Genomic DNA, 144,179 nt, shown 5'->3' on the forward strand with positions numbered 1-144,179 from the left:
TTTATAATTTACTTCCTTTAAACCTACTTTTAACGTTTTTAAGAGACATCAAGAAGAGTTTATATTTTTATACATGTATAGACTTGGAAAAATGACAGACAACCAAAATATCAAAAAGATGTTTAATTATGCGTGTTATTTTCATGATATATGATTGGTATAAAGTGATGTATTTTGATTGTGTGAGTGAATTTACTTTGTTCTTTTGTGTTTTGTATAGACTTATGTATCAAATCAACTCACTCACATTAAGAATACAGGACCCTCCCCTCAGTTTACAGTCTTCTGTTGTCGTTGTGGTTGTTGTTGTGTGGTTGTTGTTGATGGTTTGTTTGTTTTTTGGAGGGAGGATTAGGGCTCCTCAGGCTTTTTCAATCGGTTACTCTCCTCCCCTTTCAATATTCCGCAGATGAACACACATAGAGAACTGCTCTGTGGTTTGCTGCATGGTCAGGCAAGCTCACCATCGTGTGCTAATTTACGATCCTATTTTGAACCGTCTGTTATAACATTCCCTTTTACTCCCTTCCTTCATGTTTGTTAAAATTCAGTGAAGCATAAGGCTATTGTATTCTGCCAGGTCAGGCAGGCGACGACGGGAAGCTAACTGGCTCCTTATTCAGACAATAATGCTACTAAATTTTTATTTGCACGAGCAAATGGTGACTTTGAATGAGTTTTTCAGGCTTTTTCGGCAATCTTTTGCATTAAAAAAAAAATTTAAATCATAGCCTGAATATCCTTTGTTTTCCTTTAATATGACACCTTATGCGTAAAAAAAAAGAAACCTAATTTGAAAATTCATGCTTCCATTTAATCAAGAAATATGGATGGTATCATAAAGTTTCATTTTTTACGCATAAAGTGTCATAATATGAAAGGAAAACGAAGGATATTCAGGCTATGATCTGTTGTTGTTGTTGTTGTGTGTAAGCATAAAGTACCTTCTAGCACGAGGCAAAACACTCTCTCCCTCGGATAGGACGCTATTAAAATGGAGGTCCCGTGTATGAGAGACTAACAACTCATGCACGTAAAAGATCCCGCTTCATTCGTTCATCGCAAAGAGCAGGGTGTTTAACCCGGTAAAGTGGTCCCACCTCACAAGTCCAACTGGACCCCATGGACGACTAGCTTAATGTAGCTGAATATGGGCTATCCAGCCATCTTCTCAGATGGAATGAACAAACGAAAAACAAAATAAAAGAAGGTTACTGTTATTTGTTATTTGCATACAGGAATTTCTTTATTCATGTCTTCACTAAAGTACTGGGCTTATGCACATCGATGTCGTGGTGGTTGAAGTAGAATCATAGACCTCGTTGCCCTGCCAGATGGAAGGCAAAAGCGTTGTTGCTGATGGCCAAATTTAAGGGGGCATCCCACGAGACCGACACCCACGAGTCATACGGTCCACGAGACCGACATCAATAATAGGTCCATGAGTCAAACAGCCCACGAGTTATACGGCTCAGGAGTCATACAGCCCATGAGTTCGACACTACGCACAAAAGGCTCATGAGACCGACACTAAGCAAACATAGCCCACGAGACCGACACTAAGCAATAAAGGCTCATGAGACCGACACTAAGCAAAGAAAGCCCACGAGACCGACAGTAGGCAAAAAAGGCCCACGAGACCGACACTAAGCTAAAGAGGCTCACGAGACCGACACTAAGCAAAGAAAGCCCACGAGACCGACAGTAGGCAAAGAAGGCCCACGAGACCGACAGGATAAACAGCGCCATCTACATGTCAATCACCTGTACAGGGTGTTCCATGAACGGAAAAATAACATACTGGCGGTTGTAATTTCGTCACGCTATCAATTGAAAGATGGTGACCATCTACATAATTATGAACGACATCAAACATGTATTTCTACATACTTCTGGGGGGGGGGGGGCAAGTGTGTCAGGGAGCGACATTGTTATCAAGTAGAAAAATAGAATTGTATTCTTCATGCCCCCCCCCCCAAAAAAAAAAATAGAAGAATTAGTATTCTTCATTCCCCCCCCCAAAAAAAAAAAAAAAAGAGGAAAAAAAAACCCACAAATGAATTAAAAAGAGGGCAAGAACGATGTGTGGATTAATTTTAGAGCTTCAATAAAGCCATTTTAATAGGCTTTCCCAGGTTTAAGCTAGAAGATGGACAGGATATAATTTTTACCTCTTCTCTTTCCCGATTCACTAGTTACATTTTTGTACTTATTCTATTTTAGATATTCTACCCTCCTGCTTGGAAGTTTTGCAGTAAGATCTATTTGTAATTTTCTCTGTAACTATAGTGTAATGCCACTGATTAAAACGTTTTATATCGCAGGGATTCACCTCAATTTGTGGCTTGTGTTATTCTCCTCCAAACAATACATTTTTCGTGAAATACAATAGCTGTTTTCCTGGATGCATCTAATTTTTCCCGAATCCCTTACGGTACCTTAATAGACGATTAAGTTATTTTTTTATTTTTAATTAATACTAATTCAACACCCTCGCAGGTTTGCTGTGGAAAGATCTGTTACACACTTTTACTGTACTTTGTTCATTTTTTTTTCACAAGCAAACACCCATGCAAACACAATTAAAAATCCTGATCATTTCAGGGGGGGGGGGGGGCAACTGATGGGGTTACACCCTGCCGGAGATGGCAACTCTTCTTTTCCATCTCTCATATCTTCCTATGCTATTATCAGGACACCCTATACAATTTATTGGTCTATAGGTGGCGCTCTTTATCCTGTCGGTCTCGTGGGCCTTCTTTGCTTAATGTCGGTCTCGTGAACCTCTTTTGCGTAATGTCGGTCTCGTGAGCCTTATATGCGTAGCGTCGGTCTCGTGGACCTTTTAAGTGTAGTGTCGGTCTCGTGGGCTTTGATTGCTTACTGTCGGTCTCATGAGCCTTTTGTGCGTAGTGTCGGTCTCGTGAGCCGTATAACTCCTGGGCTTATTTTACTTGATGTCGAACTCGTGGGCTGTATAACTGATGGGCTGTATGACTTGTGAGCTGTATGACTCGTGGGCTGTATGACTTGTGAGCTGTATAACTTGTGGGCTGTATGACTCGTGGGTGTCGGTCTCGTGACGTGCACCCAAATTTAATACATACAAAGGCATATATACCCAGTTAGCGCGAGAAAACTTTCCAACAGAGACCGGCGGGCCGAGGCCGGAAGGCCTACGGGACACCGGTAGATGGCACATCGATCACCAGTCGGTCGCCAGTGGAAGATTGTCTACGGGGCATCGCTCGGTGACTGCTTAATGGACTCTGCGGGGAGAAGATCTTTGTAGACACGTACTACATAAAGGTGAAAGTTTACTTCAGTCAGTCACAGTTGGAACGCACAGGTTCGTTCATTTATTAAAGACATCAATACCAGCTGGACTCGTGTACTTGTGACAAACACGAACTTGTGTTGAACCAAACTTGTGGAACACACCAACTTGTGTACTTGTGTGCTTGCATACTGGTGTCGAACCCGAACTTGTGGTACACACTAACTTGTGGTTCACTATAAAAAGAGAAAGGAAATAATAAATGCTTACGTCACTACCTTGAGCAGCTTGTCAAGTGCAATTATTTCTGTGTCTTCCAAATATACTTAATACTTGTAATAATCGAAACACCTTTCGATTTGTGCAACTAACATAAACAACAGTAACAACCTTACACCGTTAACCCAAATGCATGCAACCATATATGCAGCAACCACATGCAGTGCACTAAATATGCAAGTGTTCGGTAATAAACATTAACCCATCGATGTCTTGTAGAGACATACAGCTGTATTCTGACTCAATATCTGATGTATGGTACTGCATTTTTCAGTGTACAAATACACTGCACCATGAAATAATGATATTGTTCTAAATGACTTGACTCTATCACACCTGTTTACTCTGATCATTCAAACAAAGTGTACATTATGAAGTGACCTTTATCTCTATCACTCACATAATTAAGTTCAAATGATGCAATTGCATCCCTACAACACTATCATGAAATGCAGCCTGCCTTTCTTACAATAAAATAAATCCAAGGTCATCTTTCCCTTTAAACCCTTGAATGTCTTTCCTTTTGACACCTCAACACCAATATGATACACCAAAAAAGAAACTAACCCTTCAAAAACATTGAATAAGTTAGCCCTCTAACTGCAGTTATGTATGGGATTGTATTGACTGTACGGTATACGTACATATACGTGTATAAATCTAACAGTATACAGCTCTGTGAAAGTAACAAAAATTGAATCCCTTAATATGATTCTCATTCCTATATGACCATAACACAATATTCTTCTGAATATGGAGTCTTATATTATTCCTAAATAAAACATACACAGTATTGTAAGCTTCAATCATACACTCACACTTCCAACATTTCTCTTCCCTGCCTGCTAAGCAGGAATCACGTACGATAATCAATACCTACAGCGTACCGTATTGTTCTACGTGTAATCACTTTCTATACGAACACCGTATCGAATTGTTATGTCAACCTAAATTCTGAACTCAATTACAAGCTAACGACATAACATACATCACTACATAAATGATTAAACAAAGCTACAACAATCAAATATTCAGCTGTTTTCATCATAATTTCTCTTACCAAACTGTTTAGGTTCCTAAAGTAAATCAATCACAGATCCAAACTCATTCTTTTTGATCATGTCTTGCATCTTGGCCCATGTCCTTTGCTTGGCTATCATGTCAGTACGCATGCAGCATACTAGTACGTAGAACAAATCAGTGCGCAAGCATCCGAAGGAATGCGCACTTGACGGTGTATCCAAGGTAACGGTCTGAACTTTAAAGGGGCGTAACAGCCTAAATTTGTTCCAATCAAATATTTTTTGAATAAATCAATACTGCCGCTCCATACCGGCCCCCAATGAGCAACCTACAGGATGGTCATTTAACCTCAATCTTCAGGCGGCAGAAATTCTTCCTATACACATACAAACCGTTCAACAGCAAATGCATGTACTTAATGCAAATAACTACAGTTTAAAATAACTGTCATTTCGGCTTACTCGTGCTTACATCTCAAAGGCATTGCTTAACCTTCGAATAAACAAACATCAAACATTCAATTCAACTCTTAAGCTAGAGTATCAAGTCTGATGACTGCAATTAAGTCATCCACTTATATCACGTTTCAGCGGCTTCGAGCAGACAGAGCTTTGCTATTGGCCTCTTGAAGAATCTTGTTCCGACCCTCACTTGAGCCTGTCGAACATGTCCATCCTTTCCCGGGTACACTTCAACCACTTTACCCAAAGGCCACTGTCCGCGAGGTGTGGTTTCATCCGCTACCAAGACCAAATCATTGATAGCTAGGTTCCGTCTTGGGGCATTCCACTTCTGCCTTTCTTGCAGCAGAAGTAAATATTCCCTCTGCCACCTCTTCCAAAAGACAGAAGCGAGATATTGCACTTGTCTCCATCTGCGTCTGCCATATGCATCCTTCTGATCAAAGACACCTGGAGGGAGACTAGAGCCTTTTCGCATGATCAACAAGTGGTTTGGTGTCAAAGGTTCGTCATCGTTCGGGTCAAGATTCAACTGAGTGAGTGGACGAGTATTCAAGATTGACTCTACTTCAGCCATGAGTGTGGACAGAACTTCATCATTGACAATTTGCTGTCCTAGTAAGCAGGTAAGTATCTTGCGAACAGACCTCACCATCCGTTCCCAGGCTCCGCCCATATGACTAGCTGTGGGAGTATTGAAGTTCCAGTCGATACCTTGCTCTGCGAGGAAGTTAGTCACACGCGTTTGGCTCAAACTTTCCAAATTCTCACGAAGTTCTCGTTCCGCACCTCTAAAGTTGCTCCCATTGTCACTGATGATTTTGGATGGCTTACCTCGCCTGCTGATGAACCTTCTCAGTGCGTTTATGAAGGAGTCTGTGTCCAAAGTGTTTGCTACTTCTAGGTGGACTGCTCTGCAGTTCAGACAGGTAAACAAGCACCCGTAACGTTTGACCCGGCTACGACCTTGCTTCACCATGATTGGTCCAAAGTAATCAATTCCCACATAAGAGAAAGGTGGTTTGTCTGGGGTCACCCTGCTACTCGGAAGATCTGCCATGAATTGTTCCATCTTCTTGGCGTTTCTTCGCTTGCATGAGAAACACTTGCCTATCACCTTTCGCACGGATGCCCCTCCTTTCAACACCCAATACTTCTCTCTGAGGGCTGTCCAGGTCATCCCGGCCCCCGAATGACCTACCAGGTGATGGTGATGAACGATCAAGAGCTTCGTCACATGGTGATCAGAGGGCAAAATGATAGGATGTTTCATCTCATCATCCAGTGGTGCATTCTGTAGTCTTCCGCCGACTCGAATGATGCCATCCACCAAAATTGGGTTCAGCTTGGACATGACTGTACCGCTCATCTGCTTTCCTTCGAGGATAGCGCTGAATTCATCGCGTTGCACCAGAGTCACGATTGCTTTCTCTGCTTGTTTCAATTCGTCGGCAGATAGAGTGGGCTTCTTCAGATCATCCGTGGATTCCCCCTTAGCCTTGGCTTGGAGAAGCTTCTTGAAACGAAGAAGCCAAGCTGTGGATTTCCTCAACTGATTCCACGAAGAGTACCTATGCAAGAGGTCGCTGACTTGAGCTCTCATTGCTGTCGCATATACTGGTACTGCTTTCTTCACTTCAGCGTCTCCTCTTAACTCCAAGACTTCTGGCTGAATGGGCCAGTCATTGTCTCTCCACAGAAAATCTGGTCCTTTGAGCCAACGCTGGTTCTGGAGCAGTTCCTGTGCCTTCAGGCCACGTGATCCGTCGTCACTTGGATTAGACTTTGAGTCTACGTATCTCCACTGAGACACCTCTGAGGCATCATGGATCCTTGCCACACGATTGGCTACAAATGTCTTGAATCTCTTGCTTTCACTGCGGATGTACTGAAGGACAGACGTTGAGTCAGTCCAAAAGACGCTGTCTTTGACTTGGATGTCAAGCTCTGACTTGATGAAATGATCCATGGACACGGCCAACACTGCTGCCATTAACTCCAATCTGGGGATGGATACCACTTTCACTGGAGCAAGTCGGGACTTCCCCATAACAAAGGCACAATGTATCCGTCCTGTTCTGTCAGTCAGGCGTAGGTATGCAATGGACGCATATCCAACTTCGGAGGCATCACAGAAGTGATGCACTTCAGCTGACATGACTTCAAAACCATTCGGTTTGAAACATCTCTCTATCTTCAAGTCAGTCAACATGGAAATGTCTTCCATCCATCTTCGCCATTCTCTCTCGTCCTCAGCTCCAATAGGCTCGTCCCATCCTAATCCTACTCTACACAACTTCTGAAGGAGAATCTTGGCTGGCAGCACAAAGGGAGCAACGAACCCAAGGGGGTCATAGAGGGAACTGGCTATCGACAGAATTCCCCGTCGCGTTGCAGGCTTCTCACGGAGATGCACCTTGAAGCCAAAACAGTCTGTTTCAACATCCCAAAGGATTCCTAGAGTGCGTTCTGGAGGAAGCTCATCGATATCTAGGCTCGACACCGATGCTGCCCTATCTTCCTCAGGTATGGAACCTAAGACGTCGCGGTCATTGCTCAACCATTTCGTGAGCCGAAATCCACCACGACTGAGCAGGTCACGAATGTCTTCTACTTGAGTCACTGCTTCAGCTCGATCCTTAACAGACTTAAGACAATCGTCCACATAGAAGTTCCTTTTCACTGTGTCGATCACTTCTTCATTGAAGTGTCCGCGATTATCCTCGGCAGTCTTCCGTAGAGCAAAACTGGCACAACTAGGTGAAGACGTGGCGCCGAATAGGTGTACAGTCATGCAGTATTCGGCTGGTTCCTGAGCCAAGTCACCGTCCTTCCACCAAAGGAATCTCATGGCGTTTCTGTCCCTGGGCGGAACCTTCACTTGGTGGAACATAGACTGAATATCGGCGACTATGGCAACTTGTTCCTGACGAAACCTCGTAAGCACGCCGACTAGATTGTTGGTAAGGTCCGGCCCTTGGAGCAATTGTTCATTGAGTGAAGTTCTTCCATATCTCGCTGCACAATCAAACACAACGCGGACTTTGTCTTTCTTACGAGGATGAACTACAGCATGGTGTGGGAGATACCATACTGGCTCATTTGAAGCTTCTTCTTGGGTGGCGCTCTCAGCTGATACATCCGACGGTATGCACTCGACTTCCTTTGCATACCCTTTGGCTATGTAGTCGCTGACTGTCTCTACGTACTTGTCACGTAGGGCTTCGTTCCTTTCCAACCTCTTCTTCAAATACCCAAGTCTCGCCTCGGCCAAACGACGATTGTTTGGCAGGACAGGTGGAAAACTGCGCCACGGTAGAGCGACTTGATAGTGACCATCGACCATCACTGCAGATTCCTTCATCACCTTCAGTGCTCGAAGATCTTCCACCGAATCTCCAACATTCTCCTGACTGAGATACCCGCCAAAGTCCACCCTCCAGAACTGCTTCAACTGTTGTTCGAGGGATTCGTCTTCAAGGCGAGTAAAATTTGCATGGAAACTTGTCGTGGATTGTTGCTTCTTGGACACAAGACCCATAAGCGTCCACCCTAGCGGAGTTCGAACTGCATAGGGTTCTTTTGGTTTGCCGACTCTCTGTTCCAAATTCCAGAATGCTTCTGGGGTATCTGCTCCCACTAATAGCTCCACTTCTCCTTGATCCATGGAAGGAAGGGCGATGTCATTTAGGTGTGACCATTCCTTTACATCTGCTGAGTTGGGGAAACATTCGTCGGCGACTGGAAGACTGTCTACAGTCCAAACATTGTCCAGTGTCAAGGTTTCCTGGCCCATAACTCCTTGGACTGACATGGAAACTTCAAGGCCACGTTTGCTTGCTCCTGTCTGGTCCACCGTAGACAGTTTGAAGCTTCTTTCCGTCCCAGTGAGACCTAGCTTGTCGACAAGACTCTTGGTGCACAGCGAAACGTCGCTGCCTTCATCTAACAAGGCCCAAGTTGTAGTCTGTCTCCCATTTCCTCCAACCTTTACGGGTACGACTCTCAGACAGATCTTGCCTCTTGAGGAATGAGCGGTGAACGACCGACCCGACCTTTCGTCTCCTTGACTACCACTTGAAGAGCTTGGGTTATCTTGCTTTACCCCTTGTTGGTTTTCTTGCCTTGTACTGTCCTCTCGGTTCTCTTGCCGAGGAGAGTTCCGACTAGGATTGTATGTTGTGTGCAGGAGAGCATGATGCTTCTTACCACAGTCTGTTACTTCACAGCGATCTTTGGAAAGACAGCCTACAGCCAAGTGAAATGGTCGTAGGCAATTGAAGCACAGTCTCGCTTTCCTAGCTACGTCTCGTCTGTCGTCTACCCCTTTCTTCTTGAAGGATTCACAGGACGTGAGATTGTGCTTTCCTTGACAGCAAGGACATTTCCTTTCAGGACGATCTCGACTGCCTTGGACGGGACGTGGTGTGTTTTCATCGACCCTCTGAGTTGCAAAGGCTGTCCCTCTGGGTCGTGTTTCTTTCTTCATCGACTTGTCGTTCTTTGGAATCGCTTTCCCGATGTTTCGTCTGAAGATGTTGCTGGCCAACTGGGCGGATTCTTCTACAAACGTCATCAAGTCGAAGTTGGGCACAACACATCTCACCATCATGGCATGGGCTCTCCTCGCCCATTCTGCTTGAAGGTGAATGGGTAACAGACGTTGAATCTTGAGTAGTGTCTCAGAGCCGTTTGCATCAGCGAGATATCCCATCTGGGCTAGAACCATCCCACAACGCTTCATATCTCGCGCAAGGTCCCACAGTCCTGCATGGTCGTTCTGCTTGACTTGTGAACGTTTCAGGATCTTATCCAAGTGAGCATTCGCCACTACGTGCGGTTGTCCAAACTGCTCTCTCAAAATCCTCTTCGCTTCGGCATAACCCTCACGTGGTTCCATGAGAACACAGTTCTCGATGCTGTTGCGGGCCTTACCCGAGCAGTACTGGATGAGATAAGTGAGTCTGGTCCTATCATCCAGCACCTTCTGTTCAACATTAACCTCAAAGCTGTTAATGAAGCTGCGATACACAGTCGGATTGCCATCAAAGGTAACCAAATCTGGCTTTGGCAAGCTAAAAGCAACATTAATGGCATGAAATATTGGATTCATGTTAGAATTGTACACATCACTACTTCTCACACAATCATCTACAGCAACGTTAGGTGCATGAGACAAATTATGAGATGACATACGAACTTCACCATATTCAACTGGACTACTTGGCGTGGTACTATTACGTTCTACCGGGTCAGATGTGACACCATTACCCTTTGCTCCTGACCACACTCGAGCATCAGGATTTAACACTGAGGACTTCACTTCATCCTTCTTTTCATTAACTTCGTACTGTGGCTTACCAACAACATCATGAACTTCACATTCTAGTACATGTGTTTCAATTTCTGCATTTTCAATTTCATGTTCTAGCTCAAGATTTGCAAGTTTTTCATTCAATCTCAACTGTTCTCTTGTTAATTCTTGTTTCCTTTTCAGTTGTTCCTTTCTTGCTTTCGCTAGCTCCAACTTGATTCTGGCCTCACGCAGTCGGGAAGCCGCTGCAGTCCTTCCACTATCTCTAGATGATGTGGACCTGTTGCTTCGTCGTGATGCTGATGATAGCGTGGTTGACCTGTCGTCATCCGAATCGTCAGGGTTACGTCTTGGTACGCTCGGGATAGCTTGTTCCGGTAGAATACCATCAATCTGGGCGTTTCCCACCAATCCTGAGGTAGCTCTATCCTGGGGAGGATCACTGACGACCGGTTGTTCATCAGCAACGTCACTAGATGGGCTGGGACTATCATGCAGTGGACCTTCCATTTTGGATCCAGTTTGTGAACTGTATGTAGACACGTACTACATAAAGGTGAAAGTTTACTTCAGTCAGTCACAGTTGGAACGCACAGGTTCGTTCATTTATTGAAGACATCAATACCAGCTGGACTCGTGTACTTGTGACAAACACGAACTTGTGTTGAACCAAACTTAATTGTGGAACACACCAACTTGTGTACTTGTGTGCTTGCATACTGGTGTCGAACCCGAACTTGTGGTACACACTAACTTGTGGTTCACTATAAAAAGAGAAAGGAAATAATAAATGCTTACGTCACTACCTTGAGCAGCTTGTCAAGTGCAATTATTTCTGTGTCTTCCAAATATACTTAATACTTGTAATAATCGAAACACCTTTCGATTTGTGCAACTAACATAAACAACAGTAACAACCTTACACCGTTAACCCAAATGCATGCAACCATATATGCAGCAACCACATGCAGTGCACTAAATATGCAAGTGTTCGGTAATAAACATTAACCCATCGATGTCTTGTAGAGACATACAGCTGTATTCTGACTCAATATCTGATGTATGGTACTGCATTTTTCAGTGTACAAATACACTGCACCATGAAATAATGATATTGTTCTAAATGACTTGACTCTATCACACCTGTTTACTCTGATCATTCAAACAAAGTGTACATTATGAAGTGACCTTTATCTCTATCACTCACATAATTAAGTTCAAATGATGCAATTGCATCCCTACAACACTATCATGAAATGCAGCCTGCCTTTCTTACAATAAAATAAATCCAAGGTCATCTTTCCCTTTAAACCCTTGAATGTCTTTCCTTTTGACACCTCAACACCAATATGATACACCAAAAAAGAAACTAACCCTTCAAAAACATTGAATAAGTTAGCCCTCTAACTGCAGTTATGTATGGGATTGTATTGACTGTACGGTATACGTACATATACGTGTATAAATCTAACAGTATACAGCTCTGTGAAAGTAACAAAAATTGAATCCCTTAATATGATTCTCATTCCTATATGACCATAACACAATATTCTTCTGAATATGGAGTCTTATATTATTCCTAAATAAAACATACACAGTATTGTAAGCTTCAATCATACACTCACACTTCCAACATTTCTCTTCCCTGCCTGCTAAGCAGGAATCATGTATGGTTGAGGGGTCTAGATATCGCGCACGAAAATTTGAAATGCTCTTATAATAGAAGTTGTTCCATAATCGTACCTGAATTTCTCAATGAATATCACGAAAATGCAGAAAAATCACCTCCCAGAATCTCCTGATGATACGATAACGGAGTAGTGCGCTGTCGCCGTTTGTATGTCGCACTTTTTTTTATGCGTTCAATTTCTCGGGGTATGTAAAGATCGCGCAGCTGCCCTCTGTAGTTTCATGCGTGAAAGTGTCTGCCCCTCTGCGGCTGTAACGTTTTTTTTTTTCACTTGATATTAAATTTGTCCCTGTTAAGCAACAGCAGTTTTACCTAACTTGTGTATATTATTGTTATTATTATTATATGTGTTATTATTATTATTATTATTATTATCATTATTACTATTATCACCACCATCATCGATCATCGTAATCATCATCATCATCATTATCATTTTCATTATTATTATCACTTCCACCGCCATCATCATTTTATCATTCTTATTATCATTATTTTTATCATTGATATTTTCATATATATATTTTCATTTATAAAGTTTTCTTACAATATTTCTAATCACTTCAACCAATAATATACATGTAATATAAAATGGAAAAAAGTAAAATATGAACATGTATTTTGTGTGTGTGTGTGTGTGTGTTTGTGTGTGTTTGCTTACCCATTCGTCACCCTCTCATTTTCGTCACCCATTTGTCACATTCTCATCTAATTTGTTTTCTTCAGTATCATTATGGCCCTCCCCTGTCACAAATATATCACAAGTTAGCGCAAGAAATCACAAGCAAATTCAAATTGAAATCACACTTCAACTTCGATAGACTGAAATATTTATTCCTTTGTAATATTATAATCGTTGTGTTAAAATTTGACTTAAAACAACATTTATTAACAGTATTTCAGCGTAGCTGGCAGCATACATTGTTCTTGTGTATGATGACGTCACGTGGTAAACGATCGATCGAACAAATTACGAATTCTATCGACTACGAACGAGACAAGCGAGACGACACGTCGAGGCTACAACATCCTTAGAACAGATTTTAAGGTAAGGTAGGTAAATTACAAGGTAAAAAATTGGAAATTTAGTGGAAAATTTGTTGGAAATCGAAATTTCTTACCTGCTTCCTTCTCATGTTGAGCGGTAAGTCAGGTATGTTTATTCCGTGGGCGTATCGGCAAATTTTGCGCTTAGTCCTACGCGTAATATCGCTTGCTATACGCAGTTACGCTATGCGCGATCATTAGGTCCCTGCGCGAGACCTAGTACCCTTACTATACGATAATCAATACCTACAGCGTACCGTATTGTTCTACGTGTAATCACTTTCTATACGAACACCGTATCGAATTGTTATGTCAACCTAAATTCTGAACTCAATTACAAGCTAACGACATAACATACATCACTACATAAATGATTAAACAAAGCTACAACAATCAAATATTCGGCTGTTTTCATCATAATTTCTCTTACCAAACTGTTTAGGTTCCTAAAGTAAATCAATCACAGATCCAAACTCATTCTTTTTGATCATGTCTTGCATCTTGGCCCATGTCCTGCATGCTTGGCTATCATGTCAGTACGCATGCAGCATACTAGTACGTAGAACAAATCAGTGCGCAAGCATCCGAAGGAATGCGCACTTGACGGTGTATCCAAGGTAACGGTCTGAACTTTAAAGGGGCGTAACAGCCTAAATTTGTTCCAATCAAATATTTTTTGAATAAATCAATACTGCCGCTACAATCTTTATACAGTATTTTGCAAATTTTTCACCTAAAATCGACCGGTAACTGACGAGAAATTGACATGGTATCGCTCGGTTATCGCTTGGATTTTACAGCCTACTCAATTGGCCCTATCTCAAAAAGCTGCTGGGCGGTGCAAAAATTTCAGCGGCGACCGAGCAGGCTACAAATCGATCGGTCGCCGCTCTGAGTTGTGACTGTAGCCTGAGTTTAAATTGTGATAAACAATTTACAGTGTACATGTTGACTGCAAAAAGAAAGTTACTGAATAGACATTATACTTCAGATTTGAATGCAAACACAAGAAAACTTGATCGAGTTAATGAAGTGAAATATTAATGTCGGTATCACAGTTCAATTTTTCAATTCAATTCAATTTTATTTCCATTTCCATTGAATAAACAGAAAAAAAATATATACAATACATTTACAGAACAAATTTATAACAATTTCAAAGAAAACGTACAAGTGGTCACGAGTAACAACAGAATTTCGTTTCTAAGGTATTTACCTAATACAAAGATTAGAATGGAAATGGAGGGTCCCACTTAAAAAGCAAAGCTTGTAGGGTATGAGTTGATGAGTTAAACTGTTGATGAGTTAAACTGGAATAATCACGACAAAGTTTGCAAGAAAAGAAAGTATGTATAATTGCGAGTTTTCTCTTGTTTTACGACTGCATATTATTATAAATGACAAAATATGAGACTAAACGTATATGCCTTGTATACTACAAAATGAAGCTATACAGATATATATAATTTTGGGATTTTGGAATTAGAAAAAAAATCAAACCAGCAAAAAGTCCAAACAGAGGACAAATTATTTCGAAGATTAATCCATATTTTTATCAATCCATGAAATAAACTACAATGTATATACATTCTTTCAGTCGGATACTAAAGGTTGTGTGCTCAACAATTTGCTTCAATTGGTCAATAAGGATTTGAAGAAAAATAACACCATCGAATTAGTAGAGCGTTTTAAAATGTATTTAATCACTACTATCTGAACATAATCTAAGTACGTGTATTCAAAGACTAAGGAGTATTGCAGAAAAATGGTGTCATCATAGGAGCAAGGTTATACATGTATATAATATATATATATATATATATACACTCTTAAAAATATCTAGTCATTTTATGACTAGATTTTTGGTTCATATTTTTTCAACTAAATTCTAGTTATTTTGACTAGAATTCTATCAACTTTCAAGCAAATTTGACTACAATCGAGTCAATCGTTTTTACGCTTTAGCTAGAACCGTCTTGTCAACACTTCTTTGGAACGTGATTGGCTCTTGTCTGCGCGCTGCACGCAAAGAGCTAGATGGCGGCGCAGGCAGAGAGCAAAAGCGTACTCGATCGCACGATCCGTGAGGAGTGTATGCTGAGCGTATATGTAACACATCGCGCCTAGCAAGCGCCACGTATTGACCGATTCTGTGACGCGCTATGTGTATTTTTGGCATGGGCAGCGCCATTACTGCGGTGTCTCAGCCGACCCCCCCTCCTCTCTCCCCACCCCTCTCACGCGCGCAGAATGAAAAACTGATGCATGGTTGTTTTAGCCAATAGGCGTCTCGTACTGAGTGCGCGAATACTTGCTTAGTGCGCGAACCTTTGTTACAAGTGCGCGATAAACATGTTGCCCGTGGGGTGGGGGAGAGCAGGGGGGGTCGGCTGAGACACCGCAATTTGAGCTCATGGCTGCGCCCAGTGCACCGAACTAAAACATAGTGGAATGCGTGCCCCTATTCCCAACATACACGAGACCGTGCAGCCAAATTAACGTGTTGCGTCGCCATCTTCTTAGGGCAATTTTTCCTTATATGGAGTGCACGCTTAGGCGCGGTCAGACTGGGCCACTGGTACGCGCGCAAGCAAGAGTACGCCGTCCAGTGGCTAGTGATTATGACGTAACAATGCACGTTTGTATATGACAATGGCTTACGCTTCGAAGACACAGCCCGCACTCCATATAACTAAGGAAAATTGACCTAACAAAATGGCGGTGGTAGCAAGTTTTGGTGGCTGCGCATTTCCTGGGTGAACACGCATTCCACTATGTTTTAGTTCGGTGGCCCAGTGCCATAAAATGTCTGCTGCCCTCAACGAACCCGAATCGGTCAATACGTACGTTAACATTTAGTACGTACTTGATCAAAATGGAGTTTGTGGATGACAAGCTTTCTGAGTGGGGCCTCGACAAATTTATCAAAAATTTTGAGGGTAAGTGCTGTATTTATTTTGTAGCATATTTTAAATCGAGCGAAGCTTGTAGTGTACAGCTTCATATTAGGTATTGATTCAGTATTATCTAAAAAGATAATTCGCTAAAATTGGGCGAGCTCGGGGGAGAGCTGCTGCTGCCTTAGTGGGCCTATCAAGTTGCCTTAAATTGTTCGCGCCTAGCCTAAATGTGTAAAACGTGCTGCATGAACCGTTGCGTTGTTGGGCGGCAATGATTAGCAGCGTAAACATCGGTGAACATTGCCAAAAAAAAAAAAAAAAAAAATCCCCCCAAAATCAGTTTTGTGACAAATATGGTTTCAAGCAATTGTAAGATATGCTGTTACAATATTGGGAGGTCTTTATTAATTTGGTTAGAGACGATTACAGTGATGTAATCAGATTTACCGCACTTCACCACCTTTCAATTAGCAGAAGGTTCACTTTTCGAATGAATTCACAAACAACCGCGCACTCGCAAGTCACAGGCGAACGAGCCGATCTCCGTCATTTTAGGGGGCATTTTGGCTCAACCCTGTCAGTCCCCACCCGTCCTCTTTCCTTCGGTCCAAGATCTATTTGGCACCTAGTTCTAACTGCACTTGGTACAATGGTAGCCTAAATAGACCGGTGATCTATCTATCGAGTCTCTGTACTGTAGTGTAGACCTAGACCTATCTACCAGCTGTACCAGTAGTACCAGACAAAAGGTCTAGCCTTCATGTAGAAGAACTCTAGTAGATCTATAGTATAAGGATGTAGGTAAAGTACTAGGTCTAGAGGCATTATTGTGAAATAGGTCCTCATTCACTTCTTCGCACGCGCGCACTTGCGTGTAAAGTACCGTACTAGAATCTAGCAGTTAGTCTTAGTTGCTTGATCTTTTCCTGATACGATAAGCTAGAAATATAGTCAAATACAATATAGATCTAGATACTTGGTAATTGAACATCTAGTCTAGATCTTCTAACTACAACGTATTCATTTTTGCTAGTCTAAGCCCTTTCAGTCCTCTTCTCATTTGGTCTAGATCTAACTGACACTTGCGCTTGGTACAATGGTAGCCTAGACCTCGGATCTATAGGTCTACTGTAGAAACTACCACCAGTTCCAGACAAAAGGTCTAGCCTTCATGTAGAACCCCTAAATAGAAGCTCTAGAGGCATTATCGTGAAATAGGTCCACACTCATTCACTATGCAAGCGCGCACTTGCGTGTAAAATAGTTTTAGACTTAGTCTAGAATAGCCCGACCAGACGCCGTGTGGAGCCGGTTGAGCGACAGGGCTGTGTAAGTCTAGAATTAAAAGTCTAATGACACTGACATATCTAAAGGGAAATTCGACAAACTGATGTGGCTGTAAGTACTGTCATGGAACTGGGTGTATAATCCCCAGAAAATGATTGTGTGCCAGTCATGTTATATTATGGTCTCACACTGGCAATATGTACTGTACCCATTAGGAGAATAATGTGATATGGCGGAGGCATACCAGTGGCATAGTGACATTTCTAGTTTTTAAGTTAAACAAAAAAGTATCCTTTAGGACACCTAAATATTGTGCACCTATCAGGATCAAAGTGGTCATAACTTCAAATATTTCAATTCTATCCCTAAAGATATACATTTTCAAAAATGAATTTCCAGAGGATTTCCAAAATGTAATTGAGAATGAGTATAGGATAAGGTCGTTACATCTTATAAATGGATAAATTTGACTTTTGATCCCAAAATGTCTTATTTTGAACATCATATGTGTTTTCCCTTTGCTCTTTAACACCATGAATTTTCAATATCTTTTAATAATTAATCATGAAATCCCATTTTTGATGATGCATAAGTTATGATTGGGGTTTGTTAATTTTATAATGAAAGTGCCTACATGTTAACTTCTGCTTTTATATATCACAGGTTGATCAAGACTTTCGGATACTTTTCGAAAGTGAACTCTGCAGATGCCCTCTTCGAAAAATGGCCGAAAATGTCAGCAAGAGTTCTGGAATATGCAGAAAAACAAGTGCAGTGGAAGAAGATTCTCAATGTCGAAGATCCACATTCAGGTATCACATTACATGAAAATAGCACAATTATCACGGGAACTTAACCATTTGACTCATGTATGCATTATATAGGAGGGACAATGATCTAAGCAGATATTGGGGTCACAATTTTAAAGGTCAAGGTCATTGTGTTTATATATGTGAAAAGGACACTCTTGTGCTAACTATTTATTTGGTGGATCAAACATGAATCATACTTGCATATGAGAGGGACAACGATCATATTAGAGTTGGGATCACAACATTGGCCTATAGATGGGGAATCTGCATGGTTTACGTGCAAACGTAATGTCAATGACCTTCGACCTCGCCCACCGTTGACATTATTTGATCTGGCCGGCAGCCACTACTTGCATAACACACTTGTTATTCACATCACACCCTTCCCGAACTGCTGCCCCGCCAAAATAGCCCGGGCTTAATCAGGTTAAGAGTTGAGAACCATTAGATCATTATGAAATGGGCCTGACGCAACGTCATTTAAGTAGATTTTATTTTCCACTTTGTGTAATACATTTCAAATTGAAACTGTCATATTCCTGATCTGGCAGAGGTGGAGACATAAATTTTGACCCTGTGCAGTCGAGGATTCATCTGTAGTAGTTCTTTTTTTTTTCTTTTTTTTTTTTGACGGGGGGGGGGGGGGGGGTGTTGGATCCATTAGAAGAGAAAATGAATGTGTTCACTCATGCATTAAGTTTCTCTTTGTTTCAAATACCAGGTTAAAAGACCATTGAATGTTCTTTAATTTGATACATAATCTATTGATCTTTTGAAATCCTTGAAAAATATGAATCTTTTCCTGAGTCTTGATAAAGATTTAAAATTAAAAACTCTGATATGAATGAATGAAATAAAACTAATTTTGGTAATAGATTGAGAAAAAATGCAACCCTCTAGAGAATGCAACCTTTATAAGGGATGATTGGAATTGAAATGTGTATCTTCTTTGTCATTTGAATTTTTACAGAGAGAAAGTATCAAAAAGATAATAAAACTCCACGTGCCACATTTCATGAACTTGTTTACTAATGTTTGTGTTCTCCTTAGATGATGAGAAGAGCAACCTGGCTCTACAGGTTCTTCCTCTGTTGTTTCCAGCTGGGGTGAAGAAACAGGGGCAGAGAAGTGTACAGCGTGCAACTATGGAAGAGAGCATGCCTGCATTCATCAATGTCGAGAAGGTGATGATAGAAATAGGGATCTAACACTGAAAATAGTGCAATACCCTGTGTTGTGTGAATGGGTCAGTTGACATGCTATGAAATATTTGTCACTTGAGATCTATATTCAGTCAAGTGAACACATTCCCTTTATCCTTTAATTGACATTTAGTTATCCTTTAATTCACCATATAGTCAAATTGCTCTGAAAATGCTTTGCTGATTCCTGTTCATTTACTAAGTAATCGATGGAATTTCTATTAATGATAATGATAAGAATACTAATAACAGTATTACCCCACGATAATGATAACAATAACAGTCACCATAATAAAATGTGCTTCGTATGTCCATAGTTTACTGCAGCTGGAATTATCTCACTGTCTGCTTGATATATAGTAAGGCAAGATCAAGTAAATTAAAACCATAAACTGGTGAAGGGCTGAAGATAGAGGTGTGCGGAAGGAAATGAAAAAAAAATGATATAAAAGTGGCATGGCAAAATCATGTAGATGAAGGGGGCTTCCATTGGCAATATTTTTTTTTCCAAATTCAGAAAATGAATGAATCTCCCAATGTTTATGATGGTATCAACAGAATTCATGTTTGATACACTGATTGATGTTTGTGTTTTTATATTGGTTAGATTATTCAAAAGCACTTCTCTTTCATGCCTTGGTTGTGGATCAAAATTTTGAATATTTGTCTTTTATCTGTTTGTTAATCTCTTATCAAAGCTATTAGAGAAATTTCTTTATTTGCTTTTTTACATATAGATGGGATGAACCTGCCTATGTATTTGGAAGGGAAACGAGAACCTAATGTCCTGGTCTTCGGGGAGAGAAAGAATCCGGAGCAGGCATTCGTGGCTGTTGAAGGAGATGCGATCCCTTGCACATCTCTGCTGAAAGCAGTAGATGTATGTTTCAAACTTACTTATGTGTTGGACATCAACTACTGCTGGCAGTACATATTTGCAAAAGTATGTGTATGGGCTGGGAATGGGTGATGGTCCACCAACATCCTCTGTTGTATTGCTTAATAACTTCGTTGAGCAAGAGTAAAGCCGTAAGGGCTCCACTGTACACCAGCTAGGGCTCTGAATTGAAATGTTCATTGAACAGTAACATCGTATATTGATCTGTTTTTGTAACACATATCTATTTCTGAAGATATAGTTGATTTTGTGGATTGTGGCATTTGGAAATTTTCTTTGAGATTGTCCAGGTTTATATGAGCTGGCCATAATAAGGAGGGATGGTCGATTTTGGTGGCCTTATTGTAGAAGCCCTTTTGTGTTGCCTAGATTAAATAGTGTATATGATGCAAAAGAAAATGACACCAAGATCATAATATTTGGTTGATTTGTTTTTATTCTATGCTTTGTTGGAGTAACAACGTAATTTCAAAGGTCAAAAGTCAAAGGTCGAGTGACAGTGCTAAAAGTTCACATTTTTCTTCATATCTTTGAAATGGTTCATGGTATCTTCATGAAACGTAATGCATATACAATGCACATGTGTTGCCTGACATTGCTTCTCTGTGGATGTTTTGGGACATGAAATCAAAGATCAAGGGTCAAAGGTCACCTTAAAATGCTAAAATTGCATTATTGAATGCTGAAATTATACTACTTTCTCCATATTCATACGGAGAAATATGTATATTCATACATGAATATACACAAATAAATTAATGCACAATGATTGTGTAGGAAAAGTTTTCGGTCAAGTGAAAATGCTAAAATTTTGCTCATCCATATATTGAAAGTGGCTCTTTAAGCACTGTCATGGAACTGTGTGTATAATCACCAGAAATTTATTATGTACCAGTCATGTAATCTTACACTGGCAATATGTCCTGCACCTAATGGAGAATAATGTGATATGGCGGAGGCACGCCAGTCGCCATAGCGACATTTTTAGTTAAACATAATTCGAATCTCAAAACCGTCATCTTCCTCAGAAAAATGCTTCATCAAAAAAGGCTTCATCAGCATTGGCAATTTGAGATACTTGTATGAGCCAAAAATGATATTTCATTGTTTTATTGTTCAACTTCAGAATCTACAAACCGAATGGAAGTCTGCACAATGATTCAGCATTGTGTATGAGATCAAAGATGGCCGGGTTTGAGCGTACCCAATGAGAACAATCATACTTTTTGACTCTTTTCAAATATTTGATCCCCGTTATCTATACATTGTACATGTATATACTCACCGATTGACTGGGCGTGCGAATGCAATGCAGGAGAGCTGTGTGTATGTGGGGCTTCCTGATCAAATCAATCACTCAATATTATCAAATATCAATTATCAAATTGTCTATGTGAACTTTTTATCCGAAACATTTTTTTTTGTAAGCCCATGTTCGATCAATTAGATCTCTATCATCATTAACTTGCCATTGTTAAATGTGCTATCAACTGAAAGCCTGATTATTGTAGTTTACATGGTGCCTCGTTTGTTATGATCTAGGAAACTTGAGATATGTGACAAGGTAGAATGTCATGGAAGACCGAGTGAAAATGAATGTTAATTTTGAGAAAAAATAAAAAAGCTCGTGTACATGCCTTGTATTCTACACACATTGTTGATAATGCTGAATTTTCAATTTCCAAAGAGACAGTTATGAAAGAAAATGAATGAAAAATCATAAATGTTCATGAATCAAAGCAATATTCATTGCAAGCTTTATACATTGTACCCAGTGTTACGAGTAGCATGTTCCGATGATTATTGGTTCAGAATAAAATATGCATTTGTGTCAGTTAAATGTTACACAATTTGTCATAGCATTCATAATTGATTTGTGACTGATGTGTGATTGGTGAGATTGAAAAGATGCTCTGGTCATTTTGAATAGAAACTAGTTGAATTTGACTAGATTCATGAATCACAACACTGACTACATATCTAGTCAAATAACTGATCAGTATATTCTAATCATCTTTTACTAGAAACCGGTCAAACCAACTAGATTTTCTAGTCATAAACATTGACTAGATTTCTACTCAAAATCTGTGACTAGTTTTTTCTAGTAAAAATGACTAGAAGAGAGTAAGTGCCCTGGGATCCTGTAATCTAGTCAAATACGACGAGATTCTAGTCATATCTGACTAGGTATTTTTTAGAGTGTATATATATTACATATATATATAATTTACTTCCTTTAAACCTACTTTTAACGTTTTTAAGAGACATAAAGAAGAGTTTATATATTTTTATACATGTATAGACTTGGAAAAATGACAGACAACCAAAATATAAAAAAGATGTTTAATTATGCGTGTTATTTTCATGATATATGATTGGTATAAGATAATTTGATTGTGTGAGTGAATTTACTTTGTTCTTTTGTGTTTTGTATAGACTTATGTATCAAATTAACTCACTCACATTAAGAATACAGGACCCTCCTGTAAAACAGCGGTGCCATGATGGATATTTGGTAGATGAGGCTGTCTAACCATATCTATCGGGTGAAAATGTATCATGATATTTGCTTTTATTTCGACGGATATAAATAAAGACCAACCAGTAAACCAACGACGCCATACTCTTGGCAAGTTGCCAAGTTTTGGAACATGTGGCGCAACATGACCCCTCAGTTTACAGTCTTCTGTTGTCGTTGTGGTTGTTGTTGTGTGGTTGCTGTTGTTGGTTTGTTGGTTTTTTGGAGGGAGGATTAGGGCTCCTCAGGCTTTTTCAGTCCGTTACTCTCCTTCCCTTTCAATATTCCGCAGATGAACACACATAGAGAACTGCTCTGTGGTTTGCTGCATGGTCAGGCAAGCTCACCATCGTGTGCTAATTTACGATCCTATTTGAACCGTCTGTTATAACATTCCCTTTTACTCCCTTCCTTCATGTTTGTTGAAATTCAGTGAAGCATAAGGCTATTGTAATCTGCCAGGTCAGACAGGCGTCGACGGAAAGCTAACTGGCTCCTTATTCAGACAATAATGCTATACTAAATTTTTATTTGCACTAACGAATGGTGACTTTGAATGAGTTTTTCAGGCTTTTTCGGCAATCTTTTTCATACAAAATATAAATGATAAAATCATAGCCTGAATATCCTTCGTTTTCCTTTCATATGACACTTTATGCGTAAAAAAAAAATGAAACCTAATATGAAAATTTATGCTTCCATTTAACCAAGAAAATATGGATAGTATATCATTAAGTTTCATTTTGTACGCATAAAGTGTCATAATATGAAAGGAAAACGAAGGATATTCAGGCTATTTGTGTGTGTGTGTGTGTGTGTGTGTGTGTGTGTGTGTAAGCATAAAGTACCTTCTAGCAAGAGGCAAAACACTCTCTCCCTCGGATAGGACGCTATTAAAATGGAGGTCCCGTGTATGAGAGACTAACAACAAATGCACGTAAAAGATCCCGCTTCATTCATTCATCGCAAAGAGCAGGGTGTTTAACCCGGTGAAGTGGTCCCACCTCACATCCAACTGGACCCCATGGACGACTAGCTTAATGTAGCTGAATATGGGCTATCCAGCCGTCTTCTCAGATGGAATGAACAAACGAAAAACAAAATAGAAGAAGGTAACTGTTATTTGTTATTTGCATACAGGAATTTCATATATTCATGTCTTCACTAAAGTACTGGGCTTATGCACCTCGCTGTCGTGGTGGTTGAAGTAGAATCATAGACCTCGTTGCCCTGCCAGATGGAAGGCAAAAGCGTTGTTGCTGATGGCCAAATTTAATACATACAAAGGTATATATACCCAGTTAGCGCGAGATAATCAACTATTTCCAACAGAGACCGGCGGGCCGAGGCTGGAAGGCCTACGGGACACCGGTAGATGGCACATCGATCACCAGTCGGTCGCCAGTGGAAGATTGTCTACGGGGCATCGCTCGGTGACTGCTTGGACTCTGCGGGGAGAAGATCTTTATACAGTATTTTGCAAATTTTTCACCTAAAATCGACCGGTAACTGACGAGAAATTGACATGGTATCGCTCGGTTATCGCTTGGATTTTACAGCCTACTCAATAGGCCCTATCTCAAAAAACTGCTGGCGGTGCAAAAATTTCAGCGGCGACCGAGCAGGCTACAAATCGATCGGTCGCCGCTCTAAGTTGTGACTGTAGCCTGAGTTTAAATTGTGATAAACAATTTACAGTGTACATGTTGATTGCAAAAAGAAAGTTACTGAATAGACATTATACTTCAGATTTGAATGTAAACACAAGAAAACTTGATCGAGTTAATGAAGTGAAATATTAATGTCGTTATCACAGTTGATGAGTTAAACTGGAATAATCACGACAAAGTTTGCAAGAAGAGAAAGAATGTATAATTCCGAGTTTTCTCTTGTTTTACGACTGCACATTATTATAAATGAGAAAATATGAGACTAAACCACGTAAACGTATATGTCTTGTATACTACAAAATGAAGCTATACATATATAGTATATAATTTTGGGATTTTGGAATTAAAAAAAAAATGAAACCAGCAAAGACGTCCAAACAGAGGACAAATTAATCCATATTTTTATCAATCCTTGAAATAAACTACAATGTACAGTCTATACATTCTTTCAGTTGGATATACTAAAGGTTGTGTGCTCAACAATTTGCTTCAATTGGTCATTAAGGATCATGAAGAAAGATAACCCCATCGAATTAGTAGAGCGCGTTTTAAAATGTATTTAATCACTACTATCTGAACATAATCTAAGTACGTGTATTCAAAGACCGTAAGGGGTATTGCAGAAAAATGGTGTCATCATAGGAGCAAGGTATATAATTTACTTCCTTTAAACCTACTTTTAACGTTTTTAAGAGACATCAAGAAGGGTTAATATTATTATATATGTATAGACTTGGAAAAATGACAGACAACCAAAATATAAAAAAGATGTTTAATTATGCGTGTTATTTTCATGATATATGATTGGTATAAAGTGATGTATAATTTGATTGTGTGAGTGAATTTCCTTTGTTCTTTTGTGTTTTGTATAGATGTATCAAATCAACTCACTCACATCAAGAATACAGGACCCTCCTGTAAAACAGCGGTGCCATGATGGATATTTGGTAAATGAGGCTGTCTAGCCACATCTATCGGGTGAAAATGTATCATAATATTTTTATTTCGACGGATATAAATAAAAACAACAGTAAACCAACGACGCCATACTCTTGGCAAGTTGCCAAGTTTTGGATCATGTGCGCCAACATGTCCCCTCAGTTTACAGTGTGACGTCATCTTCATTCTTTTTTTTCTTTTTTTTGGGGGGGGGGCGACAATCTGGTAAGATTCAAATTTGTAGGCAACCCTACGGTATTACGTCCTTGAACGTGGCGTCGCTCGATCTATCTATGTGATGGGTAATCTTTTCTTTTCCGTCTCCCTCACGGCTGGAGGCAACTGTTTTTTTTTTTTTTTTTTTTCCGGAAATGATTCTGTTTTGCATAAACACAGATTTGTTGTTGACTCCATGCATCTGTTTTAGTGTGTGTCGGGGGGGGGGGAATGGGGGTGGGTGGGGGATAAATCTGAAGGTGTAACATGTACCTACTAAGGTCCATAACTACGTATATTCACAAGTGTGATTCGCGTGCCACTCTTTTCATCGGATAGGATGATCTATTTGTTTCGTCTCGAGCGGGAAGAGTGGTGTCGCCTGTCAGTGTGTTGAAGTGCAAATAAAACTCCATGGTTCCCTTGGGGGTGTACCTTCCTGCTGATATTTTTTTTTTTTTTTTTTTTTTTTGTCTTTGATGGCGTAACATTTATGCAAATACAGTTTTCCCAAATTCCGAACGATTATGTCGCAGTTGAGTTTGTGGAGGATTCTGGTTCTAACCTTGATTTGATATGGAGTAGGACCCTCGTTTACAGAGAGCGAAATGGCCGGGCACCGTGGATCGGAATTATGATGTACAACTGTAGGCCTACTATCGAATCTTTGTACACTGCAAAAAGTCCGGAGTTAAATATGAAACACCGAGCTGGTGTTAATTTCCAATGCTCATTCATGGTGTTGTATTAACACCTCCGGGGTCATTTCAAAATCAAATTGTTTTTTGAATAGTTCTTAGTTACTGCACTTCTTGTTAATTTTGAACTTCAACAAGACGATAAAGAATTTTCCGATAATTAAAAAGTACTTGATTTTTTGAAAAAATGTGTAAACACATTTACACTCAGTAATTACCAGTTGGTGTGGTCCCCTATTGAACCTGGACGGGTGTTATACCATTGAATAACACCACCAATATCAAATCAACACAGGCGGTGTCATTATTGAATTAAATCTTTATATAGCGCAGTGTCAAAAATATCACCAGCCAAATTAACACCACGAAGTGCCAGGCGAACACTTTTTAACACCATCACAATACTTTTCAACACCTGCGGGTGTGGTCCTCTATTGAAGTTTGATCGGTGTTAGATTTAACACCCATGGTGTTAAATCTAACAGCGATGTTTTTACAGTGTCACTGAGTGTAGGGAACCGAGGACAAGACACATACTGTCCCACGGGCGGATCCAGGAGTTCCGTAAAAAGGGGGCGCCCTTACGAAAGTCAAGGGGGGGGGGAGGGGGCGCACCTGTTCCTATCTTTTCTTTTTTCCTTTTTATTTCTTTAGTTTAAAAATATAGGGAAAGGCGCGCAAGTTGCTCCCCGCCTGGATCCGCCACTGCTGTCCTAACCTTATAGGATACATGTAAAAACTGTGATGAGGACACGCATTGTGTCGTCAGTTGCCTAAAAAACTCCAGTTGAACCGAACAGATCCAAAATACATTGGGTGATTTCAATTTCAGTGAGTCGGGCGTTGAGCGTAGTCCTGTTTTATAAAGACACTTACGATTGATTTCAACAAAGATGCGTAAACTTTCAATACATAGAGCGTAATTTGCGATAAATGGCACAGTTATTTTATGACAAGCAATTTGAGATTGATTGCAACTCACGCTCAATCTTTATGTCGGGGTTGGGAGGTTGACCTCAAAATTATGACATACATGTATTTCCGGTATTTGGTGTTGGACCTACAGTGTTGATGTCGTCGCTGACCTGAATTCCACCTTTTGCGTTGGCAAGTTACATGACTAACGTGATTTTTTCCATTTGGGGAAATGCACGAAAACCCCTTTTTCCACAATTGAAAACGAAGTTGAAATATTTCGGAATAAGTTGCTATAGACAAAAAAATATGCACAAAATTTGGGTTATTTTTTGCCATAACTTGAAGAACAGTTCTTAGAAAATTTTCTGTTTAAACATTTCCACATTTCTCCCATTTTCCGAAATCACAATTTTGATTATAAACTAGTGATGGAGAAGTAAAGGTATATAAAGGTGTTTCTTCTTGAAAACGGATTTTCACCAAACTTGTTAGATAGCACCACGTGACACAATCTTAATTTGTTTGAATGAGCACTGGGGGGGGGGGTGGATGGAGCTTCATTTTTTTTATGACATGACAATGCAAAAATTCGCCACCCCTCATCCTCCCCCCCCGTCATTGGACCTCCCCTCATCCGCCAGAGCGAGCTTGAAACTACATTCATTAATGTACTATAGATGCACTGCAAAGTAGCTCAATCCCTTTTGATTCTAGAGGATTTTTTTTCCTTTTAGCACGATCCGTTATGTTATATTTGGGCATTTGCCTCCCCCCGCCCCCCCCCCCCCAACTTGGGGGCCTTTTCGATGAAAATGAAATATAATATAACCCTAGGGATGCTATCTGCACGTATACGTTTTACGAAAATTTGTCACAGGGTATTCAAAGAGTTGAAAATGTGAAAGTTTACCCCCCCCCCCCCTTGCTATAGATGCACTGCAAAGTAGCTCAATCCTTTGGTTCTAGAGGATTTTTTTCCTTTTAGCACGATCCGTTATGTTATATTTGGGCATTTGCCTCCCCCCCCCCGACTTGGGTGCCTTTTCGATGAAGATGAAATTATAATATAACCCTAATCAAAGAGCTGAAAATGTGAAAGTTTACCCTCCCCCCCCCCCCCCACTGCAGCCATTACTAGTGTTTTCATAGCATTTCTCTATAGCTTGTCCGGTCAACAGCGGTGCCATATTGGATATTATCAAGACTATCAAGCCAAGCATGTACACGCCAGTATCATAATCATTTGCACGATTGCTTTTTCTACTAAAATGTCCATCAACAAACCAACAACGTCACACCCTGAGCAAGTTGCCAAATTTTTAGTCAAGTGGCACACAGCTGATTCCTCAGTTCAATGGGTGACTTCATTTGCATTTTCCTTTTTTTTGGGGGGGGGGGTTGGGACAATTTTTCAAGATTTAATTAAATTAAGTGCGTGGCGCTCTGTCTATCTGTATGATGGGAGATTTTTTTTTTTTTTTTTTTCGTCCCCCTAATGGGCGGAGTGACGTCGCGGTCTTGTAATGGTGTCTGTTTATTTCACTTAGATTTCACGTAGATAGATATATTACAAAGGCATGTCACGCATCTGCTATCTTTTTTATTTTGCGGAGTCTGAGGGTTGGGGGTAATAGACAATCTGGTAGGTATTACTTTGAACTAAATCACAATTGTGGTCCGTGGCGCCATTTTCATAGGAGAAAGGATGATTTGTGTTTTTTCTTTCTTCCCCGGATACAGTTTCGGTACCCGATTGAGAAAGAAAAACTTATAAATAATCAAAGTTTGAACAATTCAGTTTAGTGTAGGTCATTCTCATTTCATGGAGAACTGTGGTTCTAACCTTTTTTCTGGTGGGGGTTAGTCTTTGATAGGCAATGAATATAGAGTTTTGGCTATGCAGTCATTCCATCGGAGTTCTATAGGTTTTGCATATAGGCCCTTAGATACCATCTCATTAATATTGATGCGAAGTTTTGTCCATGGCGTTGTCTTGGGTGTACCTTTCTGCTTATAATATTTTGATGACATACACTGAGCAAATGCAGCTATCCCAAATTCTGAGCGATGCATGTGGAGTTTATAGGGGAGTAAATTAGTAATAAAGCTGGAGAGTTTTGAAGTTACATGGGACCTATGTGCAGGTTTCTTTTGTGATATGGGCATGAATATGTATTAGTGAATGTGGTATTTCTGACGTGTTCTTACGACAGGTTTAGTTGTTGTTGTTTTTTTTTTTTCAAACCTTGATAGCAAGGTGGAAATTGGTTAATAATTCTGAGTAAACGTTGGGGAATTGTCAAACAAGAAGGTAAGGTCGTTGTTATAACGTTGGTCTAACGTTGATTTTACACTAGGATTGTACGGTGACGCGACAGTAGCTCCTGCGACCTATTTTTCCGGTCTCTTTTCTTCAAGGACTCAGAGTTAGGGTTGTGATAGGGTTTTAAGTTTCAAAGGTTTAGTTCGATGTGAGGATTATAGGATTATGGATGGAGTTATGTTTGTGGGTAGAATTTATGTTTGGCTTAGCGTCACATATTTTTCATGTCATGGAAGTACAAGAACCGATATTACCGAGTACGAAAAATGGGAGTTTATTTAAAAATTTACGACAGCGCCGGGGAGATGATCTTCTATTTGGCGTAAGTTTTTGACTATATGTATTAAAGAAACCGTACAGTTCTGGTTGAGGTGAGGATTTAGCTTTGAATGTTTTGCAAGATATTCAGAAACCACTCTATTATGTCAAAGAGCATACAATTCTGAGAGGAATCAGAAGTTTATAAGAGGAAAATCGGTTTTGAAATGACAGAGTTATCCAAAAACAATGTGATACAAGGAGATCCTAATAAAAGGCTTGGCCTATTGCTTTTTTTATTATCGCTTTTTTTTTAATATCTCGCCCATTTGAAAACCAATCTTCATCAAATAAACGTTGAATCCTTCTTAAGATTATACATGCTCTTTAGTTATCTCACTTGGGAATGTTATGAACCTGAATCCTCCACTTAACCAGTACTGTACAGTTCCTTTATACACTGTATCAAGTTTGCTAAAGGGGAAATCCAGTCCAAATATAAGTTAGTATGATAAGAAAGAGTAAAATATTACGAGTTCAACGGTAAAATTTTGATCGAAATCGGGTGGAAAAAATAAGGAAGTTATGACATTTTGAAGTTCAATGACAGAAACATTGAATTTTCGTGATTTTTTGTACACGATCATTGGAAAATTATGAGGTAATGACATTGTCAGCTTATTCATTTGCATATTCATATCCACATTATACAAGAACTGTTCTGCAGAAATAAGCAAAACTTCAAAATTTCATAAATTCCCTATTTTTTATCCGATTTCAGTCAAATTTTTACCGTTGAATTCGTAAGATTTTACTCTTCTTTATTACACTAACTTATTTTGGGACTGGATTTCCCCTTGAAACCATCATCGACCTTCCCGCGAGTTCTGCTCTATAGCCACCACACAAAGACATTCTATTTTTGTCTGAGGCAATGACGCAGCATATCCTCTCTGGAATGTTTTGTAGGGTATCGTTTTGTGCGTGCGTGTCACCTGTGCATGGCGAAGGGACTATACTGTACGTGAAATGGGACAGTAAGATTAGAAGTAGGCAAAATAAAACAATCCAGAAATGATCAGAAGGTACATTTAGATGAACAGTTGCCCAGTCTCAAGCCTGCTTTTCTCTTACATGCGAGGAGATTTAAAAAAAAAAAAATACATATTTGGGCAAAAACGTATACAGAATATACAACTCTGTGTATACGCGGGGATTTATTCTGCCAGTGCCAGACTGTGTACATCCAGTGGTGAACAATCACGTTTATTTATTTATTCATTTGTGTGTGTGAGTGTGTGTGTCCTTGTTTGCATGTAAATTTGTTGGGAGTGTACTTAAAGATTTACATTTAGAATTATGTGCGTGGCCATGGCGTCTCTCTATCCATCTGATCGGAGATCTTTTGTTTTGTCTCCCCAATCTGCGTCCCCCTGATGGGCGGAGTGAAGTCGCGGTCTTGGACCACAGGCCTATTGTCTGTTAATTTCATCAACGTCTTCTTCTTTTTTACGCAAATGATTGTTTTTGCATAAACGTAAATAGATATTGTTGCTAGGTTTATTACAAAGGCATGTCACGCATCTGCTATCTTTTTTTAAAATCATTTTGCGGTAGAGTGGGAGGGTTTGGGGTAGACAATTCACAATAATATTGTCGTTCTTGGCGCCATATTTTTTTTTTAATCCGAAAGGATGATTTTGTGCGTTTTTTTTTTTTTCTTCCCCGGATGGGTGGAGTAGCGTTGATTTAAGATGATTTTAAAGTGGAAAATGTGGAATGTACAGGATAGTGACTTGGGAATGGGTGTGTATATGGCTGTAGGTGTACGCTAATACTTGAGCATCTGATCTCCTTTTGGGTTGTCTGCCCAGAGCACACCCTGATGAAGGGTTCTGCCTCCGCCTGGCGGGTATTGCTCCAACTTATGGTAATTTTTGTCAGGTGGTGGATGTGGTAAGGAGCTCGCCGTGGGTGCGGGGCTTGCACACGCAGTCAGTCAGGCTTTGATGTTGTGATAACGGTTTCATGTACACTTTCGATACCTGATGAAGAAAGAAAAGTTTATTTATATACAATTTTCAACAATTTGGTTTGGTATAGGTGGTATAGGAAGCCGTTTTGATAAATGTTACGACCAACATATGCATCTCTATGTATTGTGTGTTTTAACGAGCTACCTTCTCCGAGGATCCGTTATTTTATAATCATAGTGCATTATTCTTTAAATTCATTCTCATTTCACGGAGAACTCCGGTTCTAACCTTCATTTGGTGAGGAGTAAGTCTTAACCACTCATATAATTGATGCGGAGTATTGTCGATGGAGTTGCCTTGTGTGTACATTTCTGCTTAAAATATTTTGATGGCATATACTACAGTAAGCACAAGTACAGTTTTCCCAAATTATGAGCAATTATGTCACAGTGGAGTTTGCAGGGGAGTAGGTATACCTATCGAGTGAAGTACTAGTAATAAATCAGGAGAGTTTATAATACAATGTACAGTGTGGATACATAGGACTTATGTGCAGTTTTCTTTTGTTACAAGGGCAAGAATATACTGTATAGTGAATGTGGTATTTCTGACGTGTTTCCTATGACTGGTTAAATCTTTATTTCTTAAACCTTGATCAAAAGGTGAAAAATTGGTTAATAACTCTGAGTAAACGTTGGGGTAATGTCAAACAAGATGGAAAGGTCGTTGTTATAAAGTTTGTCTAACGCTGGAATAACGTCTTAACAAGGTGGATTTTGCACTATGATTGTATGATACGGTGACACGACAGTTGCTCCTGTTTGCGCCGGTCTTATTTTCTCCAAGGACTATGAGATAGGGTCGTGATAGAGGTATACGTTTAATTTGATGCGAGGATGATATAGGATTATGTTTGTGGGTAGAATTAATGTTTGGCTTACCGTCACAGATTTTTCATTGGAGCAATTGTCGCCGGAGGTAAACGTCATGGAAGTACAGGAACTGATTGTTCAGAGTACGAAAAGGGGGAGGTTTATCTAGAAATCTACGACAGCGGGAGATGATCTTTTTTTTTTTTTTTTTTGTAATACATATGAAAGTTCGTTAAACCATCATCGACCTTCCCGAGGGTTCTGCTCTGTAGCCATCACACGTGCACACAAAGACATTTTATTTTTGTCTGAGGTAATGACACAGCACATACTTTGTATTGTCTTGCCTGTTTTGTAGTGTGTTTGTTCGAGTGTGTCAATACATGCAATGACAAATAAACGATTGGGGAACAAATTAATCTTTTGTCTCGCGAAGAAAATCGTAGACAAAAGATAACTGAAACACTCGTCACTTATCCCAAGTCACAAATTTCGATTTTTATGTTGCATTATTTTGTTAATGATTGTTTTCTCTATTCTGTATGTATATTTTGTTATGCTTACATGAAATCACATTGATTTCATTTTTTTTTCTTTTTTATGAGATGTGGAAAATAAACTTGAAACTTGATTTGTTCCCCAATCGTTACAGTACTGCATTCACCGCGATGGTCAACATCTACACAAGAATGACAAACAAAGTTTATATATTTGAGAATAAGCTGCTAGACAAAGAAAATATTAAGAAATATGGTATATTTTTGTCATAACTGCAAAACAATCTTTATGGTGTAACAAGTGTGGTACCACTGGAATGGTTTTATTTTGCTTTGATGATGAACTCACAAATGGTTCTTGGCCCAATTCTCGAACAAAATCTTCATGTATCTATACATACCGGTATAGATGTACCTTGTATAATGCATGATACACACATGAAAAAAAAAAATCTTACATTGACTGAAATAACTTGAATTTTCACTTTTAACATTTCCTCAAGATTAACAATCACCATTTATCATAACAAACCTATTCTGAAATGCCCCCTTCCAAAAACAACAACTACCAACCCTTATCTACATGTATATCTGATCATTGTACATGAACTTTGACTTTTCTCATGCTACATTATACACAAACAAATTAAAAAGCAAAACAAAAACAAAACAAATGTGTTACAGTTTCACCACTCTCAATGTCTGGGTACCTGAAGTTGATAGTTAACCAAGATGTAAATACCCCAGTCTATGCACATGATTTAAAATCATGATGAAGACTAAGTCAGTTCGTAGTTCCACTTTGCACATGAGCAGTAAAAAAATTCATTTGTACCAACAGGCATGATGGTTTTCAACTTCACTGGGATAAACATCTGCAATGCAATGATTATTCATGTTATCCTTGAAAATGTTTCTTGCCAGCACATCCACCTGACAGCAGGCCTGGTATTTGAGCAAGATTGGCATGAAAAGTTTCTTAAGGCCGTGTCACACCTTTCCGGGCAAGCCTTGCGTGCGACTTGCAAAGAACATTTTTTACTACCCGGAGGTCCCAGGAATGAGCCGCAGATGACAGTACCTAGCATGTATCTCACCCAAAGTCACCCGGAGGTGCGCACGCAAATCTTTTTACCCGCAACCATGTTTAGGCCCTGTCACACCTTTCCGGGCAAGCTATGCATTCTGTTGCGCGTAGGGATTTTCCAGCATACCGGGAATTTCTGAGGGCGAACAAGGATTTGGGCGAGTCAGTGCATGTGTCTTACTTGCTGGACGCGTTCTACTTAAATTCTACTTGCGGGTAATCTGTGTGACCTTTGAACCAGTCGCGTGGGGGCGGACAACTCAGTGAAAGAATTCCTCTGAAGGAATGACTGAAGTCCCATGGAATGTCATTATCTTGGCTGCATACGGGGACTGCGAAGTACCTGCTGGGGAGTTGCCTGCGAAGTGCTGCCGCCGAGGGCCTCCTACCGGCGTTCTGCGTGGACCTCTACGTACATTCCCGCGACTCACGCGGAAAAAGTTTTGGTCATGCTCAAAACTTGGCTGCGGTTAAATCAGACTTGCGTGAGCACCTCCGAGCAACTACGCGCTAGATACTGTCATGTGCGGACCAACTGCGGAGAGCTCCAGGAAGCAAATTTGTTTCCCCGCAAGTCAAGCCGCAAAACTTCCCCAGATATGGTATAACAAGGCCTTGAGCATGCTCAAAACTTGTTCCGAGTGAGTCGTGGGGTTCGCTCGCAGAGTTACACACAGAACATCAGTAGGAGACTCTTACCGGCAGCACCTCGCAGGAGTTGGCTCTCACGCAGGTCACACGGAATGCACGCAAGTAGAAGCTAAGTAGCACGCGTCTAGTAGGTAAGAAACAAATGTGAAAATTGCAAACATTCTTGTTCGCCCGCGGAAAATCTTCTACGTGCTGGAAACTACCTCCTCGCCACAAGCCCGCGTAGCTTGCTCGGAAAGACGTGACACGGCCTTTAAGTATGCAATGCATACAAAGAAATGGACGCTTGCCCCAGTTGGCGGACTATTCTGGTCACCTGGTCTGCACAAGTTCATGCTTTGTTTGAAAATGAATTCCATAAATTGTTATGTTAAGCAAGCTTATGCATCATGACAGTTTTATAACAAGTGAAGTGCTTAACCAACCGAGAAAATATAAAGGTCATTTGACCCACACATGCATGTGAACTTGTTATGAACTGGCTTACTGTACTTGGATCTCAGTCAGATTTGAAGGCAATAGTTCAAGCCTAGTTGCACTCGACAGCACGATCTTAACCCAAATGGGTAATGAAGCACGCTCAAATTGACATGTTCTAATGCCCACACACATTCAAAATACAATGTATTTCCCTCTTTTTATAACAATTCAAGGTTGGATTTTTTACATGGCTGCGTAAGTCAACATTGTGGTCTACCACTGAATTTATAATGCTGATAATGGAAAAACAATAGATATTAAGCCCAGCCCATGAAGGAGAATTCTTAACGTAGTACTCTACAGATGTGTACATTCCCATAGATTGCTTACTACTTGGACAACAGGTAACTCAGTACGTACATAAAGTATATAATACCGGTACATTAAAAAAAATCCTTGCTAGACTGCCTTTCTCTTTCTGAAGTTTGTGGGTTTCACTGACAGGGGTCTTACATACACTTAAACTCTTATTTTTTTGGTCTTGTCTTTCCTAGCAGATGTTATATCACCAAATATCACCATGACTTTGGGCTATTCATTGCTGCATCATTGAGATTCTCTCTCTTTGTGTGTTAACTTCCATCCATCTCTTTCAACATGACATGTTGGATACTTGAGCTGGGTATAGTGTATCCATTGTCTTGAAGGGATCATTTTCATACACTGTAGCAGTGGCAGTACATGTAAATGAACCAACACATCTACTCACTCACATCTCTCTATATGGAGTTTGTTTACTGTCACACAAATTACGTATGACTCTGGCAGAAAATCTGTCAATCTAAATTTCTATAGTCACATAACATTTCATGTTGGATCAACATCCAATTTGGCACATGATAGCAGAAGACTGGTCACATGATCATCAGATGATGTAGACTCCTTTACCAGTCCCATCGCTGATGACAGCAAGACGGCCAACATGTGCTTACACTGGATCAGAGAAAAATAGAATGGATCCTTCACTTTTTCCATGATGGAATGGCAAAAAGTTAAGCATTCAGTATAATAATCTTTGGATGAGTAACCTTACAATCACACACACACACACACACACACACACACTCACACACAAAAGTTGTACCTTGAGGGGTAATTGACACTTTAAAAATTGTTTCCATGAAAGCACACATACATTGTACATGTGTATTCAAGCCATAGACCTATAAAATATTTTTGAATACATTTGGGGGAAAATGGGAGGGTTTGAATGTTTGAATATGAGGCCCACATATGCAACATTGCCATCCTTGGAGCAACAGTTGTTTTGATAGGTAAAATGTACCATCTCTTTGGGAATGTACAAGAACGTAATACATGTATTATAAATCCTGTACATAATCATGGAAAATGCATACTTCGAAGAAAATTTTCATTTTGACAAAATGTGATAGTGAGATATCAGTTATGAACACAAATTATAACTTTACCAAGATGGCACCTCCTGGATGACACAAAGTGGGACTCACTGAATTTCAGTATTTTGCCTCATTTCTGTCAAATTCACACTCATATTCAGCTTATGTTCACATTTTGCATGTTACTCTCTGATTTCAGATCTCTTTCTCTCTCCATAAACCATGTTCGATATAGTGGGAGTACACTGTACCATCTGGTTTGCGGAAAATCATATGAAAATGTACCACTGTATATGATTGCCCTTTTGAATATCCTACATGTATTTGATATTTTTCATTTGGAAATTACTAATCAATGGATGAAAGCTTGTGAGCCATAAGAGAAATAAATTGAAGATAATGTCTAGCACAAGTAATTACTCACCATGGGTGCATCTTGCCTCTTGATTACTGCAAGAGAATAAAATTACTAGTTCTTGATAATTCTTACAAACAGTAAACAAAGTAAAACATTGGGCAGTCAGTAACACAAGCAAATACACAATAAATGACTGTTGTTGAGCATTTCTAGATTAACATGGTAGATATCATGGAACACCTTGGTCAGGAGTCAGAATATGGTTACAAAGAAGGCAAACTAAAAAAACAACAACATATATTTACACACACATACACACACATACACATACACATACATATATACCCGTTGTATATAGACCAGGGCTAGTCCTAGCAGCAACCCAGTGGCCTGGTGGCCCGGTGGCCTGGGACAAAAAATAAAAATAAACTAGAAATGTCGCTAAGGCGACTGGTATGCCTCCGCCATAAGGCATGATTCTCGTAATAGGTCTATAGTACATGTGGACAATGTATGATTACATCTTCACAAAATTGGCAAAATATCAAAATGACAAGTTTGTCACAAATGGGTTGAATGTTCACCTTCCTTGACCTAGGTTTAATTGGATGAATAGGAGAGCATGTATTTGGGGATTTAGGGACTTTAACTTGACTTTGACCCATTCATAAGTTTATGTATTGAGTAATTTTCAAGGTATGGAGAAGAGTGCAATTTTTGTATTGAAAAGTACAGTGTACATGTACATTGTTACCATTTTCATCTGGCCTTTGACCGTATAATTCATAGGATAATCACTGTCAGACAGAACATGCATAAATATGTAGAAAGAGTCAAGATAACTTGAGCGACTTCCGAGATATGGAGGAAAAAGTTAGTTCAGCACTTTCCCTTGATCTTTGACCTTTGACCTTTGGGGCAAAAAAAGAGAGAAAGTTTCCAGAGAATCTCTATTAGGTTATACATGCATACACCAAGTGTAAAAAAAGTAATCCTGCTGGCATGGCATAAGTGTGAGGGTAATAGTAAAATTTTGAAGTATTGCCCTTGACCTTTGACCCCTGACCTTTGACCCCATGAACCCTAAATTCTCTAGATAATCACTGCCAGTCAGTACATGTATATATACTAATGTTCCATGAAGATACCTTGAACAATTTCCAAGTTATGGAGAAAAAAGTGAAGTTTGAATATTTTTACTCGACCTTTTGACCTTTGACCTCACGACCCCAAACTTTCACCTGAGAATCTTAATTGGGCAATACATGTATACAGTAAGTTTCAAGAAAATATCTGCAGGCATAGCATAGATATCGTGGAAATATTGAAATTTTACGTATCTGACCATGACCTTTTGACCTTTGACCTTGAGCATGTGCACCCAACAGTTGATAGGCACAACTTCACCCCCAAATACACATACATGCCAAGTTTCATTAGGCTACCTTAAAAGGTTTTTTAGTTACGCTGTCCACAAAATTCATTACGGACGGACGGACGGAAGGACGGACGGACGGACAACCCGAAAACATTATGCTTCCCGCACCACTTCGTGGTGGAGGCATAAAAAATATATAGGTTAAGCTCCCAAATTTCTCAAAAGGCTTAGAATCAAAGCATTGATTCAAACTAGATTGTCATGTTTCCATTTATTTTGGGACACTACATCTTTTTTTTTCCCAGGCCACCAAAATTTCAGATTTAGAGATTTTAGAATCCTGAATGGGTCACCAGAAAATAGAAGAAGAAAAAGTTAGTGACAAGCCCTGTATAATTAGGGATCCAGGTGTGATGGAGGAATGACTGCTAGCAGAGAAAGGCAAAGTGAACATACTGCAACGACTGCCAGCAGTCATTCCTCCATCACACCTATTGACCGATTCGGGTTCGTTGAGGGCAGCAGACATTTCATGGCACTGGGCGCAGCCATAGTGGGTGTCTCAGCCGACCCCCCCTGCTCTCCCCCACCCCCGGGCAACATGTTTATCACGCACTTGTAACAAAGGTTCGCGCACTAAGCAAGCATTCGCGCACTCATTACGAGACGCCTATTGGCTAAAGCAGTTTTTCATTCTGCGCGCGTGCTAATGTAGGGAGAGGGGTGGGGAGTGGGAAGGGGGGGTTGGCTGAGAAACCCAGTAATGGCGCTGCCCATGCCAAAATTACACATAGTGCGTCACAGAATCGGTCAATACATAAAAATAATGCAGCACCCATCATGCACGAGGCCGAGCCCACTTCACCTTTATACATATTGAGGTGAAGTGGGCTATGCAACACTTCCATGCGTTCTCCAGTTCTTCATTGCATTACCCAAAGTGAATGACAGAGGGCAGCATACATGTTTTCTTGATAAGCACTGTTTGATTTGGGGGCCAGCTAGGCTAAACACACACACACGCACACAACAACAACAACAACAACAACAACATGATGATGAGACCCAGCAGGGCTAAGCACTAAAATCAAGTTCACTTTTCAAGCATCTTGCAGAATGTGATCGACTACGAAGAACACAGCATACATGATGAGAGGCTACCTGACAAGTTCAGTGAAAATCTGTCACAGAGTTTTCAAAAAGAAGCTGAAATTGTAAAAAGTATTCATAAAAGGATGATGCATGCCAGACACTTATGAGGTCAATAGCACAATCAGGGTATGCAATTGCGTAACAGGGGAAAAATGAGAAACTGGGTGAAAATGTTTTTTTTTTGCTGTTTGTTGTTACGGAGTGTTCAAATTTTCATTTCATGTAAAGAAAGAGTCCAAATTTTGCATTTTTTGTGCATAAATTAGCATTTTAATTAGGGGGGTCGAATTACATTAAAATGACTAGCATGGTAATACAGTATATTGGAAAAATTCATTAAAAAAAAAGAGAATGTTTTTTTCATCTGATATTGCTGAACTTCCTGATAAATATCCCTTTCATTCACCACCAGCACATAGCCATGACATATCACAAAATATGAATAAATGTCATATTTTCACTTCTCGAAATGGATGATCAATTTTGTAGGCATTATTTTGAATTCAAATAAAACCACTTTTACATATTTTATCATATTTCACTTTTTTGCCAAAGAGTGAAGAGGTGAAACTTTCAGGAATAGGTAACAGACATATATTGGCCATTATTACAAAGTTTTATGAAATTAGGGCTGGTACTTTGGAAGATATGATATTTTTCATCAAAAAATTATCTGTACAGTTTGACCTTGAATGTGTGCACACTGTTTGGATCCATTCTCATGTTTGTAAACACAGATAGAAGAATGAATGTGAGATTTATGATGACTTGAGTTGATATCCAAGCTGTGACACTCAAACAATGATATATTAAGGCAAAATACTATGTTTTTGCTTATGATATCTTTAGACATTGAAGAAGCATTGAAATATGAACACTGAACACTTATCATATATATCACCTTCATGCAGTATAACATGGGCATGGATCGGTCTTTTTTTTTTCTCAGCATTTTGTAAAAATATAAAAAATAAGTTCTTACTGCTCAGATTTGCTAAAATTTTCACACAATAGATTTCTACATATGTACAATTCCTGGCTTAAAAAACAAGGATATTCAATAAGGGGACAAGATTCTTTTAAGTAGTCAAATTAGGATATACCTCATTGAAAATACTGAAAAACGGCTGCACTTATTTTCCTCAGCATTTGAAAATGGCTCAAAACTCAAAACCGGCTGAACATTTATTGGCAAACAGCACACCATATTGTAGTGTGTCTTCAGCACTTTAAGGAAAGGCAGAAAAATAAGTTGTTTCTCCATGCATAGCTGTACAGCATGGGTTAAAAGGTCACAATGTCACAAAAATAAGCCAGCATTACACTCCTACCAGGACGGGACTTCAGACCTCATAACTTTCTCCAGCTGAAAGGACCACTCTTATTTACTGCATGCAAGCAATGCCAGGAAGAAATCCATTAATTTGATACCAAAAACATAGGGGTAGACTTAAAATATAGACCTGAAATCTTGATTTTACGTAAGTTGTAAAACGCATTTTTTGACGCATTACATGGGTTTTGTGGGATTTTTGGTAATCAATCTTTGATATTTAACAGTAAATGAGAAGAAATTAGCTATTGTATTACCACATGTGATTACTGATGTCTTAGCATGCTGCATGTGAATTTTTAAGTCAGTTGGTGCATTCTTTTAGAAGTTACAATTTTTTAAACTGAGAAAGTCATGATTGCATACCGTGATTGTGCTTATCACCATGAGCTAATAGTTCAGTGTACATTCATGTGTGTCAACGGGATTATGGCTTACCTGAAAATGCAAAAAATGGACAAGGACAATACTGGGCACTTGGAAGACAAAGATATGGTGTTCCAGAACTGCCGACGACCTGTGTGATACAGGAAATAAGCAAAGACTTAATACGTGGAGAATGCAGTTTGGCCTATTGAAAATCACATACAAGGAGACCAAAAGGCTTGCAGTACCCTTTCTACAGGCAGAAAGCAATCACAACATTCAGCTGACTTTGCCTCTGCTAGTATCAAATTCAATTTCAATTTTGGAGCTTAGCACAAAACAGACATGACACAGCTAAACTGATATTCTATTGGTGATATGAGTGTAACCAGGAGCCATTTTCCAGAAAAAAAATAACAAAATAAAATAAACCTTATCACTGAAAAACGAAAGAATTTAGAGCAACTGGACTGTTGTCCGTGTGTAACTGGGATGTCTACACCTTCTCCAGAAGTCTGTAGGCCTATATTCTGCCAAAGGGACATCATTGTGGCCCAACATTTACATATTGACAAAAGTTTGTGGATCATAATTTTATCATGACAGATGGAGAAACGATCTGATAACTAGAGTGCCATATACCCGGTATAAGCTCCTTTCACAGCAGAGGCACGAGACACAGCAAGCAATAAAGCAACCATGAGTAAATAACAAAATCATGAACCTGATTGAATTTATGATTCCATTCTATGAATAAAGACACTACAATAAATGAATTATGATCGATGTTGACATCAGGGATTAACAAACTAACATCTTTACCTCATATATTACTCTCCCAGAGGGGGTGCCAGTTAATTTGGTCACATTTTGGTGGTCAATAAGATCCAAGGCTTGCAGTACGGGAGGACCAAACATGAAATGCAACCTGGTAAAGAGACAGAAATAAACCAAATATTCTCAAGATACTGCTGGTACACACTAGCATCACTGTAATCTTCATGCGTGCACTTGTTCTATGAACAACATACAGATATCAAAATGATCCTTCAACAAACTACTCAAGCAAACTCTACAGCAAAGAAAACTACACATGAAAGTAGCCTGAAAAAAAAAAGTAAATATGCAGGATTTTCTTAAATGAAAACTGTGAAATCCTTGCTTGTCGGTGTCTAAAATTCATAGTCTGTGAATGTTGTGAGGTCTAGAACTTTTGACTTTATTTTTGAAGCATGCTGCTAAAGTATTTTGAAATCTAGTGTAAGTTCTATAGTGAAATTCAAAACTTTCATGAGTTTGCTTTGATTTTCATGTCACATACATTAGAATTGACACATTGCTACTATATCATTGCTTATTTGTTTTCTTACTTACGCTGACAGTATTTCATCGGTCACTGCAAGAAAAAAGAGAAAATGAGAGCAGTTAAATGAAGATATCAACCTCTGATCCCTGGTCCGTTTCATACACTGAATCTTAATGACAAGGGCAATTCACCTGCTTTTAGGATATCAATAAAATAATAACAGAAAATGTTATACAGTTAAACTCGCCTAAGTCGACGTCGCATATGTCGAATAATCGCGTAAGTCGATGATTTTAAAAAGTCCCGATTTTTCCCCATTGACTTACGTGTATTAATTCACTCACAAGTCGAATTTTGTAAGTCGAATACTCGCCTAAGTCGATGAAATTCCAAGAACACTTTCACGGAAAAACCATTGAATTCACTGTGCGTAAGTCGAATAAGATTTGATCGTGTAATAAATCACTGTCATTTATTATTCATTATTTATTACTCATTATTATTTTGTTTGTCAGATGAGTTTGAGGTGACAAAAAAAAATGATCTAAAGTATCAAAATTCAAAGCGATCACACCGCATGCGATCGTTGAACTCTCTTCGTGTTTGGAGGTCCGCTGGTACAGCCCTGTCAGCTGTCGCGCTACGTACGTATGTACAGCGACTGGGCTGTGTATTGCTCCACTCGTAGTAAGGCGTTCGTACAGTACACATGCGTTCATTTACATGTACAGTATAGTACTGAGCTTTGCAGTGTAGCTTTGCAGTGTAGCTTGGCATTTGCAGCGCTGTGCAGTGGAGTGGTTATGGATGAAGCTGCGGAGTTTTCAAAGCGGAAAGTAGTTGGAAAGTTACGGGCACGGGTAAATCAGAATTGCACCTCTACACGCATTTCAAGCCACGGTATGGTAAACTGGAATCAATCACTGCTCAAATGTCGTTCATATTCACTTCCCCAAGGTTTAACAAGGGTGTAAAGTAATCGGACCTGTTCCAATACTAATGCACTGTCCATACAAAGTTAGCCGGGGCCCTGCCGGGCGACCCGTGCTGCGGCACACCGCTCCAGCTCTCGGCTTCAGAGTAGACAACATACATGTACATCATACATAATTATGTACGTGTGGTGTAACTGTAAGTCGATTTTTCTTCGACTTACGCACAAGTCGAAAATCGCCTAAGTCGATGTGTGTTGCTCAGTCCCGAGAAGATCGACTTATGCGAGTTTAACTGTATTATCTTTCGTGTAAATTTGCCTTTAATCTTGATACAGAATAAACAGAACTTTTCTTTTCAGTAAATTTCTCTACAAATTTATCTCACATAATTTCATCCAAAGTTCAAAATAAAGACTTACATTTATACAATATAGCAATTTATTTATTTTTTTCTCTATGGTGGAGGGCATGGATTCCTATCATCAAAAACATTCATGACTTCTGAAATCTGGGGATCCAGATGTGCAGGGTGCCACCATACTTTTTATTCTTTGTATCCTAAATTTGGCTTCCAGGTTAACTAAATACACTAAACAGCAAGGAAAGAGCAGTACAGAATGAATTTCACAATGATATAAATTGAACGAATGAACAAAATACATGAATACGAGACTCTACACAACCACAACAAAAACTTCTTTGGTTCCCTCAAACTATTGTTGACAGTGCCTCAGCTTATGTTGCGAGTAATGACAAATTAAGAAGACATGACCTCACATAAAATGATTGCTATGAATGTTAATCTGTATGCAAACTATATACTTTTTATCTTTCATACTTACATGTTCCATGCTCCTCATGAACAGCCTTAGCATGCTGCAGTAACTCAAGATGAACTTCTTCTATGACCTTTGCTGCCATGCTTCCTGACCTGTGAAAGGAAAAAAAATATTGGTGATCTATCACAATTTTAATTTTTTATTATCTACATTATATGATGCAATTTTGAACTACAACAGAAAGTAGAATGTTTTTTGGCGAGTAGGCCCTACTGTCGTACATGAACTAGTGAGGCAGCAACCACATACAGGAACTCGTAGGACATTGGGTGCTGTTTAAAAGTGGGAGTAAAAAAATAGCATCTGCAGAGCAATGAAGGGTGAGCGGTGCTATAGGCAGCTTGGCACGCAAAGAATCAATAGCAGAGACTCCAACCTCAAGCACCTTCTGATCTGGAGATTCTCCCGCCTGAAACCCTACAGCAAATGGGAGACTCCAACTTGATGTGCGTGAAGTTCCTTGTGGCTGGGGTCCAGCTCTAGGGTTCTACATGATCACATGCGATCTAAGGTTTATTTTTATGCCTCCGCCACGAAGTGGTGCCGGAGGCATTATGTTTTCGGGTTGTCCGTCCGTCCATCCGTACGTCCATCTGCATTCGTTTACGCGATAACTTGAGAAATATTGACTGGAATTTTACCAAACTTGGTCCAAGTATAAAGTATGATGGGGCAATTATTTGATTAGATTTTGGGTGAAATCAGCGAAAGGTCGAAGGTCAAGGTCAAATCATGAAATTGTATCCGTTTACGTGATAACTCAAGACTGGATCGAGCAAATTTCACCAAACTTTGTCCGAGGATGATGTATGATGGGAAAATTACATGATTAGTTTTTTAGTGAAATCGGACAGAGGTCAAAGGTCAAAGATCAAGGTAAAATCCTAAAATTTATCTGTTTATGTGAGAAGTCAAAACTGGATGAAGCAGCTTTTACCAAACTTGGTCCAAGAATGATGTATGATGGGACAATTAGTGGAGGAGATTCTAGTGACATTGGTAAGAGGTCAAAGGTCAAAAGGTCAAGGTCAAATGCTAAAAATGTTGCTATTTCTCCCATATCTATGCAATGCCCGAAGGTATTTTATTGAAACTTATTGTAGACATGTACTACTGCGTAAAGATTCTTCAGAGAGAGTTTCATTTCATAAGGTCAAAGGTCAAAAGGTCAAAGGTTAGGTGAAAATGTTGCAATTTCACTTTTCTCGCAAACGGTTCAATGTATCTTCATGGAACTTGGTACATATGCATGTACTGACTGGCAGCTAGGGATTATCTAGGGAATTTAGGGGTCATGGGTCAATAGCCAGGGGTCAAAGGTCAAGGTCAACTCCTCAAAATTTTACTGTTTCCCTCATATACTAGTATGCAATGCTTGCATTATTAGTTTTAAAACTTAATATATACATGTACTGTATTACCTAATGGAGATTATCTGGGAAATTTCCAGCCAGAAGGTCAAAGGTTAAGGGTCTAAGGTCAGGTTTAGATTTTAAAAAAAAAAATCTATTTTGTACTGTAATTACACTCTTTCTTCATATCTTGAAAATTACTTAAAGGGAATGGCTAGTAACCGATCAGTGGGAATGCTGAGGGATTGTTCCAATCCTTGTGGGATTCATTTAAGAGTACATTATATCTACTGTTGTGTGAAAAATATTTGCTTCAGAACGGTCTCATATTCAAGTAATGTGCAGATTAATGCCTGTCACTGACCAGGCACGCTAACCTGGAAACATTAAACTGCACATTACTTGAATATGAGACCATTCTGAAGCAAATAATTTTCACACAACAATAGATATATAGTGTACTCTTAAATGAATCCCACAAGGATTGGAACAATCATCCCCCAGCATTCCCACTGATTCCCACTGATCAGTTACTAGCCATCCCCTTTAATGCATAAACTTATAACAGGGTCGGTCAGAAGTCAAGTAAAAATCCTCATTTCCCCAAATATGTGTACCTGCACTCTCAGACAATTATAGCAAACCCAGTTTGAGGAAAGTGAACATTCAAGACATTTCTGACAAACCTGTCATATCAATATTTTGCCAGTTATGTGAAACTGTCATCACACATTGTGAAGACATTGTACTATACACCTATTGGGAGAATCATGCATTATGGCGGAGGCATATCAGTCACCATAGCGACATTTCTAGTTCAACATACGATGACACTTAGAAACCATTTCAAGCGGGAGAAATAAAATCTCAAAGATGCGGGAGAACAGGAAATTTTGCAAAAATGGGCTTTCAGCAGGAGATCTCCCATCGAAAGCGGGAGAGTTGGAGTCTCGATCTGCAATAGATGGAACTGAAACCACTTGAAGGCAGAAATATCCCACAATACACATGACGCTGGGGAAAAAGCTGTAATGCCAAAATGGTTAAGTGGGAGGAAAGAATTCTAGCTACACTGTATGTTTGAATTGCAGGTGATGTCCTCTAGCTTGGTAGAAAGAAGGGCACAAAAAAGGTGGTACGGCTGGAATGCAGAGACTCCAACCCAGGCACGGCACCTTCTGATCTGGAGTCCAGTGGAGATTCTCCCGGCCGCCTGAAACCCCTAGCAAAAACAAAGTTCCTTGCGGTCTAGAGTTCTAGACGCTCTCTCGCACTATCTATATAAGGCTTATTTTTCAACATACATGTTGTACAATGAAATTAAGTAGGAAATTATTTCAAGCAGGAGCTAACACTAACAGGAGATTCTGCAAAAATGGGCTTTTGGCGGGAGATCTCCCATCGAAATGGGGAGAGTTGGAGTCTCTGGGAATGGCGATAAATATCCACTGACAAATTTTGTTAAGCATGGTGACCTTGCTGTGGGCTTGACATTCAGGGATTGAGGAGACTACCATTGGGCATTGGAGCTCCCTCAGCATTTGTGGGACACTAACTGCTCTATGTTAGTGTTAGCGTTGGTGGGAATCTCGACTTGATAATGATAGCTTCCTCAAGTTTTAAACTCTGAGGAAATGCCCTCCTCCTGGCATAAACAATTAAGGATCAGCGGAATTACAAAACCTGTCTGCCAATCAATTATTGTCGAGTATAAATTTAATTTTTTTTTTTCCGAGTAAGTGCAGCAGTCAATCATCTCGTGTATTTTCACCCTATGTACTATAACAGCATCTATAATATGTACTGAGCTCTAATTTTACTCCACTACTCACGTCCTCAGCAAGGCAGGCAGTCAAACCTTTACACTTGTTACTGTGTTGGGTACCGTACGTCTTACGCAATCCGGAGATCATCTGCTACATCATGACGATGCCCGATGACATGGTCGTCTAACTGGAAGTAATGATAACACACAGCTACTAGGGTGTACTAGTACTAGTACTGTTCAGATTGACCGACAAGTATGTCTAATTCCGCGAAAAACCTCTCATTTTAATAGTAATGCCATGGCATTTGCTGCCATGCTGGGTCAGAAAAACTGACCCAGCAAATGCCATTAGAGATCTACTATAAATGAGAAGTTTTTCGCGGAATTAGACATACTTGTCGGTCAACTGTTCAGAGTGACTCTCCTTTAGGCACCCCTACCAATATTTATTTTGAAATGACCGGGTATGGATCAGCAGTGTGACGTGGAACTGTTGACCTGCACCTGTCCACACGTGTACCTCGATCATGATCACTAACTTCATAGCGCGCGCCACGATCCTTCAGGCTTCACACTATAGCACAGCCTATCGCTCGCCGCCGCGCCGCCGCTTGCTGCGGCCACAACCGCGCCGGCCAGCCCACTCATCGGAACTTCAAAATAATGAGTCCTACCAAGCGATTTTTCGTTTGTGGGTGCTTTTTTACGCACAACATTTTTCTCAAAAAGTTCAAACAGCATGTCACTTATTTTGGTGATGATGATCTCTTCATGGATTCATGGAGTAAGGTGGGAGAACAACTTTTGTTAGACTCTAATCTCGTCTATACTATCCATTTTTTTTTTCTTTTACCCTGTGCCCCATTGGGTGATAATGACACGACAGGTGCTTTCAGAGACCGAGCTAGTGTAGTCCCACTCGCGCATTGTTGTGTGAGTGGACTAACACGTTAGTTACACATTTACTTTTTGTTTTCACTAGACACCTACTAGTACTTAGGCCTAGTGTTTTGTTTTTTGTTTTTATTTTGTATTTAATGTTAAATGGACCTTGAACTTTGATGGATAATTCCTGAAGAAGCTCTTTCCGAACTAGACTGGGATGGGACAATGACGACGGGACCATTTCAAGTATTGGGGGGGGGGGGGGGGGGCTATACTCCAGTTTTACATTAGTTCCTATTAAAATGTACAATCTCATTCCTACTACCACTGCACCGTAGTACCACTACCAGTTTAACACTTCGTATCCGGGCAATTACCCCCAGAGGGCAATTACCCCCCGGCTAAATACTGGTTAGTGGTAAGGTTAGAGTTAAGATTAGGGTTAGAGGGTTAGGTTTAGTGTTAGGAGTTTGGGTATGGTTAGGATTAGTTTCAGGATTAGGATCAGGATTAGGGACAGGGGAAGGGTCCGGGGTAATTGCCCAGGGGGTAATTGCCCTAGACCCGTAACACTTTATCATACTCTAGTCATAGACATAGATCTAGTTAACTTTCTTCTAGAGCCGGCTGTTATAGTAAGCGTTCTAGATCAAGCTAGATAGAGGTAACAGGCAGGCGCAAGAGACACTGCTGAGCTGACGTGCTGTACACGTGTAGTGTAGAGACAACCAACGAAAAAGGCTGTGTTTGATGCTCGATGTGTCGTAGATTGGTGAACTGGGTGATACTGGATATAACAGTAAATTTAACTGCAAAACACAGCCCAAACGCAAAGCGTCAGTATAAATGTGTACAAAGAGCGACCCGGGGTTAGATATAACAGATATTATTAACCTGCTGATGAGGACAAGTCCAGAGTCTGCTCGGGCAGGGGCTATGGGAAATACATGTTACTTGTACCGTAGCAAAGTCAGTCCGTCCTCAATACAATGGGTTAAAAGTCTTTTCAAAGTCATTTCACTTCACTCTTGTGACTACTTTCACACAGACTTTGGAGAACAAAGGTTGCACAGATGAAGAGCTACCAACTGTACTCTGCCAGGTATTCAAATTTTATAACATTATTTATGTGATCCACATCAAAATGAAAAGTTTGCATAGTTGGAAGCTGCAAATTATCTCTTGATTTGTGATCTACCATGATGGATGTAGATTTGCCTTGGTCTGAACAAGTGTTGTTCAGGTCTAATAAGAACTCGTTTGATGTTTGATTGGTGTGTTTTCATCTTCTTTGTCATGACATTTGTAATTGTTTGTATCTTTTTGTATCGCATGTTTTTCATGCTGAAGTGATCAAAATCTATGTTTCAAATCTTGGTATTTCATCAAGTATGATAAGAACCTGTGTTTGTGTGTGACCTGCATGATAAAACCACCACTAGTACAAAAAAAAAAAAAAAGAAGAAAGAAAATCACCAGACACTGATTTGTAATTAAAGGGCAGACTCTCCAGCATTAAAATGACATACCAGTATTTCAAATATAGATATGGACATTCCTTCTTTAATACTCATGTATTTTTTTTTTTTTTTTTTTTTTTTTTTTTTTTTTTTTAGAAAACGTGCCCTGTGGAAAAGTATTTAACTCCAAAAAAAAATGTAGCATTTTGGATTTGTGATGCACAGTCAAGTTTATATCAGTCAATAAGTTTGAAAGCAAGAGAAAAAAATTGGAAATTGTTTTTAAAGATCAGTTTGTTTGAAATTACATCAATTTCAAGTGAAGTCTTGTCGATTATGTCATTCAGCTATTAGACCAAAACTACTAGATGCCTCAGATCTTTGCACTGTGTGTGATTTAGGAAACAAAGTATTAAAGTGTCTTACACTGGACATGTCTGCCTCATACAGTGTAAGAGGCTGTGAGTCTTTTTTTGTGTGTGTGTGTGTTTGTATAGTTACTGTGGTTCATTAGTTTGTTATTGTTATACAGTTGCATATTGTCTTCTGCCTTGTGTTCATTTGGATATACACAATGATGATTGGTACATACTAAAATTTGAATTTATATTGCCACTGTGTTATATCTCATGCTTTACTGAAATTGTGTGCTGATGACAGTGAGTTGTGAATTTCTGATCACTGCAAATTGGTTAAAGGTGAAGGCTGAGGTGGAGAGGAGAAGAAATCTTGGCAGACAATGTGTGGACAGGACAGAGAAAATATCAGCTGGATACAAGCCTCTTCATCCCCAAATCTACATGCTTAGGGTGAGCTTCTTGCAATATTTAGCAAACAAAAAGATAGGGCTACCTACTGTATTAACTGGGAGGATAATGGTGTGCAATATTAAAGCAAGATATTAAATCTCATGTTTGGGCCTGTTTCAGGAAACAGTAAAAACAACTTGAATTTGCAAAAATTGCAGCTACCCAAATAATATTTCTAAAGATAATATTTAGCCTACCACATATCATTAGGCATTCTAGTAGCTGTGATTGTTCGGAACCTTACTATTATTCCATGATGAATGATTTCTTCATTTCGTTGTTTAGCTTGATGTAGAAACGATATTAATCACATCTTTGTCCTTAAAAAAAAAAAAATATATATATATATATATATATATATATATATATAATATATATACTTTATAGAAATACTGCTGATGTCTTTACAGCAGCATTCTTATAAATGACAACAGGTCCCTTCAAAACTTATTGATTTTTTTTTTTTTTTTTTTTTTTTAATGATGGAAAAGTCAACATTTTCTTTTTTGATGACAATGTAAACAGATTTACTCTGTGTTTAAATGACTCTGCACCTTGGAATGAAAGTTGATTGCTTGATGTTTGATTTGTTTCCAGGATTCCTACTTTTCCCATGAGTTTTTGAAGATTGTAGATTACTGCAAGACCCATGGTGCCACAGCAGAGGGACTGGCTGAAAAGTTGACAAAGGAAGAAGGTTAGCTTCATTGTCATTTAAAAGAAAGGCATGTAGCCGGGCCTGCACATATTCCAGCCATGAATGGTGCAAGCAGAAATGATGACAGATCTGACTGTGGAGACCAACCTTGAGTGAGAGTTTGAAGTGAGACACTACGGGGGAGCATAAAAGTGACCGGGGAGGGGGTTGTGGAAGGGTGTCTAACCCTAGCACATTCTTATTAAGTCTAAAGGTAGCTAGCTGTGCACAAACTCTTCATTGTTTCAATGTCTTTTGCACTTGTGTGTGTAGTGTGTACCCAAAGTCATGCCCTACAATAACCTTGTTACACTGCTCTCTGTGTATGCCTCATTGTTTTTGTTTTGTTTTTTCGAAATGAAGATGTCTTCCTCCAGATACAGTATGTTTTAGCCACAGGAAAACTTTTCAAATGGCCCACCATCACTTTATCATGTTTATCCAATTGCTGTCTGGTATATGACTAACCTATACATTTATGCTATGTGTGATATGCAGAGGTAGAGTCTTCTAGTGAAATGTTGATATATGACATGTAACATCTTTACATCTTGTCCCTTAGCTGAATGACTCTTATGCCTTCTTTCACTGTGTCTTTGTCTAGGGAGTAGAGTCTTCTCATTCCCAGTTTTCACCGGTGAGTTTTGTGACCTCTTTGTGGAGGAGATTGCCCACTTTGAAGCATCCCCGCTGCCCAAAGGAAGACCTAACACCATGAACAATTATGGAGTGAGTTCAACCTCTCTATTTTCCAGCCTGGATAAAGGAATGGGATAGTGTTGTCTGAGGTGGGGATTCGGTTTTTAATGTTTTGCGAGATATTTAGCAACCACTCAATGAAATGTTACAGAGCATACAACTCTAAGGGGAACTGAAAGTTTATTTGATGGAAATCGGTTTTTAAATGACTGAGATATCCAGAAACAAAGTAAAACAAAGGGATCCTGATAAAAGTTGTGGCCTGTTGCATTTTATTAGGATTGCTTTGTGTGGCTATCTCAGACATTTCAAGACCAATTTTCATCAAATAAACTTTGAATTCCTCTAAGAATTACATGTTCTTTCATATTTCATAAGAAGTTTCTCTTTTATCTCGCAAACACACACACACACACACTCACACACTCACACACACAAAAGTTGGAAACCTGCAGCCCCATCTAAACCGAAACTGTACCATCCCTTTAACATTAAGGTATCCTCTGCTTTAAAGTTAGTTAATAGAGGACTCATTTGGATTAGTATGTGCTGTTATCACCTGGTGCTGAAGGTTTAATAGAATATTGCATACTGTACCAGCAATTTTTATCTTATTTGAGGAGTAAGAGTGCAGGCATTGTTTATCTGGCCTTTCTGATTTGAAAGCAAAGTTTATAGAAAGCCTCATCTAAATACCCAGTATGAAGCACAAGTTTCTGGTTTAGGAGTGAGAAAGAATGTAGCAATCATATTTTCTGTAATTTTTTTATGTGTTATGTGTTTTTCCTACCTATACACCAGCGTAATACCATGACCTGTTTCATTTAGTGATCATTTCCAGACCTCACATTGATTGTTATCATACATGCTCACACAATAAGTCTTCATTTTGTGATGCACCCAATCTAGTATCTCCCATTTATGATGTTTCACCTAAGAAACCTTCAAGCTTAATCCTTAGTCTGCTGCTAATGCTGTGCTACTGTGAATGTCCGGTGCTGCTTTACTCAGTGTAATGATCATTGTTGTACCAGGTGATGAGTGAAACCTTTGTATATTTTGTGTGGTTCCAAAGCTTGCAAGGGATTAAATCATCTCATCTCATCTCACTTCAATCAGGTTCTCCTAATGGAGCTTGGCTTTGATGAGAACTGCCTGGATCCCCTGAGGATGAAGTACCTGTTGCCCCTGACGACCTTACTCTATCCGGATGTTGGGGGAGATGCACTTGACTCTCATCGGGCCTTCGTTGTGAAGTACAAACTGGGAGAGGATGTGGACCTCAACTATCACTTTGACAACGCAGAGGTGACAATCAATGTCAGTTTGGGGAAAGAGTTCAGTGATGGAGAGCTTTACTTTGGAGATATGAGACAGGTACAAACATGGGTCATGCCTTTTAGTTGTAGCCAACACAATTCATGAACATATTCAGATATCAAGTAGTTAAGTGTTTCAATGCAATTACTGTATATGCCAAATATTTCGCAAGGTTTTTATTTTTGCAAATTTTGAGAGTCAGGTACTCTTTGTGAATTAAAAACACAAAATTATTAACTCTAATCCTTGACCTGAATGGATGTGCATGCATATATTTCTGTGTTCAGTACTGTACTCTATGATTTCGATTTTAACCAATTGCTTAATTGTCAGGAAGTCCCAATTCTCAAAATATTAGACTCAATATTATATGGTGTATACAGTAATTCATGAAAGGATGCATTTCCAGATTGAGTATCCATACGATTTCTCTCTGTGTAGATTATGTTTAAGATAAATGCATATAAATCTGTTTTCACTCATTCCATGATGTGTCACCTATATGTATGAATTAAATTCCTAAACTGACTGCTACAAGTAAGCTTATTGGTGCCTGCATTTGTTCTGCAACATACTGTAAAAGTGGATTTTTTTGCACAAGTATTTTTTTACGCTTGGCTGGGTAAGATGAATTTCGCATGTTTTTAATTCTGCAAAGTCAAGACAATAACTACTGAAACATATGGCATACAAAAATACTTGTGCTGTTATTTTGTGCTAGCTTCTGGTGGAGCAAAATGTGTGAAAATTTTCACTTTTACAGTCAATCATTCATAAAACCACAGACAGTGTGTATTTGTGTGCATGTAAGACATGCCTTTAATTTTATTGATTGCATCTTACCCAATTTTGTAGATTCCCAGAGATGGTGTGAAGTACACAAGATTCCAGCACAAAAGGACCTTTGGTCTTCTGCACCGCGGCCAACACATGCATGGAGCAATGCCCATCAGTGACGGGGAACGCTACAACCTCATTATATGGATGCGGTCGTCACGGCAACGGAATGCACTTTGCCCCATGTGTGACGAGGAGCCAGAGCTGGTGGAGAGTGTTGGATATGGTGATGGGTTCACGTCTGATGGAAGGCCAGCCCAGAGATCAAGTCCAGAGACTGTTGACATGTGTGTGACTCTCTGACCGCTGTCAATCTTTACTAAGCTGATGTGAGGCTGTGTTTAATGTGGCTAGCTCAAAGTTGGCTTTTGGACATTCGTTTCAGGCTGGCTAAGGCTGTGCCATACTCATATGTTGGTGGTTACACCATAGCTGCCAACATTTGAAATTCAAAATTAGTAATGATCAGATAAAAAACACAGAAATGTGCGCGAAGCGCACATCACGAGCGCGAAGTCCTTGCGGCCGGGGTCCAGGGCCCACTTAAGGGCCCTGGAAGCTCTGGGGTTCTAGACACTCTCTGGTGCAATCTGAGCCTTTTTTTGGAGCATTTTAACCTTTCTCCCCATTCCTGGATTACATCAATGCAAAGCTATTTCTTCACATACATAACAATTAACATATAAATCACACAGAGTTGAGATCAGCCATTTGTTAAAAGATGTGATCTCCAGTCTATTATCTACAGGGGTTTTCAGTTGTTTTTAGGGTGAATCTTAGGTTTGAGAAAATTATTGCCCAAAATATTCATAAATCTGAAGATAAATGAATAACACAATAAAATATGATTAAATGGACCATTCAAAATATCATTAATTAAAGTATGCATTTGGATTTTTACTGCCCTTAAGAAAAAAGAAAAAACTTACCACAGGCACAGGTGTTAAGAGCTCTATGTAGCTGATGCTTTAAATTCTTAATTTGTTGAGGTATAATGGTCCTGTCTGCTCTCACTGGAGGAAAAGTAAAGTTGAGTTTATTTCAGTAGCATTGTTCAAACATTTGTTGACTGTCTGAAATCAGTTTCTTTCCTCATGACACAGAGATTGTTATTCATTGAGAGCTCTACATGTAGCTGACTTAGCTCTCCTGAGAAATTTGTCATCAAAGTCTCTCAAGTAGCAAGGTCCTGTCTGCTGAGACTTGGTGATTAGTAAACTTGACAGAGTTTCATCACTCATTGATCCTCTGAAATCAGTTTTGTTCTTGCATACTTGGCTGAACACCCTTTCACACTCTGCATTTGTATGTGGTATTGTCAGGATCCCTAGCATTACTCTTCCAAGTCTATCATAGCTCAGTTCACCTGATGCACCCTTCTGTGTCATCATAACTGCCCATTGCTTGTCAGCTCCTTCCTCTCTTAGCACTGAGTCTGGAATCTGAGCAATTTGATAGCTCACAAACTGGTTTTCCAGTGCATCCATCGCACTATGTCTGTCTTCTCCTTCTTTGACGAGTAACATGCACGGAAACTTGTCAATGAAAAACTTCACAGAGGTGAATTTGACATCCATTCTACATGAAATATCTGCAACCTGTGCATGGATGATGACATTGGATTTCAGTGGAAATTTTGCAACAATGTAGTCACATGCCTTTGAGTAATAAGAGTATACTGCTGCATAAAACTTTTGGCGATCAGCCTTGTCCAATGTGCTCACAGTCTCTCTTGCTTCACTTCCTATGACAATCTCACTTTCTTCTCTAAGATTCTCCTTCTTTTTGTAATCAAGAAGGGTCAGATCAGTGACTGCCATAATGGCTTGTGGAGTGACAAATTTGCTGTACAGATCACGCAGTAGGTTTTCAAGTTCTCTTTTAAGTCTGTGGATAAGAGGACTTCTGGTCTGGAGGATGACACTTTTGCTGTCAAATGAAGTAATACTTTGGCTCAGAAATTGTGCAATGGCCAACTTCAGCTTTGATTTCAGTGTCTTCAGAATTCTCACAGGTCTTGTTTCTTCCTTTTCAGTTACATTGCTGGTACCTTGACTAAGTTTAGTTGAAGTCTCAGGTGTGAGTATGTGTGAGCTTGTTTTCTTAGCAGTAGATTTTCTGGTCACTCCTGTAGTACATTTGCTAGGATGACTTGAAGTTCCAGGCTTCAGCTTCAATGTGCATACTGCCTTAGCAGAAGGTCCTTCTGTACAGGTCTTTTGTTTCTTCTGGTGAGGTACATGTACGTTTACATTATCACCATGCCGTTTCTGTCCAACTGAATCACTTGCTGCAGACACATTTACTCGTTGAGGCTGTGATGATGATGCACTCACCTCCGGCTGAAGCAGTTGAGGTTTGCTTACAGTTACATCTGGTTTTGCATGAATTGCAGATACCTTCTTTGGAATATGAAACTTCTGGAGGCTTGATGTGATCTTAACCTTGCTGGTTTGTGGAGCAAGCTTCTTCTGCTGGGAGACACACGCAGGTTCCTGAGCAGGTTTGCTTTTTAAAGTTGGATTTGCTTTCTTCGGTACAAGGTTGGTCTTGATACTGGGTGTTGTCTTGGTCTCTTTAACAGGCTTCTGCTGCTGAGCCACTTCCTCCTCAAAAAAGAGAATGAGAGCTTCCCACTGCTGGAGATATCGTGGCAAACACTGTCCCAAGCTCAGCCAGCGTGTACAAGCATGTTTTAAGATTGCTTGCACTTCAGTACCAAGGAGCTTTTGGAACTTTCTGAGATTAAGTTTCCTGTTTACGCTGGCTTCAAGATTATAGAACACATCAATGAGAAGCGAGTCTATTGAGCATGGTAACGCTGATGATCCAGCTTTGGCGGCAAGATCAATGAGATGATTTGGGCAACCAAGCACAATGAGCTCTGGCTGACATTTTTTGAGGCATGCTCCCACTCCTTTCTTCACACCTGTCATGACCGCTGCATTGTCTGACCCCGACCGCTGCATTGTCTGACCCCAACGCTGTACAGTTTTGCCATGGGATACTATGCTTTTGCATTTCTGCTATAAGCAGCTGCGCAATGTTTTCGCCAGTTCCCGCTTCTTCCAAGTTTTGAAGGGAGAAAATAGAACAAGAAATTTGCTTACCGTCAAAGTAGTTGATAACTATTGGGTACAATTTACTGGTGCTTGTATTACTCCCATCAGTTGAAATTGCAAAGGGTCCTGCTTTCATTGCTAAAGCAATCCGTTCTTGTTCATCTTTGGCCATTTCTTTAACTAGACAGGAAGTTTTGGTCCTTGCACTTGAAAATTTCTTCACCTCCTCTGAATTTGGAAAGGCTTTCCGTAACAATGGCCCCATATGACTAGCAGCAGAAAGAGGAATGTTGTGCTCCAAGTAGAATGATGTAAACAAGCACTCAGCTCGCGTAACATTTAAATCCTGCAAAGTTGACATCCATGATGTTATCTTGGGTGTGGATGAAGATTCAGACTCAAAATTACTGATGTGAAGTTTTGATTTCCTATGCAAAATGATGTCACTGCGGCCGCCATGAGCGATTGAAATATCCTGGCGACATATCTTACAAAATGCATGCTGTTTGCTCTTTCCAGATTTTGTGATGAAGTCGAACTCTGTTTCGTATTTGCTATTGTAACACTGTCCCTTTTTACGATCCATTCTCTATCATTTATTGTCCAAAAGTCAAAACTAGAAAAGAAGAAGTGAGAAGATAGCGTCGAACGTTCGCTAGCAACATCGCAACTGTACTGCATCACACACAATACACATCGGTGCAGCGCACTTGCAATCATCATAAAGCTATACATAGCAGTGTGTATGCACTAACATCAACATGCATGTACTATGAATGGCCTCTTGCCTTCTCACGAATGCGCTGTTTTCGTCTACACGTACGAGCGTGGTATACTAGTAATGGTCCACGCCATGCATGTGCACGTACGTACGTGGATAGAATTGCGCTGACATGTTGTATAACACGTGCGTGAATGGGCATAGTATAATACATGTATAATGGCGCTCATATTCGTAAAATTTAAAGGTGCATTCGTATTTTCGTAAAATAGGTAAAAATTCGTAATATTTACGAATTTTTCGTAATACTTGGCAGCTATGTCACACAATACTGGTACCGGTAACTCTTCCATGTTTGCTCCTGTGCTCCTCCCATCCAGTGTGCTGTAGTGCACTGGAGAGTGAGAAGAGTTCAGAGCTTGCTGTTCACACGGCCTCTGGTTGGTTTGGTAATGCAGTGGACTCCCGCTATAACAAAGTCCTTGGGACCAGTAGTTTTCTTTCATTATATCGAAATTTAATTATTACCGAACAAATCAACAATAAAAAACATAGAGCTGATAATGCTACAGCTTGAATTTTTATTTCGCTGTAACCAGAATTTCATTATAGCGGTGTTCGTTATTACGGGAGTGCACTGTACATCAAATACTGCCTATGAGTAATTCTTACTGCATTCTAAATCTACAAGTTTGGTCAAACTTAAACTTCTGTAAAGTGGGTTTCAGTTTTCATGTTGCTTTCCCACATGCTGTGGGGAATGCTAGAAGCAATCAGTGTGACTCATATTACATTGTACCTGTAAGAATGGTCTGTACTTGAGTCCAAGTGATGAATTGATTTCTCATCAAAGCAGAGATTACTACTGCTCGTACAAGAAATCATTAACTGGTCCATGTTAGGTCATGTATCATTGTCATCAAAATAAAGCCACGATCAAAAACTCACATTTCAAAAAGAGTTTTTTAAATTTGCAATACATGTATCTGTATCCTTCCAGTGCATAGACAAGCACTTTAAAAAGGTCTCCTCCATGTATCAGTGAATTTGTGTACAGGAACTGATTATCAAAGTGCCAAAAGGTGGCTGTGGTGTACAGTACATACAATTGTAATTTAATTACGTTTCAGATGAAACAACTCGGCTTTACTTTCATGTCATTATCAGCTTTTGTACCATCCTTCTATCTATTCCACCTTTTCAACTAACTTATTGTCACAATGCTAATTGCTCTTATACTAGTAGTTATCACATTGTGTTAACATGTAGGGCCACTGTGGCCAGTTTCCTGTATTGTGGTTTATGTCAAGTTAATTATATACCACAATAGATCTTAATTATGGGGGTGTCAAAAACTAACAAACAAACAAACTTTGTGGATGGTTTACAATGCAACAAATACATATTTCAATCAAATCAATTATCTGATAGTACTGATATTTTCTTCTGTTTTCAAGGTCAGGATGTGCTTCTATAAGGTTTCAAGAAGTGGCAGTTAACCATATTGCAAAGAACAAGATATGTAAAGCAGCAATTTTGATAAGTCTGAAGGAATTTTAGTTGATATGCCTTCACTTTGGTCATGGTTGAACCATTGGCCAGCAGTCTGGTTCTGATTTGAATCCCTTAACCCATTGAGGATGAGTCCCGAGTATACTTGGGCAAGGGTTTATTGGAAATGCTTGTTGTAGCAAAATCAGCCCATCCTCAACGGGTTAATTCTATCATCCATGGCATTGAATGCTCCTGTATAGTCTTCACAAGTCAAGACAGAGTTTTAGGGAAGCAAAGGATAATATTCCAAAACTTTACATCACATTTCTTTCAGAATCTTGTGAGGCAAGTCTTCGATTAAAACATGTGCAAATAGGGCATTGGTAAGGAAAACATATTTGTAAGGGAAGTACATTGTATGTGAATTTATAAACTACAGGGGTGGATCCAGGACTTCTGTAAAGGGGAGACACCTGGACCTGGAAATTAAGGGGGGGGGGGGGGGGGGGCTCCCCATCATTTTTTCTTTTTATTTCTTTTGTTTTGACCAAAACTAAAGAAGGGGCGCAAGTCCGGTTGATACTGCTTCCCTAAAGGGGCGCAAGTCCGGTGTGCCCCCCCGGATCCGCCACTGAAGTAAGTACACATGTACATGTACATCGTATATGTATTATCTTTTATCACCATTATGACATTGTATAATGGCACTAGTTCAAAATTCATGTTTGGCATGATCTTCAGATTTTCATTTTGACTTTGCTGATTCATACTGTTAAGATTCACGAGAACTTTTGTGATGGAAAAAATGGAACAGTTGGTTTTCCTCAAATTAAACTTTTACATTTGTAGGGATGATTAGCCCATGTAGCAATGTTTCTTTTTATGTTGGTAAATGTTTCAGAGAATATTGTAAAGTACAATGTAGTATCTATGTGAAAGATGTTGATATATTTAATAAAAGTACATGTAATATATATTTTCAAAAATAATGGTATGAATTTTCTCATATGTACTGAAAACTGCAATAACAATTTACTCGAAAGAATGATTGGATACTGTGTGTTCAGTTTACCTGCTTGTCAGTGTGTGTGCATGTGTGTGTGCGTGTGTGTGTGTTTATTTGCAGAGTGGTCAGTTTGTCTGGAAATTCAATGCACTGTACTTTAATCTTGATGACTATAAACAGGAATAAAAATCTTTTAGGAAAAACAGTCAGAAATGATTAGGTGCGGTTTCCTGAAAATTCAAATATGTATGTCTGAACATGTATTCAAATTAAAACAATAGTAAAGTGCAGGTATTTTTTAATATGAACACTTGGTGAACCCCCATAAAGCCCCTTAAAGGTTGCTTGTATGCTTCTGATAATGTTTCACATCTGCACGCAAAGTCAGGCACCAATCAATGTCTCTTCTCTAATCACCTTTGACTCAATTTACACAATTTGTTCAGTTTGATACGTAAGTTGAACAAGGTACATTTGTACATGCACACTCTTTAGCACTACAATGTACAAGTGCCTCCTGTTATAATGAAGTCCTCGGGACTGGCAGTTTCTTTCGTTATATTGAAACATAATTATTATAACTGAACAAATAAAGTAAATAAAGATATATAGATAATGAATTTGGGACAGAAAATTTTACTTTGCGGTAATGGGAGTTGCATTACAATTCGTGTTCATTATAAGGGGAGTGCATCGTAGTACATGTACAGTGCATACACCAGGAAAAACACACCACAGATTGCTCTCTATCACTGAAACTGAATTTGTAAATCACCAAGATACATGCATTCCTCTGATCATCTGTGTATCTGCTTTATTGCCACACTCAATACATACATGCCATTCCATTGTATGGAGTCTGCTGATTGATACATGTGACACGCAGTACTGTACTTACACTTACTACAGAACAATAAAGCTACTGCAATATGAGGTTCAAAAACCCACGGAAGTCATCTCCTCTACTGAATTGCTTACTTCAGATCCAGTCTTTGTCCCCAAGGCCTATCAAAAAAAGGCTTTCAATGAATCGTTCATACTTTTTGTCCCTTTATTAAGTCCTACTGATTAATTTTTCACCATCGATCATTTTGCAGTTTAAACATTAACTGCCTTTTGCCACAGGGTTCACACACCTCCCAAAACCGTACACAACAGTAAAAGTGGATATTTTCGCGCAACAAATTTTTTGTGCTCCGCAGGGAAAGAAGAGTTTCACACGTTTTTAATTCTGACACCAACTGCTGAAACATATGCGAGCAAAAATTTTCACGTGCTTTCATTTTCGCGCTAGTTTCTGGTTGCGCGAAATGCACAAAAATTTCAACACCATGAAAATTTCCACTTTTACAGTATATCCAGAATAACGAAGAATTGTCAGGAAAAGGTTAATATTTCATATAGTGTTGTCAGTCTACAAGAAAATGAGGTTGCAAACAGTACTAAAGAGTTCTGAACTCTTTCACACTGTAGCCAATTTAAAGATTCCCTTGCCATTCACACATTTGCTAGTAAATGACAAAATGCTTCAGCACATGAAAAAATCTATGAACACACACAAAAAGGCACATAATGAGATTTGTTTCTGATTCAATATGAAACTATTGGTAGTTCATATCTATCACTAGGTGCTCCCTCACGGCTCCTGGATACTTCTGTGAATGCCTTCTGTTTTATACCAAAGTGGGAAGCATTGTAAATCAACGCCTAGAGTTCTCTGCTTTGCTACATATGGTATACTTGACAAAGGAGAAAATGAAAACAACAGTCTCTAGATGTCTAGAAGTTTACAGACTATTTGTGACCCACTACAACCAAAGGATCCGAAAGGCAGGGAAGGTTTATGTTCTGAAAATGACATTGCATTATTTCCTTGTTCTTCCACTTTGATTTCATACATAACACGCCTCATAAAATGCCTTGGTTGCAGAGATATCGACAATTTAATGAGAGCATGTCAAGTGGTCTAGGAAATCAGCGCTTCGAGAAAACCGCCTTCAAAAGTTTCCTTCCAATGCAATAGTGATCTAGGGGAGGTAGGACAGTTTTCACCTCTTGATAGCAGAAGGTACACTCCTAGCAACCTCTGCAATGTTCATTTCAGCTTAGTGCTAGCAGTCTATACATGACCAATCAGTAAACCAGGATGCCACCCACTAACCAATATCATCAGTCCCTCGTTGCTAGGGGCGGAGTCTATCTGCAGCGCTAAATCCAAATCTTCGGACACATTTTTTTTTCCACTTAAAGTTGGAAAATCATGGCCCAGAAAAACGCTAATTTCTTGCCTTTCCTTTGATCAGTTAGCTTCAATTTTTTTTTAAAACATAAATTTGCTTCGGCTTCTTATCAGGTAAAACCTAGCAGTCAGTCCGCAGCACGTATGCTAATGAGCCGATCCGGCAAGATTTATTCAGCACTCTCGTTGACGATCTTTGCGTTCGAAAGGCGTCTCGTCGTGCGAGATTTTGCGAGACTTTGATAGGGCTATGGTTTTCATAGTGTAGCGACTTGTACATACATTTGTCATGGCTACAAGTCACGGTAAATTGTTCTCCAGACTTTGATCTTTATTTTGATACTAAATTTGCGTATAATATCGGATCTTATCATGAAAATGTAATCAGTTGAATTTGCATAAATTTTACCTGCTTTTCACGGGAGATTTTGTCGTCCAAAGTTCTTTTTTGGTTCCTGACCGGATTAAGAAACTGTTGTTTCTGATTTTGGCTTTTTCGTAGAGAGGAAACTTAGATGCTAATCATATATTGGAGTCAAGGAGACGCAAGCATGATTTATACTAGTTTTTCCGTTTTGAAATGTCTGTAAAATTCACTCCTAAGCCAGAAGTATGCTCCACACAAAGTGTACAGTGGCGCGAAAGAGCTCTCTCATTGGACAGTGCTTGCATTCAGCGCTTGAACTACACACGTACCAAGAAACCGCAAGTGGCATGAAACCGTTATGTAGCAGCGTAATGACCTAATGCAAGCGCTGAATGCAAGCGGTGTCCAATGAGAGAGCTTACTCTTGAGATTGCACGGTTTCAAGCTGATCAGCACTGACATCGATGTATATTTTACTGGTTCCTGACCGGATTAAGCAACAAATTGTCAAGATTTTTACATGGATACAAAGATTAGGAGATGGACTACCAAATAAAGCATTTTCATTGAGATGCAAGGTGAATTTGGTATTTTTTTTGACGTTTTGAACGTGTGCTGCACGAATTACTTTTTTCATCAGTTTTCAAGCTCAAATTACGCTATGATTTTTTTCTTTTACAATAATTTGAGTCACATGTGACGATAGTTTACATATTTTCCTTGAATTTGATACCAAATTTGTGAACACAAGGTGTATTTTTGTTGTCGAAAGCCCAAGGACAAAATCCCCTTACGCAGCTCATTACGTATGCAAGCCTAGAGCGGGCTTGCATACGAGTTGAATAAATACCTGCGAATTATCGGGTGCTGCAGACTGACTGCTAGGACTAGCCTTTGACTGTTTAGAGACATTGCTGACAACATTTCTTTTATGATATAGGACTGACTGCAAACCCTAAATGTAAGTTTTTGAAAAGAACAAGATGATTTCACCTGATGCACAGTACATCTACTTATCTGTCTGGCTCTAGTGAGTTCATAAATTTAGCTGACACAAGTTAACTCTGATCTTGTCACCAGCCAAGAGAGAAAGAGTAGGGCATGCAAACAACAGGAAAACTACAAAAGTTTATGATCAAAGTCACTTCAGGTAATGTCTTCCTATGTGTTGGTCATCACATACAAGATTCACTCAACTAGTAATGTGATGTTTACTTGCTAGTAGAAGTATAGCCGAAAGACAGGTGAATCTCCATGCCTGTTTGCTGCAGGCAGCAGTAAAACTGCTTAATCTCATTGTACTGGTATACATGTTAGGCGTAGCAATGAGACTGGTGAATCACCCTCATCTATTTGCCAGGGATAGCATAAGACTGGTGAATCTCCACGTCTATCAGTCAAGGATAGCAATAAGACTGGTGAATCTCCAGATCTCTCTTGTTGTTGTACATCTTGTCACACTGATGGCAGATGTATGTGTCCACTGGTTCATAATGGCTGTTCCGAGACTGCGTGCCCTCTGACCTTTGACCTGGGTCAGGTGTTTTCCATGCAGTACGATTGTTAGCAGAGGGTCTACTGCCTACAAAGAAATCGGGTCCTAAAAATCGTACAGACAAATAAGGAAAAATCAATATAAAGGTAAGTCTTACCTCCACTGCTAAAATGATTCCTGAAAAATGGTTAGTTTCAGGTGATTACTGGAAAGATAACTGACATTATGCAATTAGATGACAACAAGGCAACCAATAAATGGAAGCAAAAATTTGTATCACAAGAGTAGTATGAAATTGATATTTCAAGCGTAAGTTAAAAAAAAAATCAAGATATTATACTGCTACACAGAATATGAACTACAGTCTTATGAAGTAACTCGCCACACTAGGTGCGCACACTAGGATGCTTGGGGTCATGGGATGCTTGAGGTCACACTCCAACCATTATGTGGGCAAGTGCAGTTCATAGATTTAATATGCATCGCTTGCAGTCAAATGGTTGATTTGGCCATGTGTAAAAGCGTGGTGAATGATACTGATTCTTGCTACATGTAGACCCTAAAACCAACCACTCTTGTGTGTGAGACATATGATTCATATTCAGACTTGAGCAAGAGGGTATAACATTGAATACTACATGTGGTATGTATAAAACCAGATGATCTATGACTGCCAAAAACATTACCATCCATCATAAAGGAGTATTACACTTCTCATCTTGAAAACAAACAAGCTGCCAGGTCGAGCTTAACCCTAACTAGGCCGGGGCGATCGCGACGAAAATTGGCACACACATTGCCTACGTAATCTAAAGTACCGCGAAGTTAAATTAAAAAAAAATATATCATTTATGCTAAATTATGCTAATCTATGCATAATGCATGAAATCAGACAATTTGGTCTAAATCACCATGGGGACACCTGTTTCTGTAATGAATATAAAAAACTCTCTTCCCAAGGATCTAACATTGGTGGTTGGCTGAGACCTGTGGTCAGTGTAGGTCCATGGTCATGCAGACAGAGGTCAGACAAGGTTTGGCCATGTCTGACCTGGCTATTACATAATCTATGACACACACTAGGGCAGAACTGCCTTGATGAGAGAGAAGAACTAACCATCCTTCTCCATCACAGCTGTCTGAGTTTTAATGGCACCACTGCTCTTCAGGATGCGGTAGGCATGGAGACTGGAGTTTGTTGGTCCAGTGAGGCGCCCAACGTTGACACCACTCTTACTTGAAGTTCGTTTTGCTTCACATCAGGAAAACAAAGACATGGTCGTTTTCCATAAACGCTCAATTTTATATTTTAAGTTTGACTAGAAATGTCGCTATGGCGACTGATGCCTCTGCCATAATGCATGATTCTCCCAAGAAGTGTATGGTACAATGTCTTCACAATGTGTGATGACTGGCAAAATATTGAAATGACAGGTTTGTCATAAATATCTTGAATATTCACATTCCTTGAACTAGGTTTAATTGTCTAAGAGTGCAGGTATATGCATTTGGGGAATTGAGGATTTTTACTCCACTTCTGACCGACCCTTTTATAAGTTTATTCATTGAGTAATTTTCAAGGTATGAAGAAAGAGTGTAATTACAGTACAAAACAGATTTTTTTTTTTTTTGCATTTAAACCTGGCCTTAGACCCTTAAGCTTTGACCTTTGACCTTCTGGCTGGAAATTTCCCAGATAATCTCCATTAGGTAATGCATGTACATATTATGTTTTAAAAATAATAATGCAAGCATTGCATATACATTGTACTAGTATATGAGGGAAATAGTAAAATTTTGAGGAGTTGACCTTGACCTTTGACCCCCTCACTATTGACCCATGACCCCGACATTCCCTAGATAATCCCTGCCAGTCAGTAAATGCGTACGTATCAATTTCCATGAAGATACATTGAACCATTTGCGAGAAAGTGAAATTGTAACGTTTTTGCCTAACCTTTGACCTTTTGACCTTTGACCTTATGACATTACTCTCTCTGGAGAATCTTTATGCAGTAGTACATGTCTACACTAAGTTTCAAGGAAATACCTTTGGGCATTGCATGGATATGGGGAAATAGCAACATTTTTAGCATTTGACCTTGACCTTTTGACCTTTGACCTCTTGCCAATGTCATTAAAATCTACTCAACTAATTGCCCTATCATACATCATCCTTGGACCAAGTTTGGTGAAAGCTGCTTCATCCACTTTTGAGTTATCACATAAACAGATAAATTTTAGGATTTGACCTTGATCTTTGACCTTTGACCTCTGTTCAATTTCACTCAAAAACTAATCAAGTAATTGTCCTATCATACATCATCCTCGGACAAAGTTTGGTGAAATTTGCTTGATCCAGTCTTGAGTTATCCCGTAAACGGATACAATTTCATGATTTGACCTTGACCTTTGACTTTGGCCTTTGGCTGATTTCACCCAAAATCTAATCAAGTAATTGCCTCATCATACTTCATACTTGGACCAAGTTTGGTAAAATTCCAGTCAATATAACTCAAGTTACCGCGTAAATGAATGCGGACGGACGTACGTACCGGCGGACGGAAAACCCGAAAACATAATGCCTCCGGCACCACTTCATGGCGGAGGCATAAAAATACTTCTTAGGTCTCAGAAAATTTCACAGTTACAACGTGTAGCATGTCAAAAAATGAAGAGAAGATGCATGATTCTCACTAATCTTGCTTTTGCACTATTTGATGGGGTAAAATTTCACAGGAGACCTCTGGATATTTTGACTTTTACATTTGAACCACTCTAAATTGGTTATACTGGGTACAGAGTTTCAGAATTTATAGTCATTGGAATGAGGAATAAGAATGGTTTCAAAATTTATAACATATCACAATGAACAAGGATGAGACATGGCAGCCTCAGTATAAGAATACGTGAGTGGGGGCTCACAGAAGCGGAACAAAATACAAAAGCATGCATAAATTCTGCACTGGTTAAGTTGTAATGAAATTACATTGCTACATTTCTGAAACATGTGAGCCTCCTATGTCATCATTATTGTTCAGTGTAATTTGTTTTGGGTTTTTAGAATACTGCTTTCGCTGCTCAAGGACCACAACAGATCCTACAAATTTATACATGGAGATTTTGATTTATGTATGACATGATGTGGAATTATGAAAATACTCTGGACTTCTCCTTAACGCATTATCAGCAAAATGTGGTAAATTAAAAGAAGGAAGACACCAACCTGACTTTGGTCTGGTCTTGTCTCTGTCTCCCTTCCTAGACGGAGGTCTGGGAGGAATGTGGTAATTTGAAGCCTCGTCCGATGCTGGGCTGAATTGACGATTCTTCCCACCTTGACCCACATATTTTTTAATAACCTCCTCCTCGCTGAGATGGTCACTGTAACCAGAGAAGAGATAACAAAACCATGGCAACCAGCTGACTTTGGGTATACAGTGCCGACCGCGGGAAACGTCACACTTTTCCGAGATCTGGACGAGGCCACTGACGCGTATCCCCGCGGGTACCCGCGGGTATACGCGTTCAGTGGACGAGTCCATCCGCCCGCACGGATAATCCATCCTCGGGAATTTGCGTCTCGATTGACGCGGGTTGGACGAGGGTGGACGAGGGTGGACGAGGGTATTCAAGGGCACATTCCCGTTAAGCTTTATTTTGACCGCTCAATCAAAATACATTTCATGGAGTTCCGACTTTGCCCATTTTCATCAAATTCCGATTTCAGGGGCTTCTTTTCGATTTAATCACACTCTGATGTCCACTGCCTTGATTGTTCGCTACTTTCTAAAGAAGTACACCTGCGGAAGTTGTGCACATGCGTTCATCACTCAAGTATCAATAATTATTAGAACATATCGACATCGGTTACGATCATCTCGCTATTCACGACTTTTAACGACCTGCGCCACCAAAATTTCATTGCTGAAAATTCGGTGGCCCAATCGGGCTACAAAAAAAGTCGGATGTTTGCCTTTACTTTTGAAAATGAACAGCGGTAACAGTCGGCTCCGTAAGCCCCAAAAATGAATGTCGCATGTTTACTTTTGATTTTAGAAATGAATCACGGTGACATTTGACTCCGTATGATACTGGAATAAATACCGAATGTTTGCTTTGGCGTTCGGAAGTGAATGATAATATTCAACTCCGTAAGACGATAAGATAAATGCCGGATGTTTGCTCTTACGTTTGAAAGTAAATAGCAATAACATTCAGCTCCGGAAGATGCTTGAGTAGGCTATATGTCGAATGATCCCTTTGACGTTCGGAAATGAATAACCAAAATATTCAACTCCGTACGATGATAAAATAAAAGACGGATATTTGCTTTTACTTTCGAAAATAAATAGCAATAACATTCGGCTTCGGAAAATGCTAACATAAATGTCAGATGATTGCTTTTACGTTCGGAAGTGAATAGCAGTAATATTCTGCTCCATACGATGCTAAAATAACTGTTGGATGTTTGTTTTTAGATTTCGAAATAAATAACAGTAACATTCAGGTGCGTTCGGTGGTAAAATTAATGTTCAATGATTGCTTTGATGTTCGGAAATGAATAACAATGACATTCAACTCCGTATATACGTTTATAAAATATACAATGTATATCTGATGTTTGCTTTTACGTTCGGAAGTAAATAGCAATAACATTCAGCTCCCGAAGATGCTAAAGTAAATGTCGAATGATCCCTTTGACGTTCGGAAATAAATAACAAAAATATTCAACTTCTTACGATAATAAAATGAATGACGGATGATTGCCTGTACTTTCGAAAGTAAATAGCAATAGCATTCGGCTCCGGAAGATGACAAAATAGATGTCAGATGATTGCTTTTACGTTCGGAAGTGAATAGCAGTAATATTCTGCTCCATACGATGCTAAAATAACTGTCGGATGTTCGCTTTTAAATTTCGAAATGAATAACAGTAACATTCACCTGCGTTCGATGGTTCGGAAATGAACACAATAATATTCAACTCCGTGTATACGATGATAACATAAATGTCTGATGTTTGCCTTTATGTTCAAGAGTAAATGGCAATAACATTCAGCTCCGGAAGATGCTAAAATAAATGTCGAATGTTTGCTGTGACGTTCGGAAATTAATAACAAAAATATTCAACTCCGTATACTGAGTATACGATTTTGCGTTCGGAAGTGAATAGCAGTAATGTTCTGCTCCATACGATGCTAAAATAACTGGCGGATGTTCGCTTTTAAATTTCGAAATGAATAACAGTATACATTCAGCTGCGTTCGATGGTTCGGAAATGAACACAATAATATTCAACTCCGTGTATATGATAACATAAATGTCTGATGTTTGCTTTTATGTTCAAGAGTAAATAGCAATAACATTCAGCTCCGGAAGATGCTAAAATAAATAACGCATGTTTGTTGTGACGTTCGGAAATGAATAACCAAAATAACTCCGTATATACGATGATAAAATAAATGTCTGATATTCGGTTTTACGTTCGAAATATAACAATAACAATCAGCTCCCTTCGACTTTCGGAAATGAATGATAATATTCAACTCCGTACGATGTTTAAACAAATGTCGGATGCTTGCTTATAATTTATATTGCTATGTACTTTCGCAAATAAATAGCAATAACATTCGGCTCCGGAAGATGCCAAAATGATTAATGTCACATGATTGCTTTTACGTTTGGAAGTGAATAGCAGTTACATTCTGCTCCGTACTATGCTAAAATAAATGTCGGATATTTGCTACATGTGTATTACATTTCGAAATGAATAGTAACATTCGGCTGCGTTTGATGGTAAAAAACAAAACAAAAACAAAACAAAACAAAACACACACACAAAAAAAACTGTCTGATGTCTGCCTTGACGTTCAAAATTCGGCCCCATACGATATGATGAAATAATTGTCAGATGACTCATTTCACTTTCGCAAGTGGACAACAGTGACATTCGGCTCCGTACGATGATAAAATAGATGTCGGATGTTTGCTTTTATATTTGGAAATGACTAACTGTTAAATTCTGCTCCGTGTACGACAGAGCTGCCAACCTTTCGAAGCACAAATTAGTACTCAGCAGCTCCAAAATTCGTGTTTTCCACCAGAATTCGTATTTTTTTTTCAATCTCCCTCTTTTTGCTATGAGGCCTACAGGCTCTAAACATAACGTTATGACACATGCCGAAGCATCCAGCTGGTCACCAGCACGATAAAGATTCTAAACTACGCAATGTTCAGCGTTGATTGATTGCTTTCTCGCAATGAGTACAAGTGCAAGTTTGTACCTCCAAAATCTTTCTGGGCTGATTATGGAAGCTTCCATTTTCTAGCAGGTGACGGGGAATGCTTGATCTTCTCAAGAGAGCTTCTGTGTGAGCGGATGCAAAACTCTGTTCTGTGTTTCCAATTATGTACTATCAAAACATAATCATGCGTTGTTTTCAGGCTTTTTTCATTTTATTGGATTTTAAACATCAGTATTCTTCGAAGTATTCCAATTCCTTTTCCCCTGACTGGAATCGGAAAGTCTGCTATGACGATGATCGCAAAATGCCGCGCTGTGTGTGGAAGCGCCGATGTGGTGCAAACACGTGGCTTCATTTTCAAGTTTAAATGAATGCGCCATGTGCTCCTACCTATAAGAGGTTACTGCAAGTTCGATGGATCGAATGCGCCATAGCTGAGCTGAGCTGAATGGCTTGTTTACGGTAAACATGCAATTTACGTTCGATATGAAGAAATCATTACGTCTTTCACGAGGGAAAAACACACAAAACAAACAAACAAACAAAATACACCCACGAACGAATGTTGATAGCCAAAACTTTGAAAAGTAATAAGCAGTTTTGATGCGCGTGAACTGAAATTAATTGTCCTTACACGTTGTATTTTGCTGTCTAACCAGGTGATGACTGCATCTCATTGGACCTTCTCGTAGTGAATTTGTCTGGGCATACGAGACCTTTCATGTATTTCTGTGATTGCATTTTTAATTGACTAATAATCAATCCTTTTGTTATTGTTCAGGGAACATTAGATATTCGATCAAGTACACTATAATCGACTCTTCGATGTTCCCTACTATGCGCCAAAAGAAAGGCTATAGACATAGAATCATGATATCTTTGGAATTATTCCTTTAATTCAACTAATGAGCTGGTTCTTCGATCGATATTTCCAGGATACTTACACGCTGTTTATTCCAATGCGCGCATTCTTTCGTCTGGCACGCACCTGGGTGTGGCACCTGCTTTTGTGGAAATTTCCACAAGGGAGAGGGGTGGGGTGTCAAGTTTCTTCGAGCCGAAGAGACTGCATACACAATCTCTTCGCTTTTATTTATTGTCATTCGTGTTTTCGCCTTATTCTTTGCTGATATTGAACATTTAGATTTAACTTTACGAAAGTTGCTATAGCACATGGTTCGTTTTGTTGTGAGGTGTACGTAATTTCTTTTTTTTTTAATCATTCTTGAGAGGGGAAAGAAGAGTAAGGGGGAAAGAAGACTAGAGGGAAAGGGAAATAAAACAAACGTCACGTACGCTAAGCATTCACAGGAAGCCGTCTTTTTACACCAGTCACCAGCATAGTTATCATCACTATCAGACATCACTCAAGATCATTTTAGCCTTTTCCTATGATCAACATTAAGAAACACGCATAATCCCTCGAGATAAATACCTAGGAAACTCATAGTTACGTTCAGACGGCAGGCCCTAACCTCGAGGTTAGGAAACAAATACAAAGTATCAACACTTCCCAACAACACAAACATTTAGAAAAGACAACAAATAGCACATCGAAGCAGCTGGGATCAAACTCCGTCACTTCGATTGCAGCGAAGCGGAGAAATCGCCGTTACGAAAATAACAGTGCGAGACACTAAGACAATAACGTTTAAATACTTCAAAGTATAAAGGGAACAGATAAAGTGATATAAAATGTAAGAAATCGTACTAAACGAGGTGTGAGAAACGACGGAAATAAAACGAAGTTTAGTAGTAAGCTTAGGCCCTAGCAAAAGTTTTGCAGCACCGAAAGCTACGCGAAAATAAACACACACATAAAACTCGGTATTGCGACGAGATCCTATGGGATCAAGTCAATAAACGATACAAAACAAAGGAAATTGATTCATTTTGACGGGAAAATAGTTTGTTATAAGTATTCTGTTATATGAAATCTCCTTTAATAGGCCTAGAAATAATCGAGTTTCCACGATACTCTGGAAAGAAAGTTCGAACGCTTTTCACCTGCACATATACTGCAGAGGGCAGTGCACATCAGTCATCAATACACGAACAGAAACTCACCTCTACAACTTCCTCGCAGAAAATGATGCAATAGCGTTATAAAAAAAAAAAACACACAACACTCTAAAAATCATTTCGTACTTGGGAGGCAAGGGACAAGAGGATGAAAAGAAGAGAAAAAGAAGCAGACATTGCACAACGGGACGCTTTCACCCCGCCTCATACGGTACTGTAGTGGCAGCTGGCTACAGTGTGTAGACACTCCCCAGCCGGCCGGCCACACATTGGGATACCACGGCGATCCATGTAAACATCCAGGGTCCGTAGGCGACAGGGATTCACGCGCGCGAAGTTCTGTTCGGTGTACACAGTACGCAAGCAGCGATATGCGTGTGCGCACATTTTTCTATTCAGCGCTTTCCACATACGGTGCGTACGCAATGCATCGATATCCCAGCTGAATACAGATAACATGGCACATGCGACGTGCGTTTGCGATATTTTTACCCATTATTTTTCCCCACTGTGAATTCGTACTTTCTAAGGACGTTTTCATATTGTCGTATTCCCTTCGATTTTTCGTATACGAATTTTTCGGAACGGTTGGCAGCTCTGGTACAATGCTAACATAAATAACAGATTATTGCTTTCACATTTGAAAATGATTAATGGTATACATAGGCTCAGTATGATGCTTAAATAAATAGAGGATGTTTGCTTCACATTCGGAAATCAATAAGGGTAACATTCAGCTCCATAAGATGCTAAAATGAATGTCGGTTGTTTGCTTTTATACAGTGTATTTGAAAATGATTAACGGTAATATTCGGCTCCGTAAGGTTCTAACATACTATAGTAAATGTTGGATGATTGCTTTTACAATCAGAAATGAATAGCGGTAACTTTCGGCTCTTTACAATGCTAAAACAAACAATCTGGAAATGCTCCCACTTTCTCATCCCAAAAGTAAGCTATGACCACCTATATAGGCATCAACTTTTATAATTATCTATAAGCCTATTTGCTAAATCTTAGAATTCAGAATAATGGTGATAAGATGATCTACTTTTGTATTCATTTATTTTAGACATGGGTACCTGTCACGTCAGTAATGCTTAATAATTGTTTTTAGTAGGACCGATTTAGTTTTTCCTATGTTTTTCTTGATTTTTTTGGCCACCAAAAAAAAAATAGAAATCAATGATTTTGGTGGTCAAAAATAAAAATTAGTTTGGAGCCCTGCGATATCATTGGGCTCATCATTACTTAATCTTTCCCATGATACGCTAATATTTATATCATCAATCTGCCGACGTCATCCGACAATTCATGATTAAAACCTTTTTTTTTTCATCGTCCGTAACCCAACTTTGAACACAGACAGGGTGTTCTTTCTCATTCTACAGTAATGAAGGAGCGCACTTTCGGCTGTGATCTAAGTCCTATTATCGATGTCGCCGTTTAGTGATCTAAACTTCAGCTTTGCTGAACTGTTCAATGTCTTGAGCAGGAAGCGAAAACAATGGCTGGACTAAGGAACCTTCGTTTTTAAAAGGGGGAAATAGAAACAAAAAACAACACTGAAACCGAACAGGCCGGCCGAGCATTGTTTAGGTTAACCACGCGTGGTGATAATCGCGCCCATTGATCGCTCTGTCCAGCTGGCTTAACCCTATTCTAACTGGGAGGAGTTTTTACTGGGGTGACCCCCCCCCCCCCCTTCAGATCTCGGCCACCGATCGCGCGATCGCTGCGAAATTTTTCCTGAAGATAGAGCTGGATGTCAACTACAAGATTACATGGTCATACAATAGAAAAATATTGCCTTTCTATTTTTAATAAATTGATGCAAAGTTGTGCATGAAATCATATTTTCACATATAACTCCATAAAAAAGACTGAAGTATTGCTAAATTTTTGTGTCAAAATTCCTCAAGACATATAAACCAATTTTCATTTAAAAATAAAGCACAGTCAAAACCAATTTCTTTTGTTTTTTATTGTTTTGTTAATTTCTTATGTATTTTATTGTTTTTTCGACCTTGTGTTTTCTGTTGTTTTTCAAAATTTGTTGCAGGCACTTTTTCAGGCTTATCTACACTATATAGAATTGATTAATTTCAATGGTTCAAAGATGAAATACTATAATTTATATCAATTTCACCCCAAAAACACAATTTACATTCAATTTGCACACGATATCATGAATTTGAGCTGTTTTCCGGTTGACATGCATTTGCATAACATTACGTAACTTCAGAACGGTGTACTCAGACGTCGCAAATTTGGTCTCAAAATATGCGGAAGACTTCAATGAAAAAAGTTGTGAAACGACGCGGCAAAATCTTTGCTCGTTGCAGAATCGTGACGCGAAACGTGGGGGGGGGGGTCAATTTGACCCCCCCCCCCAGTTAGAATAGGGTTAAGAGTATGCATATTGACCAAAAATAGTCAGAGGGATGCTAATTTACTCTTACAAGCTATCGCTACTATTTAAGTTGAAAACTGGAACTTTCTGAAAGGTTAAAGATGATCGTAAAATCAGTTCTGGCTACAGGATTTTATAATAATTATAATAGCATACAACATGTACCAAGTTTTCATCGTTTACCTGTCTTATCACTCCAAAGCAGTTCAGCTTAACTGTTGGTGATCATCAATCGGTAAGGATTAGTCAGATGAATTCATGAATTCACTTTAAGCATCACGGCTAATCGAACTATTCAACATCGTTGAAGTAACCATACTTTTTTATTTTCATAGTTCAAACTATTTCTTAACATTTATATGCAAAACGAAAGTACTCTACACGTTTTTCAAAATGCTCAGATGTAGTGAGTCAATTCCACAAAGATTGCATTACGGCAACCTTTACTGACCTAAACAAGTTTTCTATAGAGCTATCAGTTCTATTATAATGGCATTCTGATAACTTCGACTGCGTTTTGAAGTCGTACCGAGCACAGCATTCAAAACAACGGGTTCCTCAGGTCCTCTTTAGGTACTGGTATACTTGCTAAAAGCATTCTCTTTAGCTTCCATTGACAACAACATGGGAGGAGAATGGAAGCGATCAACTTTCTCGGTAAATGAGGCTTTTCGTATATAGCACGCATTGCGTGCCTCTTTCTTTTTTCTGTTTCTGTTGTTTCAAACTACACTGCAGCCGACACACAACACAAACACACCAAAGTTTACATTCAGGCAACCGTATTTTGGTATTGGTTAGAATCGAATTATATCTGTCTTGTGATTGGCTAATTATCTGTAGCAAAAACAAAACAAAACAAAACAAAACAAAAACAAAAACAAACAAACACAAAAATGCTGAAAACTGCTTATCGAATATCAGTGGCGTGCCAAAGGAGTAAAATGGAGTCTATACTCTAAAGGGGCCTGAGCTCTTGATTCCAAAAGAATCTTCGTCAGAGGCAAAATGATAATCAGGCAGGGAAAGCAATCACATTATAAAGAAGCTCACACAACACGAACAGTCAGGGACAGGCTAGAGACACGGAACAAAGAAAACAAAAGGAGAGGATGGGAGGTCATGGGCAAGGAGGCCAACAGTTGAAGGGAGGGGGATTAAAGCAGGAGGGTGGATAGACAAAAGGCATAGGAGGGTCAGTGATAATCCTGAGTGCCATGGGGGTGCATCCATTTAAGAATGAATTTTCTCACACACCCAAGCTGTCGCCATTTATGTGTGTGCGATGAAGCGTTAACGCCGTCGCTATAAAGCAGGACTGTTGCATCATGGGGGGGGGGGGGGGGGACGGGTTGTGAGCTTGAACATAACCTGAACTTTAAGGGCGATTTTCTTTTTTTTTTTCTTCTTCTTTTATGACTTCTAGGGATGCGGAAAGGGGTTGTTTTATGTATTATTGTAAAGATAAAACTATACAATGTATGTAGAATTCAAGTATTTATATATACATGTGTAGACATGCCTAAAATTTCGTTTACTGCGACATACGCATTTCGACCGAGCGCATCACGACCTGTATGGACTACGCACATGTATTCTTTTATCTTGCGCTCTGCTTTTGTGGGAATTTCTTCAAGCATAGGTGTCAGGTTTTCCTACGTTACGTCTGCGGTCATTAATTCCATATTTGTTAGTTTGTCTGCTTTCTTATTCTGTGTTTATGCATTTTACTTGAACTTAAAGGTCTAGACATTTCGTTTGCTAAATGCACGCGAGTCACGTTGCATTGTATGATGTATTTTGTTTCGTTGACCATTCATGAGAAGCGTTTCTTTGAGCAAACTCTCTTTTCACACCAAAATCACTTATAGAAGGTAGTCATCCACATTGGTTATCAAAATAATAATTCCGTCATTTTCCTTTCGTTCAGAAACAGGAATCAGAATTCTCAACACGTCATCCACATTGGTTATCAAAACAATTCCGTCATTTTTCCTTTCGTTCAGAAACAAAAATCTGTTATTCTCAACACGTTATTACAAAAATTACATCTCACAGCAATAATAGGGCCTACTATATTATAGAACCAACTCATCGCAGCAAAATGACACATTACGGTTACGAGGACATACACAATGCTTGAACAAATTACTTTGCTTCAAAATGTAGAAACAGATGAAGTGACATAACAAGAGAAAGGGCGCACCGAAAGAGGTACACTGTATCAAGATCAACTAAGATAAACTCTAACAAAAAAGAAGAAGAAGGAGGAAACTATTCCCCCCCCCCCCACACACACACACACGCACACACATACACACAAACGAGTAGATACACAAAGGTAATATGTTTACCTTTGGGAGCAGTGATTTAAAAGATGTTTTAGATATCACATGTGATGCATAATAGGTCCGTTGTGCAAAGCATCCTACATAATTTTTTGTAATAAAGCCTAGAATATAAGGAGATATCAGTATTTCTCTTATAGATTGTAAAGAACCTTCGGAATTAGGACCTTTGTTTCATTTTCGGATTAACGAACCTTCGGCATAACGAACCTTATTTCATTTTTTGATAAATGAACCTTTGGAATAACAAGTTACAAACCTCATATTTTCGGATTAACGGACCTTCGGAATAGCGAACTGTAACCGTTCACATAGTGTACTGTATTTTCGATCATACGGATTCAATTTTTTTTCCAGCAGTTGTTTCTATCCCTATAACTCACATTTCAGAACTATGGGGGTTTTGTTTCATGTATAACGTGGTGAATTAATACGCCTTTAATGCAAGAGCAAAAACATGGGAAAGTTTGAATGCTTTTCACGTGCACAGATTCTGATAGGTATTATCCCGTAACAGGGGCGGATCCAGGAATTCCGTAAAGTGGGGGCGCGTTTACAAAATTAAAGGGGGGCGCACGCACCCCTCCCCCATTTTTTTTTTTTTTTTTTTTTTACATTTCTTTTGTTTCAACAAAAAAAAAAATAAAAATAAAGGGGGAGGGCGGGCGCCGGTTGCGGTCCTCCCTGGATCCGCCCCTGCGTAACCAAGTTTGAGAGAGAAAAGTTTGAGCCAAAAACACAGCGTTGACAAGTACTACCACAAATTGCATAGTACACAGTACGAGAAAGTATACAGCATAGCACGAGATCTCTAGTTTGATTTTCATTTCGCTTCGAATAGTAGACGAGCAGTGACAATCCGTCAAAGTGCTAACTACAGCTAGGGCCTAGCGGCACAGTTTACAGGTCTACCTTCTGTTCACTGCATGGTACACATAAACAAGAACAAAAGCGTTTTCTTCTTTTGCATGTCAGCATGGGGACGATAGTGAATTAAGTTCACCAAGATTCAATGTTTGTAAACAAGAAAGCAGCGCGGAGCAAAGACCTCAGATCGTTGTTATAGCACACGTGCATCTATTGTGGTAACATTTTAATCAACGCACTAACACCATCTGAACATACTCAACGATCATGCCACACAATCACTGTGAAGGGGAAATGTTCAGCAACAACAAGAGCACGAGTATGTAGCCTACCATATACTGCACGCGCATTCATTCCGTGAGTGCCAAACACAAGCTAGAAACACACGCAATAAAGAAACATCGCAAGTTCGTGAACTGAGGGACCCTTTTTTTGTCTTATATCTTAACAAGATAAAGACGTGATTTCGGGTGCTGTTCGTTATTCCGAAGGTTCGTTATTCCGAAGGTTCGTTTATCCGAAACACATAAATTCCCTAAACCATAGAGGTTCGTTAATACGAAAACGAAAAAAGGTTCGTTAATTCGAACATTTGCGGCGTTATTTCGAAGGTTCGTTAATCCAAAAATGACATAGGGTTCGTCATTCCGAAGGTTCGTTAATCCGAAAATGAAATAGGGTTCGTTATCTCGAAGGTTCGTTGATCCGAAATGATATAGGATCCGAAATGATATAGGGTCCGTAACGAACCTTCGAAGTAAGTCGAGCTTTGTTTCATTTTCGGATTAACGAACCTTCGGAATAACGAACCTTATTTCATTTTCGGATTAACAAACCTTCGGACTAAAGAACCTTACTAACGAACCTTCGGAATAACGAGCTGTAACCGTGATTTCATATCCAATTTGTTTAATTGGACCTTTTAAAAGCTATGACTGTATCGAATCATTGAGAGCAATGAAATTTAACGGCCTTCTGTCCGCCGTATCAAAAGTGTGATGATAAAGGGGATGTGCGCATTGTCATTCGAAATACATGTAACTACATGTAACTCTACATTTAAGTAATTAGTCTGATTATTATATAGAAACTGATTTTGGGATTGATAGTCACTACTGACAGTTTTTATTCTCGTAAACGGCACCTGTCAATCTCACAGGCGTCAAGTCGAAGCACTCACACGTCATGAATTGACCATAACGTAAAAACGACAGAACTCTACACACAAGAGTTCTGTGATAAAAACACGCTGGGCACACAAGATGAGTATGTTGGAACCACATGGCGCACTCACTGCTGGCAGGGCAAGCACGTGCTTTGCTCATCGAACTGATCGTTTTTATAGCGATCATAATGTCGCTGCACAGCAGAGATTCGTATTCCAATGCACAGTAGGCCTACTCTCTCTCTCTCTCTCTCTCTCTCTCTCTCTAAAAAAAAATGAAAACATTCACACTTGAAGGGGTGGATACATTTAAAACGGAGTCAATTTAGAGTGAATTTGGAGTGAATTTTGAGTGAAGATTTTGGAGTGCTATTGATGTAGCGCGATTCCGCTGCTTAAATGCATTCAGTTTTGCTCATAATCATTGATTTCATCCTTCTTTTTTTTTTTTCTTGGAAAGCAAGCACTCCTTAAAGAGGGAAAACCCCGATTGGACAAACTGCGACGTAAACATGCATTGACATAGTTATGTGATACGTATAAACAATTTATCATGAAAGGAGAGAAGGGTACCTACAGTACATGTATCCAAGATAAACATTATGCATGCACGTGTAGTACCACTTCTCGGGGACTCGAGTGAAGTTAAACGCAGCTTTGTTGATTACATAATGCCACTCTGGTGGTTTCGCCATACCCTTCTCTCTCTCCTACGTTTTCTTTGTTTTCTCCCTCTCTTTGTCTTTTTCTTTTTTCCCTACAAATCGTGTACTTTAAGAATAGACAGACGGAGTTAAACTTCAACTCAAGTGGCTTCTTAAGATCTGCGCCTCTTTCATCCATCTTAGGGACCGTGACACTATTGTGAATGACACAATTAAAAGCATCACACAAGGACTTTCACGCCTCGTTAGACCTTTAAGACTCAGATCTTTTTCTTTCTTTTTATGTGTGTGTGTGTTTAGACGTGGACGCCATTGGGAAATATCAAGCTCGAGACAATAAGTGGCCACTTACAATATAATGACCGACCGATGTTGAAGGTAGATTAAATCAGTAACTAAGTCAGAAATTGGGGAACCAGTAAATAAAGAGGCAGCGATCGACACTTCGACGGTTTGCCAATCTAATGTGCAGCGATCGACGTCGAAAGTGTCAATCAAATACGTTATTTACGGTCGACGTCGAAGGTTGATAAAATCAGTAAGCAGCGATCGATGTCGAAGGTTGATAATCGGATGGGTGCTGTTCGTAATATTCCGAAGGTTCGTAATTCCGAAGGGTCGTTAAATTCGAAACACACAAATTCCCTAAACCTACAGGTTCGTTAATTCGAACGTTTGTGGCGTTATTCCGAAGGTTCGTTATTCTGAAGATTCATGAATCCGAAAATGAAATTAACGGAACAATATACCTTCTGAATAACGAATCTTCGGACTAGAGAGCCTTCGGAATAACGAACATCGGAATAATAGCTACCGATGTGTAAGGTTGATGAAATTATTAAATAGCGACCAATGTCCAAAGTTGATTAGGTCATACCGTCCGACGTTAGTGATCGAGAAAACTATAAAGTAGCGGCTGATGTCGAAGGTTGATAGAATAAGGACAATTAAATCAAATAGGTATAGCGTCCATAATGTCGAGATCAAATAAAATTGAGCAGCAACGAAGTGTCGAAGGTTTATGTAATCAACTTGGTATCGCACGACGTCGAATGTTAAGCAAAATTATCTGATTTATCCGACATTTGTTTTAGCATTGTAAAGAGGCTAAAGTTACCGTTATTCATTTCTGATCGCAAAAGCAATCATCCAACATTTACTAGTATTTTGACACCTTACGGAGCCGAATGTTACAGTTAATCATTTTCAAATGTTAAAGCAAACAACCGACATTCATTTTAGCATCTTACGGAGCTGAATGTTATCCTTTTTCATTTCCAAACGTGAAAGCAAACATCCGCTATTTATTTTAGCATCTAACTGAGCCGATTGATACCGTTAATCATTTCCAAATGTAAAAGCAACAATCTGTTATTTATCTTAGCATCGTTCGGAGCAGAACATTACCGTTATTCATTTCCAAATTTAAAAGCAAACATCCGACAATCATTTTAGCATCGTACGGAGCCGAATGTTACTGTTTTTCATTATGAACGTCAAGGCAGACATCAGACATTTACTTTACCATCAAACGCAGCTGAATGTTACTGTTCGTCATTTCGAAATGTAATAGCAAATATCCGACATTTATTTTATTATATGGAGCAGACTGTTACTGCTATTCACCTCCAAACGTAAAAAGCAATCATCTGCCATTTTCTGGGCATCTTCCGGAGCCAAATGTTATTGCTATTTACTTTCGAAAGTAAAAGCAAACACCCGACATCTGTTTAATCATCATACGGAGTTGAATATTAGTGTTATTAATTTCCGAACATCAAAGGGATCATTCGACATTTATTTTAGCATCTTCCGGAGCTGAATGTTATTGTTATTTACTTTTGAACGTAAAAGCAAACATCCGGCATTTATTTTTATCATCGTACAGAGTTGAATATTATTGTTATTCATTTCCGAACGTCAAAGCAAAGATCCGACATTTATTTTAGCATCTTCCGGAGATGAATATTATTGCTATTTACTTCCGAAAGTAAAAGCAAACATCCGACATTTATTTAATCATCGTACGGAGTATTATTGTTATTCATTTCCAAACGTCAAAGGGATCATTGGACATTTGCTTTAGCATATTCGGGAGCTGAATGTTATGGTTATTATTTTACTTTCGAACGTAAAAGCAAACATCCGGCAAATTACTGATACTTTTCAAAAGATTTTCGCGGATCGATTTCAGCTAATTTCCTTCATGTAGCCGATGGTTGACGGGAGAGTTTGATTTTCATATCATTAATTCCGCGCTGGAGCGCTCGGGCAAATGCGGGTGTTTAGACGAGCGTGAAAGTGCGGGCGACTTCCCTCGTCTGTACGCGTCCAAACGCCCGCGTATTACCTAGTACGCCCGGACGAAAGGGCTTCCCGCATTTGCCCTAGGGGTTTTCGTGACGTTTCCCGCGGTCGGCACTGTATTCCATCTCACCACTGTTCTCTGTACTCTTGCACTAGAAAACATCTACTGATACCATAATTGCATAATCATGCATCGTCATTGTAAAAGGAACTGTTTCCCTAATTCTGGTCTTAACTGACTGGTGCGCCTTTTCAGGCGCAAAAGTATTTGAACAGCTTTCTCTTCAAAAGTACCTGAATTTTGATAATGAAGATATCTGAACAGTGATATACTGATACATGCCACAATTGCACATGTATTTTCTTTGATTTAAGACATTTATTATCTTCTGCACAATTCGTTTATAGAGTTTTCAAAGCTGCACTGTGTTTTGCTCTGGCTTGCCAGTGTGGGAGATCATAAGATCAAAGCAGGGAAGAAACTGTTTGAAATGTTTTTATGACACTCTTGACACAGACAGAGGCATGCATTAATTAATGAAATGATAAATGTCCATGTGTAGTAGGTCCACGGTCCAACTGACTTTCCATCAAAGACAAGAGACAGCCACCAAAAACATGAGTTAGCCACTCACTGCATGTTGTAGTGACCATTGGAATGGACAGGTTCTGTTTGACCTCTTGGTGACCTCAGTGACCTTGGTGACCTATGTGACCTCTTGTCCACATTGCTGTTGTTGTTACTGCTGGTTGCTTGCCTTGCATGCTGCAGTGAATCCTTCTGCCAGAGAGGGATTGCTGGACCAGACATCTGAAAAGTCATTTAGGGTAGGGGTGGGGTATGGTGTGTTGATATTTTACAAAGGAAAAATGAGACAGAAGATAAGATTTTTATGACTTCTATAAACAAAGGATATTGGGCAAAGGCTGTCATGAAAAAAAAAAAAAAAAAAAAAAAAAACGTATATCATATATATTACTTATTCTGTCTGAAAATGACTGAACGTATACCATTTCATAACTATCCAAACATGGCACAAGCTATGAAGCATTATAACACAGAAATAGATTCCATGATGTAAAGTATGACAATGTAATCATCATTTCATGTTTTACCAGTGATCAAATTCTAAAGGTGTTAATTGAGGAACAGCTAATACTAGAAAGTTCTGCTGTCTGTGCACCTATATGATGTGTATCCTAAACACTATGGACAGGTGCACACAAAGAATGAATAACGTACATGCAGAAGACATATAATCAGGGAAGTTTGTATCTGGGATGCAGGTCAGGTAACACAGTGGTTTTTCTAGCATAATATAACAAGATTCTAATAAAACAAATTGTGTTTGCAATACAGTGCACTCCTGTTAAAACAAACATGGTTATAACAAAATTCCGGTTACAACAAAGTAAAAATTCAGGCCGTAACATTATCCACTCTATGTGTTTTTATTGTTTATTGGTTTGGTTACAACAAAATTTCAATATAACGAAAGAAAACTGCTGGTCCCATGGACTTCGTTATAACGAGAGTCCACTGTATTTGGAATTTATGAAGAAAAGATACATACTCTAGGCAGAAGCAAAGTAATCTTTGGAAACTGTATACAATTCCTAAATAAATAGACCATAGCTGGTGCAGAAAAAAAAAATCCAAGTGAGTAAATACAATTTCAAGTTCCAAAATTTGATTCAGTTTGAATGCATGTTATTCCCCCCCCCCCCCTTTACAAGTAGCTTTGCAATGACTGTGATTATGGTAAAGTACTTTCACTGTACAACTGGTCAAGTATCCTGTGGAATATAGAAATCTCCGACAAAGAGGAGGAATCAGATTCCTACATGTGTATGTGTCAGGGGGAACTTACTGCGCTACTTTACTCTAGTATAGACCACGTAAATAACACAGCGTGAAGATTTTTGTTTTGGATTCAAAATGCAATAAACAAAATTTTAATTCCTCTGTGGGTTCTATGTTTTCTGACAGATCTCATCATAACGCAACGCAACATAAATGAATTATCTGCTTATATACTTAAGTCAAATATTCCCCTAAATTCATTAGATTAAATCAACTTCATCAAACTCCCTGTTACAATTACACTACACTTGTACTACTGCCTACGGAGCTCCTGTAACTACCAACTGTCGGGCGTTATCTTGCCGAGTTCTGTGTCCTATGACGTCGCTGGAGGGCGCCCTCGTGCGTCTTGTAGATCGCTAGGGTGCAGCGTCGGTGCCGACGTCGACCAGTCTGGCCCGGCCAGTGATGACAGCGTCTCTGCTGACGACCGTGACTGTGTCACCGAGCAGCGGCTGGTCCCGGACTCAGCTCGTAGTAGTGCGGCTGTCTCAGCTCGTAGCACTGCGGCTGCCTCAGCTCGTAGTGGTGCGGCTGTCTCACCTCGTAGCACTGCGGCTGTCTCAGCTCGTAGCAATGCGGCTGCCTCAGCTCGTAGCAATATAAGGATGCGGAGTAATTTCTGCCCTGCACCGCGCGGAGAGTTGCCGTCTGCCCTCGGAGTTGTCGTCCAGTACCGCGTCTGCCAATTCCGCTCAGCAGCAGGAATACTTTAGCCTCGGAGTATCACAGGTTCAATTTCTCTCTCACTTTCTCCCTCACAGCCTTTTAGCTCGGATCTCAGCGGAGTCTTATCCTGAATTCCCTCGTATTTCGACGAGCCTGGACCCTTCCCAATGGGCACAAACGGTCTTTCCACTCTCGCGTCGGATTAGCTTCTCCTCTCTTATTCCTCCTTCACAGCTATTTATCTTCTCTCACGCTCCCTCTCTCGCTCTTAACCTTGCATACATTATCACTCGCCAATCAGTGCGATTCCCTTAATTCTAACCTTTCACTCCCATACCAATACAATAATAATTAACCTGTAATTTAACTACTCACTGTCACTTACATTCTCTTTATTCAAATACCAGGGTGCGGCCTTTATTTATAACCAAATGAATCATACCAAAATTCGCGGGAAACCCAGCCAAGCATTTCTTACCGCGCTGCGAGAAGGGTGCAGCTTGCAACCTTGATCTCGCCAGCTGTTGGCCTAAAAATTCTTTCTACCTAGACAGTAGCCCACCGTAAACAAGAGGGTAGGAGAAAAGGGAAAAAAAAAAACCTTCCGTGCCGTTTACCTCTGACAGTATGTATATATGTAATGTTCTGTCACAACCCATCCTATCTTGATTGGAATTATTGTTTCTCTATCACACAGAATGAGGGTAAATTAATATCAGCAGAGAAACATTCTTTACACTTCAGATTGATACCGGAACATACAAAGGTCTAAACTTGGCAGTTCATACATAAGTTAACTGCATTTAATGCAGCTCAATATAGTCAATTTACAAAACCTGCAACCAGGGGGATGGTTCATACAGCTGTTCTAAAAGTTACAAACAACTTAAGAATGACTGGTATTCAGTTCTTGTGCAGAATTGTTGTAGGAAGGTGACTCACCTCCCTGATTATTGAAATTCTGATAAGCACAGCACATAAAAACTGATCAACAGTCGTTCTTAAGTCGTTCATAACTTTAAGAACAGCTTTATGAAACACCCCCTGTGACGTCATGGACCTGCTACATCATTCTACCAAGCCGGTGGTTCCCCTCACCTCTTGGGCTGGTCCCTGTGGTGGGCCATCCAGAAGCTTGTCAATATTCTTACGCAGGAGACCGTTTTGCTCCTCCAGGATCTGGATGCGGAGGTTATTGACCTGAACCTGCTGACCCAGGTCACTGGCGCTGTCTCCTGTGAGAGGTAGGATCCACAAACAGGAAACATGAATTCTTAACCCTTACCTACCCAGAGATAAGACTATCAACAGAATAGAGCTTAGAATTCTGCTCCATGAGTGGAAAGAAGTACATTCTTCAGATCCACAATATTTGTAAAACCTTGTTTGAGGATAATTATCTACATTCCTGGAAGAAGCTTCCATAAAGTAAACAATTAACAGTCCAAAGAATGATCTAAACTCCTGGAGAAAAGGCTTTCATTTCAGCAGCCACATCTAACTGAAATGCCCTTTCACTGAGGGTCCGATTAGCAGAATCCATAGAAGCACTTGAAGCGTACATGTTGGCATCTTTTTTTTTTTCTTTCTTTCTCTCTCTGGTCTCTCTCTCTCTCTCTCTCTCTCTCTCTCTTACTTAAATATGTGTTAGAATTGTTTATTTTTTATAATTCTATCTCTCCCTCTTCCTTTTCCTCTTGGTTTTCTACCAAACTCTCTCGGTCTAGAAGGCATCAGGGGGTTGCCAGCAGCAGCAGCAGCAAAAAAAAAAAAAAAATGAATAAATAAAATAGAAAAAAATAAAATTAAAGAAAAAATAAAGAAGAAGAGTGCACCCCTTTTAATTTTTGTTAAAGAACCAAGAAACCATCTTTGTGAGGAGATTGTAGTGGTACCAGAAAATCTCTCAGGCGCCTTTTTTTTTTTTTTTTTTTTTTTTTGGGCTTGTCAGCTGATTAAACCCAGAGGCGCACAGATTTTATTATTTTTCTTTAATGTGAAAAATAAACAAACTAAAAGGTCCACTTTTTCTAATTCTGAACCCTCCCATAAGAATCCTAGTTCTGGCCTGAACAGGCCACTGATATTGAATGCAATCAAGTTACTGCTAGTAACAAGGTTGTTCATGTTGGTATTCCTGATTACCAAACACATGTGTGCTACAGGAAGGCTAACCCTACAATGTAAGATATTTTTGTCTTAAACTGATGTGAATCAAAATGAAGACATGTGATTGGGTGTTTCTAAGTTGAGTGTAAAAAGAAAGTTCACTGTTCCAGACTGGTTTGTGGTTCACTCACCGTCTGCTCTCTTCGTTGCAGGAACCAAACCAGGGTTGGAGTCTGGATAGATAACTAGTAGCCGCTCACGTTCCTTTGACTCATTCACCTGTTCTTCTAGAGCTAGAATCATGGTCTGAAGATCTCCAACTGAACTCTCCAGAAACTCCTTCTCTTCTTTGATGGATGTGACTAAATTCTAGGGGAAAAGTAGCATAACCACACATTGCATATGGGGACTAAAGAATTCAAGTAGTTTCAGAGAAGCATATCACACTATCATTATCATTACTTTCACCATCCATTTTTTTTTCTAAGTTTGAAACAGCTGCTTTAACATCAACCCATTCCCTAAATTCAAGCTATCTGGTACAACCATTACTACCACAACCACCGCAATTATGACAACTGTTCACAGTACAACAACAATCAATATCACTCTCTCAACATTAGTCTCAAACCAGTACAGTATTTTATCTTTAAATCATGGCATCATATCCACTACCTCAACCACCACTTTTAAGACCACTACCACAATCACCACCACCTCAACCCAGCAATACTAAATCTAGCACTTTAACAACACCCACCGCCATCACTATCATTATCACAACTGCCTTAACCGGTTCCATGACATTTGCTCTTACAACAATCGCTCCCATGAAATATGTGCATGCTAACCCAAACATATATTCTACCTACAAACATAACCCTAACCCTAACCCTAATCCTCACATCAAATTAAACCTAACACCCTATCACAACCCTAACCCTAAGTCCTTGGAGAAAACATGACCGGAGCAATAGTCGCAGGAGTAAATGCCGTACCACCCCCTCAACCATTAACCTAATATCGCTCTTCACACCCACGCCATCATACCGTCTGTGTCTGCAGCTCTTCCTGCAACCCCTGCAACTCCTCCTGAGTTGCCTTGAGTTGCTCTACCACCTCCTCCTTGCCATCTTCAGCATCAGCCACAGCATCTCTCAGGTCCTGGCATTCTTGGTCCAGCTCATCGACCCGCTGCACCAGGGCATCATGCTTGCTCTGGAGGGCCTGAGAGGTGGAGGTAAGCAGGAGGATGACAACAGCGTAACATCTTTTGACTCGATGAACACACCGTTTGCTTCCAGTTTATACCACACGTTAATAATGTCAAAGGACAAACGTGTCAATGGTAATTATAGCTCTCAATATCTTCCTCCAACAGTAAAATTTATGATGGTCAAATAGACTGTAATAACATTAGTAATGATGTGATGTTCCACCCGATGAAATTTGGACTTTGGTCATGGGGGATTAAAACAAGTCATGGGCATCTCAAGAAATGTTATTAAAATTCAGCCACATCATCACAATTGAAGGAAATTGTGTTGTCAGAAATGTGCTGCACACTACTGTGAATTCTACACTCATTCAATGACTGTTGGAGAAAAATATAAGTCCTTACAAGACTGCTTAAATACTTATGATGTTAACATTTCAGCTGTTTTGTGCCTGTTGCAATTACCAAATCAAAGGACAAGAAGAAATTCTCACGATGGATTGTTATGAATACAAAGGACAATAAACACAATTCCACCCGGGGAGATAGAGAAGTAATAACATGCCATCTACTCCAACTTACTGATTGATATGAAATGATTTGTGAGAAAGCATCAGTGTGACATCCTGTTCAAACTCACCTCTCCATGTTTGTCAATGCTTCGATTCTTGGCCTGCTCCTTGCCCAGCTGTCGGCTGGACTCGGTCAGCTGCTCACGGGTCTCGGTCAGCTGCAGGCTGAGCTGACCGACCTGACTCTCTAGCCGGGTGATGGCCGCTTGGTTGACCACACTCGTGTCCAGTGTCTGACTCAGCTCTTTTTTCACACCCTCTGGGTCAACAGTAATGTAACAGGCCAGTTTACTAATGTGTTAAACTTATCCATTTGTCCCTGTGAAATGCTTAACACATTAATTCCTGCGTCACTAAGACCTACATTTCAATATTTGGAACCCAGTTTGCATGCACTAGGTGCTGCTTTGTTTGGCAAGCCTTAGATAGGCCCTGGACAGGCTTTCTGGTAGACATCCCTTGACAGAAAGTTGTCCATAAAATGTTGAATACATTTAGCAAATTACTACATTGCACAAGGCAAATATTACATAAGCACACAATTGCCATGATAAAAATGTATTTTCAGATACACCATCTGATTTCTTCCTTGATATGTTGTCATGTAAAAAACAAAGATCTCTAACATTCTGTTTTCTTTATAATCAAATATCAAACATCGGAATTTCATTGAAAAATATTTACTTAACAATGTCAAAGTGAAGCAACACTAACAACATAGGATTTTAAGAAAATTTCACATACAATTGAAGATTGTTAGTACAGAACAACCCTCTACACTATATGACATTGATGCTGATTCTAAGAAGCAGATCCCTTAAAAGAAGATGTGACATATGATCAAATGCTGTGATTGTACTTAAATCACATTAAACTGCTCAATAGCTGTACAGCTTTACCTAATTCCTTGAGTGCTGCGTATTGTCTCTGTAGCTCTCTCTTGAGTTTCACAAGTTCATCATCAGCCTTCTTCTTCCCACTTCTCGTCTCCTCATAACTTCGTTTGACCACCATGATGGACTCGGCGTGCTGTCGCTCTATCTCCTTCAGCTTCGCCTCAAACTGTTTGATCTCTGATCCATGCGACATCCTGGCACTTTTGAGATCCCTTTCTCTGCTTGCCACATTCTCTGTCAGCTCCTGGCATCTATTCCTGGCTTCCTCCAGCTCAGCCTTCAGTGGGTCTATCTGCATCATCAGGTTGGTGAGGTAGTCTTTGATCTTATCTAGATCCTTGCCCTGCTCTAGAGCCCACCTTGCAATGTCCGCAGCAGACATCACATCTCCTGGCAGCATCTTGCGGTGCCTAGCAACAAATGATGGCATGCCTTGTGAGCGACACACCTCTGAGATGGTATCACCCACTTCCTTCAGACACAGTTGCACTCTGTCACAGGCCTCACATGGTACAAACGCTGTCTCATGCGTCTGTGAAGATACTGTCCTAGTGTCTATGGATATCGCTGGCTGTGGAGTGAGGACTGCAGCCTGTGATTTGGAGAGGGTTGATGTCTCGGGGGATAGTGACCCTGGTTCATCAGAGTCCCCATCTGGTAAAAAACCCACATGACTGCCAAGGAGGTGGTTAGACAGGTTAGCTGATTGCATCGTCCTGCGGACTTGGTCCTGTAACTCGGCATTGATGACTTCAAGCTTGTTGATGGTGCTCCCTTTTGATTTGCTCTGGAAAGAAAAATGTTATGTCACTTTATGAAACAGAATAAAGAAGACCGACATATGACAAAAAGAAAGATAATATTCACTCCCTACAACACATGCACATCACACATTACTGCATCTCCAGGCAGTACCGTAAGTTGTACCTTACTTTTGTAACAAGTAATGCAGACCATGTTGCAACTACTACAAATACATGTTGATTTCATTTTCACTTATGCAGTATTTTACAGCTTACAGACTCTGTTACGTCGAGAAGTTAGTGAAGCTTTCTTCAAGACCACCATTCTTCACCAGGACACATTCTTTATTCCCTCCTAGATATGCATACCTCAGTATGAAGCTTATGTGTGATGTTGTTCAGCTGCACAATTTTGTTCCAGAACTTCTTGACTACAAGACCAATAGACATCTGTGAACCCATGGAGGTTGCTGTTGGTGGTCGCCCCACTGTGCCCTGGATCAACTGTTCCACAAACCGAGTGAAACTTTGCAACAGCAGAACCATCCTGGGGGGGGGGGGGGGGGTGAATGAGATGGACAGACTTAAAACATCACGTTTCTGAAGTCATGACGTACCATAATTAAGTTCATTGGTATGAATACAAGAAAATATAAATCTCTGTGGGTATAAAAGAACTCAGTTGAATTCCATTGGATGCTTCAATGACAGGAATATCATTGCCCCTAAGCTGCATGGTATCAGCTACAATCATTACACTGAGATTAAGAAGGGAATAGAATTATCCTTGAAGATTCTGCAATTTAGTGGATTGAAAGATATGCATTTTTTTCCCATAATATAACAATCAATTCTTCAAAGCATGTGCTCAAACAACAATTTGAATCTATGAAACCTGTGCCTGCACAGAGTAAATTGTCTGTGATAGCAAACATATATTGTCAACAGCTCTACTTCTACTGTAAAACATCTAGGAACATTGTAGTTGGTATCACCAATGTTTTCAAATGTGGGGGAGCTCCTTCTCAAATTGTCACCGTGAAACTGACCTGTCAATGACCAGCTCGAAGAGGATGATATGGGAGACCTGATTGTCCTCTTCATCCTCACAGAATGCATGATCCTGCAGCAACTCCTCAATGTCCACTTCACTGGACACCTGTGACAGTGGACCAGAGAACAAGGATTGAGATTGGAATGCAATTGAATAATCATCATTAGTGTTGACATTTGTGACACACAGCATGTTATCTAAAAAGATTGTGATTGTATTGTATACAAGATGCTATGAAATAAACATTTGCTGGTTTGTGCCATTTGCAGGGCTGCCAACATGCACAAATTGAAATCATGGATGTTCCAAGGAGCAGTAACGGAGATAAAAGTGTACATCACATCTCAATATGCGAAACTATCATTTGATAGATTAATATTATAAATAAAATCATATTAAGGAGTCTTTCCTAGTCTTTCATTAAAAACTTTTTAAGGAGTCCCATGAAAAATCAGGGAGACCTGTCAGCTCTATCATTGCAATGAAACTTATCTTGGCCATGTTTCCATCATCATGCTACCCTAACTAGCCAAGTAATAGGCCTACACATGTAGTTTACAATTATGTCCACACATGGCTACATGTATGATGTATACAAATGCAGTATAAGTAATGGCAGAAACACCCAACTTGAAGCCTATTTTATTGCATCTGCTTGTTTTCACTTTCTGCTTTATCTGCAGTTTGAGTAAATGAGACACCAAAAAGTGCCCTTCATTTGATATTGGCTAGACTACCATGGATATCACAGAATATTGAAAAGCATGTAGTACCATATCAATCATTTAAAAAACAGCAAATCTGACAGATAGTCAAGAGATTACTTCTATGCATGACTCCTATTCTTTCTTTCATCATACATATCAAATTTTGTTATAGCCAAACAAGAAAATATATAAAGATATATATCTAGACAATAATTGTAGGACCTGAATTTTTACTTCATTGTAATTGATTTCATTATAACCCAGTTCTTTATAAAGAGAGTGCACTGTATTCTGTTCTTCAAAACACTAGTATTATTAAACCTTCTCTCTTCTGTTCTTCTCACCTTGTCTGGAAATTTCCAAGAGGGATACCTGACAGGCCCTACCCTAGAGAGAGTGTCAGCCACAGCAGACTGAAGATCCATCACATCACTGTGAAGACTCTCCACACAGTACTTGCTGCCCAGCATGTGTGCCATGGTAAGCGTTCTGAAGGGGGGGGGGGGGGGGGAATATTCGCCGGGCATAAGAAAGAGGGTCAACTCATATGCCACTCTTAGACTAGAGTCTTACCTCAGTTTTCTTTGTTTGAAGTGTTGGCATCGATTATTGTGACATTCAACTACAGTAGCTCCAACACTGACAGTTAGATTCTATTTTACTGACATTCACAGCTTCACAAAGGCAGGGGGCAAATGTTTTGTTAATCATGAATACAAAATTCTAGGCATCTTTTTTTTAAATTTAACGATCCAATGGTGATTCAAGTCTTCAAAATCATGAATAACTTAACCGACATCAACTGTTCCAAGCTTTTCAAAACAAAACACGAGAAAGTTTATCTTCGTGGCCACAACTTCAAGATCCAGAAACAACATGCACGTCTGAACATCAGGAAGATAACTTCACTCACAGGGTAGTATCTCACTGGAATATGCTACCAAAGTCAGCTGTGGAAGCGACTACAGTTAACAGATTCAATTCAGAAGTCGATGCATTCCTGTCAAAGAAGTACAACAAATTCACATACAACAACAAATTCACATTTACATTATTTACTCAAATTCACATTTACTCCGCAGGGTAAATTAGATTAAATTATCTCAAATAGACAATTCTAGTAGCAGTCATAACTGCAATAAAGAAGACGAGGCAAAATACTGATAAGCTAAACCTGATGAAACTTTCTCTATAAAACAAGATTACCTGGGGCCCATTTCATAAAACTTGTTATCAGTGACAACTACAATATAAACTGCCACATTTCTATGAGTAGGGCCTCACAGAACTATAGGTAGAATGATCAAGTGGGGTCTGAAAGCATAGCCAGCGTACGCGATCTCTGCCATTTTGGTTAGTCTTTTGTTACGTCACAGCTTGCGTGCGCAGAACAGGGTTTGCAGAGTTACAGCATACAGGCCTACTGTACATATGCTGACTTTTTTTCCCTTCTTTTTTACCTCCCCCTGTTCATCGCAAGCCGTGACGTAACAGAAGACTAACAAAATGGCGGCATGTATAATGATGTAATGTGCGCGCAACTGGCTATAAAAGCTATGCATGGGTTGTGAATGGGCTTGATCAATCTACCTATTTATATCTGTGTAGGGCCTATGACAAATTTTCTCTCTCAGCCAATCATATGCAAGGATGGTAACGTTAGATGTCAGTAGCTTGTCACATAAATTTACGGTAGACATCTATATGACATGACTACGAGTATGACAACTTATCACTGATGACAAGTTTTATGGAACGGGCCCCCGGTATTCTATGAGACATGAAGCTGAAATGCAGTCATATACAAGTAAGGCCTAGCACGCAAATTTTACTATTCATAGTCAATAAGCATAAGCAGGGGCAGGCAGCAAAGCTTTTTCACCGTTGGCGTTACTTCCATGGACATGGACAGCAACAAACGCCACGTATGGGACTAGCAAATCTGCATGCGCCATTCACTTGCCCTAAACAAACAACTCACTTACTCAGTATCTCTCTATGTTCATTACTTGAAAACATTGCTACGTACATCGGCACCAGTACTTACGTTGTAAGACTACAGCAAAGTTATATGTGACATTTGGGTGCTGGGACGGCTTCTACATTACACCTTTATTGCACCTCGGCCGTCGGACGAGTTGAGCTTTGGTATCGTTGTGTACAATCTCCATAGGAATTTTTCTCACGGAGTAGTCTTTCGTTCCAGCCGTTAAAATCGAAAGCGGGTACTCTATCAGCTGGAATCGGAAGCGCTCCAGTCGTTCCATGCACCTGCCCCCTCCTTCTCTCCCTCTCTCTCTCTCCCTCTCTCTCTGTCTGTCTGTCTCTCTTGGTCAAAATCATAGAGCGCATTAAATCTATTATCGTGTCATTCAGAAAAATGGTAAACTAATAGCGCAGTCGTAAAGTCAACAGGGTATGCAACTCTCAGTCTTTTGTCAATTACAGTATTTTGGTTACACAAGCACTGCCATTTTTCTTTATAGATAGGAATATTTTGTCAACTTGTGTGTGTGAGTGTTGTGTGTGATTCCAAAAGAGAAGCTGTTAATTTTTACTTCTGTGAAAAAAAAAGGTACACATCAAGAAGGATATAATTCTTTCAGCTGTGTAAATTGTTACATGTACTTTGTTACAGCGGTACCAATTTAAAACATTGCCTCTGCATTATTTGAATTGAAATTAACAAATATCATTGACAAAAGTGTGTGTGTGTGTGTGTGCCTGTTGGAAGCTGTAGGTTATCTAATGCATGAATCCGTATGTCACTTTACTCTACCTGGGCCCCGTCTTATAAAGACTTGTGATTGATTCAAATCAATCACAACTTTACCATTGAATGCAAATCCATCTTGTAAAAAAGTTATGATTGAAATTAAGACGGAGAACTACAATCAATCAATCACAGGTTGCGATTGATTGCAGCTTTCAAGAGATTTGTGATTAACTGATTTCTATCACAAGTTTTATAAGACAGGGTCCTGGGGGTGTTTCACAAAGAAGTTAAGTCTAACTTAAAATCTAAAGGGAACGCAAACCCAAAGAGTGATGTGGATTGAGTGAGAGCAGCAACATTAGTAGAACACATCAGTGAAAGTTTGAGGAAAATCGGACAATCAACGCAAAAGTTATGAATTTTTAAAGTTTCGGTGTTGGAACCGCTGGATGAGGAGACTACTAGAGGTTATGACGTATGAGTGGACAACAATATAAAGAAAATAGAAGGAAAATTCCACAAAAAAAAAATCATTTTTCATGAAAATCACAAATTCCATCGACTTGATACTGACAGATGTTAAGGGTAGCAATTATTCCCCCTGCTTTCTGAAAGCGGTTAGTCAAGTGCTCTTTCATAATGCCAGAAAAGTGAAATTTTGTCGAACTTTCTTTATATTTTCTTTGTGCTGTGGTCCACTCATACGTCATAACCTCTAGTAGTCTCCTCATCCAGTGGTTCCAACACCAAACTTTAAAAATTCATAACTTTTGCATCGATTGTCTGATTTTCCTCAAACTTTCACTGATGTGTTCTACTAATGTTGCTGCTTTCACTCAATCCACGTTGCTCTTTGGGTTTACCTTCCCTTTAAGATTGACTAGAACTTATGGTATATGCTGTGTGTGTCTTCAATCTTGCTCAACGTTTTAACAGAAATGAAGATTTTGGAGACTTTTTTTTTAAACTGTAGACATTGATAATACAAGATAGAATATATCTAAAGAATCATTCTGTAAACATTAATGATAATTTGAAGTGGATGGTGATTAGGCTAATACATTGTAAAATTGAACAGGGAAACTACAATCACCACTGGTATGCCGCACCCATGGTCATTGGCTGGAAGTTGTATGATTGCAGTACCTGAACAAAGGCAGTCGTTACTGTCACACATCTACACATAATCACAACGCTACATCACATGGTGAGCTCAGTGTGACACACTACACTACAAAATTAAATAGCACAGTCAGTATTTCAAGGAGAATAAAACCCAAGTATGCATGTGTGGATTGCCTGAATGTAGAAATATTAGCGTAGAACACATTAGTGAAGTTTGAGGAAAATCAGACAATCCGTTGAAAAGCTACACATTCTTTAAAGGGGATGGCTAGTAACTGATCAGTGGGAATCAGTGGGAATGCTGGGGGATGATTGTTCCAATCCTTGTGGGATTCATTTAAGAATACTGTACATTGTTGTGTGAAAATCATTTGCTTCAGAATGGTCTCATATTCAAGTACATTGTAATGTGCAGTTAAATGTTTCCAGGTTAGCATGCCTGTACAGTGTTGGGGCAATCGTTAACGGCTTGTTAACGATCGCCCCAACACTGTACAGGCATGCTAACCTGGAAACATTTAACTGCACATTACTTGAATACGAGACCATTCTGAAGCAAAGATTTTCACACAACAATAGATATATAATGTACTCTTAAATGAATCCCACAAGGATTGGAACAATCATCCCCCAGCATTCCCACTGATTCCCACTGATCAGTTACTAGCCATCCCCTTTAAGACACGGCACAGCCATCGCTGGATGAGAAGACAACTACATGTACTGTACAGTTCGTGCCATCACATACCGGTACAGTACGAACAAAATATACACATAATTCAACCAAAAAAAATGCTTTTTATGAAAAGTACATAAACTCTTCAAATTGTTATTGATATATGTTGAGCATAATATCATATTTTCCCTGTTTTCTGAAAGACATCATGGTCTAGTGCTCTTTCAGAGAGCTAAAAAAGTGAAAATATGTTGAACTTTCTTTATAGTTTCCTTATATGTTGTATTGTACCACCTTGTACATACAATTTACTTGACATTACAAAGTGCTGTAGTCTTCTCATCCAGTGATGGCTGCACCATAACTTAAAAGATTCATAACAACTAAACAGTTGGTCCAATTTTCCTCAAGCTTCACTGAAGTGTTCTACTAATATTGCTGCATTCCCTCAATTCACACATATATGTGGGTTTCATTCTCCTTTAAATGTTGTTCAGACAACAAAGCATGGGGTACAGCAGAATTTTGTACAGCTTTTATTACAAGTGTTTAATTCAACAGGCAAGTCAATGGATCCGTACACACTCTACCCATGGAAGTACAAGTACAGAATTTTTTGCATGATTATCATGTGTGCTACATTTGTACTTTGTGCTGAAAACTGACAACACATCTCAGTATTATCATAAGAGGGGGAAAAATAAAATCCACGTCCTCAGCAAAGTGATCATGCCCTTCTGTTTCACTTCCCTGCTGAGGTTACAAGGATTTTTTCCCCTTTTCTGTCTTTTTTTAAAAAATTCATTTCTACTACAAGACTGGTACAGAACCCTCAGTAAGGCTCTAGACTGTTATCTCTGACTGACCACCAGAGGGCAGTACACACTGGAAACAAAGATCCTTGAAACAAGCCTCCTGTCAGTGTTAAAAATCAACAACACACAAACAAAATCAATCAAACAAACAAACAAACAAACAAACATGCCTATACCTTCTTTGTACTGTATACACTGTACTAGGAAACATTCTTGTAAGCATAGTTGTACTGTTGTACATGATCAATGATAAGCAGTGATGCATATAAATGTGAATAAATGTGAAATAAGACTGATGTACGGTAAATGTAGGTTATTTCTTATGCAGGAAACAATGAGAATGCAACATTCCTTATGAAACTGTATACCAATGAACACATCACTTTTTACAGTTAATGAAAGTACATGTACACTGTAAACTCTTTTGAAGTTCTTGTTCACTCCTCCCAAAGTGGAATGTGTTTGAAGTACCAGCAGTACAAATATCAGCACATCATGCATTTAAGTAGCACAAACATCTCTATCTACTTACCATGACATTTATAACTTCAACTTTCATTGCAAAGGTTTGAGCTGTTTTGGGACTGTGATTCCTGCACTTAAAATCTGACTTTGACATATGTCCATGCATTTTATGAAGTAGAAATATATCCACAACTCTCAATGGCAATGGATGCTGACAGAATTAATTAACTTATATAACATTTATCTTTGAGAGGGGTTTGTTACACAGTATATTCAAAACAAACAAACACACAGTTCTTGTGTCTCTGAAGTTGCACTACATATGTCCACAAACATCTGAAGGTCACTGAAAATCCTCTCCCCGTGAAGTATGTGAATCTCAATCTTCTTCAAAGAATAGACTAACAAGATCTTCTTTAGCGCATTCCTCCTCTACCAATTTTTTGGGCTGAAAGGCAAACAGACAGACAAACAAATGTCATTGAGCAACATTGTGAGTTAGTCCACAAAACAACAACAACAACAACAATTCTGGCTCATTGCATTTGCAAATTCTACAATGAATGACGATTCTGAATATTTTTGGTTGAAGTTCTTGTTGATGCGGAAGTAATTCGAGCATTTTCCAGACTGTCTTCAAGAGCTTTAGAAATGTCATTAATCTACTTGTAGCTGCAAACAAGAAATAATGGGTGGAAATTACAATGTGTTCTTGGTTGATGACTGATAAGAAATTATTGTATATCTGCAGGAAGGGTTTACGGTGAACTGTAAGTTTCAAATCTTTTAATTTTGTGTATTATGCCATCATAACACACAGACAATATGCAAGTATCAATACAGTTGAACCTCTCGTATCCGGACAAGTCGGGACCGGGGCTCATCTGGATAAGGGATTTGGCCGGATACGGGAGACTCAATGCTTTATACACATGTACTGATGTAGCCCATGGTAGTACCACATGTAGTAATGTGTATACTGCAACCTTTTCATTGTTACATTTGGGGATGTTTGGGGATGTTAAAATGTCTGAAGGTAAGCAATTTGGAAGGAAATTTGATGTAATATGTATGTCAATCATGTTGGAAGTAATATGTAATTCATGTGTGTTTGTGTAGGAGTTCTCAAGGAGTTGGGAATCCCCCTTTCCTCCCGTATGGCTTTATTTTATTTTTTTTAATTCACAGCGAGATTGCGTCCGTATAATAGAGAGATCCGGATAAAGGGAGGCCGGATAATAGAGGCTCAACTGTATATGAATACAGAAAGAGTAAATGACTCTACACTGTACTCTGAGTACATAATACATGTAGTAGAGTTAGGAAATAATGTTCACGGTTCCAATTAAGCCATCCTTAAAGCTGAATCAAATTGCATTCTTGCACTTACACCTGAAAAGCACTTGTTTGAATCTGTGTATGTGAGCAAATATAGTAAAATAACCCTATCAGGCCAACAAATACGGACTAGAACTTGACTGATTTCTCAGTAAATAAGATGACAGACAGAAATTGTTTATTCTCTTTGTTCACAAGATAAGAGGATTACATACTTGTTTTTTTAACACTTTTTTAAATACTTTTTTAAGCCATAAAAACAACATGAACTTGAAATCATTTATGAAGGAAATGTACAGAATTCCAATCTCTGATTTTTGGTTATGGCAGAGATTCTGAGTTAGGGATAAAAAGGTTTACTTACAGTATTCCATTGAAGAAGAGTTGGTACACCTTTGAGCAACAACTTTGGATGTGTTCGGTATGAATTGTTTGGATCCTTCCAGCTAGAAACAAACAATCAAATAATGGAAGTTATGAGTTCTAAGCAAACCCCCAGATGTGGTTCATACAGCTTTGTCTACACATGAGAATTAAACAGTGATAGTCATGTGTCATTACCTAATTTTTAACTGCTCTCCTTTTCCCATGTAGAGCTTCTAATACAGTGTACACAATTCTCTTGCATCAAGATCAGCATCCTTTCTTCTTGTATCAACTTTTCATGTGCTCTCTGCATTTCAATCAGCATCAGGCTATTACTGTATACGCCACAAATTTCGCGAGTCTAAATTTTCGCGAATCGGGAACTCCCGATGATTTCGTGAGTGATTAAATTCGCGATCGGGAGTCCTGTGCTGAACTGAGAAGTGTGCATGAGTACGTCACATTCACATCAGGATCAGAGTCAATATTTTTGCGCGTCTTTAATTTTGCGAATAGCACCTGACTCTCAAAATTCGCCAAAATAAAAACCTCGCAAAATATTTGGCGTATACAAAGATCTTTTTTTTTTTTTAAATCAGTGTCCTACTGTGACATTACAAACTGTAGTCATCTCATCCAGCACTGACAGCCATGACATTAGATTTTCAAAAATCAATTATTGAATGAATTGTTCAATCGTCCTCATAACTACAATTATGTCTTCCACTAACATTGGTGCATACACTTACAAAACATATCATTTGGGGATAGATTACCCTTAAATATGCTGGACCTTCTTGTTTTGTTTGACTTGGACAACATTTGAGCCTTTTTTTTTTTTTTTTTTTATGTATCATAGATTTACATTCATATTTAATATGAGGGACTCTGCAGTGACAGTACTGAATTCCTTCTGATGTACAAGTACAAGTATATTCTCTGTTATACATTCTCATTTCAGATAGCACCTAATGAGCTACACATATTAGCCTCTTACCTGGATTCATAAGAAAACTGAGAAAGAAAAAAAAAATGTCCTTCAAAACACTACAAATACTTAAGAACCGTAAATCAATACTTACCTTGCTCTATCACCCACAGAGCAATAAATAAAGACAGCGTTTTCTGGTGCAGCTTCAAGGCATTTCATCACCACTGGCTCAGCTGCAACAACAATAATAATGGCATCAATGATAATGATAATGGTAATCAAGATAACTATAAGATAAAAACAACAACAAACTTTTCTCTTTTTTTTTTTTTTTTGGGGGGGGGGATGGCAAAAATGGCTACTTTTACAGTACAAATTAATAACCACACCCAGCATCCTACTACATGTAATACCAGGGGAGCATGTTATGAAGCATTATTCTTTTTTTTTTTCTGACAAAATTGCTCTATGCCATTCAGATGCAAGGATTTCCATAGCTTATAACAGTTTGTCAGAAAAAAAAATATCTGGCAGAGCACTTCATGAAATGCCCACCTGATGCAGCTTTTGACTCAAATATTAAAGTATTCTCTCCATGATCCAGGGAGTTGGACCTTCTACAGTAGCAGGCCAGTGACAGCAGTCAATGGAAAAGGGGAAAACCAACATCACAAGGAGCTACAATAGGAGGAGGAACTCCAGGACACTGTAACCAGTAACGCTTGGCATGGTACAACACTCCTTTAAATAGAGAAGTCCAAAAATAATCATGCAACTCTATGAGTTGCTGATTAGGTCCCATCTTGACTACAGTATCTAAGTGTGGAGACTACACCTAAAAAGGAAATCAAACTATTAGGAGTGCAAAGAAGAATTACCAAACTCATCCCAAGCATAAGACATCTTCCATACGAAGAAAGACTCCAGAAACCCCACCTCACTACACTAAAACATAGACACAGAAGAGCAGACTTAATCCAAACCTACAGAATTTTCAACATCATAGACAAAATCAACCCAACAGAAATCTTCCAACTTGCTACACACCAGGGCACAAAGAGGACACCAACTCAAAATCAAGAAGCAACACATGAGATTTGATGCTAGGTCTGTAGGAAGTCCAATACTCATTCAGCCAAAGGGTCATCCAAGATTGGAATAATCTCCTTCCTCCATCAGCAGTTTATGCAGCATCACTCAAGAGTCAAGGGTTTTACTACATTCCACATTCTACATGGTACATTACCAATTTGGCACGATGGATGTGTGGCACTTGACAGTAAGTTTAGTAACGAACGTGTTGAGGTCACTGATAGTGGAGAGCAGTTACAGTAGGATATTATAGGAGGGTGTTAGCTCTAGATCTTCAACAGAGAGGTGCAGCCTCCTGAAGGCTCTCACATACATTACCCGTCATTAGTTTCACTTTACTGGCCTGGCATGGTTTTTGTTACTATATTAGACTGATATATCTGTACATCACAAAGTACATTGCATTGATCTGTGACAGTGTTTTGTCAGCACACCCTTTCTGCACTTCACGGTACTCCACTCCACTCCACGCCAGCTCTAAAACTAACCCCGGGCCGGCGGCGCGGGGCGCTCCTTCGCAGTTACTCCAGCTCCGCCGGCGCCAGCTCCATGACCATGCAACTACCGGTCGACGGTCTCACGTCATCCGTCACCGACACTTCAGTATTATTTCCTAAGTGAGCTGCTACATAAAATACTCTAGACTCTATATCAAGTATCAGACTCTGAAACTAGATCTGAATGAAAACGTGAACTTGTTTGGTTGAGGGCTAAGTCAAAGCTAAGAGGTAAAAGTACTAAAAAACATGATTTAGGTTAGGCCATGGAGCTGGTAGCTCCATGGTTAGGCCTACCTAGAAAAACTTAAAAGTAGTAAATTTTGACTTTACCAACCTGTCACGCAGTCCGGACACCAACTCGCACCATCACTGTTCTTCGAACCGCAAAACAGAATGTACTGCACCTTCTTATCCTTATGTTTCTCTAGGAGTTCGAACAAATTATCAATCCCTTCTGTTTTCTCTTTAATCACCATTTTGACTGGTCTTCTACACTCTCTTTTGGCAGTGATAAAGGCGAAACTCAACAGACTTGTTTCCTGTACGGACGGCGTGCAATAACATGCATTCGGAGTCGGGGAACGTCAGGTTAATCACGTGATCAGGTCAGGTGCACACTGTACTGGACCGTAGTCTAGCTTCTGGACTCTTTTTACTCGTAGCGGTGTTTCAGTGTACGCAACTTGCCGTAAGAGGGCTTGACACACCCGAGGGTTGGGATAAACCGAGAAATGCGATATTTCAATTCAATTTTTTAATTGTATTTCGATTTATTTTCACAAAACATTCACATGTAACACAGACCCCTTGTGGGGACAAATACATTGTTTTGTACAATAATAATAAAAAAAAAAAAAGAGCTAGGTTGATGCTTTAACCCTAAAGGGGCCGGGCTTTTTTGGCTATGCTCAGACCGGAGGGGATGGATTCCGCCCCCCCCCCCCCCCCCCGAGATCTCGGCCATCGGAGGTGCGATCGCGATGAAATTTTGCATGCGTGAGACCCGCGTCATAATCTACAAGATTGTGTCATAAGATTTTTTGAAACAATCAATTTCTAATTTTAATTAATTAATTATGCAAATTAAGCTCAAGGTGATATTTTAGCCTAATTAAAAGCATTGAGAGTCTAATTTTTGATCTGTAAATCTGTTTTAGCATATTCAACAATTGTACATCACAAAAACTTCCAAAACTCATTTCAATTCTTATGTATTTTATTGTTTTCAGAATTTCTTATGTATTTCATTGTTTTTCAACTTTTGTTTTTTCTTTGTTTTTTCATTGGAAATTGTCACTGACCACTTTTCTACCATAATTAGCACAAAATTAATCAATGAAAGTGAATAATTGTAAAAAGTAATCAGGTTTTTATGACTTTCATGACAGAGCACTGTTTTCTATAGGAAATGTACACAAAATCACAAAATTTTGCCCGTTTTGGGGCGACATTCCGTTACAAAAATGGGCGTGGCTTCGCAAAAGTATGCGCGGACGTTGCAAATTTGGTCTCAAAAGTTGCGCGAGACTTGAACGAAGAAAGTCAAGAAGCCTCGCGACGAGGCCTTCTCGCGTTACATAATTATAGCGCGAAACGTCGGGGGGGGGGGGGCGGATTCCACCCCCCCCCCCCCCGCCCTTTTAGGGTTAATACATGGAAAGTATTGGTGGAAATGAGAATTGGGCTTTTAACTTTTTGCGAGACTTACCAAGAAAACACTTATGAAATAGTACAGAGCATACATTTTTAAGAGAAATTCAAAGTTTATTTGATGAAGGTCGGGTTTGGAATAACTGAACCATTAAAAAACAAAGTAAAACAAAGCGATCGTAATAAACGGTGGGTCCCACACTTTATTAGAATCGCTCTGTTTTGGATATCACTCAGCCATTTCAAGACCGATTTTCATCAAATAAACGTTGAATTCCTCATGGAATTTACATGCTCTTTCATATCATGAGATATTTCTCATCATCTCGCAAAAAAATATTAGAAACCTGAAATCAGGTCTCAACCAAAACATATATACGATCCCTTTCAAGTCCTTAGTCATTGGACATGTTGGAGAGGCTAATAAAGCATTGGTTCCGTGGTTGTTGTCGTAGAAGTATTAAAATGTTTCCTCAGCAGTCACGTACAATATATGCAAACTCAAGCGAAAACGCCGGTTTGTTTTTCCGGAAGAGGACGTGATAACAAGGTATTTAGTTGACCTGACACACATTCGTCAATATCGACTGCCAGTTACATTCCGCCCTAGACCGATAAATCTGCCTTTTGTTCGGACTTACAGTCGGTAAAACGGTAGAGCCGACCGTATTCAGACCGGAAAGTTAGTTGACGAGAGGCCACCAACAGTCGAGCAAGAGGCAGATTTATCGGCCTAATTACGGGGCAGATACGGCAACCAAGACATGCAATTAATTGTTGCCTTTTTCGTCGCATCCAACATCTATATACATGGATAGGTATACATAATTGGCCAGAGGACTTGGCCCATCGCAGAGCCTAGTCTCGATCATTTGCAGCTATATCAGATAGTTTTGGCTACAAACTCCTTCTCATTAGTGCCAAGGCTATGCAGGGCATTGGAGAAGGTGTGGTATGGCTTGAGGTAGGGTTAGACCGAGTGAAGAAGCTTTTCTTTGATTTGAGCCGTTTCTGGGCTGGTTAGAAGCCGTGGCATGGGTGGCGACAATCCTGTCTGAGACTGACGGATCGATCGAGGTGCTCCATCTCCTCAGGTGGGGCAATAGTATAGACAGACAAGACATAACTTTTAGACTGTTGACCATTGTCGGCTCGAGACATCCAGGGATAATACCTGGAATTGTTGTTATTGCGCGTTACTTGATACCAGACTCTCCTATCATAGCTGCGTTCCCACGTGGTAATAATTATCATTGACAACATACCGGGCCTGGCGCTCACTGAGTATCTTAAGTTACTTTCCTCGCATTCTTGCAAACTATAATAGCAAACTGGGTTATTGTAAGGGCCTTTGTATACTGGGGGTCTTCAATAAAGGACATGGTACGTGCTGTTGTCGCTTCTGACACGCTAGTGAATACCTGCCAAATTTGTAGAAAATTTGACTACATGTATGGTCGGGTTTTCAAAAAAGAAGATCGAAATGTGAAAAACTGACCCCGAATTGGAGCCTTCTATTCGGGTGAGCCTAAGAGGGAATAAAAGAGAGGAATACAGTGAGAATTTAGCTGATCATCTCATTAGCATAGCTCATAGTACCCCACATCTGAATGTTACTTTCTGTCCTCTTCCGGAGAGTTATAAAGTCCTCCATATAAGTTCATTCATTACTATCGGTCATTCTGGACCCATGTTATGATTAAGGCATAATGTAGAAAGATTTGAGCAGTATTAGATACTCCATGCCTTCATTGCTGGGTCCTTTAGGGCTCACACCTGCCATGTAAATATGTCCCCGACCGCTTTACAAAATCGTACCAAAGATACAAAAATAAATGAAAAAAAGAATTCAAAAATCAGAAATGCAGTAAAAAAAAAAAAAGAATTGATAGCGGCAGAAATTGAATATAAATTCCTCTACAAACTGCACTTTGGTTGAAAGATGAAAGCTTTTCTCATGGAATTTGAAGGGACTATACTTGACTGGGTGCATGTAAAGGGCAAAGAACTTACTGGTAGTCTGGCTTGCGAACCCTTGGACAGAGTTTGAGCCGAAGAAGCCCCCTTGGAAATTTGCTGGATGAAAGGGTATAATATCTCACTTATCGAGATTAGTGAAGACGAAACACCTTATTTCTCCCAGATATTTTACAGAATTTTTGAATTTTGAATTTTAACACACGTCTATATATGAGGAAACATCCGTGTGAGCCCATATTCCCCTTCTCGTAAAAGAGTGTCTGTGTGTATTTGGGCTATGTAAAGACGATGTGCTAGCATTATGGGGACTGCATCTCATTGGTAGTATATTGCTTAAAGAGAGTGCTATGTGTTTAATAAATGGAAAGGCACATGGAAAAGATAGATGGAAAAACAACAACAACAACAACAACACCAACAACAACAACAAAAAGCAACAAACCACTACTTAAGCTGGGGGTCGACATTGATGGCGTTGATAATAATTTAACACAAAAGTACGGTATACATATTTGATGTTTTCAACATCGCACTCTCCTTTTCACACATTTTTCTCTGAGACGCTTTCGTCAAAACCTTTTCAAGAGAATTTGAAGAGATTATGTAACTTGACTCTAAACTTTAATAGAAAGTGATTTACACATGCACCTCCAACTCAGAAGGCACCTAAACCACACCCATCTGAATAGAAGCCATTCTCATTAGTGGAAAAATAATTAGATTAGGTGGAGTGAGAATTCAAAAACCTCATGTAAGTCATATCTGCGTGGCCCCTCCAAACCACTCAGAACGGAAAACCCCACGCATAAAGAGAGTCAAGCATTTTTCCTGTCTTTACTTATTAATCATAATGGAATAAATCCACGTCCGCTAAGTGTCTTGAAGTGCCTACAGCTGCAGACATTGACTTGTTATCCCCAGAATTAAGTAGCGATTGCTGTTTTCTGATGCTGTAATTTGTATTTAGCAGTGGAGATTACTGGTATTTGTTTTGTCTATACTGATAAAGAAAAGCTGGTAGAGACTCTATAGAACGTATGTGTTTCCGCGATCATTCTCTCTCTTGTCCAATGGGAAAGAACCTTACGTGCAGTGATCAACATGACTGTGCAGGTGTGAAATTTTGTGCGCTTCGCACAGTGTCGAAAAGGACGCCGGAGTCATTCACGCGGCGTGCTCTTGAGACGAGAAGTCATCTCCAGCAAGACATGGTAGATTCCGGCGAGGAAGCCAATGATCATTGTTGGTAAGAGACAGTGCTGTTTTTTCCGCCAAGGAGGTTATGTTTTTGCCGGCGTTGGTTTGTTTGTCTGATGTCTGTTTGTTTGTTTGTTTGCAACTACAACTCAAAAAATTATTCACGGATTTGAATGAAATTTTAAGAAAAACTTGATATCGATACAAGAAACAGATGATCAAATTTTGATAGTATACCGGATCACCGTCGTGATCCAGGATTTCATTTATTAATCTATTTTGTTAATTATTGTTATTATTATTATTATTATTATTATCATTATCATTATTATTATTAGTAGTAGTAATATTAATATATTTTTTTTGCTATCACAAAAAGGGTGGAAATAATATGAGCTGCTTGGAAGATATGCGCTGATCTCCGAGCTCTGTATTCGATTTTGTTTTTTTATGAACTGCCAATATTAAGAGATGCAATTAAAGCACGTTAAACTCAGATGAACAGTTTACTTCAATAGACAAGTGTAAAAACTTATTCTGATATTGTATTCAAACTACATGTACATTCGGCAAACAGCCAGAAAGCTTGTTCCACACTTGCTCAAAATATCAACAACTACAGTCATGTGCGTGCGACATGGCATCACGTACTGAAATGTAACAGGGCGTACTCTACGAGACAGGTGTACCGTCCGAAGCTCCTACTAAAAGACCGATATAAACAAAATGCATCACCTCTAATTTTGTTAACTTTAGTAAACTCTATCATTGGAGAAGTTATCGACATGGTAACTGTAAGTTTTATCACATTTATATTCAGTTTTATGTACCATGAATATACCATGTTAGGCTCTTTGAAGATTTTGCCCTGATCATGCATATTATGTCCATCTTTCGCTTTGTTTTAGAAGAAATTTGCGGGAATGTAACATGTTGCCTATTACACATAGTTATGATAACATTATTAATTTGGCCGAAATCTGCACGAGATTATTTTCTCAAGGACCTGTAAACAACCCGTTCTTAAGTATACTCATACTACGTAGATGATCCAGTTTGAATGCATTAATGTATGGAGGGCACGATTTGTTAAATTAGCATAAATCTTATTTCTTTATGTACTTATTTATTCATTTATTTATCTATATTTACTCTTTTGGTGATGGGAGCATGGGGTGGTGATGCAGAAAGGGGTTTACATCTGGGACTAAACGTTATAAGTTTGTTTTGCGGGTGGTTTGTTCTCATTCTTCATTAAAAAAAAAATGAATATACTGAGTTTTTAGCCCAATATATCGTGTGTGTGTGTGTGTGTGTGTGTGTTTTTATGTGTGGTCGGGTGTGTGTGTGTGTGTGTATGTGTATGTGTGTGTGTGTTCGGGGTAGGAGGTTCACTGCAAGTCTTCTCTCTTTTCCCCTTTCCGTTCGGCTACTCAGTTGTTATGTCGGGCGAAAGTCGGGCAATATGATATTCTGATAATGGGAGACAACCTAAGACGTGCTCATAACGAATGTGAATTCAGAGAGCAAAAAGCTTATCACATGTTTAGATAATGAGCACGAGTTGGAAAAGTGACCAGGGCCCCGTTGCATCAAAGTTACGATCAAACGTAAGTCCCAATCGCTCCATTCTGATTGGTTGAAATTCAAGTTACATATGATTTTCTTGACTTAAGTTTGATCATAACTTTTATGTAACAGGGCCCACAAGCAAGTAATAGCAATCTTGTTGTAAGCAACCAATGAAGCAGAGCATTCCCCAAATCGTTGCTTTTGAATAGGGTTGGTTGAGTTAAAGGCAAGACTAGTTCTCATGTCTCCTCATGCCACACCACTTGCGTTAGGTATAGCAAGGGTACACTAGAGTGGCGTAGAGCGGTACGGCAAGATAAAAAGGGCGGCATGAGGAGGTCTTTCCAAGTCAAAGGGTATTCCAGACGAGTTTCATAATTGCACACCATGTAGGTCATAAATCGACAGCGCCATGTATAGATTTGTTGATTTTCATGTGGTTCTTGAGCAGAGAAACCAATATTCGGAAACACTGAACAGCCAGTGTTGATGACATAGAGCCTCACATATTTCAGAAATGTAGGAATGTAATTCCATGACAATACCGCTTGGTTAACAAGTTCACCTGTGTAGAATCTGTGCATGCCCTCTCCTTTTGTTCTGCTTCCTTGAGCCTAAACTTATGCATTCTTATCAGCTTATGGTGGGGCTGCCATGTCATCATCCTTGTTCATTGCAAGTAGTTATATAGGTTTTCCGGGTCAATGTCCACCGAGATAAACCAAATGTCAAATAGGTAGTTCAAATGTCCATTCAGCTTAATAAATGTTCATGACAGAATATGGTATCAAATTAGGCAATTCAAATGTCCACTTAAAGGTATGAAATGTCCGTACAAAATATCAGACAAGAGACAATGCAGTTCAATGTTGCATGGCAAAATATTACAGAGAACGAAGCTCCGAGAAACCATTGTCAGATAATGTTTTCAAGTGTCCATTTCCTCCTAGACAGTGCTTTCTTGAATCACAAAATCATTATTTCACATAGGTAATTGTATCGTTTAGGACATGTTTTCCAAGTGAAATGTCCACTGGCTCAAACACATTGTTCAAATGTGCATGTGTATTGTAAGAGAGATGAATGTATGTCCACAATACAATGCAGTTAGCAATAGGCAGTTCAAATGTCCATGTAGGTATGGAATGTCCATGTAGCACATCGTATGTCAAATATCAGACTAGGTAATTTAATTTCCGGATAGCCAAATAAGTATCCAAATGACTGGAGCAATGTCCCATAAGGGAGATCAAATGTTACATAATATAGTGATTTCAAATGTCCATAGTCTTAAATACTTCTTATTTAAACCATGTAGATCGTAGCCTTACATGCATAAACGCACTCCTCAGTAATTAGTCTTGCATTAACTTGTCATATACACAAACACAGGTCCATACGGTGTCAAGATAAAAACATATCTTATTGAAACTCTTTTAGAATGCATACAGACATAATCAATAGGGCTAAGCTGACATGAATCTCATGATAGCGGTGTAACTTCCTTACGTGCAATTTATTATTTCATACGAAAGAATGAGGATTTATGGCATGAGACTATTCACTTGTATTGTCTAAAACATAACGGAAATCATTTTCTTCAGACTTTTTTTGTTTTTTGTTTTTTTTTAATACCGAATGGCCGTTCTTGTACTACCTTTACTGCAATTGTGCTGCAGGTCAGAAACAAATGTAAACCTGTCATTTTGATGTCAATTTCTCAAGTTTAAGTTTTCTAAAGAACGTTTCTTCTCAGGCTTGTCGGACGGACTTTGGAAATAGGACGGTTCCGGTCGAGGCTATAACCATTTATCATTTATTAATATTTTACATTCTTTCTTTTTTTTTCTAACTATTTTCTTTTCCTGCTATCCTCTCATTTTTCTTCCCATTTTTCTCTCTCCCCCTGTTTTTTTTTTCTTGCCTAAAAAGTGGTACAATTCATACCTTGCCATTCACCTCGAAAGACCTGCTTTTGTATTTCCTGAAAGAGATTCTTTCAGATAGGAAATTGCGGATCAGCAAGAGAAACATAGTTATTTCAGTGGTGTCACTTAAATTGTGTTGAATAATGTTGGCATAGACTCCATAAACAATGCTTATCATCCAACACTGTCATCATTTTTTCGAGTGAAAGGATATTTGAATTACCTATGTGACATTTGAATTCCCTATGACCGACATGATACTCTCATTGACCTGAGATGACGAAAGAATTTCTATTGTGTGGACATTTGACTTGACTATGGACTGCTTATGTACCTACATGGATATTTGATTTCTCTAATGCCATTCGAATGACTACAGTATATCATACTTGCTTTTGAGCAATTTGAATTTGATTCAGAAAGCCTATGTTCTTGTGCGTGCAGAGCACCACACATCAAATGCCAGACTGCGGTGGCAAGAAATATGAGATTTAATGAAATCTTTGCACACATTGTACAAAAAATTACCGAAAAAGAAAATATTTGTAAATGTTATGATAGGAATTCCATCGATTCTTTTTTAAGAATAGAATTTTCCAGGGTCGGACTATAGTTATTTATTTGGTCAGGAAAAAAAAAACACACACACACACACAGGAAGTCACTCTTCATAATAATGATTCTTAACTCTTTTACATCACTTCATGAAAATACGGTAGTTCTCTTGTTCATTTTTTTTTTCAGTTCATAGATATTTTTCCTGTCGATTTATTGCAAATGCAAAATTGCCTCTCAAGTTTCAAATTTCGAAATCTATGCTTAATTGCTCTTTGGAATTCCCTAGATTTTGAATAAGAAAAAGGCAAAAAAAAAATGAGTGAGACTCGCTTTGTTTTAATGAAGTCATGACAGATTGTGTGTGAATGAAAACCCAGTTGTCTGCGCCTGATAATATCCATCAGGATTTCATATTCTTGAGAAAGATAATACTCTTTGCCGTGTTTTGGAGTCAACTGATATCTAAATCACTTACGTAGCATCTGAATCACTTATGAATGACGTGATATGCTCTCATTGACCTGAGGTGACGCGAAAATTTACATTTTGTGGATATTTGACATGGCTGTGGACATCTTACTTACCTTATAGACCGTTTCAATTTCGATGGCCTATTCACCTACCGCCGCTAGCGGCGCTATAACGGCCGCCATAACTGGGGGCCAACGCGGGCTCCCAGCGAGCCAGCTACCCAGCGAGTTGCACTTGCAGCTAGCAGCCCAGCGTACGCGTATACCCATCGCGCATAGTTAGCCGGGCGCGGCCGCATGCCATGCGCCGCCGGCGGCCGCTGGGTCGGCGACCGCCGCGCTAAAATTGTGATTGTTTTACTCACTGTGGAAAAGTCATTCAGCGGCATTTAATGCCTTTCTTTTGGACAAATTGAGTAATTCAGACATATCGATCTAAAATTAATGAAAGCTTCAAAGGATCAGAACAAAAAACATATTGTGCAGTTGTTTGGGTGCACAAAATAAAATAACAGGCGAAAAAACGGAAATGGAAGCTGCACGTCAGTGTGTGAAATTCAGACACTAATATACTGACGCATGATGAATATAATATACACTTAAGTGAAACACAGCGGTATAAAAAAATGCACAGATTTTTGAAACAAACTTTGGCCTATGCCTAATAGATTCTCTATTTGATTAGGCTAAATCACTGCATATTCATATTCGTGAAATAAAGTTGTTCATTTTAGAAGACAGGTTCAGATCAAAGATTTTGAGAAATAATTAAATATATATATATATATATATATATATATATATATATATATATATATATATATATATATATATATTTAAATGCTTGGTGCAATACTTACAAAAGTTAGAATACACTTCCTGGCTACTAGTATACTACATTCTATATGACAAACATTTTAAAGCCTATCACTACAGCCAAATGTATGTTTCAAGATGTGTAAAAAAAAATCTTATATTGTAAATTTTTACTTTTTCACTAAGCGTTCAGCATTAAATTTACCATATTCAATTTGGGCCTGGAACTCTGAATTTGAATTGATTTTTGATAAAGTGATACTTATATATATATTAAACTGCCATGAATGGTGGCAAACATCCGTTTCATAAGCATAATTCATATTAAGGAAGTTTGATTTGAAAATCACTTTTGTAGATTATAATTTTAGGCGTTTAATAGCGCGATGTTAAATGCAAGGTTACTTAGACCTTAAACAGTAGAATGTTTGGTTGTTGACCTCAGGCGACGTAAATTAACTTCTTAAGTTTGTACGGCTTAGAAACGCCTAGATTTGCCTTCAGTTTGGTTTACTTAGACTTGCCGGAAGTTAGTGACAACCGAAAATGATATAGGATGTAGCTAACGTTAGAGGGTTCTAGGTAGAAGTCAATAGGTCTAGACGGGTCTAGATCTAGTCTGGACTGTTGCCTAGAATTCTAGACAAGATCTAAAAAACGTTAGACAGACTTTACCCCACTGGTCCGAGAAAAGGCAAAAGCCTAAAAAGGTTTAAGTTAACTGATCTTATTAGTTGCTTTGATAGTACTTTTGATAGCGCCATATCTACTATCTAGCTCAAAACTGATTCATTATTTGTATTTAATTATATCAGTTAACTGCTCAACAGTCTAGGCTTACTATCTAGACGTCTGTCTGCGCCTAGCCATAGTTCTCCCCAGGTGTTTTTTATCCTCTTACACAAATGTGAATAGATCTAATGTTAAGGGGCTTACACGCGAGTACCCAGGTCATCGCAAAAGAAATAGAGTCTAACGTGTTACAATTCCACGCACGGATCGTACCGATATTTACCTTGAAGTTCAAGTTTTGGCTACAGCCGTATATGCCATCTGCCCATTCGCTATAAGTTGTTTAATTTTATTAATTAGCTAACGAAAAAAAAAAAAGTAGACGTTAGAGTTGTCACAAATCCAGATGCGTCGATCGCTGCCAGCGCCAGAGATAGCTAGCTGGCCGGCTGGCGCCGGGTGGTAAAAGCACTGGCTGCCGCTAGCACCCTTGCCACGCACGCACGGCGCTTGCCGACCCGGCCTGGTTGGCCCCCAGTAATGGCGTCGCCTTAAGAGGGCGCACTTCCATGAACAGTCACTTGAATCGGTCTATAGGATATTGGTTTGCTAAGTGGACATTTGATTTCCCTATTGACATTTGAATTACCTAATGTGACGCTTGATCTACTATTGTGGATATTTGACCTGGAAAACCTAATACATAGATTTCGAGAACATTAATTATTCATCATCCCAATCATAAATTCTGAAACTCATTACTCAGTATAACTAATCTATAGTTGTTCAAGTATGTATAAGTCTGAAAGTCATCCGGAGGTCTCCTTTAAGGCAAGACTTTTTTTATGTCTCTTCATACCCCACCACTTGTCAAATGTGTGTGAATGCGTGCATCCTTTGCGTGAGCTAACGACCGCGAGGGTAGGGTAGTGTTGAGAAATACGTGGCAAGATTAAGGGGGTGCAAAAGGAAGTCTTTTCAAGTTTAAGTATAGGGCCTACTTATATTGTAATTATCAGTATAATCATTAATGCCGGTGATGGGAAAAGCTATTTTCATTTCGATAAATGTTACTACAATCGCACCTGTCTATTGCGGCCATCCAAGGGAGACGAAAAGTGGCCATTGCAGACAGATGGCCGCTATAGACAGGTTATCTGACTTTTAATTGTGTACATTGCCTGCATTTACATATTATCGTTGTATACATCTATAGTTAAAAACTTACATGTTCATGTATGTGGTGGATACGTATGCACACTTGTGTTTCATGCATTGAACAATGCCGGTGTTTGTCAAGGCATGTGTACAGTCATGAAGAAAGCGGTACTCTAGTGCATCATTATGACTGAATGAGTGATGACTGCCAGCGGTGGCGATCACTTAACTTTGCCAATGAATGGCTGGTACGGCTACAAAGCAGAAAAACATGCTGAATTATCGGCTCGGCTATGGCTCCATGAGAGTCTGTAGCCGCTATATAGACAGGTTAAAATCTACCGCGGGAAATAAAATTTGCGGCAGGTGGCCGCTATACACAGGGTCTTCAACGGGGGGGGGGGGGGGGGGTTTCAGTGGCCGCATACGGTAGGTGGCCGCTATAGGCAGGTGGCCGCTAAGGCAGGTTTGACTGAGTTAAGACTATCATTGTCGTCATTATTAACATATTTACAAATTTTAGTTGTTGTTTCTGTATCATCATGGTCATCCGGCTAACATGGCCTCACTCACTCTACAGATTCTACCAACACAATGGCTTTGGGCAAAGAATCAAGAGACAAGTGGTGGATAGTGGTCATGATTGCCAACTTTGGGATAGAGTTCCTTCATCAGGGTTACCTGAAGTCTGTTGGTGTTCTCCTACCGTCGATCGTTTTCTATTTCGACTTGAGTTACTCCACAATGGGTTTCATTCTATCCCTCGAGTATTGCACGTATACGCTAGCCGGTGAGTATCCTGCCATCGAAATTCATGCTAAGTCAGGATTGAAGTCTGGTGAGGATCAGTGTCGGAACTTAAAGATTACAGATTGATACTCTAGTGACGAGGGTGATGTCATGCTTCCAAGGCCCGCTACCTAGGTTCCACCGGAACTTCTTTTTTTTCAGAGTTAGGCTACTTTAGCTGTCGGGGGATACAAGCTAAATTTTCGGGCTTGGTCGTTGTCTTTTTTCCCCTAAATTTCCTCCTTTGCCATTCATGCATCATTTATATTTATCAAAAAAAAAAAAAAAACAAAACAAAAACACCCAAAACATTTTAAACCACATATTTTAATGAAATATTGACTCGATAATGAGTTACGCATGTCTTATGACATGGTCATTCATACGTCTATACCCCTTATGGCCTTGTCACCATTTCGAATAACGATTATAGATTGGAGATTCCAAATGGCAGCTGCTCTTAAGTATTGACAAAACTTCTCATTTAACTGGTTGTCACCCTTCTTACCCGAGAAGACAGAGAAGACAGCATAGAAACATCGCCCATATCAAATGCAATAGTGGGTGGGGTTTAGGCATAGAGGCGGTTGTTTATTGAAAGGGGTATAATAAATATGCCTATATTATCCCAAACAGATAAATGTGTTTAGTGATAGCAGAAGAAAAAAATGTAACAAATCACTTGATATCGAGGAATATTATAGTGTACCATCATGGCTGAATGGGAAGGCAACGAAAATACAAGCTACATGATAAAAAGGACATTCCTTAGGACATTACTTTGAGAAATGCACACTCCCTCGGCCTGCTACTGACATACGTTTACAGTTTGTAGTATTCTCCCTACATTATGAAGGAAGGTAAGTCAGTTTCTCTTTCACTCTTCTAGAAAATGTGTGAAATCATTTTATATTCTTACGTAATATTTTTACCGCATAGCTGCTATGGTGAGGTGATATCTTTAGTATGGATATTGTAATTTCTTCTTCAGCCTAAGCATTTTTTTTTCCATAGAAAATCTTAAGAAGATATTTCATAGAGACATCTGTACTTAGTTGTCTAAGTACTTTATATACGATTAATATTCCAAAGCAAATTGGTGAATGTTTGTATTGCTGCCAATAGATTATTAAAACGGGTACAGTTGTCACAGTTGTATCCATAAGCGCCTGAAGAATGCAATATCCTGAAAAAGTACAATTTTCATATTGCTTGCTTACACATCTACACAGCAACATCAGTATGAATGAGGCTTCTGCTTTGTTATGCAGAATACTTTGATAAAAAGAAACGAAAGGTTTGGTGTCAACGTGGAATCAACAATAATATCCATCCATTATGTTCGTTTCAAACTTGAAGTCGTACGTTCAGGCATTGCCTAAATTGATATGTGAACATGGTGAACGTCAATGACCGTATTTTAATATAATGGTTTTATACATGTACATCATTCAACTTACTGCTAGCACATTATGTTTGAAGTTCCGCAAAGTAAACCAAACACTATTCCTCAAAAGGACCGCATGTGATAAGCAGTTGTTTTCATGAGCTGTCATATTGTTTTCCCGCCTTCAATCAAAAATGCAATATCTTATATCTATACACACTCGACAAACTAATCACTGCAATGTCGTACGAGTTCAAGCAGGTTATCATTCCCATAAAACATAAATAACAGCTTTTAATTCAAACAGAGAACATATATCCAAACATTGCTGTAAAGAAGGTTGAAGAGAGAAGGGGAAACAGAGATAGAGAACAAAGATAGGCAATTAAACTGGATGAACCCTTGGATGCAAAGTACGGTCCTGTAAGCATAATTATATTCATATAAGTATTAGGAGGTATATCACCTCCTTGGCCGTTACACTAAGATGATTATCAGCGTGCATTTTGCACAAACAATTCAACCTTTGTTTACTTTCACTGTGCATGTAAAAAGATCAGACGAATGTCCTTTCAAGGAGTCAGCTGGTGTGCGTCATCTTTTTAAAATGCAAATAGATAAGCTGTTGATGTATAAACCCCTACCACTCCCTCCTTCTCGCACCCTTCTCTTCCTTCTTTGAATTGCCCTTCTTTCTGGATGCGAGTCATCTCGTCGAAATCTTATTTATTTTCTTCTTATTGAATCAGATAAGCTAAGATATCCCCCCGATCTCTCTCTTATTATTTATCATTGCTGAAGACAGCAATTTGTTTTGAAACATAATTAGAAGTGAAAGACATCTTTCACATGTTTCAATGATTCTATTCACCTGCGATAGCTCCAATATGGCGGATTCTGTCCAATAGGATCAATCCTCGTTTTCTAGCAACCGTTGGTGGGACTGGAACAGGACTTGCCATCGTGGCTACTTACTTCTGCGACTCTCCCTCAACATTTGCAGTCATGTTCTTTCTGTCTGGTGAGTAGCTGTATAGGATAGGACCTTTGTTTTAACTTTAGATATGTCTTTTTTCACAAAGAAATGTTATTCACTTATCAACATTCGGCTACAAATAATGTCACATCATATGATTCATAAAGCAAATGATACAATTTGACAGGCAGCTATAGCTACAGACAGTCTGAATAATATGAATACGATTTCAATTAATACTGGATACGAAACTTTTAGCTTTTTCAGACATGTATTCATCTACTTTCTTCGCTAGCTTTCAAAGATGACAAAATTGGCAAAAATCTAATGATTTATTTTTACTTCTGGCAGAAAAATATAAAGTACTTTGCATACAAATTACCACATTGTAACACCTTAGGTGTTCTGTAGAACCAAGTATAAAGGTACCTCTAGTAATTTGAGTTTGAATCTGTAAAATAATTTTCTATATTTGAGAAATAAATCTTTGTGTAACATCGGATTCCCAAACCAAATGAGGAATTGTTTCTGTGGAGCTCAAACAAAACGTACAGAGGTCTGTGTTAGAGAGTCCCATTGCAAAGAATAATTTATTGACACCAACATTTCTGTGCAGAATTTTGTATTGAAAATAACGAAGTCTCTGATTTAGGTTAGATCTATGGAACATTGTACATTATTGATTCAGTATTACTTCCCATTTCCTTTCAGATTTTGGTGGTTGAAATATTTTGTCGCATAATTTTCGGTGTATATATCGACATACTTTGGTTCCTTAAACAAATATAGATATTATATCATCTTGATGCGTCTATATCTGTATACTTCGTTATCATACTCTGATTTCCTTTGAATATGTTTTTTTTTCTTTATAAGGGGATGGCAATCGAAAAAGAATCTAAAAAAAATACAACAAGCACCATGTTTAGCCCGAAACTGTTCAAAACTTTGAAAAGATGACCCTTCATCATGCAGTACTTGGTTTTACCACTGTAAAATGCCCCTTTGAAACATTTCTTTCTTGAAAGCAATTTTGTTATTCACGCGGATTAATGAACTAAACCAAATTACTTGATTTTCACAAGTTCTACGGGTAAATTAGGGGAAAACTATATTCATACCCAGCCTTAAGAATTTCATTAATCTTCTTTTCTGTACCTACCATATTACAATACCAAATTATATTACCCCTTAAGTTATCTAAATAAATAATGTTAAAAAAATAAATTTTCCTCCGTTTTGATCATTCGTTAATAATCTTTTCATCCCAGTGATTTTAAGTCCAGAAGTAAAGGATGGAAAATGAACCATCTTTAAGACTCCCTGACAATAATGTCCAATTGATCGTTGGTTAATTCTACCTGGTTTATCATCCTAGAAAAAAGAAAATACAACTGTACTATATATTTTTCTATTTCCTTCACAAAATTTGTTGGTGTAGAAGGTTATTCTGAATTAAAAATAAAAAAGGATTTGGAAATGGCCAATGATAGGGCTAGATAGTCTTTTCTGTTCAAATCAATTTCTTTAATTCCTGCATGAAACATTTTTTGTAAAAAATAAACTCATACTTCAAAAATACGATGATAGTTGATATTGAAAGTTGAAGTAGAAAAAGACAATTGGCATTCATTCTGTTCTTCGTAAAACTCTTGTCTATTACAAAGGTTTCTTTGGTGCGGCTGTGTTCCAAGTTGCGTTCGTCACCCTACAGCAGCACTGTAAGGAGAAATTCGGAGCTGCCAACGCTTTTGCAATGATGGGTACACTACTCGGAGGAATGCTGGTCCCACTGCTCACGGCTAGGCTTCATCAAGCGTACGGCCTGAAGGGGGCGCTGCTGTTTCTCGGTGGTTTGTTCTTACACCACATACCCATTGGTCTAGTCCTGAAGGCGCCACGAGGAGAAGAGTGGAAGAGAGTTCCTGTTTTACATTACAGTGACACAGACCACGTGGGTTCATGTGAAATGGCATTAGAAGACAGGAATAGAGCAAAGTCACCACCCACTGAGGCCCAGGTGGGCTCCTCTAGCCGACTTGTCGCCACATGTATCCGGATTGCTCGGACGCTGTCGGATATTCTTGACCTCGGCATTTTGTGGGAGGAGCGGATCTTCACCTTCACGCTACTGCCTGTAAAGATGATTCTGGAGGTAGTCTACGTAGGGTGGGCCATGTATACAGTATCTTACGCTATGTCTGTGGGTGTACCTGAAAATCGGGCAGTGTATCTGCCAGTGACAGGCGCGGCTGCAGGACTACTTTTACGTTTGGTTCATGTACTCATTTTCAACTACCATATCGAGTGGGTGGTGCATGTTTTCGCCATCAATCAATTGCTCATTATCGGATCATATTTTGCATACACCGTCAGTTCGAGTTACCTTGTCCTGCTGATATGCTCATTTATCGCTGGGTCGGGAGTCTTTTCAGTCACACCATGTTTCTACGCCCTGATGTCCACAGCAGTGTCCGGGGAGAACTTTGCTGCCGTGTTGACCAGTGTCCTGTTTGCATCTGGGATGGGAGCCGTGGTGGCCGGGATGTTTGCCGGTGAGAGTGTGGTATAAATCCTACTGTGATCAGTAGGCCTATATTAGCATACTGACTTCGGTTAAGATTCAAATGACAATCGTGTGTGCTGGAGCTTAAACAACAACCACCACAACAACAACAACAACAACACCACCACCAACAACAACAAAAACACCAACAACCACAACAACATCAACAACAACAACAACGCAATACCATGCAGTTTAAATAGACTTCTGAAAATGAAACCATGAAACTGAGGGGGGGGGAATTCTGCACTTTGCTAGCGAAAAATTATTTCTTTCATAGGCTAAACACAACACAGGCTCTGTTACATTTGTAGTTCCTATATCAATACGTCAATGCAATCAGTCATGTACCTATGGTTCCATCATACCGTCGTTTCTTTCCCGGTCGCTGTGGATCGCTTTGTTTTACTTTGTTTTGGATATCTCGGCCAATTCAATACCGACTGTCATCAAATAAACTTTGAATTCCTCGTATAGGGTTGTATGCTCTATTACATTTCATACTCTCTCGATTCTGGTGGACTGATGTGCTGTGATGCTGCTTCCCCAGACTGAAGCACAGAATTCCATCAAGGGGCGAATGTAAGTTGTGTAGACGAACACCAAATCACCACGAGAAACTCCGAATGATTTCAACATGGTAAGAATGTACAGGCGGCGAGATGCTTGTGAGATCAGTGATCAACCTGAGCATCCCACTTCAGGTTGGCTTGTATAATCACACCAAGTAGACGAAGGGCAGGTACTGCTTCCAGTGTTGTGCTTTCAAGCATGATAACAGGCGGAGCTGGAGCATTGCGTAGGAAGCTAACATGTATGATCTTGCATTTCTCAGGTTTGGGCGTCATACCATTGACGGAACACCACTGTGACAAGGTGTCCACCTGCAACTGGAGCTGACCAGCATGAGATTTGTGTCGTATGTCTACAAGTGACAGATCATCAACATACTTCCATCTCCTCTCGGTGCTCATTGCAGCATCGTTGATCATGATGAGGAAGATTATGGGCCCCAACTTGGTCCCCTGAGGAACTCCACACGTGAGCTTCTGCTCGGTCGAAGATGTGCCACAATACTTCACTGTTTGAGTGCGACAAGACAAGAAGCTTGAAATAACAGGAATGATAGCTGGGCGGACACCATGCTCCATCATCTTGCAAAGTGCTATAGAGTGATCAATTAAGTCGAATGCTTTTAGGAAGTCAATAGTGCAGAGAGTGGCCTCGTATCCTGGTCTCTCAAGACATCGATAGACCTCATCGAGAAGACTCACAAGATAGTGGCTCACAGAACTGCCCCTCATATTCCCAAATTTCTGTGGGTCAATCATTGGCTTGACATCTGCCATCATCCATTCTGCTAGGAAACCCTCAAAAACACGGGCAAGGATAGCAGAAATTGAAACAGGTCTCAGCTGACTGAAATCGACAACGGTTGTTGTTTTGGGGACTGGACATACAGATGCAGTTTTCCAGCAGGATGGGAAGTGTCCTGTCTGTAAGCAGTTGTTGAAGATGGTGGTCAAGGGTTCAGAGATTTCATATGCGAATTCTTTGATGAGGCGAATAGGTATGTCTCTAGGATGTCCAGCCTTGGATGCATTCAACTTCTTGAGACGCTTGTAGACTTCATGTCGATTGATCTTTGGAGGAGGTAGGGAAGGTAGATATGCGGGCAAGGCAGATACATCAAGGCTAGGAAGTCGGTTGCAAATACTGGCAAACATAATGGCAGTTGAGTTCGTGGGCAAATTCAGCCGGCATTTTATCAGAGGCCAGCTTAGAGACAGAAGACTTGCGCATCCCTGTAAGGCCCTTGATTTGTTGGTGCCATTTTCCAGGTTCAGTCCGCCTAAGGTGATGTACTTTTCGAGCTCCAAAGTTCTTTTTTGCCTGTGCAATCTCTCTTTGAACAAGGTTACGAGCCTGCTTATAAGATTGCATATCACCCCTGTCATGATAGTCATTTCGGGTGGTTATGAGTCGTCTAATGCGGTTGTTCATCCACACCTTGTCATTCACTCGACGTTTGATGGACACCTCATCAAAATGAGAATGATAGCGAGCAGTAAGGATTTCCTGGAGCCGCTCTGTCATAATAATAATGATAATAATAATAACAAATTCTTATATAGCGCATTTCAGACTTGAAAAGAATTTCAATGCGCTTTACATAGAAACAAACATATTATACCATAATACAAAATATAGCAACAAAAATTACAATTTACCAAACACAATATATTACTCTACAATAACTATTTCTTAAACGTACACAAAAGGTCAGAGTTGCCAGTACTACTGAGAAATAACTTCGAATTTAACAATCATAGGCTACTTTATATAAATAAGTTTTGAGCTTATGTTTGAAATTATCTATTGACATCTGACTTCTCAGGGGGTCTGGTAGAGAATTCCATAGAGTAGGTGCGGCAAAAGAAAAAACCCTCCCCCCATAAGACTTTGTTCGAATGGTAGGTACAACAAGTAAGTTTCGAGCAGAGGATCGGAGACATCTAGTAGGCTTGTATGGGGTTATGAGTTCTGTAATGTAGTGCGGGGCTGTTCCATGAAGTGCTTTGAAAGTAATGAGGAGGATCTTGTATTGAGTGCTATACCTTATAGGAAGCCAGTGCAGATCTTGAAGGATTGGGGTTATGTGTTCACGTTTCTTGGCAAGTGTAACAAGGTGGGCAGCGGAGTTTTGAATTCTTTGAAGTTTGGAGACCTGTTTGTCCGGGAGACCAACGAGGAGACTGTTGCAACAGTCCAGGATTGATGAGACAAGGGCGTGGACCACTATTTCAGTAGTGGATTTACGGAGATAACAACGAATTTTCCCGATTTTGCTCAAAGCGAAGGATCCGCGACGGCAAATGTTGGTTATGTGACTGTTCATGTTGAGGTGACTGTCCAAAAGCACTCCAAGGTCACGGACAGATGAAGAAAAATCAACTACAAGATTGCCAACAGTCAGAGGAGTGAGTTCCTGACATGGCTTCATGTTGGAGCGAATGTGAAGCATTTCCATTTTACTGTCATTTAGTACCAGAGAATTGTTGGACATCCAGCGACGAACTTCATGCAGGCACTGGGTTAGTTCTTCGAGAGTACGTTCCATGTCAACAGGGTCTACGGTGATATACAACTGTGTGTCATCAGCATACATGGCGCAGCTGAAACTATGCGATTCAATGATGTCTTGAACTGGTGTTGTGTAACACACAACGAGGAGTGGACCAATCACTGATCCCTGCGGTACTCCACATTCTAATGGTGCACAGGAAGATGCATGTTGTCCTAATACCACTTGCTGTCGTCTTTCCTTCAGGTAAGGCTCAATCCATTCTGCTGGAGTACCAGATATCCAAAAACGCTGCCTCATTCTCTGGGATAAAATTGTATGGTCAACGGTATCAAATGCCGCAGTCAGATCAAGCAGGACGTATCTTGGACGTAGTAATAATCTTCTTGACATCAGATTGACTGACAGCATGGAACTTCTTTAACATGAACTTCTGTGGAGCCTCTGCCGAGTCGTTCAATGATGCACTGTGAACTTCACTTGTTGTAAGTACGACAGAATGGCATAAGTTCGAGACTTTTGCTTGAAAACTGCTGAGAAACAGTTCAGCAAGCTCTTGTTTCGAACTATGAGATGGAAGTGGAGAGGTGTTGTTGCCACTTGAGATGCCATTTACAAACTGGAACAGTTCCTTCTGGCAGCACTTTTCCATCTTCTCTCGATGATAATTTCTCCTATAGCCATTTTGAGAGCAGACTGATACACACACAAAGCAGACCTCATCAACATTTTATCAACAGTCAGATGAGACTTCCTCCATTTCCTTTCAGCTGAACGGACTTTGCGCCTAAGAGTAATAAGGTGGTGGTCAAACCAAGGGGCTTGAGGTCTTAATTGGACACTGACAGACTTCACAGGCGCGTGATGATTAAGTGTCTTCATGAGTGAGGAGTTATAGAGGTTGACCTTTTGGTCTAAGTCGAGGTAATCAAGATCCTCAGAAGCCGCAAACAAGCTCTCCAGGTCACTTCTGAAGATGTCATAGTCAATGTCACGGAGCTTCCGGAAACAAAATGTTTTTCTAACTGGCATTGGCCGTGGCAATGCTACAGTAAAGACAATGGCACTGTGATCTGAAGGCATTGCATCTCGAAGATACAGCTCCTTAATGCACTCGTTGGCTTCTCTTGTAATGACTAGATCCAAAGTATGCCCCCTTGCATGCGTAGGCTTAGAGACCAGCTGCTTCAGATTAGCAGAAAAGAGCAGATCTGTGAGTGATTTGGTTTCACTGCTGTGGACGTATCATATCATATCTTGTGTCAGTCACCACAAACACGTTAGAGGCGGGCCGCCTTGCAGAGTGAGGGTTGGACTTTGGAGGACAATTAGAGTCATTTTGACTTCCTACCACAATATTTTTTACCTTTCTTCTAACGATAGAAGAGAGTGTCTGGAGCAATCTCAACATCTCACATTACCCAAGGAACATGAGCTACACTCAAGAAATTGCAGTTTCAGTCATGGTTTGTAGCTGTAGGTATCGGCATCTGTTGAGTCGGTAATTTGTTGTGAATAGTATCGGGGATACCGCAAACTTGGGGAGCTTGAACTGGACTCTCATCAGCTTCTATATCATTAGGTATTTTCCAAGATGGCATGCGCACTGGTGCACAAAACCGCCCAGATGAATCAATGGCATTACGAAAATAGCGTCAACCGGATGCAATGGCCTGCGCAGTGACCAGATGCTAACCTGATAGAGAATTCGTTTAATGACATCAAGAAAAGTATAACCAAGGACGACCAAGCACCAGGAGGGAGAGGCTTGGGCAACATTACCCAAGGAAAAACTGCATGGTCTCAACGTGACACTGCCAAGGAGGGTGCAACAGACACTTACAGCGCGGTACCCAACAAATACTAGAACGTCATGAAGTCTACATAAAAAAAAAAAAATCTCGACATGTTAATAAAATGTACCTGTTATTATAATTTTGATTCATGTACTATCGATTTATTAAAACAGCATATATTTTTATGTCATTATAAGTTCCTCCTGTGTAAAACATTTGTCTGTGTTGCAATACTTTCGGCACGGGAACATACAGTGTTCGGATCATTTGATATAACAAACACTTGTGAAGGTTTTTTTTTGTGTGTGTGTTTCTGTTTTTTCAACATCCAGGTTGTCATACGTAAATATTTCTCATCTTTTTTGTTTGTTTTAACATGCAGGTAAACTGTACGACATCACAGGGTCCTTTGTGGCTGCATTTCGAGTCCTTGGTGCCTTGATGGGCGTTGGATTGGCGCTTACTGGAATATTTGCCTATCTCACCAAAATTCGGCCCAACACAAATTCAACGAGTACTGAAGCAAGACAAGCTCAACAATCACACGAGGATTAATCAAATAAAATTGTGACCACGTTAGGTCACAAGTGTATTCTTCAGATCAACACAGCCAGAAGGTTCATACATATTTTGATGAACTATTTCCTAACGAATGTCTTCGTTCACCTGATCCATTTAGTCCGTCTCGTCTTCATAAGAAGGGGCCTACGGGTGGGATCAGTCAACAAAAATTACAATGAAAGGCAGTCACTATACTCTCTGAAAATATAAAAATGACTAACATAGCTTTCGAACCTACAGAGATTGCTCAATATGAAACACGCTTGAATATGATTGTAGTAAATGTTTCAAATTAAGCTTTCTTGCCGTGTGTGTGCAAGCTGGAATCGCGGAGGATGATTTGAAATGTAAATCCAATTGTGAAATTCTTTACGTCGATGTAGGGCAACTTGTCAGTCAGTTGCAATGATTCCAATTGTGTTTCAAATGATAGTCCGGAGGTGTTTTTCAGTCAAGTTTCATCCGAATTAAGCAACGAAACGACCGTGTGAACGTAACTGAGCTCCAGGGATCCAGTCGTGCTTTTAGGGGCGGAGATTACAGTGGCCTTCCAATCACTCCCGCAGAAAGACGGCTAAAGAGTGATTGATAGGAACATGGAATGAAGCCAAACCTACTCTCCTTGCTCTGAAATTCAAAACCGCGGAATCCGTGAGGCCTTCCTCGGTCGTGAGAACGATGATTCGAATCGTAATTGGATCGTGTTGTAATTCACCATTCAAATCAAGCACTATCGGTACGTGTAAAAACACGGATCGAGCCACTTCGCGGTTAGAAAGGGAAGACCTTCCTCTATAAAGGTTGGTGTTGTGACTTCAGCGTCAGCTTTTTAGATGGACTCACTCGTTGCAAGATTAACTGCTACTTTCTATAGGCTTCCCGGGAGATAAAAGACCGCCAAAAGAACTGCTCGGCTCGCCTAAGGTATCTCAGCTGAGATTTGGCAATTTCCAGGAAGAGGAAAATTACTTGATGGGAGAGCCATTTGATAGACCCAATGTCAGGGTCCAGACGATTTCTTTGTCTTCCCTGTAACAATCTATCAGCATTACTGTAGACAAACTGTTTGCAAGTGCAAAGAAATGGCATCACATGCTTTACGTCTATTACGGTTACCTTCCTTATCGGGTTTCCATCCATTAAATATCCCCCATAGACACAGAATCTCATCGGTAGCGCTTACTAATAATTTGATTGCTTCTCATAGAGTCGAGAAAAGACTTACGTGGCGCTAGAGAGGAAAAACAACAACAGACATATAGAGTGAAGGAAGACTATAATAACATAGCATTTTCTTCATTCAAAGAACCATATTTACGTCAAATGGTGATTTTTGTTACATAAGAGATCACAATGTGCAATGTATAGGTCTTAATTATTGGACATGATGGAGGAAACCGGCTTTAAAAGCATTGTATTGAAATTCACAAACTAGTTGAAATTAGATGTATGATTTTGACACCTGAAATCTGCAGAAAGGTTGCAATTACATTAAAAGCGGCATCGTGAGTGGAAAGTAAAAGGAGTGCTTTGGTTGTCATCAAATTGCACTGCTATTGAGAATTATTGCTTTATTGGCATCTTACTTTCTTCATCTGATTCTGTATCTTTCCTTTGTAACCTATTGCTCCATGTTATCTGTGAATACTTTTTTTACACCCTCTATTGTCATGATATCAGGAAATCAAATTGAATCTATAAAGAAATATTTTCTGCTTAGCCTCTTGTTTTTTTGTTTTATTTTTTCTTTCTTAGTCGCTGTTTCAATCGATTAAAATAATGAATAAATATAATTCAATACCCTTCTTTTGCTTTGTAATAGTTGATCTCAATAAAACAAATGTACTTGACTAATTTTGAGTTTTTGATTAAAACTATGAACAGGTATATGGAAGCGCCTCCAGGGGCCTGATGCATTTAAACGTTTAACCTGAGATTTTTTAAAAAATGGGAAAAAAAAACATCTTTTTTTATATCATGCCAAGACTGGAAAGAAGACTAGCTGTCTAGAGACACAAGTGAGATGAAGCACATCAGGATTCTTCATACAGTCAGTTTTCATTCCATCAGACAAAATGAAGTCATCAAAATCACTCTTAAAAGCTCTAGTCACTGGAGTGTGATACAGGCCAATATCATCCATCCACCAAAACATAAATTTGTTACATCATTTAATGGAATGCAATTTATGTTAGTCAAGAATTTCATACCAATATTTGGCACACACAGTGTACAAAACAGATACAAGACAGGTTTATAGAGCAAGACATCTTGGGATAGCAAAATCAGGAATTCTCATTCCCTTGTGGATAAAATAACATTTCGGGTAGGAGTTTGGAAACAAAATCAGAGAAAAAAGGTACTTGTGTAACCAGCTTAACTCTCAAATATCTCCTGTTTGTCTACCCGATTTGGATATCACGTATTCCTTTCAATTCATTATATTGATAGGTTCAGTCAAATCATACACATTGCTTTTGCTATGCTTGACAAGCTATCTTTAAAACAATGTTCAGATGTTGAAACAATGGTATCATGTAAACCACAGAGTATTGGTCAATGTGTCTTGACTAACGTGAGGACACGTGTCAGTATGAACTGTGTTTATGGTGACAAGAATTATGACTCAACATTATAATATACACATTGCAACCCTTCTGAGGTAAGTTTTTGATTGGTGAGGGATCATACAGGTTGAAGTACTGGCAATAAATCCGTTGCAAAACTAATCAAACATGAATTGCTAATCATTATCAGATGGAATGTTTAGCAGCATGGCACAGGTGTTCATTGATTAAAATTGAGTGGAATAAACTTGAAAAAAAAAGATTAACATGTGAGGGCTGCCTTCTAAAGTTCTGACTCATCTAGACATTACTTTGTACATTACACACACTTTTGATGAGCTCATATGAAACTAGAAATGTCGCTATGGCGACTGGTATGCCTCCGCCATAATGCATGATTCTCCTAATAGGTCTAGATAGTACATGTGGTCAATGTGTGATTACATTTTCACAAAATTGGCAAAATATTAAAATGACAAGTTTGTCACAAATGTGTTGAATGTTCACCTTCCTTGACCTAGGTTTAATTGGATGAATAGGAGAGCATGTATTTGGGATTTAAGGACTTCAACTTGACTGTGACCCATTCGTACGTTTAAGCATTGAGTAATTTTCAAGGTATGGAGAAAACGTGCAATTTCTGTATTGAATAGTAAATTGTTACCATTTTCATCTGGCCTTTGACCCTAAAATTCATAAGAAAATCACTGTCGGGCAGAACATGCATAAATATGTAGTACGTTTCAATATAACTTGAGCCACTTCCGAGATATGGAGGAAAAACATAGTTCAGCACTTTTACTTGATCTTTGACCTTTTGACCTTTGAGGCAAAAACAAAAGAAAAAAAACTTTCCAGAGAATCTCTATTAGGTTATACATGCATACACCAAGTGTAAAAAAAAAAAAAAAAGTAATCCTGCTGGCATTGCATGAACATGAGGGAAATAGTAAAATTTGAAGTGTTGCCCTTGACCTTTGACCCCTGACCTTTGACCCCATGAACCCTAAATTCTCTAGATAATCACTGCCAGTCAGTACATGTATATATACTATGTTCCATGAAGATACCTTGAACAATTTCCAAGGTACAGAGAAAAAAGGTGAAGTTTTAATATTTTTACTTGACCTTTTGACCTTTGACCTTTGACCTAATGACCCAAACTTTCACCAGAGAATCTTAATTGGGTAATACATGTATACACTAAGTGTCAAGAAAATATCTTCTGGCATTGCATAGATATGGTGGAAATAGTGAAATTTTATGTATTTGACCTTGACCTTTTGACCTTTGACCTTGGGCATGTGCACCCAAAAGTTGATAGGCACAACCTCACCCCCTAATACACAAACATGCCAAGTTTCATTAGGATACCTCAAAAGGTTTTGATAGTTACCCTGTCCACAAATTCATTACAGACGGACGGAAGGACGGACGGACGGAAGGACGGACGGACGGACAACCCGAAAACATAATGCCTCCGGCACCACTTCGTGGCGGAGGCATAAAAACAGAAGAATAAGTATTTTTGAAAGAAAGATATTATTCAGAGGGGTGAAGGTTCAGGTGTGAGTTTCTTAAATTTGTCTCCTTCTACAAATTAAATTTGTTAAGATCGCAACTGCTGATGGAGAAAAGGAACCAGTCAATGCCAGTGGGACTCGAACCTGTCGTCTACTGCTTTCCGGGCAGCGACACTACCACCAGGCTGTCTCTGTTTGCCGGCATTGAAACGATGATCATCGAACAAATACCTAAGCTCCTGTAGATGACGGGTTCGAGTCCCACTGGTTCCTTTTTCCGACATGTTTGTTAATTTACAGATCAGCAGTTGCGATCTTAACACATTTAATTTGTAGAGGAAGACAAATTGAAGAAACTCAAATCTAAAGAAGTATTTTTCACAGGATACAAAATCTACACTTAACATCTAACAGACTGGCCCATGCATCCTCGCATGTTTTGACAATTATCATTCCTGAACTTTCACCAGATTTAGATAGAAATCAAATAAAAATCTTGACCAGGTCATTACATATTTTGATATAAAAGTGACTAGCCTAAGTTCATTTCCAGAATTCCCTCATAATTTTGCTTGAACAAGATACCATGGTTATTTTATAGTTCTAGTAGTAATACCGGTACCATGAAAATACCGAAGAAATCATGATTATTCTATAGTACAAGTATTAATACTGTGCTTGTGCTATGGTATAATGGTTATAACATGGTGTCCCAAAGTTACTCTATGGTGCCTGTATATAGTAATACCATGGAAATAGCAGAGATGCCATAGTTATTCTAAGTAGTAATGCCGTGGTCATGCTATGGTAAAAATGGTTATAACATGGTATCACCATGGTTATTCTATGGTACTTGTAGTAATACCTTGGCCATACAATAGATAATAATTAGATTATACTGTGGTTATTCTGGTTCTTTTTTATGGTAATAGCATGAAAACTATGGTATAACAACGGTTCATATTACAATGGGTTGGGCTGGAAGTGTGATCTTTTTTGTGCTAAATTATATATGTCATGCTCTCTGTTCTTATCAATAGATACAGTACTATGATGAGCTGCATACATTCTGATAACCAAAGACACACTAAAAATGACAGAGTTAAACACCCTGAAAAAACTCTTCCTAAATATTATCACATAAAAGAAGCATATCACAAATTAGTAACTTAGAAACATTATGTCTTGAAATGGTAAATGAACAGACTAAGAAACAGCCTACTCCTTCTCTCTTGCCTTCTTATAGCAGCATCAAAAGATCCAAAAAGAGAGATGAATTGACTCAACTGTATTTGTAATTACTTGTGAACTTTTTCCTATTTGTCTTCTTGCATAAATCGTATAAAGCTTATAGCGGAGAATACAAGCACATATTCTTGCAGCAATAATAGATAAATATTTCCTGAACACCCTCTGCATGAAGTTTAATACAGTATATTTAAACACAGTGTCATTTCACTGTACAATTACTGCTGCATACACTCCTTTCACTAACAGACACCACATTTTGTTCACTCTTTACCAAAGGAAATCTTCTAAGTCCGATATTCATTTCACATGTTCAGAATATGATCATTTCATTTTACAGGTAAACAATATGACTGTGAAATATGAAGTACACATTTTGAAGAATCTCCAATCAATTGAGTAAACGAATTTGCACTTATACTCGACTTTTGATTAGTTATAGCCTGTATATGGCTTATAAGGAAGTTATGTACATAACTGCACATTATTTTCTTGAAATACAATATTCCACTAAAGCCTGCATATTATGAAGGCACATGTGTTTAAAGTGGTAGGCATTATTTGTTGTCCGTAGCTAAATGTCACTTCATGTCTTCTTCCGGTATAGATGAAGAAGTAACTCACAAATTCTCACAAAAGAGACAACTTTGCAAGGTATCTGAGGAGTTAATATTTTAAGGAATATTTCGATCCATCAAACTGACAAAATACATATTCTTATACATACACACAACTAGAAAGAATGGAATCAGTTGTATACATAATTTCAGCATTCCATCAATTAGAGATGTATATTATGGAATGAAAGAGAGTAATTAGTACATTGCACTAAATAGAAAGCTCACACAAGCATTATTTGTTCATTCAAACATCATGATGATGATCTCAGTCAAAGCGGCAAGAAAACATTCTAGATTCCTCACAGCAAACTCTCAATACCAGCTGGGAATCATGTATCCAATAGAGTATTTTTATTTGTTCATGTTATTCATTATAAGTTTTGATAAAGATGATTTGTCTTAGAAATACAAGATTGAATATTCACGCCATTGTGAGCGTTTTGTTTCTAAAATATTCATTATGATATATTTCCTCGTCACCTCCACCACTGGAAAGAAGTGATGATCAATGAGCAGCAGACAATGTTTCAAAGAGCAATCCTCAGGTCTCAGAATCCAGCAGGTCTTCCTCCCTTACGGCTGTCACAGTGAGCCTCCAGCCAATCATCTTCCAGTCGTTTGATAGCTTGGACATAACCAATCTTGGATCTCTCCTTGGCCTCGTGACCTTTCACCTCCAGACCTTCCATTATGTCCTACAGGTTTTGATTTTGATTTTATTTTATTTTATTGTTCCACATCTCAAACACAAATAACATGATACAATCGATTGAACATAAGACTGGACATATAGTATCGTAATCAAAGAATACAAGAGAAGACAATTTGCAAACATGAAAAGTGGGGGACCTACTAAAAAGCAGAGCTTGTAATGTATAGAGTTTGTAATGTATAGATGACACAATAAACATGACATCCTCTCAATCAGTAGGATGTCGGACCAGGAAAACAAAATCTCTTTACAAAACAATCGAGATGGGACGAAATATCAACCTTGCTATTTAATACTCCACACTTTGTAATATCAGTATAAACAATACTGACAAACATTTACGTGCATGTGAATCTATATGCACTGTTTGAACTAAAGTGATACATTTCTTGTTAGTGTAAAGATCATGAAGCATTTTTTCTCACATTTCACAGATAATTTACATCATTACAGTTCATATCTCATTAAACCTATTCAGGGTTTTTTTTAAGTAGCATTAAAAGAAGTGGAATTCTATGGAGGAAAATTTGGGCTTTAATAGCTTGATATATATAGCAAAAATATTACTGAGTGAGTTTGCCCTGCACTCCTCACATTCTCTACTAACCCCTAACAAGGCTTACCCTCCTCTTCCTCCATATCAAACCACGTGAAACTAAATCCCCAAGTGAGCTTAAAGGGTGTGTACAGTTCTGGTAGAGGTGAGGATTTAGCTTTTAACGTTTTGCGAGATATTCAGAAACCACTCTATGAGATGTCAAAGAGCATGCAATTCTAAGGGGTATCAACAGTTTATTTGATGAAAATCTGTTTTGAAATGGCTGAGATATCCAAAAACAAGGTGAAACAAACAGATCCTAATAAAAGGCGTGGCCTGTCACCTTTTATTATTATCACTTTTTTGGATATCTCAGCCATTTGACAACCAATTTTCATCAAATAAACGATGAATCCTTCATAAAATTACATGCTCTTTCATATTTCATAAGAGGCTTCTCATTATCTCACTTTATTCATAGGAATGTTCAAAACATGAATCCCCACCTCAACCAGTACTGTACAGTCCCTTTAATCTACCCTGTCTCCCTATGACTCATTTTTACTCCATATAATCATTCTCTCTCTCCCATCTTGCCCAAAACTGTATTCTGTCAGTAAAGCAAGTTAATTCATATATTACCTGAATGTCACTTTTGCCATAAGCCTTCCCTCTACACAGCACATATTCTCCCTTTAATCAATCATCCTACAACACGTTCCTTACACACACCAAAACATAAATGGTTGATTCACGCTTACAATGCATACTCACACTAGGAAATGCGGGCTCATAATTAAAGTACTGTGGCACGAGTTGGTGGTGGACCCTTTTTCTTTCTACAGCATCAACCAGAGAAGACTCGAACCAAAGCGTCTCCATGGATACCTATGACAACAGAGCAGTGAGGTCATGATGACGTCATAATGAGTGAGGTTACATTCAATCGAACTGAGTGGTTAAATCCAGTCTTGATATCCATACATGACTTGATTAAATTCGAGGTTTCATTGGTATCATCATGTTACCTATTAATTACACCATCATTGTTAAAAAAAAAAGAAATTAAAAAATGCTGTTACCACACAATTACATCGTAAAGTTCTGTGTCATGTGTGTCATGCATTTTACTAATTATGCAATTACTGAATGGCGTCAGATTTAAGATCACTACTTCCGCATTGGATAAGACACCTACATGATTAAAGTTGACTTAACTTTCGCCATCTTAATATGACTGGTTTTACCATTTCACGACCATACCGTCAATGCATCACTAATCCACAATTCCAGTCAATATAGAAAAAATAACAGAACTCATCAAAGTTAACTATTCTGCACATTAGCCAGAATTACTTTGATCATATCTTCTGTGTTCACGATGAAATTGAGTTTATGCAAGAGATATTCGATGTCTTATATCCACAAAATAATCTCAGAAAAAAATAGATGTGATTGTTTTAAAGAGCTTGATCAAAACGATTGTCGTACAATGGATTACGACTTATGAAAAAAAAAAATATTCTGTTCATCACCTACCAAACTTGTTGCTGTGGTGATTCTTGTACCTCCTGATGCTCCAACAACAAAGCGCACATCGCCATTATCATCAACCATGATTACAGGAGCCATGGACGACAGAGGGCGCTTTCCAGGCACTATGAAATTTGCCTCAGAAGGTGGTACACCAAAAATATTGTTTTCTCCGGGCTTCGAGAAGTCATCCATTTCATTGTTGAAGATAATACCTGTAATATTCCCTCGGACCTTTGATCCAAAACTTGAAAAGAATGGTGCACAGTTCTAAATGTGTATGCATAGAACACAACATTTCAAATAATTTGATGTAATTACAGATGCATAATGGTATAATGACCAAACCCTATTATATAGGGGAAAAGTATATAGATATTCGTTTCCAAGTGGTTAAACTACAGGGGATGTAAAGGATTCTATTAAGTTGCATCATCCAGATTCAGATTCACCGTAGTGGAAATAATTATGGAAAAAAACCATCTATTAATTTTTTTTTTTTTTTTTTACAATTTCTTCACCATTCATTAGGAAATACTCAAAATAGAATTTCGGTTTTTGGTGACCATTTTGGATGCGTCAAATCCCTCTGGGATGCACAAGTTGTCTCACCTAGATTTCATTTCAGCCCCCTCGAAACAGGGTAAGACCATCAACTCTTTTCATTTTTTAAGCCATCTATGAGGAAGTATAAGGGAATTTCAATTTTTGGCAGCCTTCTTGAACATCTAAAATCCTGATGGATGCAAGAGTTGCATCATCAAGATTTGGAATCAGCAGCACCATCCAAATAATGCCATCCGTCTTTTTGTTTGCAATTTGTTATCAGTGAAAAAAAAAATAGAAATGTCATATTTTGGCGGCCATTTTGGCGTCCATCTTGAATATTTCAAAACCCTTAGGGATGCTAGAGTTGCATCATTCAGATTCAGATTCAAATTCAGCACCCTCAATTGTAGGGTAAAACCATCAAATGATATTGGGCGAACGTCACAACAAGGTTCAGCATCCGGCACCCATGCAGACTACCAGGTGTTAAAAGGTAGGAGACTGAGGTAAACTCACTAGGTGTTTAAAGGTGAGAGAGGTAAACTCACTTAGTGTTAAAAGGTGGGAGAGGTTAACTCACTAGGTGTTAAAAGGTGGGAGAGGTAAACTCAGTAGGTGTTAAAAGGTAGGAGAGGTAAACTCATTAGGTGTTAAAAGGTGGGAGAGGTAAACTCACTAGGTGTTTAAAGGTGGGAGAGGTAAACTCACTTAGTGTTAAAAGGTAGGAGAGATAAACTCACTAGGTGTTAAAAGGTGGGAGAGGTAAACTCACTAGGTGTTAAAAGGTATATAGGAGAGGTAAACTCACTAGGTATTAAAAGGTAGAGAGGTAAACTCAGTAGGTGTTAAAAGGTGGGAGAGGTAAACTCACTAGGTGTTAAAAGGTGGGAGAGGTAAACTCATTAGGTGTTAAAAGGTGGGTGAGGTAAACTCACTAGGTGTTAAAAGGTATATAGGAGAGGTAAACTCACTAGGTGTTAAAAGGTAGGAGAGGTAAACTCAGTAGGTGTTAAAAGGTGGGAGAGGTAAACTCACTAGGTGTTAAAAGGTAGGAGAGGTAAACTCACTAATTAGTGTTAAGAGGTCGGAGAGGTAAACTCACTAGGCGTTAAAGGTGGGAGAGGTAAACTCACTAGGTGTTAAAAGGTGGGAAAGGTAAATTCACTAGGTGTTAAAAGGTGGGAGAGGTAAACTCACTCAGTGTTAAAAGATGGGAGAGGTAAACTCACTAGGCGTTAAAAGTAGGAGGGTAAACTCACTAGGTGTTAAAAGATGGGGGAAGTAAACTCACTACTTGCTAAAAGGTATATATATTTAGAGAGGTAAACTCACTAGGTGTTTAAAAGGTAGGAAAGGGAAACTCACTAGGTGTTAAAAGGTAGGAGAGGTAAACTCACTAGGTGTTAAAAGGTGGGAGAGGTAAACTCACTAGGTGTTAAAAGGTGAGACAGGTAAACTGACTAGGTGTTAAAAGGTAAGAGAGGTAAACTCACTGGGTGTTTATGGTACTTGTGACTGAAGCAGCATTGCCTTCCTGGTCTACAATGGAAATGTGCGATGTTCCCCCATCGTTGACAATTTGGAACTCAGGGTCATAGTATGTGTAGTTGTATGTCCTGTCATCGTTGATTCTAGCTCTCAGACTATCTGCGTATGTTTGAGATGTCATATTCGCCACCAACTGCAGATTCAATAGCACAGACACACACACACACACACACATACACACACAAATGAAATCGAATAAGATTATGGCTTGTTGTGAATGAAGCAGAAAATGTAACTGGGAATAGTGTTATCTATATCTGATGCATGTTAATCTGATGCCATTTTGCATTACCAGATCAAAATAAGGCCTATATAGTATACACCTTGTTCGTCAATAATTACTTGAATTATTAGTATGCCTCTTTTCAAAATTGACATACCCGTACTTTCTGTGTACAGTAGTCCCCCCTCAGACATAATCTGACAAATTTCGAAATGAAGACTATTTGATATTAACAAAAAAGTGACATACACGGTTCTACAATACCAGCAAGTCATGTGGCAAACAAGAAAGAGAAGTATCATCTCTCTGGGATGTGCAACAAAGGTAACATGATTATTGACATAAAAAAAGTACTAATACTTGACTTGGTAGGATATTGACATCTGTCTGTTTTCTCATTATTTTGCTTTCTTTCTTTATCAGGAAAAGTGACTGCTGGGGCTTATTAGGGAACATTTCACAGTAATTTTCTACTTGACTACGAATGTGATATCTGTTATCTGTCAAGGTGGTAAACACAAACAGCTTAAACTCCCCTGAATAACATTCGTAGATTTCAAGATACCTATCATTACTTTATGGCCCGAATTCACGAATAGTGGTACAATTGAAACCATGGTTTAAACTATGGACAAAAGCCATGGAGCGCCAAGTGTCGCATGGAATGTTTCGTTACGAAATCGGTCATATCGTCGACGAAATGATTATTTTGTTACGAAATGACAACATGTTGTAACTAAATGAACATTTCGTCCACGAAATGATAGTTTCGTTAAGGAAACGGTCATTTTGTCGACGAAATGACCAATGTCGTAACGAAATATTCCATGCGACACTTGGCGCTCCATGGTTTTTGTCCATGGTTTAAACCATGGTTTCATTTGTACCACCTTCGTGAATTCGAGCCTATATGTCTCCTCCACACAGGAGTGACAAACAAACAGGAATCTGGTCCTAACTTCACTTCTCTTTCTACGATCACACAGATGGATATTAGGGAGCTTTAGATTTGCGGCGCGGACGTTTAGACGACAATACTGCGTTGGCTATTCTTCTCTCTCCCTGCGTCGTGCTGAAAAGTAGCTGTAGATTTTGATACTCGATGACGCAACCTATAAAAAGTAAATTGGCGCCCCCATGATATAATCAGTGCATCAAGTAACAACTTTGCGTCGTGAATTGAGCAGACGAAAAAAAAAAAAATGGCATAAATCGCGCTCGACGACGCAAGATCGATTTTGATTTTTTCACAGGTTTTGTGTTTTTGTTTTGTTTTTGTTTTTTTTTTTTCTTCTGAACGTCCGCGTAGCAAAAATCTAAAGCTCCCTAATATTCAGCACTAATCGAACGTACATCTGTGTTTAATACGCGACACACAAACCGAGCCTGACAAATCACCTCTCTACAACCTTTTATTATGATCAATATTCAAAAGAGGATTGCTGATTGCAAACACCAGTTATACAAGCAGCTTTTTAGCTCTGACATCTGTGACCTGACAATTATTTTGGGTTTGTGAACTGGCCACACTCAACTACAGCTAATTCCTCTACCAGTTAGTGCTTCATTGAATGGTGTCAAGAGTACATCACCTCTGTGATATTGACAAAACTTTCGTCTCCAAGGGCGCTTCTCTTGGCATAGGCAAACTTAAAGGCCTCAATGATGCGGTGGTACGTAAGAACCTTGTTACTGAGAGACCCAATACTATCAGGAGTAAAATCATATCCTGAAAATAGACACAGAAGCCACATACAATAAGTATTAGGAATTCATCACAAAAGGATCACACAGTGAGAATGACAGTGAATTACACTGACTGGAATCATAAGACCAGAATGACCCTCAAGTATAGATTCAGTGAATTGTTAAACCCTGTTCACTCTTGTTCTGTATTTAACACTAACATTCGGACTACGAGTACTAAACATCAGCCCTGACATTAAGTGACCTGCCATGGAATATTAAATTGTTTTGAATGAAGGCAGAAAAATAAATAATGAACCATCAATGAAATATTTCCATTTAAAACAAGATGATCCCAAATGGCGTCGGCTATAATTGTTGAACGAAGAAATCAAGATATCAATAATGCCGATAGCCACGATGGACATGGCCATTTAATTTGCTACGAAGCAATCTATTTCTTTCTGTTTCTTCTCAGGCACACTTCTCTTACCTTTAAGGATGTTGAGTATTAAGGCATAGACAGCTCCACTGCATGGTGGCCTGCCAGAGTACACAGTCATATCATTCAGTTGGAAGCTCAGGGGTGTTCTCTTTTCTACACTGTAAGCCGCCAGATCTTCAACTGTGATTATACCATCTGACCAGAAACAACAAACATATTCTTTGCAATAACATGTTAATTTCTTGTGCCTTTACATAACAAGATTGTTTGTTTCAGAAATTCATCGTGCACAAATACATTATGTATTATTCCTTTATAAACCAAAAATAAGAATACTACACAAACACGACAAATACACGTTAATATCTACTGATGTCTAAAGCCTGAGACTAACTTTTGGAAACCACCAGCGAGAATATTATACAAAACTTTGTTCTTTGCTTGATATCAGACTCAAATCAAAGGACGGGAGTTAAGTTTATTTTTCCCCAATTACATTACTGCAGTGTCATTTTGCACTAAAATGATTGTATTAGAAATAAATTTAGAGTTCCAATTTATATATCATGATACTTACAGAACATATCAACTGTTAGTTTTCACGAGTATTTCAAGTTCAATTTCTCATACAGGCGAAGAATATGTGATTTTTGTACATTCAACCTTATATCACTATTTGAATGATTGTATACGTGTAGCTTAGTGACCATTTCTAGAGACACAGTCACATTACTGAAAGTGTTACGAGCCATTAGATGAAAGAAGTGGTAAGATAATAAGATATAAACGGGTTTGATTTTCAAGAAGCACATATTTATCATGACAGAACCAGAAACCAAAACATGTTTGTATGAAGTAATAAATGAAAAGATTGTCTCCACCTTACTTAGAGATGCATAGATCCACCCAAACTAGACTTCAGACTGCTACCCAAGCAGAGTCCAGGAGAGTCCCCATCAGCCGCAGTGACTCACCTCTATTCTGCAACTCAGCTGCAATGTTTTCAGCAATTGACCCATTATAGAATTCACTCGCTCCATTATCTGCAATCTTGCGCAGTGTGTTGCCTAGCTTCCTTTGGTACAAGGTGTCTCCTGCTCTAAGAAGGTTCCCATTGCCATCAGTAAAGACCTCTCTGCAACAGATACACATTAAACAAAATACATGCACTCAATAGAGAGACTGCATGACCATCTCTGGGGGCGCTGTGGCATAGTGGATAAGACTCCCGATCGGAGGACCCGAGTTCGAATCCCGCCCAGTGATTACGTCCCTGGACAAGATGCTAGATACCCACCATGTCCCTCTCGACCCAGGTGTATAAATGGGTACCTGGCAACGCTAGGGTATAGTAATACGGTTCGGTGTAAAAATGGCAGAGGTAAAAATGGCAGAGGTAAAAATGGCAGGGGTAAAAATGGCAGAGGTAAAAATGGCAGTGGTAAAAATGGCAGAGGTAAAAATGGCAGAGGTAAAAATGGCAGTGTTAAAAATGGCAGGGGTAAAAATGGCAGGGGTAAAAATGGCAGAGGTAAAAATGGCAGAGGTAAAAATGGCAGAGGTAAAAATGGCAGAGGTAAAAATGGCAGAGGTAAAAATGACAGAGGTAAAAATGGCAGAGGTAAAAATGTCAGAGGTAAAAATGGCAGGGTAAAAATGTCAGAGGTAAATAATTATGTCAGTGGTAAAAATGTCAGAGGTAAAGTTGTCAGGGGTCAAAATGACAGTGGTCAAAATGCTAGAGATAAAAATGCCATTGATAAAAATTTAGTCGTTGAAATGCAAGAGGACGAAGTAAAAGTGACGGATTTTTTTTCTTCATGTTCCTGACACCTTTCTCGCAATACGCGCTTTTCGTGCCTTCTGAAATAAAGCACGGGGGAGACCGGGGAGAAATGGGACACGGGGAGAAATATTGGACACTCATGTAACTTGAAAAATGCTTGGCCAGTCAACAATCCAATTATATCAGCAAAAGATGAGCCTCGGTACACCTGAAAATGGACATATTAACCGCTATACAGCTCTACAGGTATCTTGTCAGTAAAATGTCAAACTTACTATAGATCTGGTAGGTCCTATGCTATGTTAATAGGTATTTTAATAAGTGTGCAAACTTCTGAAAATAAAATTGCTTGATAACGGACATGCAGGTATGAAAAATTGGCAGGGATCTTTTACTGTTTCTGTTAGCACTGGGAGAAATTTAATAGGGCAGTGTTACATTTTTCCCCGCGGCACATGTAAATCCTACTTTGGTCATGATGGTTATCCAATTTCTCTCCAGGTTGTCTCATTTCTCCCCGCTTGATGTCCCATTCCCCCAAAATTAGGGGTTAAACAAATCATTAATTACACGAAAATGTTTTATATATAAAGGGGTATCACTAAATACTCTAAGTGGGGCAGCTTAGCAAACCTATCGTGCATTTTGTGATACAAGCACCAAATTTGGCACAAAATGTACATTAACATATTGCAAACATTTTCAGATATTGGGCCACTTGGAATTCTCTCTTTATGTCCGCCATATTGGATTTCAAAATGGTCGCCATTTGAAATCTACAGTTGCGATTATCTCTGTGGTCTAATGGTGCTATTGACCTGATTCTGGTGTGTTCCGGGATTTACGCCCATGCTTTGGGGCAACAGCTAAGTTTGAAAGGCATCAAACATTTACATTTTTTCGCCTGCGGATTCGTTCAACAATGATTGAAAGAAATCCCATGGCAAACTATTGTTTTTTTCTCTCACTAGAACAGTTTATTGCTAAAGTTCGTCTCCAGTTTTAATAGGCATAAGTTTGTAAAGTGACCACAAAGTGTTCATTTAAAACTTCGAGATATTTGTTTTTGCGCCATGTGATACTTGAACAATGTAATGAAATATTTTGCAAGAGCTTACTTATGTCTGCCGATACATCTGCTGTAGTTTGTTTTTTTGCGTTTTGTATTTTTACTTCTACATTATGTCGTGATCAGGCCTTGTGAGATAAATAGGCTCCTACGAAACCTGAATGTGAGAAAATAACATAGAACAGGTGAAAAATTAGCGGTTTGCTTCGACTATGTCTCCTTCACTTCTTTACACTAAACAGTTCAAAAAATGAAAAATAATGACAATATACTAGCCTGGACGTGAGCGGAATTCGTTTGTGTAAGAGTGTGTATGTGAGAGTATGTATATCTGCGTATAGAAGTATTATGTTTATGCCAAAAGTGGGTACGTGCGTGTGTGTGTGTGTGTGTGTGTGATAACTTAATTGGGCGAAACAACGTAGGATTATACTGTTTAAGGGCTTTGCAGCATTGTTGGAAACCCCTTATAATGATAGATAATAGTAATGATAATAATAATAATAATAATAATAATAATAATAAAATAATAATATTGAATAATAAAAAATAATTTCCCATAGGCCTACTAGGTTCTTAGCTGGCTTATTATACCTCTGAACAGACAGATTACGACATTGCACTTGAATCAAACTCAGAATAATGAGAGTGCTCTAATCTTTTTAAAACATAATTCAATAAACATTCTTCAAATCTGCAGTTTGGATTTGATAATTCGATAAATACAGTTTGCTCTGGCTAGGTTATCATTCAAAACCTCTTCATACGTTTATCTCTGACGAAATCGCTCTCATTACTTCTAACATTTTACCTCTGCCATTTTTACCTCTGCCATTTTTACCTCTGCCATTTTTACCCCTGCCATTTCTACCTCTGCCATTTTTACCTCTGCCATTTTTACCTCTGCCATTTTCACCTCTGCCATTTTTACCTCTGCCATTTTTACCCCTGCCATTTTTACCACTGCCATTTTTACCTCTGCCATTTTTACCTCTGCCATTTTTACCCCTGCCATTTTTACCCCTGCCATTTTTACCTCTGCCATTTTTACCTCTGCCATTTTTACCCCTGCCATTTTTACCTCTGCCATTTTTACCTTTGCCATTTTTACCTGGCACCTAGTAATACATGATAATGGCAGGGCTCTCTGGTAGAACAGTGGTAACAGTGAAGAGACTACCCTGGGTAAGTAAGACTTTATTATTATTATTATTATTATTATCATCATTATTATTATCATTATTATTATTATTATTATTATCATTATTATCTCTATCTTCACAAGATATCTCTTGGAGATTAATATCACGTCAAGTTCCATCCTGGAACCTTAGACTTCCAGTACTTTTCTCAGGATTCGTGCCGTCCCCAGCAATGCTGCTTTTTGGAGCGTTTGCACTCGATCTGGCACACCAACGTCGTCCAAGTGCCGTCGCAGCTGCTTTGGCGTTGTTCCGAGTGCTCCAACAATAGGGATCACCTTCGTTCTCATATTCCACAGGCAGCGAAGCTCTCTGGCAAGGTCTTGGTACTTCTCTATCTTTTCCTTCTTCTCGGCTACTCTGCTGTCTCCCGGTACCGCGACATCGACGATTGTGCACATCTGTCGAGCCCTTTCTACGACGATGATATCCGGACGCCTGTGCTGGATGACATTGTCAGTTTGAACATCGAAATCCCACAGGATTTTAACTTGATCATTTTCAGAAACTTTCTGTGGTTCGTGCATATACCATTTGCTCTCACATGGTATTTCATGTTTTCTGCAAAGCTCCCAGTGATCGACTTGTGCCAGTTTGTCATGTCGTCTTTTGTACTCCTTTTGCGCCAATTTACTACAGCCACATACGATATGTTGCACTGTCTCGTCTCTTTCTCGGCATATCCTGCATGCGGCATCCACATCTCTCTTCTGTATCTTGGCTTTCAGAGCATTTGTTGACAGTGCTTGCTCTTGGGCAGCGATGAGCAGTCCTTCTGTCTCCTTCTTCAGTTCTCCTTTCTTCAGCCATAACCATGTGTCATTACTGCTGATGTTCTCCGTCTCTCTGCAAAACTGCCCGTGCAGCTGCTTTTCTCTCCACTTTGCAGATCTTTCTGTTCGTTTCTGGCTTTTGAAAGTAAGTGGATCAATGACGTTTACATTATTTCCACTTTCAACTAGAACGGCTCGAAGGAGTTTTTCCTCACTGCTGTTTATGTAATTTTTGAGGCTAACGCAATCTGATGCACTCACGAGCCCTCGGCCTCCTTCTTTCCTTGGCAGGTACAACCTGTCGACATCAGCACTCATTTGGTGGGTTTTGTAGATCGAAAGCATCTTTCTTGTCTTCCGATCCATAGCAGCCAGTTCCGCCTTCGTCCATTCGACCACTCCTCCTGTGTATCTCAAAACTGCTACCGCCCAGGTGTTTAGAGCTGAGATCACGTGTCCGCCATTTAAGTGTGATTTTAGTACACTTTTTACACGTGAGAAGTACTCCTTCGTCACAG

The 144,179-nt window shown here is 39.2% G+C and overlaps 7 protein-coding genes, 1 long non-coding RNA gene and 1 pseudogene across 9 annotated transcripts in view; 3 read left to right on the top strand and 6 right to left on the bottom strand.

The window, feature by feature from the left end:
* Window positions 1-5,158: 5,158 nt before the first annotated feature.
* On the bottom strand, window positions 5,159-10,864 carry LOC140227950 (uncharacterized). Its single transcript, XM_072308334.1, has one exon. It carries the CDS (start codon window positions 10,862-10,864, stop codon window positions 5,159-5,161), a length of 5,706 nt encoding a protein of 1,901 aa, XP_072164435.1.
* A 5,103-nt stretch (window positions 10,865-15,967) lies between these two features.
* On the top strand, window positions 15,968-20,148 carry LOC140227384 (uncharacterized). The gene is made up of 4 exons (XR_011901049.1): window positions 15,968-16,030; window positions 17,942-18,090; window positions 19,141-19,274; window positions 20,030-20,148. It is a non-coding gene; the product is annotated as an uncharacterized lncRNA (long non-coding RNA).
* Window positions 20,149-33,361: 13,213 nt separating this feature from the next.
* LOC140227386 (zinc finger SWIM domain-containing protein 7-like) lies at window positions 33,362-47,873 on the bottom strand. 2 transcript variants are annotated; one of them, XM_072307793.1, is made up of 8 exons: window positions 47,834-47,873; window positions 47,503-47,623; window positions 44,322-44,410; window positions 42,613-42,634; window positions 42,061-42,166; window positions 41,311-41,389; window positions 37,076-37,101; window positions 33,362-36,226 (listed from the first exon to the last, which is right to left on the bottom strand). In XM_072307793.1, exons 3-8 carry the CDS (start codon window positions 44,398-44,400, stop codon window positions 36,101-36,103), a joined length of 438 nt encoding a protein of 145 aa, XP_072163894.1. In that variant the 5' UTR covers window positions 44,401-44,410; window positions 47,503-47,623; window positions 47,834-47,873; the 3' UTR covers window positions 33,362-36,100. The 2 variants fall into 2 exon arrangements, with proteins under 2 accessions (XP_072163894.1, XP_072163895.1); XM_072307794.1 differs by lacking the exon at window positions 47,834-47,873 and having other exon boundaries at window positions 47,503-47,678.
* A 198-nt stretch (window positions 47,874-48,071) lies between these two features.
* LOC140227388 (2-oxoglutarate and iron-dependent oxygenase domain-containing protein 2-like) lies at window positions 48,072-54,448 on the top strand. The gene is made up of 7 exons (XM_072307795.1): window positions 48,072-48,227; window positions 49,372-49,425; window positions 50,482-50,592; window positions 51,190-51,289; window positions 51,894-52,018; window positions 53,108-53,365; window positions 54,164-54,448. The coding sequence occupies exons 1-7, from the start codon at window positions 48,102-48,104 to the stop codon at window positions 54,446-54,448; spliced, it is 1,059 nt and encodes a 352-aa protein (XP_072163896.1). The 5' UTR covers window positions 48,072-48,101.
* Window positions 54,449-55,254: 806 nt separating this feature from the next.
* On the bottom strand, window positions 55,255-57,166 carry LOC140227951 (uncharacterized; annotated as a pseudogene).
* Window positions 57,167-63,941: 6,775 nt separating this feature from the next.
* On the bottom strand, window positions 63,942-94,542 carry LOC140228060 (coiled-coil domain-containing protein 157-like). The gene is made up of 13 exons (XM_072308466.1): window positions 94,442-94,542; window positions 92,739-92,883; window positions 91,683-91,792; window positions 91,003-91,180; window positions 89,894-90,677; window positions 89,063-89,253; window positions 88,257-88,433; window positions 87,398-87,575; window positions 86,196-86,332; window positions 83,200-83,375; window positions 67,756-67,913; window positions 65,647-65,781; window positions 63,942-64,634 (listed from the first exon to the last, which is right to left on the bottom strand). The coding sequence occupies exons 2-13, from the start codon at window positions 92,871-92,873 to the stop codon at window positions 64,432-64,434; spliced, it is 2,562 nt and encodes an 853-aa protein (XP_072164567.1). The 5' UTR covers window positions 92,874-92,883; window positions 94,442-94,542; the 3' UTR covers window positions 63,942-64,431.
* A 3,167-nt stretch (window positions 94,543-97,709) lies between these two features.
* LOC140227389 (thioredoxin domain-containing protein 17-like) lies at window positions 97,710-102,996 on the bottom strand. The gene is made up of 4 exons (XM_072307796.1): window positions 102,753-102,996; window positions 100,978-101,059; window positions 99,894-99,975; window positions 97,710-98,639 (listed from the first exon to the last, which is right to left on the bottom strand). The coding sequence occupies exons 1-4, from the start codon at window positions 102,892-102,894 to the stop codon at window positions 98,571-98,573; spliced, it is 375 nt and encodes a 124-aa protein (XP_072163897.1). The 5' UTR covers window positions 102,895-102,996; the 3' UTR covers window positions 97,710-98,570.
* Window positions 102,997-115,073: 12,077 nt separating this feature from the next.
* Window positions 115,074-119,874, top strand: LOC140227953 (monocarboxylate transporter 11-like). Its single transcript, XM_072308335.1, has 4 exons — window positions 115,074-115,269; window positions 117,536-117,676; window positions 119,299-119,786; window positions 119,860-119,874. The coding sequence occupies exons 1-4, from the start codon at window positions 115,074-115,076 to the stop codon at window positions 119,872-119,874; spliced, it is 840 nt and encodes a 279-aa protein (XP_072164436.1).
* Window positions 119,875-132,145: 12,271 nt separating this feature from the next.
* The window catches only part of LOC140227391 (glutathione hydrolase 1 proenzyme-like), a 14,015-nt gene continuing 1,981 nt past the window's right edge, over window positions 132,146-144,179 (bottom strand). The window contains exons 3-9 of the mRNA XM_072307799.1: window positions 139,806-139,966; window positions 138,880-139,026; window positions 138,293-138,429; window positions 136,423-136,610; window positions 134,387-134,627; window positions 133,622-133,735; window positions 132,146-132,292 (exon numbers count right to left, since the gene is read on the bottom strand). Of these exons, the coding sequence (XP_072163900.1) occupies window positions 132,146-132,292; window positions 133,622-133,735; window positions 134,387-134,627; window positions 136,423-136,610; window positions 138,293-138,429; window positions 138,880-139,026; window positions 139,806-139,966 (1,135 nt within the window). The remainder of the gene's footprint in view (window positions 132,293-133,621; window positions 133,736-134,386; window positions 134,628-136,422; window positions 136,611-138,292; window positions 138,430-138,879; window positions 139,027-139,805; window positions 139,967-144,179) is intronic.

Source organism: Diadema setosum, chromosome 4 (assembly GCF_964275005.1).
Source record: "Diadema setosum chromosome 4, eeDiaSeto1, whole genome shotgun sequence".
Lineage (NCBI taxonomy): Eukaryota > Metazoa > Echinodermata > Echinoidea > Diadematoida > Diadematidae > Diadema > Diadema setosum.

Excerpts from the sequence above, each read along its gene's own strand:
- LOC140227953 (XM_072308335.1), top strand. The coding sequence starts at position 115,074 with ATGGCTTTGGGCAAAGAATCAAGAGACAAGTGGTGGATAGTGGTCATG. Across the intron at positions 115,270-117,535 it reads TTGCACGTATACGCTAGCCG|CTCCAATATGGCGGATTCTG; the intron begins GTGAGTATCCTG and ends CACCTGCGATAG. Across the intron at positions 117,677-119,298 it reads AGTCATGTTCTTTCTGTCTG|GTTTCTTTGGTGCGGCTGTG; the intron begins GTGAGTAGCTGT and ends TCTATTACAAAG.
- LOC140227388 (XM_072307795.1), top strand. The coding sequence starts at position 48,102 with ATGAGTCCTACCAAGCGATTTTTCGTTTGTGGGTGCTTTTTTACGCAC. Across the intron at positions 49,426-50,481 it reads TACCAACTGTACTCTGCCAG|GTGAAGGCTGAGGTGGAGAG; the intron begins GTATTCAAATTT and ends AATTGGTTAAAG. Across the intron at positions 50,593-51,189 it reads CCCAAATCTACATGCTTAGG|GATTCCTACTTTTCCCATGA; the intron begins GTGAGCTTCTTG and ends ATTTGTTTCCAG.
- LOC140228060 (XM_072308466.1), bottom strand. The coding sequence starts at position 92,873 with ATGGCACACATGCTGGGCAGCAAGTACTGTGTGGAGAGTCTTCACAGT. Across the intron at positions 90,678-91,002 it reads CACATAAGCTTCATACTGAG|AGCAAATCAAAAGGGAGCAC; the intron begins GTATGCATATCT and ends TTTTCTTTCCAG. Across the intron at positions 64,635-65,646 it reads AGCTGTGATGGAGAAGGATG|GACCCGATTTCTTTGTAGGC; the intron begins GTTAGTTCTTCT and ends TACGATTTTTAG.
- LOC140227386 (XM_072307793.1), bottom strand. The coding sequence starts at position 44,400 with ATGGCAGCAAAGGTCATAGAAGAAGTTCATCTTGAGTTACTGCAGCAT. Across the intron at positions 42,635-44,321 it reads TCATGAGGAGCATGGAACAT|TGACCGATGAAATACTGTCA; the intron begins GTAAGTATGAAA and ends TTTTTCTTGCAG. Across the intron at positions 37,102-41,310 it reads TCCATTTTTTGCATTTTCAG|TAATCAAGAGGCAAGATGCA; the intron begins GTAAGCCATAAT and ends ATTCTCTTGCAG.
- LOC140227389 (XM_072307796.1), bottom strand. The coding sequence starts at position 102,894 with ATGGTGATTAAAGAGAAAACAGAAGGGATTGATAATTTGTTCGAACTC. Across the intron at positions 101,060-102,752 it reads GTGTCCGGACTGCGTGACAG|CTGAGCCAGTGGTGATGAAA; the intron begins GTTGGTAAAGTC and ends TTGTTGTTGCAG. Across the intron at positions 98,640-99,893 it reads CTCTTCTTCAATGGAATACT|CCCAAAAAATTGGTAGAGGA; the intron begins GTAAGTAAACCT and ends TTTGCCTTTCAG.
- LOC140227950 (XM_072308334.1), bottom strand. The coding sequence starts at position 10,864 with ATGGAAGGTCCACTGCATGATAGTCCCAGCCCATCTAGTGACGTTGCT.